At 43.7% G+C, this 121,896-nt stretch overlaps 1 protein-coding gene across 8 annotated transcripts; it reads left to right on the forward strand.

Moving 5' to 3' along the window:
• The first annotated feature begins 12,478 nt into the window (after positions 1-12,478).
• GABPB1 (GA binding protein transcription factor subunit beta 1) lies at positions 12,479-120,804 on the forward strand. 8 transcript variants are annotated; one of them, XM_073618586.1, is made up of 12 exons: positions 12,479-13,234; positions 13,397-13,483; positions 69,412-69,519; positions 73,544-73,711; positions 75,212-75,406; positions 75,499-75,610; positions 91,604-91,720; positions 109,095-109,145; positions 109,858-110,046; positions 110,440-110,555; positions 117,472-117,528; positions 119,180-120,804. In XM_073618586.1, exons 2-12 carry the CDS (start codon positions 13,469-13,471, stop codon positions 119,330-119,332), a joined length of 1,281 nt encoding a protein of 426 aa, XP_073474687.1. In that variant the 5' UTR covers positions 12,479-13,234; positions 13,397-13,468; the 3' UTR covers positions 119,333-120,804. The 8 variants fall into 8 exon arrangements, with proteins under 8 accessions (XP_073474687.1, XP_073474694.1, XP_073474691.1 ...); XM_073618593.1 differs by lacking the exons at positions 117,472-117,528; positions 119,180-120,804 and adding an exon at positions 112,671-112,935 and having other exon boundaries at positions 12,483-13,234; XM_073618590.1 differs by lacking the exon at positions 109,095-109,145 and having other exon boundaries at positions 12,486-13,234.
• Positions 120,805-121,896: the final 1,092 nt, after the last annotated feature.

Consider the following 121,896-nt stretch of genomic DNA (forward strand, 5'->3'; position numbering starts at 1 on the left):
TTTAAAAAACAAAAATGTTTGCAATCATATATCATACCTAAATTCATTAATACATACATTAATTTGTTTAAATTACAATAGAGGATCTTAATAATAACCCTCTACTTTCCCGATTTTATTCCTTCATATCTTAATGGTTATGCATGTATTCCTAATCCCTTATATACTACTATTGCATTCACTCACCTTACGCCTCACCATGCTCTCTAAGAAAAAAAAAGAAAATATGTAAATTCCCGCAACACCCCCCCCCCCCCCCCTGTTTCCTTCTATTTATAGATATTCTATTAATTTTATGGAATGACCGAAATTCATCCCATGTTTGCCATATTACTGACAGTTGGCTTTTTATTTACCTTTCTTCTTTTATCTGTTTTTTCATATGTTGAATTTCGTTCATTTCACATATGCATTCCGTCATTGTTGGACTGTTTGTTTCTTGCCACCTACCTGCTATTAGTGTTCTAGCTGCAGTTATCATGTGGTGAAGAATGCCCGTTTTTAATTGTTTTTATTGAGTCTGATGTAAGAGAGAATATTGAGCTATTTATATTTGGATTTGTTTCTATTCCCGACACGATCTGATGAATCTCAAATATCTTATTCCAGAAGCTCCTCACCACATGACACATACCATATATAGTCCATAGTACCTCTTCCTACCTTGCATCTCTAACAGTTCTCGGTATTACTTTTATTAATTACATTCAAGGCTACTGGACTCCAATACCATCTCATTACAATCTTATAATTTCGCTCTTGGTATTTAATCACTGTAGATGTTTTATGTATTATTTCGAAAAATTTTTGCCATTCTTCATCTGATATAGGGTTTCCTATTTCTTCTTCCCATTTCTGTTAATTCTCTAAAAGAACCGGAAGGGAGTAATAGATCATATATTTTTGATAACTTTTTAATCGGTTCCTGTTCTTCCACTAATATTTTCTCAAATTTAGTTATTGGTCTATTTATCAAAGGTATTTTTGCCTCCATGAATGTCTTTAACCACTTGCCGTCCGCCATATAGCAGAATGACGGCGGCAAAGTGGTTTCAGTATCCTGACTGGGCGTCATATGACGTCCTCAGGATACTAAGCGGCGATCGTTGTTGCGGTGTGTCAGTCTGGCACACCGCAACTCCGATCTAGGTAAAGAGTCTCTGACGGAGACTCTTTACCACATGATCAGCCATGTCCAATCACGGCTGATCACGATGTAAATAGGAAGAGCCGGTGATCGGCTTTTCCTCACTCGCGTCTGACAGATGCGAGTAGAGGAGAGCCGATCGGCTGCTCCCCTGACGGGGGTCCGTGCTGATTGTTTATCAGCACAGCCCCCCTCGGATCCCACCCAGAACCACCATCATGCCACCCAGGACCACCAGGTATGCCCCCCCAGACCCCCAGGGAAATACTAATTTGTGCCCAGGCAGCTGCCAATCAATGCTCAGGCAGCTGCCAATCAGTGCCCACTCCAATGCCTGCCAATGCCATCAGGGATGCCTATCAGTGCCTCATATCAGTACAGCGTATCAGTACCCATCAGTGCCAGGTATCAATGCCCAGCAGTGCCACCCATAAGAACCCATCTTTGCAGCCTTTCAGTGCCCATCAGTGTCACCTACCAGTGCCACCCATGAGTGCCCATCAGTGCTGCCTACCATCGTCAGTGCCTGCTCATTGGTGCCATCTCATCGATGCCGCCTTATCAGTGCCCATCAGTGAAAGAGAAAACTTACTTATTTACAAAATTTTATAACAGAAACAAAAGCAAAACTTTTATTTTTTTCAACATTTTCGGTCTTTTTTTATTTGTTTAGCAAAAAATAAAAACCGCAGAGGTGATCAAATACCACCAAAAGAAAGCTCTATTTGTGGGAACAAAATGATAAAAATTTAGTTTGGGTACAGTAATGGATGACCGCGCAATTGTCATTCAAACTGCGACAGCACTGAAAGCTGAAAATTGGTCTGGGCAGGAAGGTGTATAAGTGGTTAATTGATGGTATTGTAACCATTTGTTTTTATAATCAGGTCCTATTTCCTGCAGTTTTGGTAACTTACCATCCACCAGGATTTGCACTACCCTTGCATTCTCCAATATATTCCATTTCAGAAAATTTGTAGTAGAGCTGATGGGAAATCAGGATTGGAGAACAAAGGTGTCATAGGTCCGATCATGGTAGAGAGCTTCCCCTTTTTTATTATAGTGTCCCATATTTTTAGTGTGGCATGTACAAAAATTGTTAGTTTTTCTTTTTTTGGTCTTAAATGAGGTTTTATCCAGGGCAAAAATCTAAGCTGTGGTCCTATTATTTCTTCTTCTAGCTTAACCCACTGTTTAGTTTCCTTGTTGTGGTACCAATCAGTAATTCTAGTTAATGATGCTGCTTGTAAGTATTTTAAAAAATCTGGTAGTGCTAAACCTCCATTTTTTTTTTGTTCTAATTAAAATTTCTCTTTTTATTCAAGGAGTTTTTTGCGCCCAAATAAAACTTATTACTGCTTTTCTTAGTTCCAGCATCTGTTTTCTAGGAGGGACAAGGGGTACTGTTTGAAAAACATATAATCATTTTGGCAATATATCCATTTTTATTATAATAATCCTTCCCATCCATGAATATGATATTTTTTCATATTTTTGTAATGATTTAATCGCTTTTCAGATCGTCGTACCGTAATTCAACTCTTGCAATGGATTCAGGTCTTTCAGGATAAATATTCCCAAATACTTGATTGCTTCTTGCCTCCATTTAAACGGAAAATCTTTTTGCAAAAGTGTGTGTTTTTTTCTTTTAACGATATGTTCAACATTTCTGAATTCTCATAATTGACTTTAAAGTTACTTAATTACCCAAAGCTTTTAAATTCTTTGATTAAGTTTGGAATTGTTATAATAGGGTTAGTTACATATATTAACAGGTCATCTGCATATACGGCTGTTTTATAATCTTTTTTAACTTTTATCCTTTTAATATCTTTATTTTTTTCTTATTGCCATGATAAGATGTTCCATTATCCGTATATATAGCAAAGGAGAAAGGGGCATCCCTGCCGGGTACCATTTGATATTTTTATATATTCTGATAATATTCCATTTATTCTTACCTTAGCTCTAGAATTGGAGTACAATGCGACAATCCTACCAATCATTTTAAGACCAATTCCAATCTGGATTAGTGTTTCCTCTAAGAACCGCCATCCCACTCTGTCAAATGCTTTTTCTGCATCGACGTCCAAAAGACACGTCGGGATGGCGGCTCTCTAAACGTATGCCACCAATGTGCATTTTTTTATAATATTATCCCTAGTTCTCATCCTTTCATGAAACCCGTCTCATCTAATCCTATACTGTATGTTCAAATAGAATAGGAGCTAATCTATTAGAGATCATTTTTGAATACAATCTTATATCTATATTAGTCAAGGAAATTGGTCGGTAATTGTTACATAGTGTGTGATCTTTCTCTGGTTTTGGGATTAGTACTATATGAGCTTCTGTACTTTGTGGTGCAAACGTTTGTCAACTAGATATAGAGTTATATGTTTTTTTAAGAATAGGTACGATTAAATCCTGAAATGTCTTGTAGAATCTGGAAGTGTATCTATCCGGTCCTGGGCTTTTCCCCGGGACCAGTTCAGAAATAACTTGTTGAATCTCCTCTACTGAGATTTCTTTTTCCAGATCCTCAACTATTGCCCTAGGAAACATGGGTAAAGCAGTTTCCTTTATATATTTACTAATCTCTTCCCTTTTCTTTTCCTTTTCTTTGTTCACATGTTGCATATTTATATTGTACAAATTAGAATAATATGCAGGGCTGTCTTTAATATTGATTGGACCCTGGGCAAAAATTTTCTTGGGCCCCCCCATGCAATTTCACTCTCCACCTGCTCTGAGACATACAATAAATAGCAGATAGACTTAAAATCAGTTTACTGTATCAGATCAGGCAGCAGTTGTGATTGGTTGCCAGCGGTTACAGCATATCATTACTGCTTACTGACTGGTTGCTAGAGGTTACAGCACACATTAAGGCTCACTGATTAGTTGCTAGAGGTTACAGCAAATGATTTCTGCTTGTTAATTGGTTGTTAGAGATTACTGTACAGTATTACAGCTCACTAATTGGTTGCTAGAGATTACAGCACATCATCTCCTCACTGTAGGGGGGCATGATCTACATATGAATGCCGACTTTATTTACATATCAATACCGCCGGCCGCAGCTATTTCTTTATGAATGCCACCGCTTTTTACATATGAATGCCGGTTATTTACATGTAAACACAGAGTCTGCAGGTGAGTCATATGTACACAGCAATAAGGCAGAGCTGGACAGCATTAGTACCAGCACTTCACACAGATGTTGGGACACAGCACAGGACTAAAACTCCAAAGAACATTGGGCCTAAATTTATTTCATGGATCAAACAGATGTATGCTAACCCTACTGCCAGAGTCAGAACCAATGGGTCCCTCTCGTCCCCCTTCAGATTACACAGGGGCACTAGACAGGGATGTCCACTATCCCCGGGTTTGTTCGCCCTGGCTATCGAACCTCTCGCTATCCTTATTAGGTCTTCCGCGACTGCAAGGGGGGATGGAGGTGGGCCCTCTAAGGGAACAGATCTCCCTTTATGCAGATGACACTCTTCTTTATCTCCCGGATGCTTCATATTCCCTCGAAGAGACCTTGAGGATCATAGATCTATTTGGCTCTTTCTCTGGAATACGCATTAATTGGAACAAATCTATACTTTTCCCAATCTCCCAGCCACCCCTACTCCCTCCCCCCCATATACCCCTACAAACGGTCACTAAATTTCGGTATCTGGGCATTGAAATACAAAAAGATCTCTCTTGTTATTTGACAGATAATGTATACCCCATTTTACAACAACTAATACGACGATGTTTAACATCGAAGTCCCTTCCCCTGACACCGGTGGGTAGGACGAACCTCCTCGAAATGATATTCCTCCCCTAATTTTTATATGTGTTCAGAAACACTCCAGTACCTATGAAAAAAAGAAGAAAAAACCGCGCTATAAACCAAAGTAAACAATAAATCGTTGAAAAGCTGCAATCCTAACAATAAACATCAATTGTGGAGTAAATATGAAAAATAAAAAGAATTGCGCTAATACATGTGCAAATTACCATAAAAGTCCTCAGTGAAAAAAATTTTTTTGTTTATGATATTGAGTGTAAATAAGAAATAAAAATGTATGTGGATAACAATTGATAATAATCCACCTTAATATCCAATAAGTGAAAAATCAATATGATTAAAAAGTTCAATTCGCCCAGAAAGGTACAAAAAATCCAAATGGTGATTCAATCAGTGACAGCAAAGGAGAGTCCACCACCAGGGATAGAGGGGGTTGCTCCTTACCAGATGGCCACGACCCCCCACTACAGAGGGTCACAGCAAGCAGGCAATCTTAAAACACAGAGATTGGGAGCTTCTATCGATATCCACCAGGGGTCATCTCACCGTCAGCCACACCAGCGAAACCAATGGCAGGGATGCACCATAAAATACAAAAAGGGGCTCACATAGTGTAAAACCACCAAGATTTATTAAGAATTTAAAATAACAAAGTGAACACTTACAAAACGTAGTGAATGTAAAAGCCTAAAGTCCGGTTCTTTGGCCACAGGAACCCGGACAAACCCGTCCTGCTGGAATACAACACTATTTGGGGGTGACGTCAGCGCGTCGTCTGGCTCCGCCCTACGCGTTTCGTGACATCATCACGTCTTCCAGGGGCAGGGGCAGGTGAGGTGGCAAGCACAAGTAGTGTCCTGCTGCCACCAAGAAGAAGACAAACACAGGCCCATCGTGCCCATAGTGCCCTTCCTGCTGCATTCGCCAATCCTAATTGGGAACCCACCACTTCTGCAGCGCCCGTACTTCCCCCATTCACATCCCCAAACAAATGCAGTCGGCTGCATGAGAGGCATTTTCTTTATGTCCTCCCGAGTACCCCTACCCAACAAACCCCCTCAAAAAAGATGTTGTGTCTGCAGCAAGCGCGGATATAGGCGTGACACCCGCTATTATTGTCCCTCCTGTCCTGACAATCCTGGTCTTTGCATTGGTGAATGTTTTGAACGCTACCATTCACTAGTTGAGTATTAGCGTAGGGTACAGCATTGCACAGACTAGGCACACTTTCACAGGGTCTCCCAAGATGCCATCGCATTTTGAGAGACCCGAACCTGGAACCGGTTACAGTTATAAAAGTTACAGTTACAAAAAAAAAGTGTAAAAAAAAAAAAAACAACACAAACAAAAATATAAAATAAAAAAAAATAGTTGTCGTTTTATTGTTCTCTCTCTCTCTATTCTCTCTATTGTTCTGCTTTTTACTGTATTCTATTCTGCAATGTTTTATTGTTATTATGTTTTATCATGTTTGCTTTTCAGGTATGCAATTTTTTATACTTTACCGTTTACTGTGCTTTATTGTTAACCATTTTTTGTCTTCAGGTACGCCATTCACGACTTTGAGTGGTTATACCAGAATGATGCCTGCAGGTTTAGGTATCATCTTGGTATCATTCTTTTCAGCCAGCAGTCGGCTTTCATGTAAAAGCAATCCTAGCAGCTAATTAGCCTCTAGACTGCTTTTACAAGCAGTGGGAGGGAATGCCCCCCCCCACCATCTTCCGTGTTTTTCTCTGGCTCTCCTGTCTCAACAGGGAACCTGAGAATGCAGCCGGTGATTCAGCCAGCTGACCATAGAGTTGGTCAGAGACCAGAGTGGCTCCAAACATCTCTATGGCCTAAGAAACCGGAAGCTTAGATTTCGCCGGATGTAAACAGCGCCATTGGGAAATTGGGAAAGCATTTTATCACACCGATCTTGGTGTGGTCAGATGCTTTGAGGGCAGAGGAGAAATCTAGGGTCTAATAGACCCCAATTTTTTCAAAAAAGAGTACCTGTCACTACCTATTGCTATCATAGGGGATATTTACATTCCTTGAGATAACAATAAAAATGATTTTTTTTTTTAAAATGAAAGGAACAGTTTAAAAATAAGATAAAAGCAAAAAAATAATAAAGAGAAAAAAAAAAAAAAAAAAAAAGCACCCCTGTCCCCCCTGCTCTCGCGCTAAGGCGAACGCAAGCGTCGGCCTCGCGTCAAATGTAAACAGCAATTGCACCATGCATGTGAGGTATCACTGCGAAGGTTAGATTGAGGGCAGTAATTTTAGCAGTAGACCTCCTCTGTAAATCTAAAGTGGTAACCTGTAAAGGCTTTTAAAGGCTTTTAAAAATGTATTTAGTTTGTCGCCACTGCACGTTTGTGCGCAATTTTAAAGCATGTCATGTTTGGTATCCATGTACTCGGCCTAAGATCATCTTTTTTATTTCATCAAACATTTGGGCAACATAGTGTGTTTTAGTGCATTAAAATTTAAAAAGTGTTTTTTCCCCAAAAAATGCGTTTGAAAAATCGCTGCACAAATACTGTGTGAAAAAAAAAATGAAACACCCACCATTTTAATCTGTAGGGCATTTGCTTTAAAAAAATATATAATGTTTGGGGGTTCAAAGTAATTTTCTTGCAAAAAAAAAAATTTTTTTCATGTAATCAAAAAGTCTCAGAAAGGGCTTTGTCTTCAAGTGGTTAGAAGAGTGGGTGATGTGTGACATAAGCTTCTAAATGTTGTGCATAAAATGCCAGGACAGTTCAAACCCCCCCCAAATGACCCCATTTTGGAAAGTAGACACCCCAAGCTATTTGCTGAGAGGCATGTCGAGTCCATGGAATATTTTATATTGTGACACAAGTTGCGGGAAAGAGACAATTTTTTTTTTTTTTTTGCACAAAGTTGTCACTAAATGATATATTGCTCAAACATGCCATGGGAATATGTGAAATTACACCCCAAAATACATTCTGTTGCTTCTCCTGAGTATGGGGATACCATATGTGTGGGACTTTTTGGGAGCCTAGCCGCGCACGGGACCCCGAAAACCAAGCACTGCCTTCAGGCTTTCTAAGGGCGTAAATTTTTGATTTCACTCTTCACTGCCTATCACAGTTTTGGAGGCCATGGAATGCCCAGGTGGCAAAAAACCCCCCCAAATGACCCCATTTTGGAAAGTAGACACCCCAAGCTATTTGCTGAGCGGTATAGTGAGTATTTTGCAGACCTCACTTTTTGTCACAAAGTTTTGAAAATTGAAAAAAGAAAAAAAAAAATTTTTTCTTGTCTTTCTTCATTTTCAAAAACAAATGAGAGCTGCAAAATACTCACCATGCCTCTCAGCAAATAGCTTGGGGTGTCTACTTTCCAAAATGGGGTCATTTGGGGGGGGGGGGGGTTGTGCCACCTGGGCATTCCATGGCCTCCGAAACTGTGATAGGCAGTGAAGAGTGAAATCAAAAATTTACACCCTTAGAAATCCTGAAGGCGGTGATTGGTTTTCGGGGGCCCCGTACGCGGCTAGGCTCCTAAAAAGTTCCACACATGTGGTATCCCCATACTCAGGAGAAGCAGCTAAATGTATTTTGGGGTGCAATTCCACATATGCCCATGGCCTGTGTGAGCAATATATTATTTAGTGACAACTTTGTGCAAAAAAAAAAAAAAAAAAATTTGTCACTTTCCTGCAACTTGTGTCAAAATATAAAATATTCCATGGACTCAACATGCCTCAAAGCAAATAGCTTGGGGTGTCTACCTTCCAAAATGGGGTCATTTGGGGGGGGTTTATGCCATCTGGGCATTTTATGGCCTTCAAAACTGTGATAGGTAGTGAGGAGTAAAATCAAAAATTTACGCCCTTAGAAATCCTGAAGGTAGTGATTGGTTTTCGGGGCCCCGTACGCAGCTAGGCTCCCAAAAAGTCCCACACATGTGGTATCCCCATACTCAGGAGAAGCAGCTAAATGTATTTTGGGGTGCAATTCCACATATGCCCATGGCCTGTGTGAGCAATATATCATTTAGTGACAACTTTTTAAATTTTTTTTTTGTCATTATTCAATCACTTCAATCACTTATTCAATCATTATTCAATGGGCTCAACATGCCTCCCAGCAATTTCCTTGGGGTGTCTACTTTCCAAAATGGGGTCATTTGTGGGGGTTTTGTACTGCCCTGCCATTTTAGCACCTCAAGAAACGACATAGGCAGTCATAAATTAAAGGCTGTGTAAATTCCAGAAAATGTACCCTAGTTTGTAGGCGCTATAACTTTTGCGCAAACCAATAAATATACACTTATTGACTTTTTTTTTACCAAAGACATATGGCCGAATACATTTTGGCCTAAATGTATGACTAAAATTGAGTTTATTGGATTTTTTTTAGAACAAAAAGTAGAAAATATCATTTTTTTTCAAAATTTTCGGTCTTTTTCCGTGTATAGCGCAAAAAATAAAAATGGCAGAGGTGATCAAATACCATCAAAAGAAAGCTCTATTTGTGGGAAGAAAAGGACGCAAATTTCGTTTGGGTACAGCATTGCATGACTGCGCAATTAGCAGTTAAAGCGACGCAGTGCCAAATTGTAAAAAGTGCTCTGGTCAGGAAGGGGGTAAATCCTTCCAGGGCTGAAGTGGTTAAACAGTATTACTGGGCGGCAGTGCTGGTGGTTCGTTCAGTCACGACATAATCCGACGGTTAATTTACAAGCAGCCATATTGGGGTCATACTCAGCACTGAGTAATCTGGTATTCAGGGCTCCAAAAGCACAAGATACGATGACTATCCCCATGCGCACAACCGCCAAGATATGGGCACAGGTGACAGCTAAGCTTAATCCACCACAAACTTATTCATCCTATACACCACTCTGGGGCAACCCTAAATTACCACATCTGTTAATGCTTCCAGACCCAGTAGTCTGGGCTAATTATGAAATTAAGATCTTACAGCATATCATGCCAGAGGGCAATCTCCTTTCATTTGATGAAATGCGAAATACCTTTCAACTCCCCACCAAAATGTTTTTCCGTTATCTGCAGTTGAGGCATGCAATTCAGGCTCAATTCCCTTCAGAAATTCAACTATAATCGCATATGGTGGAGCGCTTCCTTATTTCTAAAAATTTAGACCGTATCCTTCCCTCTTTTTACCTCCGGGTGTCCCTGGGAGCTGATAGTCAGGGGCCCAGGCTATTCAATAAATGGAAGTCGATGTGCCCTCCCTGACGGATGACGACTGGGAGGAAGGTATTCAACAATATATCCCTCTGATGATATCTGCCAGGGATAGGTACATCCAGCTAAAATTCCTACATCAGGCATACTACACACCTCAAAGGCTTGCTAAAATATATCCCTCTTACTCTGATAGGTGCCCTAAATGCAACGCTGATGTGGGTACTTTTTTACATGTGGTGTGGTCGTGTCCCCTTCTCCAACAGTTCTGGAGGGAGGTGGTACAATACATCAACTTGGTTGGGAACCTGACAGTTACACTGGATCCCCGTGTCCTTCTCCTGGGGATTTGTGATACCCTTACCACAAACACTCATAAGAGGCTATTCATTTTTTACGCCCTATTCTATGCGAGTAAAGCCATTCTAATCAAATGGAAACAGGCAGACCCCCCAACGGTGGGACAGTGGAAAACACTTATTGATAAGACCCTTCCACTCTACAAGCTCACATATATGAGCCAGAAATGTCCCAAAAAATTTGGTGTGCATGGGCTTCTAGATGAATGAATACTGCTGCGAAAGCTCCCCCGGAGAAACACGCTAAGCTCTTATATAGCTGACATGGTCAAGAAATATTAGGAGTACCTACAAAAATTATCACTAAAATGTGCCTTTTTCTATGAGAAGAAGATATTGTTACCAATATACAATTGTGCTGAAAAATCAAGTTGTGAACTGAACTGTCTTGCTTTTCAATGTAATATTTGCTATTGTCTTTTCTAGATTGCCACTTTCCTTCCCCTTTTTTTTTTTTTTTGTGTAATCCTCTCTTTGTTATTTTATATATATATATATATATATATATATATATATATATATATATATATATATATATTTGTAAATGTACTTTCTTTTTACGTTTGTACTGAAACTTGAGATAAATAAAAACAATACTGTTAAAAAAAAAAAAACTTCAAAGAACAAGGGAATTTAAACTAGGATAGTTGGCAAGTATGAGGCAGCTGATTTGGGCCCCACAACAATGACAGGGCCCAGGGCAGCTGCCCCGTTTGCTCTGCCTTTAAGACGGCCCTGATAATATGTATGAAAAGTTTTAGATATTTCTATTGGATCATAGGTCATCTCCCCGTGGATGTTATTTCAAGGGTTCCTCTGTGTTAAGCTGCCCACGGATGGATCGACGTTCAGCAGAGACTGGCCACATTTCAATCCATGTATGTGCACCGTGATTGTACATAAGTCAATCTACTGATCGACTTTTGTACAACCACCTTGCTGGAAAATTTCCTTTCGATCAGCGCCACAGGCTATAGTCTGCAGCCTGATCAGCGTATTCTATGGTGTGAAAGTTTTCTCACTGTCAAAATACAATACCACAGCAGGAGGATTCCCGCATCCACCTCAAATGTGTGGAGGGAAGAATCAGGTCCTTTTTTCTGTTTTTTGTTTTTATTTCTTTCAAACAGCAAACTGACTGATCTGTGGCCAGCTTTAAAGTTGATGTTAACCCACTCACTTAACTTAATATAATCCTGTTTGTTTGCTAATACTGTGTGCTCCTGTCTCTGTGATTTAAAAAAAAAAAATGCAGTATAAACCGTATTTCCCAAAACGTCTTTCAGGACAGCACAAGGTGTGGAAGGTCTACATTTCTTGGTGCCGTTCAGCAAATAGAGCTGTGGAAGACATTGTCTCAATATTAGAATTCTTACAAAAGGGTGCAGACAAGGGTCTTGCAGTCAGCACTCTTAAAGTGCAAGTGGCCGCATTGGGGGTTTTTCTTGAGAGATCAATTTCTTCATTAACTTTGGTCGCAAGATTTTTCAAGGCACTTACCAGATCCAGACCAGCTCCAGCTAAGCTTTTTCCCAAATGGGATCTCTCAGTGGTTCTGCAAGCCCTCACAAAGGAACCGTTTGAACCACAACAAGCAGTCTCTCTAAAGAATTTGACTTTCAAAACTGTATTTCTAGTTGCAATCACATCTGCAAGAAGAATCAGTGAACTGCACGGGCTATCAATTACCTTGATAGGTACAAAGGTTCAAAAAGAACCTTTTTGTCCATTTATCCAAATAAGATTGTACTTAAATGGGTTGTAAACCTTCATGTTTTTCACCTTAATGCATCCTATGCATTAAGGTGAAAAAACACCTGGCAGTGACCGGCCCCCCAGCCCCCCCCCCCCCCGTTTTACTTACCTGAGCCCTGGAAGTTGACCCGGTGGGACGCTCTGTCTCTCTGCCAGGGGTTCTCGGCTCTTGATTGGATAGATTGATAGCAGCACAGCCATTGGCTCTCACTGCTGTCAATCAAATCCAAATGACGCAGGGGGTGGGGCCAAGTCATACATTCGGCGGCTATGGATGCCGAATGCTGGACTCCGGAGCGCGCCCGCAAGGTAACCCCCTCGGTTGAGCGCTTCTCCTAGGGGGTTATCTGATGTGGGGGAGAGCTGCTGGGGGACCCCAGAAGACGAGGTTCGGGGCCACACTGTGCAAAATGAGCTGCACAGTGGAGGTAAGTATGATATATTTGTTATTTAAAAAAAAAAAAAAAAACAAACCCTTACAATCACTTTAAGACAGATCCAGGCTTTTTGCCAAAAGTAGCAACGTTTCAGAACCGGTCGCAGGAGATCATCCTGCCAACCTTTTGCTCAAACCCTTCAGGAGAAAAGGAAGGTCAATTTCACAACCTGGATGTGAGACAAACCCTATTACATTACTTGTAAGTGATTAAAGATTTCAGGTCCTCTGACTCTTTATTTGTTCTTTTTTCTGGAAACAAAAAAGGCCACCAAGCATCGAAGAGGTCAATTGCTTAAATGGCTTAAATCAGCTATTTTGGTAGCCTACTCTCAGATGGGTCTATCTCCCCCACTGGGAATTAGAGCTCACTCTACAAGGACTCAAGCCACTACATGGGCAGAAATAGCTGGTGCCACCCCAGATCAAATTTGTAAGATGGCTACGTGGTCAAGTTACTTTACATTTTGTCCGTCATTACAGATTGGATCTTCTGTCAGCAGGTAATCAGGCTTTTGGCAGAAAGGTCCTGCAGGCTGTGGTCCCTCCCTAGGGGGTAAGTCTCTTTTATCCTCTCAGGTGCTGTCCTGAAACACGTTTAGGTAAAATTCAAGTTAGGCTTACCGGTAACTTGTTTTCTAGGAGTCTTTCAGGACAGCAACCCGCCCTATTGTTTTTTGTATGCTGTGGCTAACCATATTATGATTATGTGTTCCAGCTTGGGGCCGGAGGTTCTCTACTACTACTGGCAACATGTGGGAAGGAGCTTCCTTTTAAAGTTCAGTGGAAGATGTGTTTCCTGCTGGTAAGTGGGAGGAGCCACTCTGTGGTGTCCTGAAAGACTCCTGGAAAATAAGTTACCAGTAAGTCTAATGCCGCGCACACACGATCGGACTTTACGACAGACTTGAGGACTTGTCGACTGACTTTATGACGGACTTTCCGAATGAACGGACTTGCCTATACACGATCAACCAAAGTCCCACGGATTCGTACGTGATGACGTACGACCGAACTAAAACAAGGAAGTTCATAGCCAGTAGCCAATAGCTGCCCTAGCGTCGTTTTTTGTCCTTCGGACTAGCATACAGAGGAGCGGACTTTTTGACCGGACTCGAGTCTGACGTAAAGATTTGAAACATGTTTAATTTCTAGGTCCGTTGAACTTTTGGGGAAAAAAAGTCCGCTGGAGCCCACACACGATCGAATTGTCCGACGGACTCCGGTCAGCCGAACCAAGTATGCCGTAAAGTCCGGTCGTGTGTACGCGGCATTACTTGAATTTTCAGAGCGGCGCTCACATGACAGCTGCAGTGATCGGGGCCACGATTCCACCACTGACGTCAGTCAAGAGGAGAGAGCCGGCCGGTGATGTGAGTGGCGCTCTGAAATACAGTATATACTGCATTTTCTTTTATAAATCAGAGACAGGAGCACACAGCATTAGCAAACACACATGATTATATAAGATTTTAAATGTTATTTCAGCAGCAGGAGGGGAGGGGGCAGGCACTGGCACAGGCAGGGAGAGGAAGGGGGAGAGCAGACAGGATAGCTGCGAATGATGGAGGCACGTAAACTGACCACGGTGTCGGGGCTCAGCAGCCATGATAAACTGTGGTCAGTTTACAGGGGGGAGGGCAGGATCAGCCAGGTACTTTATATGATACAAGGGGGCCAAATTATACAGCACAAGCACTGTGCTGTATAATGTGCTTTAAAGGAACAGGATCCTTTTTTTTTTTTTTTTTTTTTTTAGTATTTAAGCTAATACTGATGTTACAGTCTGATTGTACAATCTCCTTTAGGTCTACCAACAACTATGCAGTACAAAGGCTTGCCTGATTGCATATAAATTGATTGGATAGATTGGATAGATTAGGTAGGTATTGATATTGCATAGTTTTGGTAATTCCCAATTTGATTGTACATTTGTATGTTCAGATTGTAACGTGTATGGTGACCCTTAATGTTGTTGAGATAGAATGTCCTAGGGCAGTGATAGCGAACCTTTTTGAGCCAGAGTGCCCAAACAGCGACACAAAACCAATGTATTTATTTCAAAGTGCCTCATGGAATTAAACCTGCCAGCGGCTCTGCACAGAGGATGGGACTGATCATCCCTCTTAAAGAGACCTAAGGAACCAAAAACTTACGATTCTGCCCAGAAAAAAAATGTTTTTGCTTTCTCAAAGGAGTGCGTTACGCTCAGAATACAAGGTTCAGGAATGGGTTACACTCAGAATGCAGGGATCATGAATGATTTACACTCAGAATGCAGGGATCAGGAATGCATTGTGCTCAGAATACAGGGTTCAGGAATGTGTTGTGCTCAGAATGCAGGGTTCAGGAATGCGTTGTGCTCAGAATGCAGGGTTTAGGAATGCGTTGTGCTCAGAATGCAGGGTTCAGGAATGCATTGTGCTCAGAATACAGGGTTCAGGTGTGCATTGTGCTCAGAATACAGGGTTCAGGAATGCGTTATGCTCAGAATGCAGGGATCAGGAATGCATTGTGCTCAGAATGTAGGGTTCAGTAATGCATTGTGTTTAGAATGCAGGGTTCAGGAATGCGTTGTGCTCAGAATACTGAGTTCAGGAATGCGTTGTGCTCAGAATGCAGGGTTCAGAAATGCGTTGTGCTCAGAATGCAGGGTTCAGGAATGCGTTGTGCTCAGAATGCAGGGTTCAGGAATGCATTGTGCTCAGAATACAGGGTTCAGGTGTGCGTTATGCTCAGAATGCAGGGTTCAGGAATGTGTTGTGCTCAGAATGCAGGTATCAGCAATGCGTTGTGCTCAGAACACAGGGTTCAGGAATGTGTTGTGCCCAGAATGCAGGGTTCAGGGGGGGTGATGTGAAGGCCAGTAGAGGGCACTACTATGGGTTTAGCCCTTCCCAAAGCAGTGTCCTCTGCCCCTTCACATACCCTCCTCCCCTTCCCCTATAGCAGTGACTTCTGGCTTCCGGCAACGCGGCACTGCTTACAGTAGCAGACACTCCGTGTAAGTCCTTCCCACTGGGCTACCCTGGGTGCATGCAGGGAGGGATTTACACACAATCGGCCCTCCGTGCCTGCACCACCAGTGCAAGTGACTGCCTGGCTGGGGGATTCCCTCACCCTGGCTCCGTAAGCTTGCATGCTCACAGAGAGGGCTCTGCATGCCAGCTGTGGCACGCGTGCTATAGGTTCGCCATTACTATCCTAGGGTCTCTGGCTGACATCCACCTTTCAATACATTGCCGACACCACAGTCTTGCCTAGTAGAGAATCCAGCGTGTGAATGGTGCAAGGAGCTGGGAGATTTATGAAGAATTAACAGCAAACATCAGCAGTGATTATAGAAACTTCTCATCACTACAGTGTGAAACATATCAAGGTGTTACATGACTACTGCTGATATCTGCAGTGCTTATTCTTTAGCAGCATGTACAGTAACTCACAAAAGTGAGTACACCCCTCACATTTTTGTTGTCACATGAAAAGCTATAATATAATATATATATTATAATAAAATGCAATAACATAAGAAAGTCCAGTCCAATCACTGTATAAATCCCATGTTATAACAGCACTTGTCAGTCCATCGAATTTCTGGCCAACAAATATATACTTCTCAATATACGTAAAGGTGTGATGACATTCAGTGAATGAAACTCTGAAGATAGCAGGTGATCCTAATGGTTGTCAAAGCGTGCACCAAACACCCAGATCTTCACCATGTGAGGCACACTCCCCTAAGGGGTTACACTCACCAGGGCTTAGTATATTACAGGCCTTAAAAATAATGCTTATATCACTTTAAAGGAGAGTCATCAGCAATGCGGGCCAGGTCAGAAAACATGAATCACTCCAGTCATATAAAATCATGGAAAGGAAAATACCAACATAGTGTAATCCTGTTTCACACATTTATTGTAACAAAACCCGACCCTCATACAGAACACGTACAAGCTGTTAAAATCAATAGAGCATATAACTGTAAGCGAAGTCACCAGTCTGCCGCACAGGAGAGCATTAGTGTGGATTACACAGCCGCGCTGTTTCTTCCTGATAGTCTCCAGCTGGCCATGACACTCAAACGTGACCTCCGGTCGCCGTGGAGGTCACGTTCTGACGCGTTTCGTCATATCCGAATTCAACTCCGTATCTCAGGATACATCCGCAAAGTTTGCAGCTGTTTGGGAAGTGTCCACTCATAAAGCTGTCTTCCTAATATAATATTTACAAAAATGTGAGGGGTGTACTCACTTTTGTGAGATACTGTACATGCCAAATAATGTGTAATGTTGTACAGCCAGGTTCTTCATTCGACCTATTTCCCAGTTTAGTAATCCTCTTCCTGTATCACCTCTTCCACCTCCAGGCTGGTCTCTATGCAAACAAATCTACACCTTCACCTCTGTGCCATGAACAGGGAAGTGATGTAGGTAGTAGTAGAGTGGTTTACCCAGCTATGCTGTGTGCAATGATGTGCGAATCACCGTTTATTGTGTTGTGTGTATGTGCCTCTTTGTCTTTTTTCTCACATGAGGCAGTCTGTTTGTTTCAATGGGCTGCTCTAAACACAGCAAAGAAGCTCAAGTATAATTTTAAGCTGTGTGCATTTTTAGCAGTGCGTTTTTTCATACGCAAATTCGTGTCTTGATTTGACACATTTAGGGTTCCATTAACAATAAGTGGCAAAGCAAGTGCAAAATGTGTTTTTTGCATGAATGCCTTGGGCTACAGTCCAACTACAGTAAACTGTTTAATGTGTGATTTTGCATGTTAATGGCACCCCAAAGGCAGCAAGAAAGATGCTGCTAAATACATGGGTAAAATACTCCGAGCTTAAGAAAATATTTGAGTTACCTGGCCTCATTTGTTTTGCGTGCAGGGCAGTCCTTGCACTTGCACTTTTTTTTGCACTGAAATCTTGAAAGGCATGCAAATGCTAGTTGACTGGCTGTCATGCTGACCCTCTTGCTTCAATTGACTCAGAACAAGTATATAGAGATGGACTTGTGACTTTTTGAATATTACAGGTCAGTGATTCAGAAAATACTGAAGCTAATGGGTCAGTACAACAGCCAGGCAACCTTTTTCCAAGATGAGGTTTACTTTAGCTAGCACTTTCATATATCAAATTAATTGTTTTGATATTTGATGCGGAATGTAATTGTGAACCCTTCAGCTTCACCCATCCATTGAAGAGATATTGCCCTTAGGGCCTTTTCACACGGGCTGTCCGATCAGGTCCATCTGTCAGTTTTTCAGGCGGACCTGATTGGACTCTCCAGTCTCCTCTATGGGGTGGCGGATGTCAGCAGTGACATGTCCACTGACATCTGCTGCTATCTGATCCGATCCTGTCTGCCAAATCCATACAGATGGTGGTCCTATTTTCCATCCGTCTGGCAGATCGAAAATGATCCAATCAAAATGAACAGGCGGTCCGTTTTCACCCAGCTCCCCCATAGAGGACAGCGGGACTGTGTCCGTGTCTGCTCTGCACAGTGAGCGTAGACAGACCTGTCATCCACCTGCTCAGCGGGGAAAATTTACTAAAACTGAAGCACACAGAATGTGGTGCAGCTGTGCATTGTAACCAATCGTCTTCTAGGTTTTAGCCCTTGTTCACACTGAACGTGGGTTTGAAATCAAATTCAAACCCTCATTTCAGTGCGAGTTCGGGGGGCGATTTGAAAGACATCTGTGTGGGTTCATGCACAGATGTCTATTGAAATCGCCCCCGAAGTTGCCAAAAGTATTGCAGGGACTACTTTTGGAAATCTGTGCGGCGCCGCAAAGTCGCGTTGCACCATTTGGGACTGTGCTGTTGCTGGAAATAGGCTGCGATTTGACATGCCAAATTGCGCTGATGTGAACGGGGGCTTATTGTCAAAGCTTAATTGAACAAGCTGAAGTTAGAAGCTGATTCGTTACTATGCACAGCTGCACCAAATTCTGTGCACAAGTTTTAGTAAATCTACCCAAGTTGTGTATTTGAAGGCGATCCCTTGGCAGTGTGGCAGCAGAGTCCCCTATAAGAGGAAGCCCTGTGTTTGATGTCTGTAATTCTAAAGGTGTCTTGAGCTTAAAAAATGTTTCAAGTGATATTAAACAATATCCTTATTCTCTAAAAATAATCAATATACATCCACTACCTAATGGCCTTGAAAGAAATTGTTCCTTGCTGTGTTTTTCTGCCTCCTTGTAACTTCTTCTGTAAGCAGCCGAACCTTTCCTCTTCCCCCTCACTTCTGTTTGTTTGCAATGAGCAGTGCACATACTTGAATACATTTATTTTTTTTAACCAGAGTTTAGTGTCACCCTGAAAATTGATCTACAGTGGGTTGCTTTTCAGAGGACAGTGAGGGGGGGTATGCAGGTGTTCAGGAGGTGATGTTGACACCTCTTAATGTCTGTTTTTTGTTTTTGTTTTTTTATGGGCAAATGGCAATTATGCACTGTGGGCACATGCTGCAACTGCAAGCCTCACGCCTCACTTATACAGTAAAGTTTGACAGGTGGTGCAACCCGTCAAACTTGGCAGGAATCATTGAAATTTCTGTATGACAATGCTCACCCATCTGAGTGGCACCATGTCTGCTTGTAGGTGGGCAGTCAGAGGTCTGTGTCAACCGCCTGTTTTTATGACCCCCTGGCCGCAAGTGTAAAAGGACACATGGTGGTGGGGGGGGGTTAAAGCTAAATAAGTGATGGAGACAATCATTTGGGTGACTATATGACAGAGGTGGGGGACTCGAGTCACATGACTTGACTTGAGTCACCTGTTTGAGGACTTGCGACTTGCTTGACAAAATTAAATAAATGACTCGACTTGACTTTGACTTGTCACTAATGACTTGCAACTTGACTTTGACTTGGGCTATTTGACTTGCAATGACTTGGCACCACCAGTGCTGTGTCTTGGCCTAGGCAAAAGCCGCCCCCCCCCCACAAAAGAAAGCTCCCCCCAAGTCCCGGCTTCGGGGTAGATCAGTATTTTGACTTAATTTGTGACTTGACCAAAATAAATGACTTGACTTGACTTGCTTGACTTTTAGCAGGGACTTGACTTGCTTGCTTTTCGCCACAGTAACTTGGGACTTGCTTGTGACTTGAAGGTTAAGACTTGAGACTTGCTTGTGACTTGCACATGTGTGACTTACTCCCATCACAGCTATATGAAAAGTAGAGAACTGGTGAGGATCATTCATTTTTAATACCAGTAAATGACTTAGATTTGGCACAGAACTGTTAGCTTCTGGCTCCATTGCATTTTAGATATAGTATGTATATTGCTAAGGAAGCTGCCGGGAATGGATAATGTTCACACCAAGTCTTATGTGATCTGTTCACACTATACACTTGCAGTGATGTGCAGAAAAAACGTGGCTCAGAGGCCATGGTGTGAACAAGTTTGTTTTGTTATACTGTAAGCTTGAGCTCTCCTGTGCTGTGCAAACTCGAACAAGTCTCTGAAAGAGCACTGAAAGAAGCCTAAAAATGTACATCCCCCTCTTTCAGTCCTGGTATATACCGGTACATTATAGTACACTATAATCAGTTGAGCTGCATGTGATTGTTTTGGTCTTTTCTGTTTTTCAGCCTGGGTTCACGCTGTAGCGATACGGGAACCGGCGCGATTCCAGCGCCGGTTCCCGCATTGCATCTCTCCCGCAGGCAGTTCACACTGCCTTCTGCAAACCGCTGCGGGTGTCAATACAATGCTAATGACACCCCTAGATCGGTTCACAGATCGCAGTGTGAACTGTGGATTCGGACAAGAATCAGATCGCATGGGTGAGAACACCCATGCGATCCGATTCCAGTGCGGGGGGAAAAAAGTCCTTGCACCTTTTTTGTGCAAATCCAATGCAAGTTCAGCCATACAAACTGTATGGCTGAACTCGCATTGCACAGACATCGCATGTGATCGGCACGGCAGTGTGGGTGCGAATCACATGCAATGTCTGTGTTCGCTACAGTGTGAACCCGGGCTCACTGGCTGCAGGGTTGGCTGCTTCCCCCTGTCTGTCTGGAAAGGTTCTGGACGATAGGGGGCTGGAAGAGTCAAATCAGCAGCTGACTATTTATGCAGCCTTGGCCAATCCCTGAGGAGAGATGCCTAGATGGTTGCTAGGAGGGAGCATAAATACCCTTAGACTGGGAGCAGAGGGGTTCTTGTCCTAGAGGAGGAGATCCCAGCTTGGAGGGCTAATGCCCTCCCTGGCAGGTTTGCAATGTGGCTGCAGTGCATTGAGGTCCCAGCTAGACTAGCAGGGGAGCCTATTCTGCTGGGAGTTGCTGGAGCTGATTGAGGGATGTTTGTTTGGGGCTCTGGTCTGGTATCACTGGAGAGGCATCTGGAAGATAATGGAAGGAGGCATCCAAATATCCAAGGACATTAGTGAGTACAAGCTGGAGTGAGAGATCCTTGAGGCCGGGTTTACATATGTGTGGCCGCGGTTCCCAGCATAGAGTATGGTGCATTCCTGTTCACCGATTTAGCGAATCAGGACCAAATTTTTGCCTGAATTCGCACCTGAACTGGACCCAAACACACACAGGACCCTTTTGGAATGCGGACCATGGCTGCCCCGAACCTGTGTGAACCAGCTACATTGAACTGGTCACACTCGCATGTCATGCGAATTGGATGGGGGGAACACAGATGTGAACCCGGCCTGACACCGTGTGCAGCTGCCAAGTGCTAAAATCAGTATTGCTCAAAGGGGACATTGTGCCTGGTGTTATGGTATAGCTCAGTCCACTTATTGCTTGTGTAAAGACTCTGCTTAGAATATTAGGAGGAAAATTAGTGTCCTCAAGTTGCTGCTAAAGTTACTTGAGTATCCCACAGTTTCCATACTCCTTTCCAAGTTCAAGTTCTACAATAAAGCATCAGAAAAGCATACCCCTAGACCAGTGGTTCTCAACCTCAATCCTTAAGTACCCCCAACGGTCCATGTTTTCAGGTTTTCCTTTGCTTTGGACAGCTGCTTTAAATCAATATCAATGACATTGTATTGATAAGAGCTATTTTATCTAAGGGAAGTTCCCAAAACATGGCCCGTTGGGGTTACTTGAGGACTGAGGTTGAGGACCACTGCCCTAGACTGTTCATTGAGCCAAAGGAGGGGCTGTGACTGTGTGCCTGGCTGCGGCTGCAACTATGGGAAAAGACCTTAGGGGCCTTGAACTGTGGGCTCCTGTAGGACTGAGTGCTACATAAATAAAATTTCTACGATGTACATAACCAACAAAAGCTTCAGTGGTGTCCTTGGTTTCATTGAAGGAGCAGTAGTGTTTCCCATATACCAGGGCTGGTTAAAGTCTTCTATGACAGCTTCCAGTCTTCTAGGAAAGTCTTTCTGCAAGATTTCAAGTGTGCCTTTAGGAATTTGTGCCCATTTGGCCAAAAAGGCATTTTTGATTTTGCGTAAACGTGGCACACAGTCAGCATTCTAATTCATCCGAAAAGATGTGTAATAGGTTGACATTCCTGTCCATAGATATTGTGTTCCAGGTTTAGGCACCTGGGTCCTGGACCAGAGATACTGCTACAATTGGTAGTATAGTCATTTTACACTAAAGTTGACTTTAGAGCACAAAAACTACCACATTTTTTTTATTTTTTGGTGGAATGCAAAAATAGGGCTGTGCAGAGTAAACAGACACCCAACACGTCAAGCCTTAAAATTGCATGGCCCTGGGAAATGGTCATCAGTTTAGAGTTAACTGTGAATAGGGGGGCCTAGAGTTATTGCTATAACTCCAGTGTGTGTGTAGTGATATGTAACGTGTGTAGTGCAGTCAACATTTTTGTACATAGGTGCCCCTGATGCCTGTGTTTACATTCAGATGTGCTTGTAAATGGGGGTGGGTGTAAATTTATTTTTTAAATTTTTTTCACAAACTTTACTTTTTTTATAACATAGGTGACTAAAACCCCCCTATGTGATACTATTTTTGTTACAGGTTCTCTTTGATGAGACATCAACGGTCTGGGATCGCTGATGTCTCACCTATCCTCCATTAAAGCTAATGGAATACAAATTGGCCACAACAGCCGGGGAAAGTGATAGCAGAACCCAGAAGTAACAAAATACACAGAGTTCTTACTATGTAGGGGAGATCAGCAAATAGATGGGATAAAATGGCAGAAGGGTTGCCGACCGTACCAGGGGTGCATAGATGCATTTGCTTCCATCTTCCAGCCAACAGTCGTCTTGTCCCATTGCAACCCCCCACCACCACCACCACCACCTACTTTGGACATATTCTATACTGTATGTCAGTGGCAGGTTCACTTTAAAAAAAAAAAAACATTAAGACGTAAGCTAACTCTGAATTTCCTAACCACCCCTTCTCATTGGTCAATGCAGCCACATGCTGACCAAAGAGAAGCTAATCTGAGGCTTCTTCTTCCGGTAAGGTCTCCCAGAAGCAAGAAGCGCTTCTCATTGGTCAGCACAGTCATGCGGTCGCACTGAAAAGGGCTTGTCATAGTGAGCTCTATGATGGATAATCACTCCAGGGCTGTTTGTTTTGGTGTATAGACCACCACACTGGCAGCATGGGGTATCACAGCCTCTACATGCAGTAGGTTCTGAACGTGTGACTGTCCAGGATATTTGGCTTTAGTAGACCTTTTCATTTTTCATGAAAAGGTGAACTTACCCTTTATTATTGCTATGATTTACAAAAGGTGAGGCATAGCATTTTTAATAAAATATAAGCTCCGCTTCATAGTCCCACTTCTCATGTGACCTCAACAATAGACACAGCCTTCACTATGTTTTGTGTGATTTATAGCCAACACAATGCAGAATGCAAGAGAAAGCAGGTGCCATTTCCTGGCAAGTTTGCCAATTACCCATCAGAGAGAAGGGAAAGCTTTGTAAGGAATGATAAATTTATACCAACAACACCCACTAGTAGTATGGATTATAGCTTCTTGGAAGGTGAGATGAGAATGGTATTGGTGGGCACTGCGTAGTGTGTTAGGAAGTAAACCCAGGACTACACAGTTTATGTAGCTCATTTGAACTACTAAAGTCTCATGAGATCAATCTCTTTGTTTAAGCATTTTATATTAAAAGTAATGCGATAAAACAGATTTTAAGTATCATTGAGCAATTTAATTCCCACAATTGCACAAGGCTGCAATTTAATCATATTACACCAACAGCTATTATAGATTCTTCTCCTCTATTCTCTTTTGGAATCGGAGCAGAAGATTAATCGCTCAACAGTTGCTGAGGTACACTGTGTCCCACTGAAGTACACTGTGAGAATAATCTCCTAATAATCACCCAGCGATTTCCCACAGTAGCATTTCCATGAGATGAAAAATCACCGAGTAGTCCTAGGCTTGTAGCTGCGTATATCAGGTTCAAGCTGCCAAGTCGTTGGGTCCTAGATTTTGGGAAGATTTGTCCAGGCCTGCCAAAAACAGTGCTCACAGGAATGATTTCATTGTGTAACTTCAGAATTTAATAGCTCTTGGCAGGCTGGCAGCCCAACTTTTTTTTTTACTTTCAAAGCTAATTTGCAGTTATGGACTTGATAGCATAGTTACATTGGTAGAGCTTATTCCATAGGCAGAGGCAGGGAGATGACTATGGGCATGGGATGGCCTGGGGTGGGTTTCAAGAACAGCAAAAACAGGTATTTGAGTTGCAGTTTTACTGCCTCCCTTAAAGAGGAGCTCCAGTATCCCCCCCCAAAAAAATAAAAGTCAGCAGCTACAAATACTGTAGCTGCTGACTTTTAATATAAGGACACTTACCTGTCAAGGGATCCAGCACTGTCCTCATCCGAAGCACTTCCCCACAGTCTGTGCCGTGCTGCGCTTTGTGAATGGTCCCGCAGTCTTCTGGGACCTGTGATGTGTCCCAGAAAACTGCAGGGATAGGAGGAGGGGGCAGAACTTCCGCTCAGATCGCCACGGCAATCTGCCTGGAAGTGGGAGCGGGTACCTCTCAAAACCAGGTACCCACTCCCCTATAAAGTTCCAATTATTAAAGGGGGGGGCGGGCAATTTTTAAAAGTAAATCAGCAATTGTAGCCCCTATGTTTTTCTCGTTACAAATGTATCTTAATCATTCAAAAAAATGGAAAAACATAGAAATATACTTACCTTCTCTCCAGTGATGCAGTGTCAAGCAGTTCCCCAATGGCCACTACCATCTTTGGTCAGTTGGTTTCCAGGAACCGATCATTGGCCATTCTCATTGGCCTGACTGAGATGACATCACATGGGAGTTCATTCATCTTGCCATTGCCAAAATTGTACACTGAGCTGCACATGCGCAACATGCGTTTTTTTTTACCTTAAAGGATCACTAAAGATAAAATGTTTTTTTTTTTTTTAAATAACAAACATGTTATACTTACCTCTACTGTGAAGCTCGTCTTCTGGGGTCCCTCGGCGGCTGTTTCAGCTCCTCCCCGCAAGAACTAATCACCTTCATGCAAGCTCCCTCGCATGGTGGTGAGTTCTTGCGGGCGCGCTCCCGTGATACAGCCGGCGGCCATAGCCGCTCACTGTATCACTCCGCCCCGCCCCCGGTGCGCCGCATCACTGGATGTGATTGAAAGCAGCACGAGCCAATGGCTGCGCTGCTTTCAAACTATCCACTCTAGCCAATCAGCGGACAGGCTGATCAACGTAGAGGATGTCAGGGGCGAGCACGGGACTTTCGAGGGCTCGGGTAAGTAAAACGGGGGGGCTGGGGGGGCGGTATTGTCAGATGTTTTTTCACCTTAATGCATAAAATGCATTAAGGTGAAAAAATGTTTACCTTTACAACCCCTTTAATGTGTCTATGGACACACACAGCACAGCTCAGGATCGAGCCTGCGTGAGTACTCCCATAGCAAGCAGCTATGGGAGGCAGAGGTGTGAAGGTGCAGGAATTGGGGCTGATCTGAGGCCTGAGAGTGCAGGATTTTAATTTCTCACTACTAAAGTAGTTTACAGCATTTACTTTATAAAAAATCCTTTTCGTGATTGAGAGTGTGAAGTTGACATTTTTTTGTTATAAAATCGGCATGCTCAATTTCTTTGAAAACATTTTTCGGCACACTGTTCTCAAAAGGTTACCTACCCCTGTAAACTGATGAGTTGTAAAGGTTCCTAATGTGTTGACAATGTACAAATTTGGGTGTCGTACTTTTTCATGTACACATGCAATTAGGCTTGATATATATTGTATTTATTTAAGTGACACTCTCATCTTTTATATTTTACAAATGTTTTGGAGATTATAGTGTGTTTGTGCAGTACAGTTAATGTCAGTGTACTTTTTACTGACAATTATGTAGGTTTATGTAAAAGTAAAATGTAGCGCATAGATTGTGCAAAAAGTCTTCAATCAAGAAAACAACTGAAAAAAACAAATGTCCATAGATGGTAAACATAACAGTGGTAAAACTTATAAGTCTCTCAATAGAGGTGAGTAAAATCCTGTGTGTGAATAGAGAACAAATAACATGGAATGTCCCACTGAAAACAATACGTGGATGTGAGACGGCAGATGTTATAACACGGGTAGTTCATCAGATCATCACCAGGCTGTATCTCACAACTGTATGCGACTTAATAAAGATGGTGTGTAAGAAACTCTTACCAGATACAATGGACTCCCTTGTCAGCGACAGGGATTCACTCGAGCGGGTTGCCTCTCAGGGCCTGTAAACGGACATCACAGCTCTGCGAACCTTCTGGGTCAAACTCTGCGTGGATCTCCCGGGGCCACCAGGTGGGTCCTCCCAAAGGATGGCCAAGGTGCGGATCAGAGGGAAGGGTGCGTCACGTAAAAAAACTGAAGTGAAGGCTGGTTGAATCTCTCAGTGGATATGTGGAGAAAAAATAAACAGGCTCCACATAGTGTAGATGAGCAAAGTGGGGTTTTTATTGCTAAAAAAGCCAGGTAACAATAAAATGTGATCACAGGGTATAAAAACAAAGATGGGCAACAAGGAAGTTGCCTTGTATTTATGAAAAACATTCCAAAAAGCAAATTGTATTTTTGGAATGTTTTTCATAAATACAAGGCAACTTGGAGGGGATGCTGCATGCCCCAGTAGACGATCCATTGATCGAAACGCGTCGGACGCTTCCAGCATCCTCCTTGTTGCCCATCTTTGTTTTTATACCCTGTGATCACATTTTATTGTTACCTGGCTTTTTTAGCAATAAAAACCCCACTTTGCTCATCTACACTATGTGGAGCCTGTTTATTTTTTCTCCACATATCCACTGAGAGATTCAACCAGCCTTCACTTCAGTTTTTTTACGTGACGCACCGTTCCCTCTGATCCGCACCTTGGCCATCCTTTGGGAGGACCCACCTGGCGGCCCCGGGAGATCCACGCAGAGTTTGACCCAGAAGGTTCGCAGAGCTGTGATGTCCGTTTACAGGCCCTGAGAGGCAACCCGTTCGAGTGACTCCCTGTCGCTGACAAGGGAGTCCATTGTATCTGGTAAGAGTTTCTTACACACCATCTTTATTAAGTCGCATACAGTTGTGAGATACAGCCTGGTGATGATCTGATGAACTACCCGTGTTATAACATCTGCCATCTCACATCCACGTATTGTTTTCAGTGGGACATTCCATGTTATTTGTTCTCTATTCACGCACAGGATTTTACTCACCTCTATTGAGAGACTTATAAGTTTTACCACTGTTATGTTTACCATCTATGGACATTTGTTTTTTCAGTTGTTTTCTTGATTGAAGACTTTTTGCACAATCTATGCGCTACATTTTACTTTTACATGATTCTTTGGTTATTGTCACCTTGTATGTAGCTGCTCCGCACCATATAATTTTTTTTTAATTTAGCGCAGTGTATACTTCTATTAATTATGTAGGTTTGATAAACATCTGTGCATAAAACTACCATATTTCTATTCCAAAGGTTCTATGCTTTGAGAAAAAAAATTGATTCAGGTTCTTCAGTAGAAATGGAAACCAAAAATGTGTATTTTTACATGAGTACGAAAAATTAGTCTGTCAGTGAAAGTTGATATATCGTTTGTTTTTCATACATTTTCTTTTTATATCATGTTTAGATCTGAAAAATGAAATAAAAAAAATGTACTTGTATTTTTTCAGGTAAATATTGAATATTTCATATGTGCTGTACATATCTAGACTGCATGTTGATCCAGCAAATGTTCACATTTTCTGCGCTATTCTTAAAGTGCACCTGTGTATTAAAGTATTTACATATTCTTGAAAAGTTGTAAAAGAGCTTTAAAACAGTCCTGTGTTTACTTATGCAGCTGTAGGTACTGTGGAGAAATTCATCAAAGTGAACGCGCGGCCCATAAAGTTTTTGTCTGGGGTTTAGATGGACAACCAATTTGCGACATGCAGAAAAAAGGGACAGGACATTTTAAAATTAACATGTTCCCAGACTATGCACTCTATAAGTTCCACATATTCTGTACAAGCAGTAAAGGTACAAGGTACAAGTACTCATTCACCTCTGTAGCTATAGGCATTCTGAAAAAATGTATCTTCAAAGTTCAGAATACATGCACTAAAATTGCAACTTCTCTCCTTTTCCTTTGCATTTTATTGAAGCAGAATCATGGGAGCCTACTAACTTTCTAAAGCCAATATCACACTAGTGATTTCGTAGAGAATATAGGATAGCGTTTTTGTTACTAGGAACATTTTTAATTGCAATAAATTAAAGAGGTACTAAACCCTAAACCCAGACATCTTCCCATTCATAGCTAGGGCAAAGCCACAGCAACACGTGTATATAAAAATTGTTTAAAAATGATGGCATTTCTACAATTTTTTAATACTTCACCTTGGGTCACATAATAGTTATCACCATTATCATTACAGTACAGCCCTTGTGGGGGCGGAGCTAAGCCAGTGTGTCACAAGTCTTGTGACCTCGCTTTAGCCATCACATGCCCTCCCTTCCAGGCCATTCAAAATGTTATGTGCATCAGGCATCTGATCTGCACTGCACTCTGAATGGCCTACATAATACGTGCCGCAATGTGGTTTAGCTCCACCCCTGCCTGAGCCATGCTATCACGTGATCTAGCAAGTAAGCCGTGTATAGCAATACACAACTTACTCACTAGGCTAAATGTGGAGAATGCACACAGTGGTGGCAACACTGTAGAGCAGGGGTCTCTAACAGTGGTGGCTGGTGTTTTTTTTGGGGGGGGCAAACAACCCCCCCCCGCTGTTTGCCTGTCAGTCAGGCACTTACCCCATCATGGTGGGTGGCAGGCAGCGCGGTGCAGCGGCTCCATGTCCTCTTCTACATTGGGGCTTTCAGATTCGGAGCGCACTATCTGTGACCCGAGCCCACCCTATATTGAAGCCTATTAGAGCCTCTGGCTCTAATCGGTGTTTGAAAAAAATGGACAGAGGGGGGTGGCGCCCATGCGCCCTTAATGGACGGGCTGCCCCTGTTCTCTAAACTGTGGCCTGGGGGCCAGATGCGGCCCTTTGTTTGCTCTTATCCGGCCCTTGGGGCACCATTCATCTCATGTTCATACACTATTCTGCCCTCTGACACCAAAAATGGGGCATGATTCTTGCCACTTACGCCAATAATGGGGCATTATTCCTCCCCCTGATACCAAAGATAGGGCACTGTTTACTCCCACTGAAGCCAGAAAAATGTTCTATTCCCTCTAAAATCAGGACAGGAAACTGGCCCTTTGTTTAGCAGGTTTGGAGACCCCTGCTGTAGAGGTTCTATGATCCTGTAAATAATTGCCACCAGGAAGGGGGAACCCAGGGAATGGCAGGATCACCAGGTACTTTCTATTAGAGGAGGCATTTTTAATAAAAAACAAAGGGCACAGATAGATGTTAAATGTACTTATGAAGGTTTAAATATTTTCTTTTTTTGGGAAGGGGGGTCTTTTAGGTTAATACTCACCTTTCAACTGGTTTCTCACTGACATCTTCTTCTATGTCCCTGTTTTCTGCTGTCTTCATTTGCTGGCGCGGGATGACAGCACTCCTCTGCATGTGCAGGTGACCATCATTCCGGACCAGCACTGTAATCTGAAATGCGCATATGTTGGCAACTCATTTTACAGCACCAAAAAGTGAGCAGGCAGGTAGGAGCATTTTATTGCAGAAGAGACACTGCCTCTTCTGCAATAAAAGTTTGCCTGTTTTACTGTTCGCTACAGCAGAACTTCAGTTCAGCTTTAAAGTTTTAGCTTTGGAAAGGGTGGAGAGGGATTAGAACACCTGTCAGGTTTTTATTGTTGTCTGTGTGTCAGGGCTGGGCTCAGCCCTTCCTTCTCAAAGCTGTCCGCTCAGCTGTCGACTAATTGCCAGCTCCTATCTCTCGTCTCCAAAGTGACTCACCTGTTGATATCCTGCTCATCAGTCCTGCCTACTTAAGCCGTCCAGTCCAGATGATCTCTGCTTTCGCCTTGGTCACATGTCTAGAGATGCTCTACTGTGTTCCTGTTAAAGACTTGCTTGGCTGACATTTCTTCTGACTCCAGATCCTGCTTGCTGTTTTACTACACTCATCTCTGGCTCCCTGACGTTTTGGCTTGTCTGACTATCTGTTCCGGTTCCTGAACTCTAGCTATGTTTTGACTGCGTTTACTCTGTTTACCTTTTTTAATTATTATTAAACAAGTGTGATTTAACTGTACTTCTGTCTCAGTTTGATTCATGGTTTCTGATACTGTGTCCATGTAAAGGTGGGCGTACATTATACAATTTTCCTATTGAATTTCCTTTAGATTTACCTTCAACAATGTAGTGCAAGGGCCTGCCTGATTGCATACAATTGAAAGTGTTTAGGTTTGACCTCATATTATGTTGTTTTGGTAAAGCTAAAGGCAAGTTGTAAAAGAAGGATTTTAAACCAAAAACCACAGAGCAAACATTACCAAATTAAAGTGCAAATTCCTAAAGTGCAAATAATGTGCATACACCATAAACTTTGAATCTCAAAGGCATATAAATAATTCAATAAAAAAAAATATCAAATATATAAAAACATTTAAATGTGAACTGGCGAGCATGTTTTAAACCAGTCCCAAACACAGTTTTCTTCCAAAAGTGCTCCTGTGCAAAAAAGTATTCTAAAGTGCTGTAGTGCTCCAAAGATATCACACGGTGATCAGTGCTCCACACACCCCTTTGTGCTTTAACTCACCAGATGGTATGGACCCCTTAGCAGTACTGCATGTGGGACTATCAGGCTTAGGTTGGTGAGCAGGGAGATGACACTTCCTTTATACCTTCCTATAAGCTTGTGATTCGTGCATGAAGGAGAAAGAATCCATATAGTGTAGTATGTCTTGTTTATTACAATAAAAGATTAAAAACACACTTACAATGTGAAGATAAAAACGGCTGCACACCAAAGGAACGTTCCAACTTATTTATTCCAAAATTGAGCTCAGTGTGAAACACGCCACCTCCTGGATTCGGGCACTCTGTCTTGTTGGCTGTCATTTGCTACTTTGGAATAAATACGTTGGAACATTCCTTTGGTGTGCAGCCATTTTTTTTCTTTTCATTGATCACCGGTGGCGAGCTGTGGCTTGCACCCAGCACATCCGGACTGTAGTAATTGCTCACCTGGAGTGGCGTTTTTCTTCCTGGAACACTTACAATGTTCCAGAGTAAAGATCGCATTTTTCAAAGAACCTAAATAGGGCAGCCCGCTCACTCCAGGAACTAGCTTGGTTCTCTCACAACCTCACGTGGTGCATTCCACCGCTCGCAGGACGTCACTAAGGAACCGGAATCTACGTTGGCACGTTTTGCCCCTCCCACAGGGCCTTATCAAAGACCCAAATACTTATATAAAGTTGTAAAAGAAAATTGTATAATGTATGGCCAGCCTAAGGCTGGATTTACACCTATGCAGTTTTAGTGCTTTTTGCATTTTGCAGATTTGTACTACAGAACGTGCTCCATAGGAAACCATGTTAAATGGACTGCAGTGCAAATCTGCAAAATGCAAAAAGCACTAAAACTGCATAGGTGTGAATCCAGCCTTAGGGAGATCCACCCTCCCCAGTGTTCCTGTTGAGTGAAAGTAAAAGTGATTTCCTCAATCCACTTACTTCCTGTTTTGGCTATCAGACAATGAGATCCAAATGGCAAAAAAAAAAAAAATTGACAGGTTTATAACCCTCCCTGAAACCGGGCATAGATGGTACAAATTTTGTTTCCTGCAATTCGAAAATTGCTAGATTCCCCCCATCAATACAGTCAGTGTTAATGGGGGAATTACCCCCTCTGAGCTATTGTGTGCTCCCGGCAAGGGGGAGGAGGTTGTGGTTGTGGGGAACTGTCCCCATAGCTGCTGGCAATAATCGCATGAAAAATCCAACACGCAGGTCGATCGCTGGATCAATTTGGGTACAAGCAGCCTGCTCATATATAGTTCGAATCTCGGCCAGTCCCTGCTGAGCCAGGTGAGATTCAAACCATCTATGGCTGACTTTATCCAAATTGAAAAAAGTTTTGCCTTTAGTTCTACTTCAAGGCTCTATGTCTCTGAAATTCTCAGTGATTTGTAGCTGCCAGATGAGCATTGTACCCAGTAGTAACTGTAGCTATCTGCAATTTCCCAGAGTAAGTAAACAGAGATTTGTAACTGCTAATGATTTTTGCTACAAAGTTGCTAGTGTGACATGACCCACATGATACACAAATACCAGGTGTTTTAAATCCATGGAGTTATGTACTAAGGTTGGGAGCTGGGAGAAATGGTTCTCAATCACACAATCATTGGGATAGCATTTATAACAATCACTCAGTAAAACCCACCTCTGTACTCTCTTTCTCCTTCTGAATATCATTATTACTATACAGGATTTATATAGCGCCAACAGTTTGCGCAGCACTTTACAACATGAGGGCAGACAGTACACTTACAATACAATTCAATACAGGAGGGATCAGAGGGCCCTGCACATTAGAGCTTACAATCTAGGAGAATAGAGAAAAAATTTAAATGCGGGGCACCCCTATTCAGTTTTCTTTAAAGTGGTAGTAAACCCTCCAAAAAAAACCAAAAAAAACCTGTAAGACAAAGGCATAATGAGCTAATATGCATTGCATATTAGCTCATTATGAAATACTCACCTTAGATCGAAGCTGTTGCAGTGGCCCCGCACAACACTGTGACTGGTGACGTCTCCCAGAGTTATTTCCAGGTTCGCAGGTTTCGGCGCTGTGATTGGTTGGAGCCGCGATGACATCATCGCCATTCATGGCACGCTGCTGGAGAAACGACACGAGCGAGCCGTTCCTTCAGTGCGCATGCGCCAATGATGTTGGCGCAAGCATATATGGTGCGTATACCATGCAGGTTTAGGAGATATTTACAGTACCTACAGGTAAGCCTTATTATAGACTTACCTGTAGGTACACGTGGTGTAACAGGGTTTACAACCACTTTAAAGATTGCAGAGACTGCAATTATATTTCTAACAGCTTACAGAACCTGTTCTTTTTTTTACATTAAAAAGCTTGAATACTGCCAAGTCCTTGCTGCCACTTCCTACTCTGCTCTGGGGGACAAATGCAGCTTTTTCATCTTCTCTTGCCAAAACCCTCTTCACTACCAAATGGTTGTAAGCACATTACAGACAAGTACATTAGGCTGATAAAATTGTGCATGCCACAAGTATTCTACAGCAGTGTTTCTCAACTGGGGTGTCTCAAGCAGGAAACTCAGTTTTCCCTGGATGAGTATCACAAGTTGTCATGGTGTAGTGATCTAGAGCAGGATGCATGGCATCATTCTTTGCTATGGTGTTGGCAGCCAGCCTGCCGCATCATGGCAAAACATGATGGTGATTCAGGGGAGGCGGCATGCCCTTAGCATTCAAAAGAGGATGGGAGTCCATCCCCCCCCCCCCCTCTGCTGTACTATGTGTACTACTGGAGCCAGGTAGGGCTCTGATGTGAAGAGGGGACTGTGTAATTGGGGGGCTCTAAAGTGAAGAGAGGACTGTGTAATTGAGGGGCTCTGATGTGAAGAGGGAACTATGTAATTGGGAGGCTCTAAAGTGAATATGGGACTGTGTAATTGGGGGGGATCTGACGTGCAGATGGGACATGTAATTGGGGGGGGGCTCTAAAGTGAAGATGGGACTGTGTAATTGGGGGGATCTGATGTGAAGATGGGACTATGTAATTGGGGGGGGCTCTAAAGTGAAGATGGGACTGTGTAATTGGGGGGATCTGATGTGAAGAGGGGACTGTGTAATTTGGAGGCTGTGATGTAAAGAGGGGACTATGTAATCGGGGGGCTCTAAAGTGAAGAGGGGACTGTGTAATTGGGGGGCTCTGATGTGAAGAGGGAAGTATGTAATTGGGAGGCTCTAAAGTGAATATGGGACTGTGTAATTGGGGGGGATCTGATGTGAAGATGAGACATGTAATTGGGGGGGCTCTAAAGTGAAGATGGGACTGTGTAATTGGGGGGATCTGATGTGAAGAGGGGACTGTGTAATTTGGAGGCTCTGATGTAAAGAGGGGACTATGTAATCGGGGGGCTCTAAAGCGAAGAGGGGACTGTGTAATTGGGGGGCTCTGATGTGAAGAGGGGGCTCTGTAATTGGGGGGCTCTAAAGTGAACAGTTGACTGTTTAATTTGGGGGCTCTGATGTGAAGAGGGGACTATGTAATTGGGGGGCTCTGTAATTGGGGCATTCTATGAATGGAGACTCTATGATGCAAAGACTCTAATGTGATGGGGGGCTCTCAGGTATAGAGGGGCCTCAGATGTAAAGGGGGGTTTCCGATGTGATGCCTCTAAAATAAAGGGTAGACTCTGATGTGAAGGAGGGATCTGATATGACGAGGGGACTGTGTAATTGGGAGGCTCTAAAGTGAAGAGGGGACTGTGTAATTGAGATGCTCTGGTGTAAAGAGGGGGCTGTGTAATTGAGGGGATCTAAAGTGAAGTGGGGACTGTGTATTTGAGAGGCTCTGGTGTGAAGAGAGAACTGTGTAATTGGGAGGCTCTGATGTGAAGAGTGGACTGTGTAATTAGGGGGCTCTGTAATAGGGGCATTCTATGAATGGAGACTCTATGATGCGAAGACTCTAATGTGATGGGGGGCTCTCAGGTATAGAGGGGCCTCAGATGTAAAGGGGGGATTCTGATGTGATGCCTCTGAAATTAAGGGTAGACTCTGATGTGAAGGAGGGGTCTGATATGACAAGGGACCTCTGATGTGAAGGGGGACACTGATGTAAAGGAGGGCCCTGATATGATGGGGAACCTCTGATGTGAAAGGGGGGGGGACTCTGATGTAAAGGAGGGCCCTGATATGATGGGGGACTCTGATGTAAAGGAGGGCTCTGATATGATGGGGGACCTCTGATGTGAAGGGGGGGCTTCTGATGTAAAGTTAACTTCATTAAGGCATGTGCGTGCATTGTACCATCCTCCAGTTTCTCATTGGACAGTACAATTTGTTTTTAGCATTTTAAACCAGGGTGCCTCTTTTTGCGACAGGGAAAAGGTTTAGAAATGCTGTTCTACAGAACTGTGATAACTGGATCTTCCAATTGGCATCTTCCATGACTAGTTGGAGAAAAGAACACTGCGCTCCCTTCTAGCTAATATAAAAGTGCTAGTGCATATATGAAACTTAAATGAACCAATACTATAAACATACATAAAGTGCTGTGCGATTGAAAAGAATGGTAACTGCCGTGGATTCCACAGATTATCAAAAAGTCCAATATGTGAATCCAAGTATGCTCCCAGTGAAAGATGTGCAAAACACTTCCTTATCAGGAAATCCCATAAACAGGTGTTCCACAAATGTGCAGGTATTCACTGTGACCCCCTGTGCCAGCCCCTACCAGGGTGCGCACTCACCTGCAAATATGGACTCCCTAGGCGTATACCTAGTCAGGTCTAAGAGACTTCTGGGTGGCGTGTCAAAGCCCAAGGTAATGGATCCAGCTTATAAGAGGAATGAAATCACAAGTAATATCATAGTGCAATAACGTTTATTAAAAATACATTAAAATAAGAGGTAATGCACTCACAAGCAAGGTGACTTTCCCAGGCACTGAGAATGATCAGCCAATATGCGATACAAGAGATGCCGCTGCTCCACAATACCTAGAGCCAACATGCCTTCCACTGGTCAGAAGCAACGTGCTGCGTGACCGTAGACCCCACACCTACGAGTTTCGTCATCAAGACGTCAGAAGGCGTGGTCACGTCCTCCATTTCCATCCTTATATACCAGTGATGGAGAACCTTGGCATTCCAGATGTTTTGGAACTACATTTCCCATGATGCTCAACTACACTGCTGAGAGCATGAGCATCATGGGAAATGTAGTTTGAAAACATCTGGGGTGCCAAGGTTCGCCATCACTGTTATATACTATGTCTCAACACTATAGTGGATCACGCCACCCGCGTGATAGGGATATTGTATCGTTAAGTTAAAACTATCGGCGGATGATTCTAACAATTTAATGTCTACAAGTTACTTGGGGATGCTTGTCTAATTGCATGCTATTGGACAAGACACAATCTAATATACAATATGTGAGTGGGGTATTATACTTTTAAATAAAAAATGAAATGAACAGGGGAAAGTATTGAATATAATAACAGCACTGTGCATATATGGACCTGTGTGTTGCCATATAACAAACCTAGTTTGGAGTAACATGTTGGCATATTACAGAAATAAAGAAGGATTTCTGTTATATTACAGAATGTGCAAAAAAAAATACCCCAAAATTACCAAAAAAATTCAGAAAAATTCCAATCTTTGCAAAATATATTTTTGTACACTTCTGGTTGGGTCCCTATACCCTGGTGTAACCCAAGGGTCTAGTGCCTGTGATGCATTATGTCTAATAATCTACCAAAAAACAGTTAAGGTCAATATCAATATTTAACTCTTGGAGGATGAGGGTGTCCAATTTAAAAATCCATTGCGTCTCATTTTGTGAGCTCTCTCCTTTGATATTAGAACCCCCCCCCCCCCCCGTTTTGGGTGTCCTTTTCCGATATTGTTCATATGTTCCTGCACTCTGGTGGATAGTGCTTGGGTGGTCCTGCCCGCATACCGGAGTCCGCAAGGGCACTCCAGTACGTAGGTGACCCTTACGCTAGGACATGTAATAGATGTCTCGATGTTATATTTTTGTTCTGTAGATCCTGACAGGAAATCCAATCTTTTTCTGATGGGATCCTTGCTAGTCCTGCATACCAGACATCTTCTGCATTTGTAGAATCCTGTTTTGTCCAAAAACATAATGGTTATACGAGGGGGATCCAGTATATTTTTAACAAACTTTTTTCTATATATGAATTTTGGTGCAGTGGGTAATAGTTCTCTCAAGGTGGGGTCCTTCATCAGTATGGGCCAATGCTTTTAAATTATAGCTTCTATTTTTTTATATTGCCTACTAAATCCTGTGATAAATTTCAGACTGAAATCGGATCCACTATCAGTAGAATTTTTCCTTTGATTTTCCAATAGTCTGTTCTTACTTACAGTCCCTATGTCATTTTTGACTTTCTCTAGCTGTCTTTTATTATATCCTTTGCCCAAAAATCTGTTGGTAATTACTTCTGCTTGAGTATCATAATCTTCTGTGCAGTTGCGTCTAATTCTGGTCAGTTGCCTCTTCGGTATGTTGGTCACCAATGATGGATGGTGGCAACCGTTTGTCGGAATGTAACAAAAAAGATTATGACACCGAGAAAAAGAAAATTCTGATATCTGTCCATGAGTCGGTTGTCTGGCAATCATCAATGGAAACTGCTGACCATTTACGAGTAATGATACACAACTCATGTTGTTATGCAGCCTCCCTTGTGTTATCTAAATCTTTAGCAGGATAAGAGCACAGAGGAAGCATTTCCTAGTTGGGCTTAGTGATTACAAGATGTAGATACCCTGAAGCAATCTGGGAGACACCATCAGTTGCATTGTATTGCTTGTAAATGGCCAGCAGTTGGTAATGCCGATTGGTGGACAGATGTCAGACATCGTGCTATACATTTACCAAGGTACATGTGTTATGTGGCTGTTTAAGGCGGGCCTTAACCTTAGAAATGTTTCCTATCCAACCCCCCCTGTAACACAATCAGATATAGCACTTCTGTCTTGTAGCACTGGGGTGCTACAAGGCTGAGCGGGAGGAGACTGAGGAACATACGTTTTTCAATCTCCTCTGCAGTAAATGAATCCGGGAGCGACAATGATTTAGTCGTCTTCAGAGTTGTCATTCCCTGGCTGATATGATACTGCTTTAGAAGGCAGGAGAGACTCTAGGGTCTATTAGACCCCCAATGAATCCATAAAGAGTACCTGTCCCCTGCCCAATGCTATTACATGGGGGTTTGTTAACCCTTTTTGGTAGCAATAAAAGTAAATTAAAAGTGGTTGTAAAAGGCTGAAGGTTTTTTGCCTTTATGCATTCTGGACCCGAGAAGAGGAGGATCCACTGCACACAGCAGATAAGTATAATACGTTTGTTATTTTTTTCTTTTAAATTCCTTTTTTTTATTTACAATCACTTTAATAAATAAATATCAAATGTCTTTAAAAAAAAATGTTTTTTTTTTTAAATAAAAAAATAACCCTCCCCTGCCCTGCACACACCCACAAAAGCATGCACAGGGTGTGCCCTTGTATGTAAACCACAATTGCACCACCCATGTGAGGTATTGCTGCAAATGTCGCATTGAGAGCAATAAACCTCTAAACTGATGAATAGTAAAGTCTTTAACCACTTCCCGCCCAGCCTATAGCAGAATGACGGCCGGGCGGTGGTTCAGTTATCCTGACTGGGCATTATATGACATCCTTCAGGATAACAGCCGCTGCGCGCCCGTGGGGGCGCTCATCGTGGTGATCGGTGGAGCGGTGTGTCAGTCTCTGGCGGAGGCTCTTTACCACATGATCAGCCGTGTCCAATCACGGCTGATCACAATGTCAATAGGAAAAGCCTATGATCGTCTTTTCCTCACTCGCGTCTGACAGACGCGAGTAGAGGAGAGCTGATCTGCGGCTCTCCTGACAGGGGGGGTCTGCGCTGATTGTTCATCAGCGCAGCCTCGCCTCGGATGCCCACACTAGATCACAAGGGAAACTGCCAGGACCACCAGGGAAGCAGGCAACATTTGGATGGCCAGGTATGTACCCCATGGATATCCACATGTGCAAATTATGCCCAATCTGTGCCAATCAGTGCCCACAAATGGGCACTGACCGGCACCATTATATATCAGTGATGCCCAGCAATGCTACCCATCAATGTCATCAGTGCCAATCAGTGTCAACAGTGCCACCCACCAGTGTCCATCTGTGCCACCTATCAGTGCCCATCCGTGCCACCAATAAGTACCCATCAGTGCCACCCATAAGTACCCATCAGTGCCGCCTATGAGTGCCCATCAATGCTGCATACCAGTGCCACCTATCAGTGTCCATCAGTGCCGCCTATTAGTGCCCATCATCAGTGCCTGTCAGTGCCACCTCATCGGTGCCCATCATTGAAGAAGAAAACGTTCTTATTTACAGGGATTTCACACAAGGGAAGCAATAGAAAGAGAACAGGAGACTTTCTCATACAAGTACATGGTACAGCAGCCACATATCAGGAGTATGAAATGCTGGGGTAACATAATCTTTAGGACTTGATATCTTTGTTGTCTATTTGGTCTACATAGCCTCATCTTTACCACTTGCGCCCGCAATACGTATATATATATGTTGCGGTTTGTAAGTGGTTTACCGGGATTATGGCTGAAGCTATCAGCCATAATCCCAGTATTGTTTTTTACAGCCAGCGGCTGGCTTTCTCATGAAAGCAGTCCGAGCGGCTCAGGATCTGCTGGAACGCTGTCTGAAGAGGCGGGAGGAGACGCCTCCCCCTCTCCCACCGGTGTTTCTTGGGCTTACCGTTTCCACAGGTTCACCTGAGAAATGATCCAAAGGTGCCGCCACACAGGCGATCAAAGAGTAGATCTGCTTTGATCGCCTCTATGGCCTTGGAGGACCGGAGCAACATCATGATGCCACTTCTGGTTCAGGGTGGAAGTAAACAAGTTGTTTTTTTTGTTTTTTTTTTAAAAGCAAAAAAAACAAATTTTGTTTTGATCTTTTGCTTTTAAGGTAAAGAGATTGGGGATCTTTTTTGACCCCAGATCTCTCCATAAAAAGGGCCGGTCATCCTTATTTCTATTACATGGGATGTTTACAGATAGGAATAAAAAAGTGATTACAAAAAATTAATAAGGGACAGTGTAAAAATAAAAAGTAAAATAAATAAGAATAACAAAAATTTAAAGCATCCCCATCGGTCTGTGTTAACGCACAGAAGCGAACGCATACGCAAGTCACGCACGCATATGTAAACGTTTTTTTCGCACCACACATGTGAGGTATTGCCCGTTTACAGTAAAGCGAGAGTGATAATTCTGGCGCTAGACCTCCTCTGCAACTCTAAACAGGTAACCTGTAAAGGCATCTAAAGCGTCGCCTATGGAGATTTTAAGTTTGTTGCCATTCCACGAGTGTGCGCAATTTTAAAGCGTGACATGTTAGGTATCTATTTACTTGGCGTAACAACACCTTTCATATTTTACGAAAAAATTGGAATATTGTTTTATTTTTAATTCATTAACCACTTCCCGCCCAAGGTCGTCATATGGCGTCCTGAACTTTGAGTGAGGATATCTGAATGATGCCTGCAATAAGCTATAATCTTTTTCAGCCAGCTATTCCCTGCACCATAAGAACAATCATAGCAGCAGTTCAGCTGCATTATAAATCTTACAGGCAGCGGGAGGGGCGTCCCACCCCCCCCCATTCTTCTACTGGCTCGCCTCTGCGATCAGTGAGCCGGAGAAGGAATCCACCGGCGGCGGAAGTTCACCATAGAGAATACCGGTGACCACATGGTCCCCAGCAGTCTCTATGATCTTCAGGGGCCCGGGCGTGACGTTATGATGTCACGTCCGGCCTGGCAGTTGTAAATGCTGTGTACTTTTTTTTTTATCTCAGCCTTTCCTGCCTAGAGGAATGATGTGGGGTCTTATAGACCCCTCATCTGTCCATAAAGAAGACCTGTCATGCCCTATTTCTATTACAAGGGGTGTTTACATTCTTTGTAATAGGAATAAAAGTGATAAAAAAAAAAAAATTAAAGAGAAAATGTAAAAAAAAAATAAACAATAAAATAAAAGTTTAAAGTGCCCCCGTCCCCGCATGCAGAAGCGAACGCATAGGCACGTTGTGCCCACATATGTAAACGGCGTTCAAACCACACATGTGAGGTATCGCCGCGAACGTTCGAGTGAGAGCAATAATTCTAGTACAAGACCTCCTCTGTAATTCTAAACAAACACGTAACCTGTAAAAATGTTTAAAGGGTCACCTATGGACATTTTTAAGTACCAAAGTTTGTCGCCATTACACGAGTGTGCGCAATTTTAAAGTGTGACATGTTTGGTATCTATTTACTCAGCGTAACATCATCTTTCACATTATACAAAAAAACTGGGATAACTTTAGTGTTTTTTTTTTTTTTATTCATGAAAATTTTTTTCAAAAAAAAAAAAAAAAAAAAAAAAAAAAAAAAAAAAAAAAAGGTGCTTGAAAAATCTCTGTGCAAATACCGTGTGACATAAAAAGTTGCAATGACCACCATTTTTTTTGCCTAGGGTCTCTGCTAAAAAAAAAAAAAAAAAAAAAAAAAAATGTATTATATATATATATATATATATATAAATGTTTGGGGTTCTGAGTAATTTTCCAGCAAACAAATTATGATTTTTACATGTATTTTCTAAAAAAAATTGTATTTGCAAAACTACTGTGCAAATACCGTGTGACACAAAAAATTGCAAAGATTGCTATTTTATTCTCTAGGGTCTCTGCTAAAAATTATATAATACGTCATTTTCTAGCAAAAAATACTGATTTTTACTGCTAAACAAAAAGTGCCAGAAAAAAAAAGCCTGGTCTTCAAGTGGTTAACATATTACCAACAAATGGGTATTATAACGTATTTGTGTTCACTCAAACTCATTTTGTTGTATTTTTTTCCCCTGAAAATATAAGTTTGATAAACAGTTACACAAATATCATGCAACATAAAAAATTGCAAGCACTATCTTTTTATTCCACAGGACCTCTGCTTTCCTAAACTATACATTCTGGGAGTTTGACCACATGCCGACCAGCGCACGACGATATACATTGGCACAATGGCACGGCTGGGCAAATGGGCATACAGGTACGTCCCCTTTAAGATGCGGCATTGTGGGCGCGCGTGCTCCGTGACCACGGGTCCCGCGGACTCAATATCTGCCGGGTGCCCGCGATCGTGTCATGGAGCGAAAGAACGGGGAGATGCCTATGTAAACAAAGCATTTTCCCGTTCTGCCTTGTGACATGACAGAGATCACTGCTCCCTGTCATCGGGAGCGGTGATCGCTGTCGTGTGAGTGGAAGCCCATCCCCCCACAGTTAGAATCACTCCCTAGGACACACTTAACCCCTTCACTGCCAGTGTCATTTACACTGTAATCAGTGCATTTTTATAGCACTGATTGCTGTATAAATGACAATGGTCCCAAAATAGTGTCAAAAAAAGTGTCCGCCATAATGTCGCAGTCATGATAAAAATCGCAGATCGCCACAATTACTGATTAAAAAAAATTAATAATAAAAATGCCATAAATCTATCCCCTATTTTGTAGACGCTATAACTTTTGCGCAAAGCTTAATTGCTTATTGCAATTTTTTACCAAAAATATGTAGAAGAATACATATCGGCCTAAACTGAGGAAAAACGCAGATTTTTTACATGTGTGGGGAAAAACTGAAAACCAGTAGACAAATGGTTAATGTTCCCAGTAAGGTGAGCTTTAATATCTGTATGGAGTTTTGTGTGTTTTTTTTCTGTGGTAGACCACAAACTGACTCCCAGACATGACAATCCTCTCACACACACAGACCTCCCCTCCCCCTATCTCAGCTCTTCCGCCTGTGTGTGTGTGAAGGGGTCTTTGTGCGCATGCGCCACAGCCATCTCCTCACAATCACCAACAACAGGTATCCCTCCGCCGCCCTCTTGCATTGCCAAAACTTAAAAATAAACCCCTGTGGCAGTGATAAAAGTTGATATAAAGCTCCCCTTTTGTGTATAGAATATCATATCAGTGAATAAAGCGCCGGCAGTCCCCCCTCGTGCGGAGGGTGATGCGGTATATGGGTCCGCGCGCCGGGCGGTGATGCGTCTCCTCCACACACAGCGCTGTACACATCCGCGCACACGGCGGGGGGACTTTTCTTCGGGGATTTTCGGCGCCGATGAGACGGCATTGAGGTAAAACCGGAGTCGGCGGAGCGCGGAGTCCGTCAGCTGGAGAGCCGAGCGAGTCAGGAGCGGGGACGGGCGGCACAGCACTCCGGGGGCACGGTAAGCGGAGGGGAGGTGCGGTGATTTCTGCCAGGTTACCGAATCTTTTCCAGGTCAGTGTTGGGTGTCGGGCCCTCACCGGATGTGGAAGTTGATCTCTTCTGTGGTAAAAAATAATTCAACTTCCCCCGGAACCCGGATCATCCGAGCGATTTCCTGTTTATTGCGTTAAAGTCTGCGGGTTTCCGGGGACCCGGGGCCCGGCCGAGGCGAGGGGGGAATCGGGGGAAGAGGCCCGGCTATGGAGGGCGGAGGGCGGGAGAGGAGGCCGTCCAGGCGGGAAATCCACCGGGCAGAGGGTACAGGGGGGAGGGGCACCACATGGGGGTATTCCCGGGCATTGTACCCCGGTGTATGGATGGGGGAGGGGCCCATTGTACCCCACAATGTAGAAATGGGGGGGTCTTCACTGTCCTCCATAGGACTCCATTATAACTGATCAGACCCCCCCCATCATACATGGAGGACACACACCGATCACCACCATACAATCTGATTGTATGATCGCCATTCACTCTACAATCTCCTTCACCTCCAAACTGCGGCCCGGGGGCCAGATGTGGCCCTTTGCTTCCTTTTACCTGGTCCTTGGGGGGCTCTGTTTTATCTACTGATACCAACAATGAGACCTAATCCCCCCCCCCCCCCCACAATTCCTCCCACTGACACCAAAGACGAAGAATTGTCCCCTCCCCCGATGTTGGGATCTTTTCTCCCCCCTCTGACCACAATCCGGCCCTCCGAGAGTCTGAAGGACAGTAAACTGGCCCTTTGTATATATAGTTTGGAGAATCCCCCCCCCCCCCCCCCCGATGTCACCATAAAGGGGATCATACAATCCGACTTTATAAACAAAGGGCCAGTTTACTGTCCTTCAGACTCTCGGAGGGCCGGATTGTGGTCAGAGGGGGGAGAAAAGATCCCAACATCGGGGGAGGGGACAATTCTTCATCTCTGGTGTCAGTGGGAGGAATTGTCCCATCATTGGGGTTAGTGGAGGTGGGGGGGGGGGGGGGAATTATTCCTCATTGTTGCTATTAGTGCAGGGATATGCAATTAGAGGACCTCCAGCTGTTGCAGAACTACAAGTCACATGAGGCATAGCAAGACTGTGACAGCCACAAGCATGGCACCCAGAGGAAGAGGCATGATGGGACTTGTAGTTTTGCAACAGCTGGAAGTCCACTAATTGCATATCCCTGTAGTGGATAAAACAGAGCCCCCCCCCCCCCAAGGGCCAGGTAAAAGGTAGCAAAGGGCTGCAGTTTGGGGACCACTGCTATACATTATACAGTCTGATTGTACAATCTCCTTTATGGTGACCATACATTATACAATCTGATTGTACAATCTCCTTTTGGCACATTACATGTATGTGCTGGTTGGAGACCTGTGCATAACCACATGTGCAGCCACCTTGCATAGAAATGTATCTCTTTGTAGCAGTGACATGAAGGCATGACCCCCCCCAGTACATCAGCATCTACATGTGTGGACCGCATGGCGGGGTGTGGGGGATTTTTAATAGAAGCTTGTGCTGTACCCATTGCATGCGCACGCACACGTTAACCCAGGCTAACACCTTGTTTACTCTTGCAGGGGCAGTAAAAGTATGTGGTTGGGCTGTGATTTTTATTTTTGTCCCCTGTTAGCTGTGAATGCATTGGACGGGGTGTTTACATGTCACGGCCAAAATGTTTTCTGGTGGCTGCAAAAATGATTCCCCCGCCCCCCCGTGTGGCAACAGACAGTGGCACTGCCGAGTGCAGGCCGTTCTGAACACAATTGCTCTTCAGAACTGCAGCAAGCTTTCCTGAATATATATAAACCTAGCCAGCCGTACAGTGGTCATACACTATACAGTCTCCTTTATGCTGGCCATTCAATCTGATTGTACAGTCTTCTTAGAGCTAACTTGCAGGAGTAATAAAACACACATTTGAGCTGCAATTTTATTGCCCTGGTAAGCTGCAAAAGCAGCGAATGGAGGTTTTCTCATGTATTGGCTGTGATTAGCGTTGCGCAGATACCGAGTATTTGCACAAGTATCGGTACTCATTCAAATGAGACCTGAGACCGATACTTTCAGGCTCGGTTTTTTGGAGCTGTCATTGGGGATGAAGAAATGTTCCTCTGTTTAACCCCTTATTAACCCTTCATTTACTCTATTCAGCCTTAATAACTCCCCATTATCCTCCATTTAATTATTTTCCTGCTTTTTTTTTTTTTTTTTTTTTTTTTTTTTTTTTTTTTTATTCATATCAGTTTTATAAACAAATAAAACTTTTTTTTGGTTTTTTTTTTTTTGTTTGCTTTGTTACTGAATATTTTCACACATATATATTAATCACTTAGTGTCGGTTCACACTGCTGCGCTGTGAATTTGTTCCATTTTTTTTGTCCTGTGTGAGGTGCGATTTTACCGCGATTTTACCGCAAATTTACCCCAATTTTAACGCGAATTTCAGGAGTTGGTCATAGCTGCGATTGATGTTCTAGCTAATGGAATCATAATGAAAAAAAAAAAAGTGTTAACTTCCTGTGTATTTCCTGTTTTTTGTGCAGAGTAGTGTGGTGGAATTCGCACATATGTGAACCAACAATGCGATTCCAGAACGATTTACATTGATGTCATTGAAGGCTAAATTCGCAACGCTGTAAACTCGCACAAGACCCTTTTTTTTATCGTATCGCATTCGTAGGGGAATCTCAATGCATGTATGTGAACGACGGTCATTGAAAACAATGACTTTATGGATGACATGCGAATTTAGAATGTTTTTGACGCATCACATTCGTTGTGAACTCGCGTCAGTGTGAACCGGCACTTCAGCCCCGGACCATTTGGCTGGCAAAAGACCAGAGCACTTTTTGCAATTCAGAACTGCGTCACTTTAACTGACAATTGCGCAGTCGTGCGACGTGACTCCCAAACAAAATTTTTTTTTTTTTTGCCACAAACAAAGCTGGCATTTGATCACCTCTGCAGTTTTTATTTTTTGCGCTATAAACAAAAGAAAAAAGCAATATTTTTTACTTTTTGCTATAATAAATATCTCCAAAAAATATATAACCTTTTATTCCTCAGTTTAGGCCAATATATATTCTTCTACATATTTTTGGTCAAAAAATTGCAATAAGCGTTTATTGATTGGTTTACGCAAAAGTTATAGCGTCTACAAAATAGGGGATAGTTTTATGGCATTTTTATTATTATTATTTTTTTTTTTTTTTTTACTAGTAATGGCGGCGATCTGCGATTTTTTTTTTTTTTTTTTTTTTTTTTTTTTTTTTTTTTTTATCGTGACTGCGACATTATGGCGGACAGATCGGACAATTTTGACACATTTTTGGGACCATTGTCATTTTTACAGCGATCAGTGCGATTAAATTGCACTGATTACTGTAAAAATGACAATGGCAGTGAAGGGGTTAACCATTAGGGGGCGAGGAAAGGGTTAATTGTGTCCTGGGGAGTGATTCTAATTGTTAGGGGCTGTGTGTGACACATAACTGATCACTGCTCCTGATTAAGGATTCGCAAGCTGCACGCGCCGAGCCCGCCAGGAACCTGGCACTGCACAGCACTAATCACAGGCAGTGAGACATTTTCCCGATGTGCGGCTGCAGAGATCGGGAAATGTCTCACTGCCTGTGATTAGCGCTGTGCAGTGCAGACTTCCTGGCGGGCTCAGCACAGGCAGCATGCGAACACGCCGGAGCTCCTCCTTACTCCGGATTACCAGGAGCTATTATCAGTGTTAGTGTCTCTAGGCAGAACGGGGAGATGCTTGTTTACATCAGCATCTCCCCGTTCTTCCTCTCTGTGAGACGATCGCGGGTCAGATCGTCGCGGTCAGACTCTCGGAGCTCGCGATGGGCCAATCAGCAGTTGGTGCAGCTGCAAATTGTGACCCAATCTGGACACAGATTACTTTTCAGTGGCGCAGCAAACTTTCTGCATTAATAAATGTAGCCTTATGGTGATTATACAATCTCTTTTATGTTAGTCATTGTCAATACAATGTGATTGTACAATCTCCTCATTGCAAGGATAGTAAATCACATGGTTCATCTGCGTTTATTCCCCCAATCAGCAGGAAGTGTCACGTATGCTGAGCGCAACCCATTCCAAACACAGGTCACTTTTCAGAGGCACAGTGAACTTGCTGCACATATAAACATAGCCTTACGGTGGCCATGCACTATACAGTCTGGTTGTACAATCTCCTTTAAGGTTGGTTCACACCACGCCCGCACATAAATTAGTGCGCTGTCTGATTCAGACCGCATGCAAAATGCACTCCATTTGCGATGGGTGTCAACAGAAACACCCCAAATGCATAGCGTAAACAGTGCATTGCCTGCACCAGGTTGCATGGTACTTTTGTGATCTGGTTACAGTGCTGCATGCGGTGAGATTGCAGCCTAATAAAAATGAATGTGCTGAAATTGCACCACAGAGAACTGCATGTGAATCACACAGGAACGCACAGTGTGTTTGTGCGATTTATGTGCGGGCATGGTGTGAACCGGCCCTTGTATGCTTGTGGGGGGGTGGTAAAAAGATGTGGTTGAGCTTCACTTTTTTTTATTGCCCCTGTAATCTGCAAAGACAGTGGGGGGGGGGGGGGGTGCACATGTTGCATCTGTCATGCTTTCTGTCAGCTGCAAAAACGATCCCCCATGTGCCAATCAGGAAGCAGCGCAGCGCCGAGCTCAGTCCAAATGCAGGTCACTTTTTAGAGGCACAGCAAACTTGCTGTTCATATAAACGTTGCCTTATGGTGGCAATACACTATACAACCTGCTTTATGGTGACAATAAACTATACAGCCTGATTGTACAATATCCTTTGTTGATCTTTTACACTTGTGGGGAACAATGAAAACACGTGGTTGAGCCACATTTTTACCATTTCCTCCTTAAAAAGGAACTGCAGTCTGCTCACATAATTTGTAATAAAAACATCTTTGCCATTCTGAAGCTTCCGTCCAACAACTTTGCATATTTTATAATATATATACTGCAGAAATCTCCCTCCACTGAGTCTGGCTGCAGCCACTTTAACTGTGGGCAGCTGAAGCTGCTGCCTGTTCACTTCCTGGATTTACCCAGAGGCACACCTCCAGCTCTGCAGCTCTCATTGGCCCTCCCTTCCTGGCAAACTCTCAGGAGAGAGAGAGCGAGTTGTGCATAATGTCATAAGCCTAGGCTTTTTACCAAACAAGAAACAGAAAGTGGGCTGTATAAGGTATTTGCTGGCAGAATTTTTTATTTTATTTTTTTTGCTATCCTAACTACTAAGTTAAAACAACAAGGGCAGAAAATTTAATAGATGGAAAGGTGAAAAAATTACTGAAGGTCCGCTTTAGGCTGCAAAGGATGGGGGGGTGTTTTTGCATGATGCAGTGCATTGCTTTGTGGCGGTGGCAAAAATGATCTTCCTTGTCGCAATCAGCAGGCAGAACCACGAAAGAGCACAACCCATTCAGAACATGGATTCAGGAACGTGGCAAATTTGCTGCTCTAATAAAAAGCCTTATGGCTCATGTACACACAGACTAGGTTGACAGTGGTCAAACGTTCCTATCCAGAATGCAATTCTTCCGCATTGAGGCGAGGGAGGTTGAACCTCCCCTAACCGCAGAAGCTTCTAAGCCTATATGTGCATGGACACATAGGCCTTTATGAAGTGGAGTTCAGGAACTGTAGCGTACATGAGCCCTTATGGTGGCCATACACTATGCAGTCAGATTGTACAGTCTTCTTAGGGCTGGCCATACATTTATACAGTCTGTACAAATCAATCTTAGATTTATCAATAATATGTAATAGGAGAGGACAGCCTGCACAATCTGTTCAATATGTTTAAAATCAAGCAGGACTATATATTTGATGGTATATCTAAAGGAGGTTGTAGAGTCATCTTATGGATAGCTTATAGGCTTGCTCTCCAAGACAGCAGACTGGTCCATGCGATTTCCCTGCGGCCGCGTTTTTAAAAAGGTACATTTCACGTAGCGCAGCAGCTGCCGTGCCCGAGCAAACGCGGGCCGCACATCCTGCACTAGTGTGAACCGAGCCTTAATCCTAAAAAAAAAAAGCACAAATGAACTCTTGCAGCACAGCCCCATACACTTACATGGCTCACATTCAGCAGTGGTACTGCCTGCCAAATGTGACGTAGTGGTTTAATTTTTACCACAAAGTGGCGTGTGTACAGCCCTAAGTGGCTGCATGCCCTTTAGGTGGGCTGCAAAACCACGGCTCAACTACTTCCCACAACCACTGCTCATGTGAACAAGCTCATATGGTGACCACACACATTTCGATTTCTTTCTTCCCATCCATGTGGGACTGGATCAAAACAATAGAGTAGCTGTGATTTCCCCGCTGATTGGTTTAGATCAGATTTTATCAGTCGATCTGCCAGGGTGGAAAATGATCAGTTGTGGTGCATTGATCAGCTGCACTGTGATACTTTGTTTTACAAAGAGTTTTATTGTTTTTACAATAAAGAGCAAGTAAGGGCACAATGTTGCTAGAAAGGTACATCCCATCGGGACTGCAGTGTCTCAGTTGAATATATCGACAAGAATAGATGAAAATTGTTACCAAAGAATGCACAAGGGTGATAAGAACCAAAGAGAACACTGCAGTGCAACAGTCAATGAAGGATGTTCTTTGCCATTGGCCAACACCTTAACCACTTTAATACAGGGCATTTTCACCCCCTTGCTGCCCAGGACAATTTTCAACTTTCAGCTCTGTCGCATTTTGAATGACAGTTGCGCGGTCATACTACACTGTACCCAAACTAAATTTTTATCTTTTTGTTCACACAAATAGAGCTTTCTTTTGGTGGTATTTAATCAATTTTTTTTTTTTTGCTAAATAAACAAAAAAAGACCAAAAAAATTCATCATCGCTTCTTTTATAACATTTTGCAAATAAATCATTGTCCTTCATGATTATAGGCTAGAATGTATTCTGCCACATTTCTTTGGTGGAAATAACCCAAATCAGTGTAAATTGATTTAGTCTGTAGGAAAGTTATAGAGTCCACAAACTATGGTGTGTATCTTAGTTCGTTTACTTTAGAGAACCATAGGGCTTTGGATGGCGGGGCCTCCGATCTCCAACAGAGGGGGATGCATGCCTTTGCCGCATTCAGTAACTGAATTGTAGGGGAGGCCTTGTATTTCTTGATCGGTCACGAGAGGAGGAGCAGACAAGCCGCGGGATTTCCCTCTAGATCAACATTTGACAGATGTTTGACCATGCCGGTCACCTCCCGCCGGAATGATCCGAGCCTGGGACAGTCCCAGAAAGTGTGTAACATCGTTCCCTCTGCGTTGCCACATCGCCAACACAGATTAGGAACTTGAGGGTAGAAATGATGCAGGGTGGTGGGCACTCTATACCATCGAGTCAGAATTTTGTAACGGGTCTCTTGGACTCTGGTAGCTATGGAGGACTTCTGGGCAAAATTCAGGATCTTCTGGGAGTCGGAGAAATTGGTATCCAGGTCCGATTCCCACCTGGAAAGGAATAACGGGACAAAACCTTCCGCCGATAAAAATCAGTAAGGTGTACATTGTCGAAAGACTATGGCGGACCGGCTCCCCCCTGTGACAAATGTTTTCCAATTCCACGAGCTGATGAGAGATGCCCGGGACCCGTGAACACCTGCGAAGAAAAGTATGCAGCTGACGACCACTCCAAAAATCCAACGGGTGATCTGCGGCAGACACCCTGGCAGAGGAAGAGAGTTGGCCGTTCGAACCCAAGAAGTCACAGAAATGAACATGGCCGCTCGCCGCCAGTCGCTGGAAGTGAGGGTTCTGAAGGCTGGGTTCAAATTCCGGATTGCCCAGAATTGCTACCATAGGGGAGGGCAATGGTGACACTGAGGAATGTCTAAAGGCGTCCCTAGCCACCAACAATGTGCTGCCTAAGGATCTGTAAGAGTTCTGGGCAGAGATAGAGTAATCCATGGCCAACTCTTGGCTGTGCCGTTGGAGTTTTCTATTTTCGTGGCCACCCAGTGTTTCACCTCCTCGTGGCAGTGCCAATCCACCAGTCTAGTGAGATGTGTCCCCCTGTAGTAGGCTTTCAGATCAGGGAGGCCCACTCCACCCCTATGTTTTGGGAGGGCGAGAAGTTGAAATTTGATACGGGGCCTGTGATGAGACCAGGAACATAGAACTATTGTTACAATGTTTATACTTAAGTTCCACTGCTAAAGAATGTATGTATGTGTGTGTATATGTATATATATATATATATATATATATATATATATATATATATATATATATATATATATATATATATATATATATATATATATATATATATATATATATATATATATATGTGTATATGTGTATATGTATGTATATATATATATATATGTGTATGTATACATATTATAAAAAAATTGATCAATCCTCAAGTAATGACTGACTATCTGATTTCTTGAGGCCCAGAAATGTCAGGACAGTACAAATATCCCCAAAATTACCCCTTTTTGGAAAGTAGACATACCAAGGTATTTAGGAAGAGGCATGGTGAGTTTTTTGAAGTTGTTGTTGTGTTTTTTTTTTTTTTTGTTTGTTTTTTTTGGCATAGGTTTTTAGAAAAACATTTTTTAACATACTGTTACCATATAACTGGTCTGGCAGTGATCAGGGACACTGACTGGTGACAGTACGAGAAAAAATAAATACTTTTTTCTTTTTTTTTTTCACTTTTTATTCTATTCTATTTTATTTATTTTTTTTAACACGCTTTGACCAGAGCAATATAATGTTTCCATTGTAACATTTTACTACTCTTGGGAAGTGATCAGTATATATATATATTTTTTTTTACGCATTATGTTTGCGTATAGCAGTGCATTACATTACTATATGCAAGAATTTTACTGAATGAAATTGATTCATTCAGTCTTTTGTTGTGATTGGTCAGAGCTAATCACATCGGTACAGGTGGGTTGTGATTGGCCCAGTCTGTACCATGTGATTTCACTTATCAATCAGAGTTAGCAACACAATTGTATACAATGGATGGCTTGAAAGGAAGTCACCCATTGTATAAAACTGTCATGTGACCTGCTGTGATTGGTTACAGTGTTCACATGGTACTGGCAGCGGGCAGGTACAGTGATCAGTCATCAGCTGTGTCCAGTGGACGCAACTGGTGACAGATCACGTTTCTGTGCATGGGGCGCCATCCAGGAGGACGTCATATGCTATACGCCGGGCAGAAATCTGTTAATATGTGGTAAAGAGACAGGCTGGCCATACATTATACAATTTTCTTATACATTTTCTTTAGATTTACCTTCAACTGTGTAGTGCAGGAGCCCGCCTGATTGCATACGAGTTGAAAGTTTTTCGATTTACTATAAACATATATTAGGAGGTAAAACCTAAAAGATTTTAAAAGAAAATTGTATAATGTATGGCCAGCCAAATGGGGGATGGGGGGGGGGGGGGGGGGGGGTGAAGGAAGTCTGCAAATATTCGTAAGGGAATCAAATTCGAGGGAAAAAATGGAGAGAAGTTGATGGAGAGAAAAGTGTGCAGGAGGAGCAGCAGGAAAGAATTGCCTGGGAGCAAAAGAAGGGGTGGGGGGGAGCGCCTCTCCCACACCCACATGGTTCAGCCAGGTCACAATATCATTGAGTCTTCAGGTACAGTCAGACTGAAAGCAAAGTCCTGTTTATGTTCACTTGAGAGCAATCCAGGGATCCCAATCCTTAAAGAGTAACTCCACTTTTGTTGAAAATAAAACATTCCGCTCTAGGTGATGTATGTACATTGCCACGATTTATTGGTTTGCGCAAAATTAATAGCGTCTACAAAATAGGGGGTAGATTTATGGCATTTTAATTTTTTTTTACTAGTAATGGCGGTGATCAGCGTTTTGTTTTTTATCGGGACTGCGATATTGCGGCAGACACATCGGACACTTTTTGACACATATTTGGGACCAGTGACAATTCTGCAGCGATCAGTGCTATAAAAATGCACTGATTATGATGTAAATGTCACTGGCAGGGAAGGGGTTAACACTAGGGGGTAGGGGTGCAACGGATCAAAAAACTCACTGTTCGGATCGTTCCTCGGATCAGAGTCACGGATCGGATCATTTTCGGATCAACAAAAAAAAAATATCTCCACATCACCCCCACTGTAATATATCCACATCTCCCCCACTGTAATACATCCACATGTCGTCCCCCCCCCCCACTGTAATACATCCACATGTCCCCCCCCCCCCACTGTAATACATCCACATGTCCCCCCCCCCCACTGTAATACATCCACATGTCCCCCCCCCCCACTGTAATACATCCACATGTCCCCCCCCCCACTGTAATACATCCACATGTCCCCCCCCCACTGTAATACATCCACATGTCCCCCCCCCCCACTGTAATACATCCACATGTCCCCCCCCCACTGTAATACATCCACACGTTCCCCCCCCCCCCCCACTGTAATACATCCACATGTCCCCCCCCACTGTAATACATCCACATGTCCCCCCCACTGTAATACATCCACATGTCCCCCCCACTGTAATACATCCACATGTCCCCCCCCCCCACTGTAATACATCCACATGTCCCCCCCCCCCCACTGTAATACATCCACATGTCCCCCCCCCCACTGTAATACATCCACATGTCCCCCCCCCCCACTGTAATACATCCACATGTCCCCCCCCCCACTGTAATACATCCACACGTCCTCCCCCCACTGTAATACATCCACACGTCCTCCCCCCACTGTAATACATCCACACGTCCCCCCCACTGTAATACATCCACACGTCCCCCCCCCCCCCACTGTAATACATCCACATGTCCCCCCCCCCCCCCCCACTGTAATACATCCACATGTCCCCCCCCCCCCCACTGTAATACATCCACATGTCCCCCCCCCCCCACTGTAATACATCCACATGTCCCCCCCCCCCACTGTAATACATCCACATGTCCCCCCCCCCCACTGTAATACATCCACATGTCCCCCCCCCCCCACTGTAATACATCCACATGTCCCCCCCCCCCCCCACTGTAATACATCCACATGTCCCCCCCATTGTAATACAGCCACGCGCCCCCCCCCCTCCACTGTAATACAGCCACGCGACACCCCCCCCCCCCCCCCCTCCACTGTAATACAGCCACATGTCCCCCCGCACTGTATACATTACAGTGCTGTTAGTCTGACAGTGTTAAGAGAAGCCGGCGCCGCCAAGCCAGCCGCCGGACCCACGAGTTGAGGGCGGGGTGATGACGTCAGCACGCAGCTGAGCACCGCCGGGTGTACCAAGATGGCCGCGGCTCCGGAGCTAGGCCGAAGCCGCGGCCTTTCCTAAAACCCCAGGCCGCGGAGCGCTCCGCGGATCGCGGGTGTGCCGATCCGAACAGCCTGGCCCGTTCGGATCACGGATCGGTGACGATCCGTTGTACCCCTACTAGGGGGCAATCAAGGGGTTAATTGTGTTCCCTAGTGTGTGTGTTCTAACTGGAGGGGGGATGGGACTGACTAGGAGACATAGATCGGTGTTCATACATAGTATGAACACATGCTCTGTCTCCTCTCCCCTGAGAGAACCGGGATTTGTGTGTTTACACACACAGATCCTGGTTCTCGCTCTGTCACGAGCGAACGCGGGTGCCCGCCAGGCACTCGCATCGGCGGTGAGCCGTGGGCGCGCGCCCCCTCTAGTGGCCAAAGGCGAAGCGATGTAAGTTATTGTTGTTGCTAGGGGGGGGGGGGCAACCTGCCGCCGTACAACGGCGGCTGGTTGGGAAGGGGTTAAACTGACTTCATCTGCTGATCGAAATTCATCCCTTTGCTCTGTACATAGATGAATAAACAAAAAGAAAACAATGTTTCTTTTTATCTTTCTGTTTCAGCCACTGAGCAATGTTGTTGATAAACATTGCCAGGCTGCTTTTTTTTTTTTTTTGACCACTCCCAATTACTGGGACTTCCTTTTACACTTGACAGCCATCAACAGTGGAACCCAACTGACAGCTGAATAAACTATCGGTTGTTAAGGACATGGCAGCCCCGCTCCTTAGTAAACGGTAATTGCTGGATTATTATTTATTTATTTTTCTTACATTTCAGTTGTCAGACAGGGAATCCCGCTGACAGCTGAAAGAACCAAGCCTGAAAGTATCGGGTATCGGAGCATTTGTGCGAGGATCTATACTTGTGCAAATGCTTAGTATCGGCATTGGTGCAACTTTAGTATATGTGAATGAGATGCTTATCAATGTCTGCTAATATTAAAGTCGAATTCCAGTCAAACCCCAACTACTCTTCAAAATACCCCTCCTCCCCTATTTTGACTGACCTGTGTAAGAAAAGATCTGTATACCTATCTATTTTGAGGCCCCTGCAGTCTGCTCACATGACCCTTCCCCTTGGCAGCTGCAGGGGAATAGAGAGAGCACTTTACAATGGCTGGTAAAGCCTGGAGCAATGACGGCACCCATAGGGTTACTATGGCCCATTTGTAGTTGGGGTAATTAGGGATTATATATATATATATATATATATATATATATATATATATATATATTATATATAAAATATGGGTGTGCAGTAGGGTGGATTGCACATGACTGCATTGAGGTAATGCATGTTATGTGCGGTTTGTGCACTGCCATTCATTCTGAATGGCATCCTAACGCATGTACATTGTGCTCTGCATTGCTTGCTAAAAATGTTGCATACACCTTTTTGTGCAGTATGGTGTTTTAAAGGCAGCCCATTCAACTGAATGGGTTACCTCAACACAACACATGTTAATTCATGACAGATGCAATGCACCAGGCTGTAATGGTGTGATTGGGTCTTAAGTGAAAATGAATGGGTGGGGTTGACCCTAATAAAGGGCTATAATATAAGTGTACTTGTATTAATTTGTTTTTTAAAATAAGCCAGAAATACTCTGGTAAGAGTTTGACATGTAGCATTGCTGGTTGAACTCGCCCATATTAAGGTCAATGAGACTGAGCTTTAACCATGAGCCAAAGCCTGCAGTTGTGATGCAGTCAATACAAATTCCCCATTGGGATTGGGGGGGGGCATGCAAGTGGTAGTAAAGTGATTTATTTATTTTTTAACATGTACCTACAGATAAGGCTTACCTGTAGGTACAGTGAATATCTCCTAAACTTGGTGTGTTTATGATATATTCACACTGGATACAGCCAGTGACGTCACCAGCGCATGCGCTCTGAGGGTCCGGCATACCATGCTGGACCTTCAGGGCCCCGTGCCTGCTGCCGAGGGCCCCCGCGCGCATGCTGTGTGGTTAATTGGTGTTTTTTTTCATGTAGGAAATGCATGTTTAAAGACAATGTAGTAGTGTCCCCTGGATGGATGGCCTGTCATATTCCCCATTAAATCTGTTTCTTTCCCCCAAAGAGTCTGTTAAACAAAAGTGTGCCTGTGATTTGAATGCCATGAATAGAGCAATATACATAAGAGGACATTGATTTTCTGACCAGGATATGTTGGAAGTGATTGCGGCATGATGATTCTACAGCTCCTTGTAAAATTGGAGCAGTATGTATTGGGCTCTTGTACAACAGGATTTCCTAGAGGAAATTCTCGCGGTGATATGCAGTACTTTGCATACATTCTCAGTTGCACTTATCTACACTTTGTAGTGTTTTCAGAAATTAAATTAAAGTACTTTTATGTACCCAAAATGGTCTACGCAAACAAATTTGACCTTTTTTTCTAAATGTATTTACAAATAAGCAGAAAAGTCTTGATTGCTTAAGTATTCACTCCCTAATATCCTCAAAACTGATGAGAGGTATGAAATGCAGGCGCTCTGAGGCTTCCCAGCTCTCTGTATACCCTTTACCTGAAAACAACACATTTCTTTTGACCCATCGCACTATGATGATCTGCCTCACTGGCCAATAAAAATGTATTCATGTCAGGACGGGCAGGCAAACTTAGGCACTACGAGAAACGACTATATCATTCTGGTGAAACAGAAGATACTGAAAGTTACAGGTATGTGCAGGCACCTTGTGCCCCACAAAGCTGGGCTTGATTGGAAAAGTAATAATTGTTTAAATCACACACAAGGTCATGTCTGGATTGAGTAAAAGTGGGGCATGGTTTTTACAGCCATGTGACCAAGGAAACTCCATAGAAATTGTTGGCTTTTAGCATTTTTAACAGACAAATGTTAGTTCTTCATTCAAGCAGTTCATACAGATAATGGCAATACATGAAATACAATTTTCGTTTGTAGCAGAAATGACACTTTAGGCATTTTGTATAACTTCACATCAGTCTTTTGAAGTTTTTGGTCGCTCTATGCAAAATTTCTTCATTTGCAAGATATTTGTGATTTTCCTCACGGGAACTGCCCATTTCAAATCCATGCAACACATCTTGGTGTGATTTTAAAAGAGAAGTATGGGAATCTCAAAAAACAAAACAAAAAACATACTCACCTTGATGGCTGCGGAACCTATCCCAGCTGCAGGTGTCCCTCGCTGCCTCTAAGACTAAGAACTGAGCGATTAAACACCGCTGATTGCTCAGCTTTCAGTCCTAAGTTTGCAGAAAGCTGGTGACTGTCCATCATGGCTCTGCCCCTCTAGTGCTCACTGCAGTGTTTGGCATGTGAATGTGGCGGGAGCGGCTGTCTCAGGCTCTCAGTGGCTCGCTGAGAGCCTGATCCAGCTGCCGGTCCAGGTTTCTGGGCGGATCCTGACCAAATGATCAGAATCTTTTTAGAGCCTGGACCGTGTCTGAGACCTCAGCTGACAGCAGGCTTAAGTCGACTGTCTGTTGAAAATGGGTCACAGGCTTGCAGAACTAACTTTAACTAACTTCAATTTTCAGACAGATGACAGAAGTGCCATTTGATATTCTGCTGTCCTGCTGCAGAATAAATTTCGGGCCAATCGCACACCTCCTCCCTGATGGTATGGCATGATGGATAAGTTTGTGCCTGTATTTCTCAGCAGTGAGGACACCATTGATCCTGACTAAATCTCCATCTCCATTTGCAGAAATGCAGCCCCAAACTTGCAAGGAACCCTCACCATGCTTCACTATTGCACTGCTCTCCAGCTCTTTGCTAACAAACTGCCTTTTGCTTCAGCCGAACATTTTACCTTTTCATTTCTCAGTCCAAAGCACCTGCTGCCATTTCTCTGCAGCCCGGTTCCTATGTTTGTGTATAGTTGAGTCCCTTTAGTCTTGTTTCCATGTCCTATTCATGAAAAAATAGAAACTGTTGATGAGGACAAGGGGCTTCTCCCCACAACCCTGGCTCGGTGGCTGTGGGGGCGCCGGGGTATACCTTATCTGAACCCTGCCCCCCCCCCTTCATTTAAATGAGTATGGGGTAATGTCAAAGGTAAATAAAAACACACAAAAAAGGTTTTGATAAGTTGTTTTTATTAAAAAAAAAATAAAGAAAATAAACCTGTCCTCCAAAATAAATCCATAGTCAATCACGATGAACATTGACCCACACGAAAGCCCTCTCCCCAACAGAACACCAATGGTCTTGTCACTTCCTGCATGACCACTCCACTTCCCCCGTCACTGGGTACCCCCGACCATGATGTCAGTCAGACCGCCCCCCCTTGACCTCATAGGGGCCAGTGTCACCTGCTATTTGCTGCTCATTTAGAGAAGCCTTTGTATTTTGTGAATGTGTTCACATAATACAATTGCTTCTGTGAATTGGCAGAGAAGGTGAGGAGCAGACATAGCAGCTGCAGTGACTCTCCTGTTCAAGATGCATAGTTCAGAAAGATCAGTGTCGCTCTCCCAAAACTACAGCGATAGCTGTCTTCCAGGACTGGCTAAGCTATTTTGGGCTATACTTCTATGGATTACAGGAGTGCAGTTCGTTCTGACCTGTGACCCATTTTCAGATGTCAGCAGGCTAAAGGTAACTGTCAGCTAACTTCACTCAGCCGGTCCAGGTTCAGGAAAGATGCTGACTTTACAGTCGGCATCCACCCAGATGCTTGGACTGGCAGGGGTGCTGGGAGACTGAGCGAGCCACTCCCTCCCCTCCACAGTTCTGTGCTCCAGTGAGCACTGGAGGGGCAGAGCCAGTGACTGACGTTCACAGATCTCTGCTCAGAGCAGAGGGGAGAACTGAGTGATCAGCGGTGATTGATCTCTCAGTTCTCAGTGCAGAGCCGGCGGGGTACAGATGCAGCATCAGATTGATGCTGCATCCATCTAGGTGAGTATAAGAGTATTTTTTTTGTTAATCTCACACTTCTGTTTTAACTCATTAGCTTTTTTTTTTTTTTTTTTTTTTACAAAGGAGCTGAATTCCTGGAATTGATCTGATTTTGTTTTTTCACAATTTCTTTTTTTGTACTTTTAGTAGTTATTTGGGGAGTAATAGCTATGGCTGTAGGGATCACAATCAGTCTCCTGCAGTTTGTTCCAATTCTTCAACCATGCCTATAGCATGTCTGCAGTTTTTTCCCATCTCTTGTAAATTTGCAGTTTCCGAAAGTCCTCTGTCACATATACTGACTAAAATGTGCAGCCCTCAGGTAATATCAGGGACAAAATATGACACCCAATTACATCTAGTAAATTCACCACTATCCATCTACAGAGACTGGGAAGTTGCCAGTTGTGTAGATTCATGTTTCTTTATAGGAAGGAGATGCCAATAGCTGTTCAAAGGGAAGAGATGTTGCGGGAACGTTTAGTTCCTCAGATACAGAATGGAGACCATTTTGGGGGGGGAGGGGGGGGGGGGAGTCCTGTAGGGTTACTTTGTGACGATTGTCCAGTGGGGAATAGGACTTGGTAGCACAGGCACAGAATATACATAAGCCAATCAGTTCAAGGATGCTTCTGTACAAAGAGGTACATGGCAGTACCTTGTCTACAATTACACGCCCCCTCCTCCTTGGTATGTTACTAAAAACGTTTAAAAAAATCTGTTTACAAATTGTTAAATTAGTGGAGGTGTGTGCCGTCTCCTGAGTAGCTGTTATTTACAATTTACACTTCCGTTGAACACAGTTTCACTTTTGCTATGCTTCGGTGCTCTGACAGCAGACTTGCAGCTCACCTATACATGAGCCAACCTGGTCACCCCTCCTATCCCCTCTATTTTGTGAATGAGTTCACATTGAATGGGGTATTGGCCAAGAAGAGAAGAGGGTCAGGCAAATTACAGGACAGCTTGTGTTTAAGAGCTATACTATTGGGGTTTAACCCTTTCGCTGTCGGAGCCGTTGGTTTTTTTTTTTTTTTTTTTTGCACACATGCTTTAAATCATTTTTTCAACTTTCCATCTATTATAGCCTCTGCCCATGTTTTTCACTTTGGATAGTAAAACATTTTTTTTTTCGCCAGTAAATGCCTTATACAGCCCAAACAACTTGTCTGGTCATTAGCCTAGGCCAGTGTTTCTCAACTCCAGTCCTCAAGGCGCCCCAACAGGTCATGTTTTCAGGATTTCCCTCAGATGAAACAGCTGTAGTAATTACTAAGGCAGTGAAGCTGATCAAATCACCTGTGCAAAATAATGGAAATCCTGAAAACATGTCCTGTTTAGGCGCCCTGAGGACTGGAGTTGAGAAACACTGGCCTAGGCTAATGACATCATGCACAGCTCTCTCATGCACAGCTCTCTCACAGAGAGAGAGTTTGCCAGGGAGGGGGGATGAGTCATAAGAGGGCCAATGAGAGCTGCAGAGCTGGAGGTGTGTGTGTATCCAGGAAGGGAACAGACAGCAGCTTCAGCTGCCCACAGTTAAAATGGCTGCAGCCAAACTTGGTAGAGGGAGATTTCTGCAGCATATTTGGCAAGTACAGAATCACAGTATGTATGCAAAGTGGTTGGAGGGAAGCTTCAGAATGGCAAAGATGTTTTTATTACAAATTATGTGAGCAGACTGCAGTTCCTCCTTTAAATCATTATAGGTCTGAAGATTACATAAAACCCCCCAAACATTATCTATTTTCTGAACTCTGAAACCCTAGAACAAGGGTTATTGAATTAAAATTCATGAAGGTCTGATCAGAAAAATATTCTGCAAGCAGAGGTCCAAATTGCAAGTTTGTGCAACACCTCAGGTCCTTCACATCCCAGCCCCCCTTTTCTTATATCACAATTCCCTCCTTTTGTCGGTATCCTCTGCCCTCCTTTACAGCATCCCCTTCCCACAGCAGTGTGCTCTGTCTCCTTATTCATATTGCAATTCTGCCCCCCCCCCCTCCCCATTCACATTACTGTCCCCTCACTGCATACCTCCCAACCGTCCCGGATGGCCTGTGAAAGTCCCACCGTGGGAGGTCTGTCGCGTCCCGGGCACCTACATTCCGGGACAATGCAATGTCTCGGAATTTCCCCTTTGGCCGATCTGATGCCCCCTAAAAAATGCCACTGCATCACTGCTGTCCCTCACTGCCCACTGTACTTCTGGCTGAGACCCGCTTTATATTCCACCCCCAGACGCTGCCTGGATCACTGCCCAAACAACTGGTTGCTAGACACGGCCTGCCTGGCGTCTAGCAACCAGTGACATCACGACGAGGAGGAGAGCGGAGCCCCAGTATTTTGAGCGAGCCGGAGGAGGATTCCTCCTCCTCCTCCTGCTCATGCCTAAGCTCCACCCCCAACTCCAGGGCTTCCCTGAAGGCTGTTCCTGCCTCTGGAAGAAAGGTAGGAGAAATGCTCCCTCCAGTGCCCTGAGGACGCTCATGATCACTCTGCTCCCTCCCATACACTTCCCCCCCCCCCCATCAATCATGCTGTACAGTCCCCCCCATACTGCCCTCCACTACCCCCCCTCCCATTATACTGCCCTCCACTGCCACCTCTCCCATTTACATTATACTGCACCCCCTCCCATTATACTGCCCTCCACTGCCCCCCACATCATACTGCCCTCCACTGCCACCCCTTCCATTATACTGACCACGTTGTCTGTCCTACTGACCACGTCTGCTGCACCCTGTATATGGCTCACCCCAGAACGCTAACCCTGCCCCCCATTACCGCGCCCCAATAGCTCTGTCCCCCCAATTTACATTGCTGCCCCCTGTCCCCCCTATTCACATTACTGCCCCCTAGCTCTTTCCCGCCAATTTACATTGTAGCCCCTGCAGCTCTGCCCCCCCCCCCAATTTACATTGCAGCCCCTACTCCTCTGCCCCACCCTATCCACATTACCACTCCCCTAGCTCTGGCCCCCCAATTTACATTGCAGCTTCCCCCCCCCATTCACATTACTGTCCCCCCAGCTCTGTAGCCCCAATTTACATTGCAGCTTTGCCCCCCCTATTGACATTACCACCCTCCCAGCTCTGTTCCCTCAATTTACATTACCGCTCCTGCCCCATCACTCTCCTACTTCAGGTGTGGAGCAGAGAGCCAGAGTAAAGACAGCTCTGGATGGAGGGCGGAATCAGCAGATGTTGGAGTTAACTTTTCAAGTTAACCACCAGGTGACTGGTTGCTGGGACCGCCCTGCATCCTAACAACCAATCACCGACTGGTTAACTTTGACACCTCCTGCACCCTCCCTCCATCCTAAGCAGCAGTGCCTCCTGGTGATCTAGCCTGCCTCTCCTCTCTGCTGTGATACTCACAGCTATGACGGTGGCTGAGGTGAAAAACCGGCTCCTAAATGGCGGGACTGCGGCGTGCTGGATGGGACAGTGATGCGTGCTGGACTTGGGCCATGGTCCGCCATTTAAGAATGCCTGCCCTAGAGAATAAAATAGTGGTAGTTACAATTTTTTATGTCTCACAATCTTACCACAAAGGTTGAAAAACAGCACATTTTAGGGCACACAATCATATTTTTGGTAAAATGTAAAAGATGAGGTTGCACCGAGTAAATAGATACCCAACATGTCAAACCTTAAATTGATTGCATAGGATCCTTTGTTATATAAAAAAAAAAAACATGTCATACTTGCCTCCACGGTGCAGCTCGTTATGCACAGAGTGGCCCGAACATCCTCTTCTGGGGCCCCCCGGTGGCTCTTGTGGCTCTTCCCCGCATCAGATAACACCTTCGGAGAAGCGCTCTCCCAAGGGGGTTACCTTGTGTGCGCGCTCCCGATTCCAGCATTTGCGTCCACAGACATGAATGATGGACTCAGCCCCGCCCCCCAGCGGCCGCGTCATTGGATTTGATTGACAGCAGCGGGAGCCAATGGCTGCGCTGCTATCAATCCAATCAAGAGCCAGGACCCTGTGGAGAGAGGGACAGCGCGTCCCCCCCGAACAGATGAAGGGGCTCAGGTAAGTAAAACTGGGGGGCCGGTGACTGCCAGGTGTTTTTTCACCTTATTGCATAGGATGCATTAAGGTGAAATAACACAAGGGTTTACAACCCCTTTAAATTTGCATGCTGCCATGAAATGGCGACAAACTTCAGTACCCTATATTTTCCATAGGTGAAACTTGAAAAGCCCCTCTATAGGTCATCAGTATAGTGTTACGGCAGAGGTCTGGTGCTAGAACTATTGCTCTCAGTCCGGCATGCGCAGCGATATGTAACGTGTATCGCAAGTGTCGTTTTCATGTGTAGGCGCCTGACGTGTGCGTTTTATGTTCGTACGTTAGTATTTGTGGAGGTGGGGGTCCTCATTAAAAAAATTTATAAATTGGGTGGGGGATATTGTGCTTGGGTGTAACTTTAATTTGTTTACTATTAAAAAAAAATGTTTTTTCTTTTTTTCTCACCACATGGGAGCAAGGTTCCCTATGTGATGATCTATTGGTGACCAGTCCTCTTTAATGAGACATGCAAGCTCTAAATGTAAAGTAATGCAATGCACATCACATTGCAATACATTCTTTTCTGGCCACGCTGGCTTGGGGATACTGAGAGTATAATAAACAAAGGAATAAAAATCACCACTGCAATAGCCATTTATTGAAATGGAGGATAGGCAAATACATGGAACTATCCCCACTCCTTAATTTCTACACCTGATTACATCAGGTGTGGTCTCTTTGAAGGAAAGGCATATAGAAAAAAAGTTGAGGATAGCAGATCCTCACAGTAGCCTTCTATAGAGACACACCGGGGGTAAAGAAGAATATTATACTTTATTGAAAACAATACCGAGAAGCTGACCCGGACATGACGTCAAACACGTTGCTTCCAGGGTCAGCAACAAGGCGGGGAGGAGAGCGGAGGTGTGTCAGCTCTTCTCTCTCCCCTCTACCTTGAGGCACTTTGAATGTGAGGAATCGTTCCTGCTGAGGTATTATATTCTGACAATAGGGAGATTTCCCCGCTGTCAGAATACACTGATCATTGCTGCCAGCTATAGCTGGTGGTACTGGTTGGGTAGATCGACTTCTGTACAACCAGCCTGCCCATATATGGATAGAAATTCACCCAGTCCTTGCTCCACCATGTATGGCCAACTTTTCACCAGGAATACTATTAAAATAGTTTTGTTTGGGCCATGCAGTCGTTGTCAGTGCTGTATAAAAACTGTATGTACCATCAGCTCATAAGCAGGGGTGGACTGACAACTCATGGGGCCCCCGGGCAGTAGGAGATTATGGGGACACACACACGTACACACACACACACGTACACACACACACACGTACACGTACACGTACACACACAGTATACACAGACATGTTTCTATTGGCTGGGAAGGTACTGGAGAGGTGGGGCATCTATAATCTTGGGATTTTTAGACCAAAAGGATGATGGTAAGGGACATTTCAGAGGCAGATGTAAAAAAAACACAGATTTTTACATACTGTCCCTGGTTTTACTGAGGCTGGCAACCCTGATGGGGCCCCCTAGTGGTCAGTCCGCCCCTGCTCATAAGGACTCCTATTGTCTGTATGTCCATAAGCTTTTATATGCAGTATGAAAAAGATTGTGTAGAAGCTTGCTGGCAGCAAGATCCTATGTAAAAGTGTTGTCTGTACTGCATCTAAAAGCATACATCCCTGAACATGAACCCTTAAGCCTGGTACACACATTAATGTTTTCTTTTTCGTTCAACCCAGTGGGCTGGGCCAAAAAAACTGAGATCGCTGTACTAACTAAGCAATACTAGTGCAGTGATCTCTCGCACTGTGTTTGTGTGTCCTGACAGGGGGACTGTGAGCGCTGATCAGGTGCTGGTTTTCCAGAATGTCCCTTCTACAAAAGCTGGTCCTTAGACTGGCATCTTTTGGAGGGTACAGCTGTACATGTGGTCCGAATGTCGGCTGGTTCCTCCTTTAGAGAAAACATTTGTAAAGTTACTGCAATTCATGCATGTGTATATGCTTGTAAGATCTGAACATGCATGTTTATGTAGGACGTATGTATGTTCAATTATCACCTGTACTCTTAAAGAAGTTCAAGTACTATGTGAAGAATACTCTGTTTGGATAAAGGTAGCTTTTTTTTTTTTTTTTTTCCATTGTTTCATTTAATATACCACCTGGCATTCATAGTACCAGATTCAAATAGTACTATAGTAAAATGTTATATTGAAACATGGTTTACATTAAAAAAAATGGGGCCTTTTACAGCCTAATTGACAGGACCCCTTTGGTCAAACCATATACAATGAAAACTTGGCCCATAATGCACCAGTGATTGTACTGTGAAACATTTGATAGGATAATTTTCAGCATGTACCTCCATCCCTCTCTCTTCCACTGCCAATCAATTGTAGAGGGAGGAGAGGGGGAATAAATTGGAGAACAGATTTAGATTTAATGCTGCACTGGGTCCACAGGCAGCGGCGTACTTAGCATATCTGGTAACCATATCAGATCACTATGTGCGTTACCTGCTGAACAGTCTTGCCAAACAAAGCAGCTTGGCTCTACCCCCTGGCTGTTATCATACAGCAGGTGTTGGTCTCCCAGCTGGGCACCTGTCAGCCCCATAGACTTGGTACTTTAAAAAGAGAAGAAAAAACCCCCAAAAAAACAGTGCTGGATTCTAAACATAATCTGCAGTTTGTTTATTAAAAATTAAATTATGTCGTATACAGCAGAAAACCTACAGTATATACAGATTTCTGCTTTACACTAGACCACTTGATTTTTGAATAAACACTGTGGATTACATATGGACTCCAGCTCTTATTTTTTTCAGTTACCCATTAAACACCTGGAGGTGTGGCACAGCCAGTAAAATGGCACTTATTTTACTCCCACACTAAAACAACCAATATTGATGTCACTTGCAGTAATAGTAAGCCTAAAGTCACACCAGTGGTATAGGCCGGTGCGAATTGTAGTGGCAGGAATCCGATTCCTGCTGCAGCTCTGTATGTCTAGGTGTGGCCACCGACCCTGTTCACTATAATGACAGGTCCGCGGCAGCCGCAGCTATTCGCTGATCTGTGTCCAGCAGCGATCACCGCAGATAATTGACATCTGCCTAAATTGCTGGTGAGAATGTAGCCTAACCCTCAGCATTGGTGGCAGCAATATTACACCTTTTTTTATTAATGGTCCATGGTAGTAGTTTTAACCTACCAGAATTGGTGGTGGTAACTGTAAAAAGTACATTCCCTCTCTCCATCAGCATTGGTGGTCAGCTGGATGGTACAATAGTAGCCCCCCCCCCCCCCAATCCAAGCATTGGTGGTCAGTACCTGGACAACAATATCAGTTATTTTAATTTACCTCCCCAGCATTGATGTACAGTGTTTGTTTACTCTCCTAAATAAACATACCAAGCTCTATTCATTTTGAACGAGGACTTTAGTTCATCTGTTGGGCTGAGATTGCATATGTCTGACATTAGGACTTCTTTCAGTACAGGAATGTAGAGGGCGCTCAGACAACTGGCACCTTGCTGCCACTTTGCATATCGCTTGTGGTTGTACAGGGGTACTGGTGCTACCCCAACCCTCCCTTCCTCTTGGTTTGGTGTCTAGGGTAGAGCTGATGCAGTGCTTTCCCTTTATATCTGACAGGTTCTGGTCTCTGCATCCTCAACAGTAGAGTCACATGCAGCTGCTATGCCCACCCCTCACCACCTCCTGCCCAGTCACAGAAGCCTTTGTTTTATGTGAACTCATTCACAAAATACAAAGGCTTCTCTGAATGGGCAGCACAGGAGAGGGACGGGCATATCTGCTCTCCTCTCACACAGCTTCAAGTGTCTGGTGTCTCCAGCAGAGCCACAAACCTGTCAGGTGTAAATAATACAGAGACGTTCAGGAGGTGACATGCACTTAATTGGACTTCACTCATAGCGTGCCTGCATTTTTTTAAAATATAAATAAAAGTGGCTGAATTCAGTTTAATTAATCCTTTTAGAAAAGTAATACCCTCTTGCCAGTATTTTCTAGGTCATGACAAATAAACCACATTTTCTAGATCATATTTGCCTTTATATGCATTGAATGCATTGAACCCTTGCTTGCAAGTGCAATGTCATTCAGGATTTCTATGATTGCAAACCTGTAAAATATTGCCATTGTGCTAATATTTGTGTAAACATGACTTGATTTTAAAGCTGTAGCAAAGTAAAAAAAGCTGACTTTACCTTACAAGTAAGACACAAAAAAGTAGGGATGCACCGAAATTTCAGCCGCCGAAACATATCGGCCGAAAATGGCCCTTTCGGCGAAAAGCCAAAAGAGAATTTTTGCCGATACCGAATGGGGCGGGGCCTGGGGGGGCTTCCTATATCGTAGAAGAGAGGAGAGTTGCCGCCTGTTTGATTACAGCGCCGGGAATATCACAGCTTTCATTTCAATAGCTGTGTGTTCCCCGCTGCCCGCCGTCACCTACAGCCCCTCCCCCTTGTCCGGGCACCTTGATAGACAGATCACCCATCCAATGGGACGGGTGATCTGTCTATCAAAGTGCCCGGACAAGGGGGAGGGGCTGTATGTGACGACGTGCAGAGGGGAACACACAGCTATTGAAATGAAAGCTGTGATGTTCTTGGCACTGTAATCAAACAGGCGGCGGCAGCTCTCCTCTCCCTTCACTGGCTGCAATGGGGGGGGGGGGGGTCACAGGCTGCACTACTGGGGACACACTATTGGAATCTCTGACCATCTTCTGTACCATCTCTGCAGTCTCTGACCATCTCCTGTACCATGTCCCCAGTCGCTGACCATCTCCTGTATAAAAATATTTTTAAAAACAGTCACTTTCGGTATCGGTGTTGTTTCGGGATCAAGGAAGATTTATTTTCGGTATCAGTTTCCGCACCAAAAACCCATTCGGTACATCCCTACAAAAGTCTTATGCCGTGTACACACGATCGGACTTTAGGGCATACTTGGTCCGGCGTACCGGATTTCGTCAGACAATTCGATCGTGTGTGGGCTCCAGCTGACTTCTTTTTCTCAAAAGTTTGACGGACTTAGATTTGAAACCTGTTTCAAATCTATCCGTCGGACCCGAGTCCGGTCAAAAAGTCCGCTCGTCTGTATGCTAGTCCGACGGACAAAAAACGACGCTAGGGCAGCTATTGGCTACTGGCTATGAACTTCCTCGTTTTAGTCCGGTCGTACGTCATCGCGTACGAATCCGTCTGACTTTGGTTGATCGTGTGTAGGCAAGTCCGTTCATTCAGAAAGTCCGTCAAAGTCCGCCGGGCAAAGTATGCCGTAAAGTCCGGTTGTGTGTACGCGGCATTACTTGTAGCACATTTGACACAGCTGTAACATGTGCTGTTTAGTAAATCTCTGCATGCGCAGACACTGAGTGTGCCATGAATCCAGCACGGCCTGGACATGCGAACCTGGAAGGAAGACTGGCTAAAGATGGATGCCCCTCCAGCGGTGACAGCATGCCGATGGAGGGTTCCATTTTGTAAGTCAGTCATAATGTGCAACTATGTGGTGCATACTAGAACATTCTGGCATTAACCTCCAGGCAGGAATTCTTTTATTTACTACTGCCTAACGTTACAGTGATTTACACAAACGGGTTCTTCTTCTTTTTTTTTTTTTGGGATGTGTTGCAATGGTATTTTAATAAGTTTAAAAAAAAAAACTAAGCTATTGTGTGGAACTCTGGATATCATGCCCAGGGTCTCCTGGTTATCTAAGTGATCACCATTGATTTGAATTTTAAAGCCTTCAATTCTAAAAGAGCAAGAGGGTAATAAATTCTGTTTTACACATTTTATATTGCCGTACTTCCTCACTATATCGTTTGACAAAATATAAAACCCTTTACTTGATGGTTACGTGATGTACTTGAGAAACATGCATTTTTTTTTTTTTTTCTTTTTTGTTAAGATGTCCTTGGTAGACTTAGGAAAGAAGCTTCTAGAAGCTGCTCGGGCTGGTCAAGATGATGAAGTTCGTATTCTAATGGCAAACGGGGCACCTTTTACCACAGACTGGGTAACTATTTTTTTATTCTTTATTTTCATTTTTCAAAAGTACACATATGTCGTACAACCAATAGGCAAGCACAAGCCAATCTACACAGAAAATCCATTCTTCTGCTTCTTCAAAGCCATCATAAAGCAGTACATAATAACATGCATCCAATAACTAGTACCACGGGCTGTGCGGAGCATAAAGCTGGCCATAGACTGTTCGAATTTTGGCCGGTTCAGCAGGAACCAGCCGAGATTTGAACCATGTATGGGCAGGCTGAATGTACCTAAGATGGTCAATTGCTCAACTTTGGTACAGCCAGCCTGTCGGATTTTACATGCCATTACCGCTAGTGGCTGTTATAGCCATTACCAAAATTCACTGTGTTTAACATATTGGCTCCGCAGGAGGGATTCCCACATTATCACTGTCTGTGTTTGATGGAGGAATTGAGCGATTTTTCAGGTTGCAGGAAAAAAAATTGCTCCGTCTATGGCCAGCCTAAGACATTGGTAGCAAGTTCCTCGCAAGCTCTCGATTGTAAAGCCTCCATGCCTGATTGAGACCACGCTTACATGCTGTGTAACTATTTTTAAGACAAAAATGTGGTATCATTTGATTTGCTCCTCTTAGGGTCGGTTCACACATGGGCAACACGACTTTAACACGACTTTGTACCGCGACTTCAACGCGGCTTCAGCGCGACTTTGGCACGACTTCGGCAAATTACGAGGCGACTTCAAGTCGCCTCCATGACGGGCGACTTCGCTGGCGGCCCCCTCCACCGTACCAGGCCGCATGCCCTCAACATGGGGGGTGCTTTGGGGCATGGGGGGCGCAGTGTGCGCCCCCCCCCCCAAAGCACCTTGTCCCCATGTTGATGAGGACAAGGGCCTCTTCCCGACAACCCTGGCCGTTGGTTGTCGGGGTCTGCGGGCGGGGGGCTTATCGGAATCTGGGAGCCCCCTTTAATAAGGGGGCCCCCAGATCCCGGCCCCCCACCCTATGTGAATGAGTATGGGGTACATGGTACCCCTACCCATTCACCTAGGGAAAAAAAGCGTCAATAAAACAAACAGTACACAGGTTTTTAAAATAATTTATTAGGCAGCTCCGGGATCTTCTTCCGACTTCGGGGGTCCTCTTCCGACTTCGGGGGTCTCTCCGCCGTCTCCTCCCGGTGTCCGCATCTTCTGCCGGCTCCTCCGCTATCTTCTGCAGCTCAATTGCTAGCGGTGGTCCGGACTTCTGCCTTCTTCTTTTCTTCCAGAGATGTTGACACGACGCTCTCTCCAGCTGGAATGGTCTCTGAACGCTCCGCAACGGACTTATATAGGCGGTGACCCCGCCCCCTTATGAGGTCACTGTCCCAGGGCATGCTGGGGCTGTGCCGTCATAAGGGGGCGTGGTCATCACCCGGTGACCACGCCTCCTAAAACGTCACAGACCCAGCATGCCCAGGGACTGTGACTGCATAAGGGGGCGGGGTCACCGCCTATATAAGTCCCTTGCAGAGCGCACAGAAACCATTCTGGCTGGGGAGAGCGTCGTGTCAACATCTCTGGAAGAGAAGAGGGAAGAAGATGATCCAGAGGTCCGGACCACCGCTGGCAAAAGAGCGCCAGAAGATAGCGGTGGAGCCGGCAGAAGATGCGGACACCGGGAGAAGACGCCGGAGGGACCCCCCGGAGTCGGAAGAAGATCCCGGAGCTGCCTAATAAATTATTTTAAATACCTGTGTACTGTGTTTTTTTTATTGACGCTTTTTTCCCTAGGTGAATGGGTAGGGGTACCATGTACCCCATACCTATTCACATAGGGTGGGGGGCCGGGATCTGGGGGCCCCCTTATTAAAGGGGGCTCCCAGATTCCGATAAGCCCCCCGCCCGCAGACCCCGACAACCAACGGCCAGGGTTGTCGGGAAGAGGCCCTTGTCCTCATCAACATGGGGACAAGGTGCTTTGGGGTGGGGGGGGCCGCAGCGCGCCCCCCTCCCCCAAGGCACCAAACCCCCCATGTTGAGGGCATGCGGCCTGGTACGGTTCAGGAGGGTGGGGGCGCTCGCTCGTCCCCACCCCCATTCCTGTCCGGCCGGGCTGCGTGCTCGGATAAGGGTCTGGTATGGATTGGGGGGGGACCCCCCACGCCGTTTTTTCGGCGTAGGGGGTTCTCCTCGAGGTCCATACCAGACCCAAGGGCCTGGTATGCCCCTGGAGGGGGAACCCATGCCGGATTTTTATTTAAAATTTGGCGCGGAGTTCCCCTCAAGATCATTTGAGCACAAGTCGCATGCCGAAGTCGGATCATGCGAGACGGCGATCCGACTTTGATCCGACTTCAATGATAATCAATAGGCTGAAGTCGGATCAAAGTCGGATCAAAGTAGTACAGGGAGTACGCTCTGAAGTCGGAGCGACTTCAGTAGTGTCTATTAAGACGTTAGCGTTAACTCCCATTGAAACTATTTCTGGAGCGACTTGAGGACGTACAAGTCGGATCCCAAGTCGCCCCAGTGTGAACCGAGCCTAAGAGCAGCAACTTAATTTGTTCAGATATCCGTTAAAGTTTGCAGTAGTCCAATTGATCAGCGAATAATTTTGACTAAGCCCTTCATTATCCCACCATTCCTTTTGGCTGGATTCACACTGAACTGTTGCATTTCAACGTGTATTGTATTCTGGTGCATTTTATTTTATGTTACTACATGCGGTAAAATCCAGCAGAAAGTGTGAAGGGTGTTTTTAATAGAAAATGTTTACTTGTAAACTAAAAGACAGCATTTCACTATCTCTGCAGTTTAAATCCAGCCTTTACAGTCACATGTGATCTAGCCACCTTCCTTAAAATGGCCTTTTGCACACTGGGCATTTGCTCAAGCTCATTGCGCAAGCATTTAGGTGTGTCAAGTGTTTGAGTGTTATTGGCTTATATTGGGCAGAATATTCATTTATTCTCACCCTAGAAATACATTGACGCTCTTAAACACTTAAACATATCTAGCTTTTTAGGAGTGTCAAGTGTTTTTTTGGGGGGTTTTTTCTGCTTAAAAGTTCCTCTCCTGAATGTGCTTTGTGTGTGTGTGTGTGTGTGTGTGTGTGTGTGTGTGTGTGTTTGTTTGTTTTTTCCCTCTGTGCTTGTTAACGCCTAAGGCTCGGTTCACACAGGGGCGACTTGTCAGGCGACCTAGTCGCCTGACAAGTCTCCTCCCGTTCTGTGCTACGGAACCGTTCTAATAGGAGCGACGCAAGTCGCTCCGACTTAGAAAAAGGTTCCTGTACTACTTTGGGGGCGACTTGAGGCGACTTGCATAGACTTCTATACAGAAGTCGTTTTGCAAGTCGCCTCGGAAGTCGTTTGCAGGTCGCCTCGCTGAGGCGACCTGCAAGTCGTGCCGCCCCTGTGTGAACCGGCACTAACACAGAGATGCTTTTAAAGGCTGAAAAAAAAAAAACACAGAAGAAAAAGAGGCATTTATTAGTGTGCATGAAACCTAAGACTACTGTGTGGAATTTGGATTTTTGAACATCCATATTAGGCCCCTTTCACACGGGGTGAATTCTGTAGTGATCAGCATCTGCTCTGCTCCTGCTCAGACTCCACTGTCTCTTTACACCTGGCTACCTTTTGATCACCAAAACAGAAGAGGGTGGAGTCTCCTGTGTTTTTTTTGGGGTGGGGGGTTGTGGGTTTGATCGGACCTAGAGGTAGGTAGGTGTAAGTGGACAGCTTCCTATAGGTGTGAATGGTCCTTCTGATTAGGTCTGCCTGAAAAACTGACTGGCGGACCTGATCGGAACACCCGTCTGAAAGGGACCTTAAACATTCATCTGTTCCCTAAGTAATGTCCTTTTCAGTCTATTGTTCATGCCAAGACACCTGGCAGTTTGTGGTACAAAATGTCCTAGATTACCAACCGCTCACTGTAAAAGGACATAACTTTCTGGACTTTTCCTACTTTCGAACAGAAATAAGAAATATATATTGGCTCCTACATGCTATTTTGATTTGTTTTTTGTTTCTTCATGGTTTGTTTTTGGTTTACAGCTGGGAACATCTCCACTCCACCTTGCAGCTCAGTATGGACATTATTCCACCACAGAAGTATTACTTAGGGCAGGAGTCAGCAGAGATGCACGCACTAAGGTTGACAGAACTCCCTTGCATATGGCGGCTTCAGAAGGACATGCAAACATAGTAGAGGTATTAATCAAGGTGAGTCTCAAGGGTTATTTTGTTTTTAATAAATTTTAAAATGAAAATGTAATTGATTAAAATATCATTATGAGCTAAGTGCTGGTAGGTGGCAATGAATGGTGATTTGTGGATGTGTTGTAAGAAACTCCTGAACCAGTTATTCCAAAGGCTTCATGAATACCCAACATTCTTCTAGGAGAAGAGATACTATCACATGATCCAGCGCTATATTCCAGGCCTGAAGTCTTTCAGGTGGGTTGTGTGCCTGAGCTTATGCAACAATTGCCTTTAGGGACTCCTGTAGGGTATGGGGGTAGTGACAAAGGACTTTATAAGTAATTGTACTTTAATGGTATTATTAATTCATTTATCCATAAACCTACAGTATACACCGATGTCCAGAAAATAAATGTTTGATTACAGTATTAAAAATGCTCATTAACCCTCTCGCTGCCACCAAGGTAGGTTTACACACTGTCTCGGCTACTAGACAGTGGCTTCAGTGGAAAGCAGGTGATTGAAATTTAAAGTGAAAAATTTAAAGTGTTACTTGCCTGCCACTCCCCCCCCCCCCCCCCCCCCCATTTCTATGAATGTAAACACACATTGAGAACGCCTTCAAACAGAAGCAGATTTTGCTACACATGTTACATGTCACTGCATGCTGGAGTAAGAGATATAATTCCAGGGCCATTATTCACAGTTCACTCTAAACTGATGCCGTCTAGGAGCTTTCAAAACCTCTATGGAAAATTTTGGGCATTAAAGTACTGTACGCTGTTTCACATGTGCGCACAGTTTTAAGGCTTTACATGTTTAATATCTATTTACTTGGCGCAACCACATCTATTGTACTTTATGCAATAATTGTGTAATATATTTTGTTTGCGGGCCCTAAAATGTTATTTTAGTATACATATTTTTTTTTTCTTCAAGTCTAAAATTTTTTTTTTCGTAATGTCTGCAAAAATGGCGCTGGCAGCGAGAGAGTTAATGGTTTAAAATCACTGAAGAAGACTAAGGCCCCTTTCACACAGGGCAAGCTTCGCTTGAGTCTGTCTGCTGATCCCCGCTGATCAGGCGGGTGGCTGGACCGTGTCTACTCCACTTACACAAAGCAGCCACAGCCTGCTTTCCTCTATAGGCGGTCGGATGTAAACGGACCACCTGTCTGTTTACACCCAACTACTATTTGATCGGGGAACAGATGGCAGACAGGATTGGATCGTATGTCAGTGGTGACACCCGCCACTCCATAGCGGGCAATGGATCCTGCGATTGGATCCACCTGAAAAACTGACAGGTGGACCCGATCGGTTTGCCTGTGTGAAAGGGCCCTAAAGGGTTGTGCTGAAGTGCACACTGCAGTGTATGCTTTTGAATTTAAAGTTTTACTTTTGTTTTAATAGATAATCTGGTAGGGCCGACTAAATTTAATTTGCTCGTAGTTCTCTGTAATGTGCATCTCTGCATGCAGCCAAAGTGTGTCCTCTGTAGTAACAGATTTTGTATTTGTAGCACGGTGCTGACATCAATGCCAAAGACATGCTGAAGATGACAGCTCTTCACTGGGCAACGGAACACAATCATCAGGAAGTTGTAGAGCTTTTGGTAAAATATGGAGCAGATGTTCATAGTCAGAGCAAGTTCTGTAAAACAGCATTTGATATCTCTGCGGACAATGGCAATGAGGATATCGCAGAAATACTACAGGTATTTTTCAGTAGTTTTTAGTATGTTTCTGTTCTTTTACCTTAAATATTTTCTTTTTTTAACAGAAGTCTGTATTTTCTTTTTTGACTTAGATTGCAATGCAAAACCAAATTAACACAAATCCTGAAAGCCCAGAAACTGTAACGATACACACGGCTACACCACAGTTTTTCATTGGACCCGGAGGTGTGGTAAATTTAACCGGTGAGAAAATTGCTTGATTTTAGAATGCATATTACAAATTGCAGATTTTTGAATACAGTGTCAGCAAGCTTCATAATCCTGAATTTACAGGTGCATTCTTCTTTCTGTTTTTTTTTTTTGGAATATATAAAATTTATAGGGTGTTTTTTTTTTTTTTTTTTTTTTTTTTTTTTTTTTCCCATCCATATACAGTGGGGACGGAAAGTATTCAGACCCCCTTAAATTTTTCACTTTGTTATATTGCAGCCATTTGCTCAAATAATTTCAGTTCATTTTTTTTCCTCATTAATGTACACATAGCACCCCATATTGACATAAAAACACAGAATTGTTGACATTTTTGCAGATTTATTAAAAAAGAAAACTGAAATATCACATAGTCCTAAGTATTCAGACCCTTTGCTCAGTATTTAGTAGAAGCACCCTTTTGATCTAATACAGTCATGAGTCTTTTTGGGAAAGATGCAACAAGTTTTTCACACCTGGATTTGGGGATCCTCTGCCATTCCTCCTTGCAGATCCTCTCCAGTTCTGTCAGGTTGGATGGTAAACGTTGGTGGACAGCCATTTTTAGGTCTCTCCCAGAGATGCTCAATTGGGTTTAAGTCAGGGCTCTGGTTGGGCCATTCAAGAACAGTCACGGAGTTGTTGTGAAGCCACTCCTTCGTTATTTTAGCTGTGTGCTTAGGGTCATTGTCTTGTTGGAAGGTAAACCTTCTGCCCAGTCTGAGGTTCTGAGCACTCTGGAGAAGGTTTTCGTCCAGGATATCCCTGTACTTGGCCGCATTCATCTCTCCCTCGATTTCACCCAGTCGTCTTGTCCCTGCAGCTGAAAAACACCCCCCACAGCATGATGCTGCCACCACCATGCTTCACTGTTGGGACTGTATTGGACAGGTGATGAGCAGTGCCTGGTTTTCTCCACACATACCGCTTAGAATTAAGGCCAAAAAGTTCTATCTTGGTCTCATCAGACCAAAGAATCTTATTTTCCCTTATCGTCTTTCAGGACAGCACTTGAGAGAGTGACTCCTCCCCTTGCAAACAGGAAACACCTCTTCCACCAAACTTTAAAAGGAGGCTCCTTTCCACACATTGTCAGTTTGTGTTTCATCCGGAGGGAACACTTCGTGGGGAAGTCAGGGCTCTCAGGTGCTGTCCTGGGAGCTCAGGTTTCCTGTGTTTTTCACCAAATGCTTTTTACCTCATGAGAGCTGTTCTTCCCATTCCACAGCTGAGGTTAGGTGCTGCTGGCTGGGCTCCCTCTCCATCTGGGCTCAGGGTGAGTCTGACTGTCGTGGGCATCGCTCCTAGGCGGCGGCAAGACAGGCGGTGGCCGTTTACTATGCTTTTTTCTCAGGTCCACCGCCCGTTGCTTATTACACCGCCGCCATCTTGGGGATGGCAGCGGGGCTCCATCCGCCGGAAGTGAGGCATCCGGAAAGGGGGCGGCGCCCACGGAACAGGCGTGCGGCGTCATTTCCGCCGGAAATCGCAGAGGGAAAGGGGAGGAATGGGGCTGGTGCTTATTTAGCGGTTCCGGTCCGGCGCACTGGCGCTATTGGAGTCCGGAACCAGCGTTTTAGCCACAAACACAGCAAGCGCTGCTCGATGGAATCGATGGCGGCAGCGAGTGGGACAGGCACCAGCAAAGCCCAGGTAAGGGGCAGTTGTATACTGTCCTCCTTGTACTGTGGGGGGTCTCTCTCTCTATCTCTCTTATCCCCCCCCCCCCCCCCCCCCCCCCCCCCGGTGGCAGGGGCCTGCCTGGGCACATAAGGCAGTTTAGTTCTTACTGTGCACCTGTGGTGAGCATCCTTGGGAATAGGACAGGTTGTCTCACTGGGATGGTTTCTTCTTTTGTCTCATGGCAGGCCAAGAGCTCTGATCCAGTGGCAAAAAGGAAATGCCCTTTATGTAAATCCAAGCTACCTGAAGGATGGAAGAAGACGTTATGTCAAGCTTGTATTGATTTGCTAGTTAAAGAAGAAGCTTCTTCCGCTTGCAGCGACTTGATTGCATCTGTTAAAAAAGAACTTGATGCGACTATCCAATCATTTCGCTCTTCGCTAGCAAACCCATCCCTGAGTCAGCCTACTACCTCACAGTTCTTTCAAGGCTCACTTATAGTCCCGGCGGTGGAGACTGAGGCATCTCCTACCCCAGAGGGACATTCCCCCTCTCAATCTGAGGATTCTGATGAGGGTGAGGAAGGAAAAAATTTACCTTTAAAATTTAAATTGTCTTTAGAACAGGTAGATGGCCTGTTAAAAGCAATCTATACCACACTGGGTCTGGAGGAGGAAAGAAAGGAGTTATCTCTGCATGATAAAATGTATGCAGGGCTTAGCGAACACAAAAATCGCAAGTTCCCAGTACACTCTGTTATTTCTGAAGCTATTAAGAAAGAGTGGACAGAGCCAGAGAGAAAGCTTTTCTTTCCCAAAGCCTTAAAAAGGCGTTTTCCTTTTGATGAAGATCCAGCGGCGGTTTGGAACAAAAACCCCAAACTAGATGCCGCGTTTTCCCAAGTCTCGAGGTCTACAGATTTGGCATTCGAGGACATGGGGATGTTGAGAGATCCCATGGATAAAAGGATGGACCAGCTACTAAAAAGGGCTTGGCAATCCATCATGGGAAATCTTAAACCTACTATGGCAACTACGGTGGTATCCAGAAATATGGAGTTCTGGTTAGAGCAACTTAAGGCCCATATCTCAGCAGACTCACCAAAACAAGAAATTTTGGATTCATTCTCAACTCTGTCTGCCGCTGTCGCATTTATATCTGATGCATCAGCGGAATCAATTAAAATGACAGCTAGATCTGCTGCTCTAGCCAACTCAGCCAGAAGGTCTCTGTGGTTGAAAAATTGGCCGGGGGACGCGGCATCCAAAAACAAGCTGTGTGGGATACCGTTCCTGGGTGACTTGCTTTTTGGACCTGACTTAGATGCGGTTCTAGATAGAACAGCTGATAAAAAGAAGTCTTTTTCCATCAAAAAGAAAAAGCAGCCAGTTAAACGTTTTTTTCGTTCCCAAGGGGCTCAAGAACAAACCAAACCCCAGGAGAAAAGAAAAAATTGGGCATCGCAGAAGGGTAAAGGCAAAGGAGATGTCCTTTTCCATCCTCATGCAGCCTCCGGTAAAGAACAATGACTTGTGCGTACCAGTGGGGGGGAAGGCTTCAAAGTTTCCTTCCCCTTTGGACCAGCGTGACAAAAAGTCTATATATTTTGGACATGCTGTCCCAAGGTTACAGGATAGAGTTTTGGATCGCCCGCCAGAAAGATTCTTTGTAACAAACCTACCAAGGGATCTAACAAAGGCTCTGGCCATGAAGAACCTTTTAAAGGATCTGAGGCACCAGAGGGTAGTGATACTAGTATCCCCAGAAGAACAGGGTCAGGGTTTCTATTCACACATCTTTCTGATAAGAAAACCATCCAGAAACTTCCGTCTTATCCTCAACCTAAAACCCCTGAACAAGTCAGTCCTATACAAAAAGTTTTGTATGGACTCAATTTTCACTGTCAGGAACATTCTGACAAAAGATTGTTTTATGGCATCAATCGATCTGAGGGATGCTTATCTTCATATTCCTGTAGCACCTCAGTCCCAGAAGTTCCTGAGGTTTGTAGTGAATATGGGCAAGGAGATTATACATCTTCAGTTCAGGGCCCTTCCCTTCGGCCTGTCGTCAGCTCCTCGTATTTTTACGAAGATAATGGCGGAAGCTCTCGCCCCTCTTTGACTCCAGGGGATTGCGGTAATTCCATATCTGGACGACCTCCTCTTTTTTGCCCCATCCAGGGAAAAGTTGCAGGAGGATTTGAACAGATCCCGGAGTCATTTGGAGTCACTAGGGTGGATAGTGAATGTTCAAAAATCAAATTTCATCCCAGCTCAGCAAGCACTGTTTCTGGGTTACTTGATAGATTCAGTGGAGCAAAAGATTTTTTTCCCGGAAGAGAAAAAGATCAAGGTTCAAAGGGTAATAACGGCACTACAAACAAATCAACTGATTTCAGTCCGAAAGGTTATGTCGGCTCTGGGGACATTAACCTCTTCCATGCCAGCCATCCAATGGGCAAGGCTGCATTTCAGGACTCTCCAGAGGTTCCTTCTAAGGACATGGAACCACAGGACAGAGAGTTTGGATACAAAAATAAAGATCCCCACCAGAGTCAAACGTTCACTTTGGTGGTGGAAAAGTCAGGTGGTACTGCAAAAAGGTCTTCTTTGGTCTTTTCCGACCGGAAAAGTGGTCACAACAGACGCCAGTTTGCAGGGATGGGGGGCCCACATGGGTCAGACCTTAGCGCAGGGAACATGGTCCCAGTTCGAGGCCCAAAAATCCTCAAATTGGAGAGAGCTGAAGGCGGTTGCTCTAGCATTAGCTTTCTTCTCTCAAAACCTCATAGGTTGCCATGTCCAGATTTTGTCGGACAATGCCACTACCATAGCCTACCTGAACAAACAGGGAGGCACAAGAAGCAGGGCTCTTCACTTACTCTCAGTAGAGATTCTGGAGTGGGCGGAGAACCACTTACTATCTCTATCCGCAGTCCATCTAAAAAGCACATTAAACGAAGTAGCGGATTATCTCAGCAGACAGAAAGTGCAGGAATCAGAGTGGAGTCTGAACAGGAAGGTGTTTCCATTAATCACCAGTGTTTGGGGCCTTCCGCAGGTAGACCTGTTTGCTTCAAAACAAAACTCGCAGCTCCCAAAATTTTTCTCCCTTCAGAGAGACAATTGCTCTCAGGGGATAGATGCTCTGGCACATCCGTGGGATTTTCACCTAGGGTATGCTTTTCCTCCATTCAGGTTAATCCCTCTAGTGTTGAGAAAAATTCTGAGAGAGAGTATCAATAATTTTGATTACTCCATATTGGCCAAAGAGAGCTTGGTTTTCCACAATTCTTCAGTTGGCAATCAAACCATGTTGGCATCTTCCGCTCAGTCAGGATCTCACTGCCTGGTATCTGAGGAGCAGTTAATGAGAAGCAAAGGCTTTTCAGAACGTTTAACTTCTACGTTGCTTTCCAGTAGGAAAAAGGTAACCAGGGATATTTACGCCAAAGTATGGAAAGTCTATGTTTCTTTCTGTCATTCTGAACATAGGAAGGTTAAAGATCTAGTTTCAGTGCTGGAGTTTTTGCAAAAAGGTGCAGACAAGAATCTGGCGGTCAGCACTTTTAAGGTGCAGGTGGCCGCCTTGGGAGTTTATCTGGAGAGATCCTTATCTTCAGAAACTCTGATCATGAGATTTTTCAAAGCACTTTCCAGGTCTAGACCGGTCCTGGTGAGGCATTTCCCAAATTGGGATCTCTCGGTGGTTCTGCAAGCTCTGGCAAAAGAACCATTTGAGCCTTTACAGGCCATATCCCTAAAAAATTTAACTTTGAAGACTCTTTTTCTGGTCGCAATTACTTCAAGAAGGATTAGTGAACTGCACGCTCTATCAGTAAAAGAGCCTTTTTTGTCAGTTTTTCCTGATAGAGTTGTCCTTAAAGTAGATCTGGGGTTTTTGCCAAAAGTGGAAAGCTTTAGTAACAGGTCTCAGGAGATTACTCTACCAACCTTTTGTGCTAACCCTTCGGGTGCAAAGGAAGAGCAGTTTCACAATTTAGACGTAAGACGTATCCTGTTACATTATTTGGAAGTAACAGGAGGGTTTAGAGTTTCAGATTCATTATTTGTTCTTTTTTCTGGAAACAAAAAAGGCCAACAAGCGTCAAAAGCATCATTGGCTAGATGGCTTAAGACAGCTATTTCTGTAGCCTATTCTCAAATAGGTTTTTCTTCCCCGCTGGGAATTAGGGCTCATTCAACGAGAGCCCAGGCCACTACATGGGCAGAAAGAGCTGGTGCCACCCCAGATCAGATTTGTAAGGCGGCTATTACAGACTGGATCTCCTATCAGCAGGGGATCAGGCTTTTGGCAGAAAGGTTCTGCAGGCTATGGTCCCTCCCTAGGGGGGTAAGTCTCTATTATCCTCTCAAGTGCTGTCCTGAAAGACGATAAGGGAAAATTCAAGTTAGACTTACCGTTTTCTACTACTACTACTACTACTACTACTGACAATGTGTGGAAAGGAGCCTCCTTTTAAAGTTTGGTGGAAGAGGTGTTTCCTGTTTGCAAGGGGAGGAGTCACTCTCTCAAGTGCTGTCCTGAAAGACTCAAGGAAAACAAGTTACCGGTAAGTCTAACTTGAATTTTTCACCATCTTGGAGTGGTTCAGGTGTTTTTTTTAGCAAACTCCATGCGGGCTTTCATGTGTCTTGCACTGAGGAGAGGCTTCCGTTGGGCCACTCTGCCATAAAACCCCGACTGGTGGAGGGCTGCAGTGATGGTTGACTTTCTACAACTTTCTCCCATCTCCCGACTGCATCTCTGGTGCTCAGCCACAGTGATCTTTGGGTTCTTCTTTACTTCTCTCACCAAGGCTCTTCTCTCCCGATAGCTCAGTTTGGCCGGACGGCCAGCTCTAGGAAGGGTTCTGGTCGTCCCAAACTTCTTCCATTTAAGGATTATGGAGGCCACTGTGCTCTTAGGAACCTTAAGTGCAGCAGAAATTTTTTTGTTACCTTGGCCAGATCTGTGCCTTGCCACAATTCTGTCTCTGCGCTCTTCAGGCAGTTCCTTTTGACCTCTTGATTCTCATTTGCTCTGACATGCACTGTAAGCTGTAAGGTCTTATATAGACAGGTGTGTGTCTTTCCTAATCAAGTCCAATCAGTATAATCAAACACAGCTGGACTCAAATGAAGGTGTAGAACCATCTCAAGGATGATCAGAAGAAATGGACAGCACCTGAGTTAAATAAATGAGTGTCACAGCAAAGGGTCTGAATACTTTGGACCATGTGATATTTCAGTTTTTCTTTTTTTTAAAAATCTGCAAAAATGTCAACAATTCTGTGTTTTTCTGTCAATATGGGGTGCTGTGTGTACATTAATGAGGAAAAAAATGAACTTAAATGATTTTAGCAAATGGCTGCAATATAACAAAGAGTGAAAAATTTAAGGGGGTCTGAATACTTTCCGTCCCCACTGTATAACGGACTGTACTAGGTTATTTAGTAGTGTCTTACTAGCAGTTCTTTAGCCATATGTAAGCATTTTGCTAACGGGCTCTGGAGTATTTGTACCCAGTAATGTTCTACAGCATCTATCATACCGTAAAAACATAAAATCAACTGACTTGCTGCTTAAATGTTTACCTGAGCCGTCATTTGATCCAGCACTGTGCACGTCTGCAGCTCTTATCTCCCCTCATTTCCTGGTCTCACTGGCATTGCTGAGGCAGTGGGAGCCATTGGCTCCTGCTGCTGTCAATCAAAGCCAGTGGGGGTGGGGCAGAGTCCTGCTGTCTGGGTCAATAGGCTCTGGGGTACTTGCCGGAGGGGTGGAGCTAAGAGGGCTGGAGAGAGATCCGAGAAGAGGAGGTTCAGGGCCACTCTACAGAGCAAGCAAGTATAAACCTTTTATTTAAAACACACACACAAACACACTTTACAACCCCTTTAATAATTCTGAGTTCTTACTTCACTTTGACTTTACTCACTGCATGCTTGGCCTGGGTCACAAAAGCTGAATGCTTGTCATTGGATCACTGGATTAGTATGAGGTAGGTCAGCAGTGACAACCAGAATTCCTTTTGTATATGTGAGATAAGGGTCCCACAATGAATTCTCATGCCAGTGTTTCCTTTTTCCTTTTTTTTTTTTTTTTTTTTTTTTTTTTTTTTTCCTTTTTAATAAACCAAGAACTGACTGCTGCACAACCTCTTTGTGGAAGTCCATGGGGCTTTTTCTGGTCATATCACATGTGCAACATTGTTACCATTCCTGCACTAAGATAATGCAACTCAGCAGTTGAAGCACTTTTCTGTTAAAGGACCAGTCCTAATCAATATTGATGTTTCAGTTATGTCACGGCTCGACAAATCCCAGGCGGCAGTTTGCCATTGCAACTAGACATTGCGTCCTGACCCCTGGGCTTTTGTCAGTAGTCCGCATCCATCTCCCACTTGCCAACCACGCCATTGCCAAGAGACAGCTACATCGTGTTCATCCAGTTCTATTGACGTCCTCCCAGAACCCCACAACACCACACCACCTGCGCACCTCGGGGTCCTCCTTTGGATCAAAGCTTCTCACAGATTGAGGTAAAGGGTCAATCACAGCAGCCCTTTACCACATGATCAGCTGTGTCCAATCACAGCTGATCACAAGTAAACAAATGCCGGTTATCGTCATTAACATTCTTCAGCGTTGTCACAACGTAAGGAAAGCCAATAACCGGCTATTCGTCAGTGTAAAGGGGACATTTACACTGCTAATCAGTGCACACCTGATAGTTCACAAGCTAACGCCCTACACCCTGTGATACCTCCACTGCGCTTCTAAATAAGAGAAAAAAGTATAATTTAAATAAACTATAGCTGCCACTTAATATGTAACAAATACGTGACTAAATTTAAACCTCTAGATATAATTGGAATAAATAGTAGCGCTCAAATAAAAAAAATGAAAAAATAAAAATGTGCTAATGAAAGCAATGATCAATGTAAATGAACAGTAAAAGTATATATGTGTGAATATTGACAATAATACCCTCATTGAAAATCGGTCACAATATGAATGTGATCTGACAAAAAGAGTTATTGGTGAACACTGTGAGTAAACACATCCTAAAAATTGGCCTGGGCAGGAAGGGGGTGAAAAATGCCCAGTAGGCAAGTGGTTAAAACTGGCTCCTAACTTCTTTAGCTGGCTCCTAGATTCAAAACAAATTTGTCAAGCCTTGAGTTATATAGTTTAGTCTTCCTAATATCTTCACACAGCCTAATGTTTTTCACTTCTAGTGCATTGTCAGTGTGTAAAATAAATGAATAGCCTTTTGAGAGTAAAATGTATGGCAAGTGTGTATGCTCAGGTATTCCATTAAATGGTTTAAAAATAACTTATTCTAAGCTGTTAAAATTGAACAATCCAATCTACCTTAGATTTATCAAAAATACTGCAGTTTGAGGACCTACTTGTTTTAATAGATTAAAGCGGGATTCCGTCCCTGAAAAAAAAAAAATTAAGTCAGCAGCTACTAACACTGTAGCTGCTGACTTTAAATAAGTACTTACCTGTCCTGGGTGCCCGCGATGTCGGCCGCCCGAGGCCGACCCATCTCTCGGGTCCCGGCACCGCCATCCTAAGTAGGGGAAACAGGCAGTGGAGCCTTGCGGCTTCACTGCCAGTTTCCTACTGCGCACGCGTGGGAACACGCACAGTTTACAGAAGAAAACGGGGCCGCTCACCGCTCACCGAGGAGCAGAAAGAACACGCTGCGGAATAGGAAGAGGCAGATTAGGAAGACTGCCTAGCAACAAGGGTTTAGGTAAGTTTAAACTTTTTTTTTTTTTTTTTCAGGGTGGCCCTCCACTTTAAGCCTCTCTTTCTATATTTTTGTCTTGTTGATGCTCCTAATGTTTTGACAGTTACTGCATTGGCATTTCTGCAGGGGTTTACTGTGGAAATCATTTTGAAGTTAACCACTTGAGCCCCGGACCATTATGCTGCCTAAGGACCAGAGGTCTTTTTCCAATTTGGCACTGCGTCGCTTTAACTGCTAATTGCGCGGTCATGCAATGCTGTACCCAAACGAAATTTGCGTCCTTTTCTTCCCACAAATAGAGCTTTCTTTTGATGGTATTTGATCACCTCTGCGGTTTTTATTTTTTGCGCTATAAACGGAAAAAGACCGAAAATTTTGAAAAAAAATGATATTTTCTACTTTTTGTTATAAAAAAAATCCAATAAACTAAATTTTAGTCATACATTTAGGCCAAAATGTATTCGGCCACATGTCTTTGGTAAAAAAAATGTCAATAAGCGTATATTTTTTTTGGTTTACGCAAAAGTTATAGCGTCTACAAACTAGGGTACATTTTCTGTAATTTACACAGCTTTTAGTTTATGACTGCCTATGTCATTTCTTGAGGTGCTAAAATGGCAGGGCAGTACAAAACCCCCCCAAGTGACCCCATTTTGGAAAGTAGACACCCCAAGGAAATTGCTGAGAGGCATGTTGAACCCATTGAATATTTATTTTTTTTGTCCCAAGTGATTGAATAATGACAAAAAAAAAAAAAAAATATTTACAAAAAGTTGTCACTAAATGATATATTGCTCACACAGGCCATGGGCCTATGTGGAATTGCACCCCAAAATACATTCAGCTGCTTCTCCTGAGTATGGGGATACCACATGTGTGGGACTTTTTGGGAGCCTAGCCGCGTACGGGGCCCCGAAAACCAATCACCACCTTCAGGATTTCTAAGGGTGTAAATTTTTGATTTTACTCCTCACTACCTATCACAGTTTCGGAGGCCATGGAATGCCCAGGTGGCACAAAACCCCCCAAAATGACCCCATTTTGGAAAGTAGACACCCCAAGCTATTTGCTGAGAGGCATATTGAGTCCATGGAATATTTTATATTTTGACACAAGTTGTGGGAAAGTGACACTTTTTTTTTTTTTTTTTTTTTTTTTTGCATAAAGTTGTCACTAAATGATATATTGCTCACACAGGCCATGGGCATATGTGGAATTGCACCCCAAAATACATTTAGCTGCTTCTCCTGAGTATGGGGATACCACATGTGTGGGACTTTTTGGGAGCCTAGCCGCGTACGGGGCCCCAAAATCCAATCACCGCCTTCAGGATTTCTAAGGGTGAAAATTTTTGATTTCACTCTTCACTGCCTATCACAGTTTCGGAGGCCATGGAATGCCCAGGTGGCACAAAACCCCCCCAAATGACCCCATTTTGGAAAGTAGACACCCCAAGCTATTTGCTGAGAGGCATGGTGAGTATTTTGCAGCTCTCATTTGTTTTTGAAAATGAAGAAAGACAAGAAAAAACATTTTTTTTTTTTTTTTCTTTTTTCAATTTTCAAAACTTTGTGACAAAAAGTGAGGTCTGCAAAATACTCACTATACCTCTCAGCAAATAGCTTGGGGTGTCTACTTTCCAAAATGGGGTCATTTGGGGGGGGGTTTGTGCCACCTGGGCTTTCCATGGCCTCCGAAACTGTGATAGGCAGTGAAGAGTGAAATCAAAAATTCAAGCCCTTAGAAAGCCTGAAGGCGGTGCTTGGTTTTCGGGGTCCCGTACGTGGCTAGGCTCCCAAAAAGTCTCACACATGTGGTATCCCTGTACTCAGGAGAAGCAGCAGAATGTATTTTGGGGTGTAATTTCACATATTCCCATGGCATGTTTGAGCAATATATCATTTAGTGACAACTTTGTGCAAAAAAAAAAAAAAAAAATGTCTCTTTCCCGCAACTTGTGTCGCAATATAAAATATTCCATGGACTCGACATGCCTCTCAGCAAATAGCTTGGGGTGTCTACTTTCCAAAATGGGGTCATTTGGGGGGGGTTTGAACTGTCCTGGCATTTTATGCACAACATTTAGAAGCTTATGTCACACATCACCCACTCTTCTAACCACTTGAAGACAAAGCCCTTTCTGACACTTATTGTTTACATGAAAAAGTTATTTTTTTTTTTTGCAAAAAAATTACTTTGAACCCCCAAACATTATATATTTTTAAAGCAAATGCCCTACAGATTAAAATGGTGGGTGTTTCATTTTTTTTTTTTCACACAGTATTTGCGCAGCGATTTTTCAAACGCATTTTTTGGGGAAAAAACACACTTTTTTAAATTTTAATGCACTAAAACACACTATATTGCCCAAATGTTTGATGAAATAAAAAAGATGATCTTAGGCCGAGTACATGGATACCAAACATGACATGCTTTAAAATTGCGCACAAACGTGCAGTGGCAACAAAATTAAATACATTTTTAAAAGCATTTAAAAGCCTTTACAGGTTACCACTTTAGATCTACCTATGAGGTCTACTGCAAAAATTACTGCCCTCGATCTGACCTTCGCGGTGATACCTCACATGCATGGTGCAATTGCTGTTTACGTTTGACGACAGACCGCCGATTGCGTTCGCCTTAGCGCGAGAGCAGGGGGCGACAGGGGTGCTTTTTTTTTTTTTTTTTTTCTTTATTATTTTTCTGCTTTTTTTATCTTATTTTTAAACTGTTCCTTTCATATTTTTTTTTTTTAATCATTTTTATTGTTATCTCGGGGAATGTAAATATCCCCTATGATAGCAATAGGTAGTGACAGGTACTCTTTTTTGAAAAAATTGGGGTCTATTAGACCCTAGATCTCTCCTCTGCCCTCAAAGCATCTGACCACACCAAGATCGGTGTGATAAAATGCTTCCCCAATTTCCCAATGGCGCTATTTACATCCGGCGAAATCTAAGTCATAAAATGCTCGTAGCTTCCGGTTTCTTAGGCCATAGAGATGTTTGGAGCCACTCTGGTCTCTGATCAGCTCTATGGTCAGCTGGCTGAATCACCGGCTGCATTCTCAGGTTCCCTGTTGAGACAGGAGAGCCAGAGAAAAACACGGAAGACGGTGGGGGGGGGGGGGGGGCATTCCCTCCCACGGCTTGTAAAAGCAGTCTAGAGGCTAATTAGCCGCTAGGATTGCTTTTACATGAAAGCCGACCGCTGGCTGAAAAGAATGATACCAAGATGATACCTAAATCTGCAGGCATCATTCTGGTATAACCACTCAAAGTCGTGAATGGCGTACCTGAAGACAAAAAAATGGTTAACAATAAAGCACAGTAAACGGTAAAGTATAAAAAATTGCATACCTGAAAAAGCAAACATGATAAAACATAATAACAATAAAACATTGCAGAATAGAATACAGTAAAAAAGAGCAGAACAATAGAGAGAGAATAGAGAGAGAGAGAACAATAAAACGACAACTATTTTTTTTTATTTTATATATATATTTTTTTTTTGACACTTTTTTTGTAACTAACTTTTGTAACTGTAACCGGTTCCAGGTTCGGGTCTCACAAAATGCGATGGCATCTTGGGAGACCCTGTGAAAGTGTGCCTAGTCTGTGCAATGCTGTACCCTACGCTAATACTCAACTAGTGCATGGTAGCGTTCAAAACATTCACCAATGCAAAGACCAGGATTGTCAGGACAGGAGGGACAATAATAGCGGGTGTCACGCCTATATCCGCGCTTCCTGCAGACACAACATCTTTTTTGGGGGTTCGTTGGGTAGGGGTACTCGGGAGGACATAAAGAAAATGCCTCTCATGCAGCCGACTGCATTTGATTGGGGATGTGAATGGGGGAAGTACGGGCGCTGCAGAAGCGGTGGGTTCCCAATTAGGATTGGCGAATGCAGCAGGAAGGGCACTATGGGCACGACGGGCCTGTGTTTGTCTTTTTGGTGGCAGCGGGACACTACTTGTGCTTGTCACCTCACCAGCTTGAACTGCACTTATGGGACTCGCCACGTCACCAAGTGTTGCTGCAGTGCTGGTTTGACTACGACCGGGGTGTACTAGGCCGCTGGTGCTTGCCAGTTCACCAAAACGCTACCAAAAAAACTGTTAGCGATCGCAGGGATCAAGGCCTGACTCTGCAAACGCTGCAGTTATGCGTTTAGTGTTTTGTAAGTGTCAGTGATCGATCGATACTGCACTTGGGTGGGCTGGGCTGGGCCGGGCGGAGGGGCAAAACGCAGGTGCTAGCAGGTATCTGGGCTGATCCCGCTAACACTGCGTTTTTGGGAACCCTAAACTGCTGGGGACGCTAGTATAGATCTGATCGGATCAGATATTGATCCGTTCAGATACTATACCACTAAGGGAGGTGTATGCTGCATGCGTGGGTGTTAGCGGTACTGGCGCTAACCTGACGCTGCCTGGGGCTGGTGCTTGCCAGTTCACCAAAACGCTACCAAAAAAACTGTTAGCGATCGCAGGGATCAAGGCCTGACTCTGCAAACGCTACAGTTATGCGTTTAGTGTTTTGTAAGTGTCAGTGATCGATCGATACTGCACTTGGGTGGGCTGGGCTGGGCCGGGCGGAGGGGCAAAACGCAGGTGCTAGCAGGTATCTGGGCTGATCCCGCTAACACTGCGTTTTTGGGAACCCTAAACTGCTGGGGACGCTAGTATAGATCTGATCGGATCAGATATTGATCCGTTCAGATACTATACCACTAAGGGAGGTGTATGCTGCATGCGTGGGTGTTAGCGGTACTGGCGCTAACCTGACGCTGCCTGGGGCTGGTGCTTGCCAGTTCACCAAAACGCTACCAAAAAAACTGTTAGCGATCGCAGGGATCAGGCCTGACTCTGCGAACGCTGCAGTTATGCGTTTAGTGTTTTGTAAGGGACAGTGATCGATCGATACTGCACTTGGGTGGGCCGGGCCGGGCGGAGGGGCAAAACGCAGGTGCTAGCAGGTATCTGGGCTGATCCCGCTAACACTGCGTTTTTGGGAACCCTAAACTGCTGGGGACGCTAGTATAGATCTGATCGGATCAGATATTGATCCGATCAGATACTATACCACTAAGGGAGGTGTACGGTGCGTGCGTGGGTGTTAGCGCTACTGGCGCTAACCTGACGCTGCCTGGGGCTGGTGCTTGCCAGTTCACCAAAATGCTACCAAAAAAACTGTTAGCGATCGCAGGGATCAGGCCTGACTCTGCGAACGCTGCAGTTATGCGTTTAGTGTTTTGTAAGTGACAGCGATCGATCGATACTGCACTTGGGTGGGCCGGGCGGAGGGGCAAAACGCAGGTGCTAGCGGGTATCTGGGCTGATCCCGCTAACACTGCGTTTTTGGGAACCCTAAACTGCTGGGGACGCTAGTATAGATCTGATCGGATCAGATATTGATCCGTACAGATACTATACCACTAAGGGAGGCGTATGCTGCGTGCGTGGGTGTTAGCGGTACTGGCGCTAATCTGACGCTGCCTGGGGCGACGCATATCACCGCCGGGCGATCAGGGGGCTAAACCTTTATTCGGTAATAAGCGGCGGGTGCCCTGACACTATAAAAAATAAACGAACTAACCAGCGTCAACCGTAACGTTTATACGGTGATCAGTGGTGAAAGGGTTAACTAGGGGGCAATCAAGGGGTTAAAACATTTATTAGATAGTATATGGGGGTCCCTGACACTATAAAACGCTGACGGCGAACCTAAATATTTACCTCACTAACTAGCGTCACCAGTGACACTAATACAGCGATCAGAAAAATGATCGCTTAGCAACACTGGTGACAGGGGGTGATCAAGGGGTTAAAACTTTATTAGGGGGGGTTAGGGGGGTACCCTAGACCTAAAGGGGGGTAATACTAACTGTCCCAACACTGTAACTGTCACAAACTGACACTATGCAGTAATCAGAAAAAAAAAAAAAAAAAAAACCTGCTGGTGTCAGTTTGTGACAGGGGGGGGGGGGGGTGATTGGGGGGGGATCGGGGGGCGATCGGGGGGGGGATCGGGGTGTTTTGTGTGCCTGGCATGTTCTACTGTGTGTGTAGTGTGTTGTGCACTTACATTGATGTCTTCTCCCCTCGGCGCTGGAACGGAATACCGAGCCGAGGGGAGATGACATAATTTCCTTTGCTGCTGTTTAGCATACAGCAGCAAAGGAATGTTCCCATTGGCCGGCGGCGATCGCGAGGGGGGGGCCACGAACGGATGGCCTCCCCCTCATCTCGGATCGCCGGGGAACAGAACGGGACCGCCTCGGGCACCGGGGGGGGGTCCGATCGGACCCCCCACCCGCGGAAGGCAAATCACGTACATGTACGTGATTTTGCCTGCCCGTGCCGCTTTGCCGACGTAAATCGGCGTTAGGCGGTCCTTAAGTGGTTAAAGAGGAGGTCCAGCCCACACCCCCACCCCTAGAAAAGTGCCAAATGTGGCAGCGGAGGGGGAGGAAGCGAACAAGTGGAGCTTCCCCTTTTGGGTGGAGCTCCACTTTAAAAACTGTTAACTTGCTTTATGCCTGTAACTTGTTCTTCTTACAGAATGCTTTTTTTTGTTTGTTTTTTCCAGATGAGAATGGAATAGCCTCTACAGTACAGTTTGGCAATTCATCAACATCTGTGCTGGCTACATTGGCAGCTTTAGCAGAAGCATCTGCTCCATTATCTAATTCTTCAGAAACACCAGGTGTGTATCCCAGTTGCCTTTTTATTGCCTGAAAAACCGCTTACACACACAAAGCTGTAGTCTGTAGCCATTGAATATTTACCATGTGAAACATACGGCCTCATGCACACTGCTGCTGTTAAACTCACATTTCCTGACAGACTCCATGGCAGCAATGTGTGGGTTAGACCCGCCTCCATAACTACCCTATAGGGCACCTCTCCCATAACCATGTTGTTGGTTCTCTACCTGAAGATGGCTCCCCTGCGAACAGGATCGGCCGAGCGCCAGGTTATGTTCCTCTGATAGGCCCTGACTGTTAAGCAGGGTATGGAGTGGATATGCAGAGTAACGCTGAAGATTTTAATACCTGATCATCAGAGTGCGCACGGCCTGTTTGCCTATCGTTATCAGGCGGCCATTATCTGCTATAAAGTCTGGTGTGTGTATTTGTTCCATCAGCCCAGGTGATCATAGGTGGAGTGGTAAGATTGTATCCATATGCATGGCAGCAGTGTTTGTATGTTGTATGTACCTTGCATTCCTTATCTTTTCCTCTGCTGGTGTTTCCTGTGCATGGCGCTGGCTCTTCCTGCGTTCCAGCTGCCGCCCTCTCTCTTCTGGGTATCGGCGCGCGCTTTGCACATGCACGGACCCGAAACGAAGCCGAGGCTTGGTTCGCGCGTCTCATGTCTGACGTGGTGACGTCACTCGGCGCCACCTTTAAATCCTGGTGAGAGCCTACAGAGCCCTGGGAATGATCATGGGCTCTGCGGCGACTTCCTTGGGCTTCTGGTGTGGCATTGGGTGAGGGTAGGTTCCCTGCCTGGCAGCTGACCCCTATTTATCCCTGCAGTTTCCTGCTGATACCATGGATCCCTCACTGCCTCCTGGTTGCCAGCCCTCTTGTAACAGGTATGTTTGTAGTTTAAACATTTCTGCCTGTTCAAGGGGGGGAGAGAGAGTAGGGTATTAGGGCACCAGCTGATTCCGGTCTTCTCTTTTCTGCTTTCTTTCTCACAGCCCTTCTAGGTCTGAAGGGAGTGGGTCTTCAAAGTCGCACCACCGGCAATCTTCCTCCAGGTCCAGCCATCATAGGTCTCCTTTCAGATCCAAACCGCATAGTAGAGATCTTCCGCACCCCCCTCATCTCGCTCTAGCCAGAGGCCAGAAAAATCATGTTGGGGATGTAGGGCTCCTGTTCCGGCCGACAAATCTCTCTGTGATCACTGCTTTTCTAAAGCTGCAGATGAGAAGGATGGCGCAGACCCAGCACCTTGAATCTACAGTAGAGGTAGGCTCATCAGCCTTGCGATTCCCCACCAGAGCCATTACGCCCTACATTAGGAGAAGATCTGGCCCAAGAGACATGGGATTACTCCCAGCCAAATCGTCCTTCCGCTCCTCTCCCAGACAGCGAATCGGATCTAGAAGATCCAGGAATGGGCTTTGAATATGCTTTGGTTCCTCCTTTGGTGAAAGCTGTGAGAGAAGCACTGAGTTGGGAAGACCCTGTTACTTCTCCAAAGCAGAGAAAATTTTTCAAATAGCTCAATAAGGAGTGTCAATATTTTCCCTTTCTCTCTGAACTGGGTGGCATCCTCTCTGATGAGAGGAGCAAGATGAAGAGTTCCATGCAATCAAAAGTTCTGAAGTTGTATCCTTTTAAGGAAGAAGATGTTAAACACCTTGAATCAGCTCCATTGGTGGATGCAGCACTTAGTGAGATATGTAACTCTTCCCTTGGAAGATACGACTTCTTTTAAAGATCCCTTGGAAATACGGATCGACTCTGATCTGAAACGGATTTACCTGACACCAGGAATGGCTTGCAAACCAGTACTCGCTGTAGCCGCAGTATCCAAAGCCATGGAAACCTGGTCTGACAGCGTTGATGAGATCCTAATGCCCTGTACACACGGTCGGATTTTCCGACGGAAAATGTGTGATAGGACCTTGTTGTCGGAAATTCTGACCATGTGTAGGCTCCATCACACATTTTCCATCGGATTTTCCGACACACAAAGTTTGAGAGCAGGATATAAAATTTTCCGACAACAAAATCCATTGTCGGAAATTCCGATGGTGTGTACACAAATCCGACAGACAAAGTGCCGCGCATGCTCAGAATAAATAAAGAGATGAAAGCTATTGGCCACTGTCCCATTTATAGTCCCGACGTACGTGTTTTACGTCACCACGTTCAGAACGATCGGATTTTCCGACAACTTTGTGTGACTGTGTGTATGCAAGACAAGTTTGAGCCAACATCCGTCGGAAAAAATCCATGGATTTTGTTGTCGGAATGTCCGAACAAAGTCCGACCGTGTGTACGGGGCATAAGAGGTATCTCCAGTGAAGTGGCGAAAAGTTCACCTATCCAGATCATCAGGCTGCCGTCCGCCTTTCTCGGGGAGGCTTCTATTGATGTTGTTTTCCTGATGTCCCGGGTTATGTTGGCGGCTGTTTCAGCACGTCGTGCTTTATGGCTCATGGTTGGCGGATCCGGCTTCCAAACAAGCTTGGTGCTGAATTCCCTTTTGAGGGTAATTCTCTTTTCGGCAATAAGCTTGATATTGCCATAACCCGGGCCACAGGTGGTAAATCAGATTTCCTCCCTCAGGATCGGCGCTTACACAACCAGAAACGCTCCTTTCCAAGGAGACAGAATTCTGATCTCACCAGGGAAGCACGCAGTTAAAGGCTTGGTCGGGAGTTTTCAAGGTCTTGGAAATCCAGGCAGTCCGCCTTAAAAAAAAACCACAAAAGGTGGTTCCTCTGGCAACCAGGATTCCACTAAGTCCTTTTGAGATTGAGCCCGCTCAGGCATGCAAGGCGGGGGCTCGTCTTCTTCACTTCCGGCATGTCTGGGCGACCTCAGTCCAGGATTTCTGGACCGTCAAAACGGTCTCTTCTGGTCACACCTGGGTCTTCAACAGTACCCCAAGACTCAGATTCATTCCTACGACTCTTCCAGATTCAGAGGAGAAAAAGCAGGTCCTGTTAACTTATGTAAGCTATTTATTGGATCAAGGTGCAGCCATCCCTGTTCCAGAAGGCGAGCAAGGCAGCGGCATGTATTTTCCTCTGTTCATGATTTAGAAAAAAAATGGCACATGGAGACCATTCATAGATTTGACTCATCTCAATTTCTTTATCCGAAAAGAAAAGTTCAAAATGGAATCTTTACTTGCAACCCAACAGTCAGTGCATCCGGGAGATTGGTTGGTATCAGTTGATCTAAAAGACACCTACTGTACTTTCATGTTCCAGTGGCAGTGGACTTCCAGCAATTCCTCCGCTTTGCGGTAGGCAAACAGCACCTTAAATTCACATGTCTCCCTTTCGATCTAACAACGTCACCTCGTGTCTTTTTCCAAAGTTCTACTATTTGTTGTTGCTCTTCTTCGTGTCAAAGGGGTTCTTCTCCACCACTATCTGATGACCTTCTTCTCCTAGCTCAAGACAAAGATCAAATTTTAGAGCACAGAAGCCTAGTCATCTCCACCCTTCAAGAATTCGGATGGCTCCTAAATCTGGAGAAGAGCCATCTAGAGCCAACACAATCACTTGTGTTTCTAGGGGCTCACTTCAATACGTTGGCAGGCACGATCTCCCTTCCAGAAGAGAAGATTGGAGTAATTCGAGACAGAATCGTCTCACCTTTCCACTCTCCAATGTTTGAAAATGATCAACACAATGACAGCCACTATTCCCATGGTGAAGTGGGCACAATGGCACACGGCCCTTCCAAAAAGGGTTCCTACATCAATGGAATTATTCCAGCAAAAACCAGCGCATATACCTTACTCCAACCATTAAAGTATCTCTCCTTTGGTGGCTTCAAGGGAAAAATTGCCATTCAATCACCCCCATCACATGGGTCACGATAACCTCAGATGCCAGCAATCGGGGCTGGGGCGCACATTGCCTGACGGAAGTGGCTCAGGGCAGATGGAATTCCCCTTCTCTGGGGATTGTCTCCAACATACTCGAACTGAGGGCCACCTTTCAGGCATGCCTGTCATTTCGCTATCTAATAATGAACTCATCAGTAATGCTAAGGTTGGACAATACAACTGCGGTGGCCTATGTAAGGAAGCAGGGCGGAACTCGCAGCTGGTCCCTGCTTCAGGAGGTGGAGCCAATAATGAGCTGGGCTCAGAAAACTTTTCCAACATCTCTGCGGTCTACATTGTGGGTATTCAGAATGTACAGGCGGGCTTTCTTTCTCATGTTCAAATGAACGAGTGGTCTCTCAACATAGAGGTGTTCGAATGGCTCCTGGCCCTGGGATTGTCTCCAGAGGTAGACCTGTTTGCTTCCCCATGCAATTACAAGATGACCAAATACTATTCAAGGTTTCGAGACCCTCAGGTGTATGGGATAGATGCTCTCACGGACCAGTGGAGGTTTCAAAAAAGCCTATGCCTTCCCTCCGGTACCGGTAATACTTAAATTTCTCTTGAGGCTCGGAACAGAGAAGGTGGAGATCATAGCGGTAATTCCTTTCTGGCCCAACATGCCTTGGTTCCCTCTTTTAACACTCCTCAGTTATTGAGACCCAATTCCCCTACCTCTCAGACCGGATCTACTATCTCAAGGCACAACTCTACACCCTTGTCCATCCTACCTACACCTCAGGGTTTGGTTTTTGAGAGGGGAAAGCTCCAAGCCCTAGGCTGCCCGGAAGAAGCCATTCTTCTGAATGCCAGAAGAAAAAGCACTAATAGAGTATATGAACGGATATGGTCCAGGTTTACTGATCACATGTCTTCCAGATCAAATCCTTGTGACCCGCCAGCAGTCCAAGACATCCTGAGTTTTCTGCAAACAGGGCTTGACCTGTCTCTGGCAGTAAGCTTCTTACGGGTGCAAGTATCAGCCATCTTGGCCTTCACAGGAGTTTCATGGGCAAATCATTCCCTTGTCCGGCAGTTCTTCAAGGATGCTATCAGGATTAGGCCTCAGAGGAAGCCAAGGTTTCCCAAATGGGATCTCCCTCTTGTTCTGGATTTTCTCTCCAATCTCGGATCAGATCCTGACAAACCTCTTTCAGCAAAAGATCTCACACTCAAGACTACTTTCCTGGTAGCTGTGACTTCAGCCAAAAGGGTTTCTGAAATTAGTAATTTAGGTTCGGAGGAGCCTTTTCTAACTTTTTTTTCCTAATAGAGCAGAGTTAATTCCCATGTTGGGGTCAAACCCTAAAGTGACCTCAGTCTTCCATGAAAATCAAGAGATTGTGCTTCCCACTTTCAGGTCAACGGAAAATCAGGTTGTTCATCCTCTTGATGTGGGCCACACTCTGAAGCAGTACCTAGAGTTCATGGCTCCCTTCAGACAATCAGAGTTTCTTTTTATCTTCCTTCATGGTAAAAACAAAGGGATGCGGGCTTCGGTTAGGACCATCTCTGCTTGGATTGTACAGACCATTCAAAGGGCTTACAGAGCAAAGGGCTTGGCTCCTCCCGAGGTGGTGACCGCTCATTAGACTTGGAGTATCTCGACCTTCTTGGCAGCTTCTCGGCATGTCGCTCCCAATATCATCTCTAGAGCGGCCTCCTGGTCTTCTATTAACACATTTGTTGCTCACTACTGTGTTGAACCAGCTGCCTTGTCATCTATTAGTTTTGGTTTACAAGTGTTGTCGGTTGACAATGTTATATAAATTTTTGGTTTCTTTGCTCAACATTTTGCCCACCTAGGTGTGTATGGCGAGTTATTTCCCACACGTTGCTGCCATGGAGCCTGTCAGGAAAACAGAAAATTTCCTATCAAATACTTACTGTAATTTTCCTTTCCTGATGGACTCCATGGCAGCAGGAGTTCCCTCCCAAATGTCTGGAGTAGGCTAGTTACGGAACATGGATAGCAGCCTAGAGCAAAGAATTATGGGAGAGGTGTCCTATAGGGTAGTTATTGAGGCGGGGCTAAGCCACGTGTTGCTGCCATGGAGTCTATCAGGAAATAAAAATTACGGTAAGTATTTGATAGGAAATTTTCAGGTTTTTTTTGTGAGTTTGGGCGGTTTTTTAACTGCCTTTAAACTCTCCTCTGTTATCCTATGTGTCCATGCACACATGGACATTTTTAGCAGTTTACCAGCAGGGGAGTTTTCAGGGCTGTTGTCTGAGCACCCTAAAATCGCGTTCAAGAGCTGTTCTTCTGACCACAAAAAAACACGCATAAACTCTAGGCACATTTAGCACTTTAGTGTTTTTTGTTTATTTCAGTAGCCAGAATAAATCAAATTCTGCCTAATGAATTACATAAATATCTAAACTCCAAACTCTGTTAAACTCACCTAAACTGTTTAGAAAAAATCCAGCTTAGGTGAGTTTATAATGCTGATTATCTCCTGTCAGAATAAACCGCATTTAATGAAAACCAGTGTGCATGAGGCCTAAGTGTGTGCGTTACCATTTGTATTGGTCTCCCATACTGTGTATATCCCTTTAGCGACAGAATAATAATCACAAAGGATACAAATGTAATGCAATGGGTTTAAATTCAAGAAGGCTGTGCAGAATTCTTTTTTCATGCAAGAGTAAATATTCAGGTAGCTGGTAGTGATTTTTATCTTCTTTCTTTTTTAGAAATCTAGTTTTGTTCTTTTTACAGTCAGTATTATTCTATATGGATTTGTGCCCACCTATAGATCACTATACCCCTTCAGTGTCCATATGTTTACTTTCTTCTTTTATACAGTGTTGGTGTATCTGTGCATTTTTTTTTATTTGAAATTCGTGTATTTTTGCTATGTACTTTTTTTTTTTTTTTCATTTTATTGACTCATCCTGCAGTTAATCTAATAAGAGTTAATATGTTTATTGCCTGACCAAAAGCAGTACACTTTTCATATTGTTTCAGTCCAATACATTTTGAACTTGTGCAGTACATACAGTTGGCATATAATGCAGTTATGCTTCATGCTTGCAGATTGAAAGACCCTTCATGGCAAGGATTACGGTCTTTGAAACATAATGGCACAATTAATTGTAGAGATGAAAGCTTGAATCATAGTAGGAATATATCTGATCTCAGAGTCCAGCTGTGACGTCAAAGTAAAGGCTTCAGATTTACTCTGTAACAGAAAAGCTTCTTGCTGTGCTAGGAATATAAACCAAATCAAAGAGAACATCGGTGGATGTTTGAGTAGCTAGTCTTTGTTGCAGATAATTGCAGCATAATTTGACTGTTGGCTTTCAGTTAGTCAGGAGAAACTGCTTGTCTGTATTTCATTCTGAAATTTAGATGTAACAGACACAGCTAAGTATTTGTCTAAAGTTTTTTTTTTTTTTTTGTTTTTTGTTTTTTTTATATTTTCTCGTGGGCCAAATAGTTCTGGTACTTTCATATTTATTTAACCACTGCAGCCGTAGAAGGTTTTACCCCCTTAATGACCAGGCCTTTTTTTGCGATACGGCAGTGGGTTACTTTAACTGACAGTTGCACAGATGTGCGCCGCTGTATCCAAATAATATGTATGTCTCTTTTTTTTTTTTTTTTTTTTTTCCCACAAATAGAGCTTTCTTTTGGTCGTATTTGATCGCCTCTGCAGTTTTTATTTTTTGCGCTATAAACAACAATAACAAAAAAGAGCAACAATTTTGAAAAATATATAAATATATTTAATATATATATAATTTTATATAATAAAAATGTTAGTTATCTGGTTCTTGTGGGGTTTTTTTTTTTTTGGCTTTTGTACTTTCAGTTGCTAACCTAGAACAAGTATGTACAAACCTTCTACATGCTTGTTCTGGCTCATTGAAAATATTAAAGCCAAAAACAACCAGATCATTGGCATTTGATCATGGCAGACTTGGAAATTAATCTTGAATGCCTTGGGTTAAAATGACAAGTCTTGAAGGACTCTCTATTATTGAAAATAATTAAAATGCAAATGGTTTTTCATCTACACGTGTGTGTCTGTGTGTGTCTGTGTGTGTCTGTGTGTGTCTGTGTACCTTTTTTTTTTTTTCTTGAAAGATTCCACTCTAAGAATAACACCCCTACATGTGCTGTATAAACAAAGGGACCTCATCTGTGCGTAGCTGTACACTGGGTTGCCCAAAAAGCTTTGCAGGTCCTTTTTTCTACTTGTGCACGGAGGCTTGTTACTATACTCGCCTTCAGTATAACATTGGGGACATAGTGTGCTCAAAATAGCACCTTATCCAATTAGAACATTTAAAGCAAAAGAAAAATAACTCCAAAACAAGAGTCGCCACACAACCTCCATAAAATGTCAAAAGTTCATTTACATCATTGCGAGTTAAAAAAAAAAAAAAAATATATATATATATATATATATATATATATATATATATATATATATATATATATATATATATATATATATATATATATATATATATATATATATATATATATATATATATATATATATATATATTAAAATCAAGAGACCTATTGATAATCCCTAAACTGGAGCACCAGCCCTGCTTGGCCTTAACACTAAAGACTAGAAAATACAAATATAGACCAGATTATAACCTCGTATAGCAAGTGGCCAAATTGTAGGACCATGATCATAGGTCTCAATGCATTACGTTGCTTCATCCAGGAAACCCTGATAAAAAGGATAAATTACAGTTAGTACGTTGATTATGCACATGATGTATGTGCACGTAAGCAGGCTATTTACGTATAGTCAAAAAACATTGAAATACAGAGGTTGCTTACTCACAAATATGACCATAGTATTGTGTGTAGGGATCATTTCAAATCACCCCAGATCAGGACAAAGTGGGCTGTGGGCAGCAATATAAAGCCTATCTGAAGCGACCAAAACCTATTAGATTTTAAATAAGCCCCTTGAAATCATATACATAAAATATGGGGTTGATCTAAAGAAAAATCAAAAATAATTAAAAATACAAAAAAATGGGGGAAGATGAAAGGGTGCAGTCACTGAATGGACTCAGGAGGGGAGGTATGTGCATAACTTAGAGTTGTATAGTAAATAGGGAAACCCTGTGTTCCAAGATATTGGTCTTAGTTGATGCATGCAGTTTTTTACAGTAGTTACTACAGGGGGTGGAAGGAGGGTATCCAAAAAACAGCCTTAAGAAGGAGTAATAAAGGTATAAAACAGGTCCCCAACCAAACGCCGGAACGAGTGAGCTAACACTGTCTCCCTTGCTGGTGCCTATAAGTATGTTTAAAGATGAATGCCATCATAAGGCTTGTCCCCGCACCCGCCACACCGAAAATACGGTTCTATACTCTCCATAAAGCGGACCTTCAGTCATTTTTTTTTCAATTTTCCATCTATTAAATGTTCTGCCCTTGTTTTAACTTTTGGATAGTAAAACATTTTTTTTTTCTGCCAGTAATACATTATACAGCCCACTTGCTCTTTCTTGTTTGGTATAAAGCCATGCACAGCTCTCGCTCTTGTGAAAATTTTCCAGGAAGGGAGGGGGGATGAGTCCTAAGAGGGCCAATGAGAGCTGCAGGGCTGGAGGTGTGCCCCTGTGTCTCTGTGTATATCCAGGAAGTAAGCAGGCAGCGGCTTCAGCTGTCTACAGTTAAAATGGTTGCAGTCAGACTCAGTGGAGGGATATTTCTGCAGCATATTTGGCAAGTACAGAATCACAGTATATATAAAATAATATGCAAAGTGGTTGGAGGGAAGCTTCAGAATGGCAAAGATTTTTTTATGACAAATTATGTGAGCAGGCTGCAGTTCCTCTAACTTCAGTGATGTGCTATTCACCATCATCCTCGTCGGGTGCTGACAGCTTTAGCTAGTCCTTTTTCTGGGTTCCAATCTTTGACCGTTTTGATTGGCTGGGCTGGGCCGCTTCATTTTTAGGAGTTTTTCAACTCCTAAAAATTAGTGCAAATGGGCTTAAAGAGAAGAAAGTGAAAGTCCACCCTAATACTTAACTTCTCCCCTGCAAACATTAATGTGAGCCAAGTTCAGCCTTATGCCTCAAAATAAAAAGAAATCCCAGTTTTTCTACCTTCATTTTGCAGTATACAGTGCTGTACATTACTTCAGTTCTACTTCCTTTTGAGTCTAAAAGTAGCCAGTGGATGTGGTTACTGAAAGCTAGTGACATCACTTCCAGGGAGGGACCCTGTTCCTGTGTAGCCAGTGGGCATATACAGGATGGAAGGAGCTGATCATAGGTTCCTGCCCAGTGTTCTCTCAGTAAGGATGCATTGTATAATTCCAATTCATACGAAAATTTAAGAAATAAAAAAAGACCCATCCACACAGGACACGGGGGGCTGGGAGGTGCAGTGTACAAATACAGTATTGCTGGGCTTTGAATAAAGACTACCACAGGAGAAGGGAGCTGGACAGGGGGGGGGACTGTCAGTGTAGCTGGAAGTGCTCTGGGTCTCGGCTCACAGTCTACAATGATCACTATACACTAAAAGAACAGTACAGACAACCACACTAGGCTGTTTCCACTAGTATGACTTGTCATGCGCCTTTGGACACAGTCGCCTCACAAGTCACAGCTCATTGATTTCAATGGCACCCGTTCCAATCTATGCGACTTTGAAAATCAGCGACTTTGAAAAGGTACCTGCAATGCTTTAATGCGACTTTGATCCAGAGAGTTTAATGTTGGATCAAAGTCACACTCTAAATTGCGCAACTTTGGGGTTGCAATAATGGAAACGTACACTAGACTTTGGACACACAAAGTCGCGTGACAAGTCACAGCCCATTGATTTTAGTGGTACCCGTTCCCATCTATGCGACTTTGAAAATCAGCAAATTTGAAAAGGTACCTGCACTACTTTGCTGCAACTTTTGATGTGACTTTGATCCAGAGAGTGTAAAGTTGGATCAAAGCTGCACTCAGTCACATTAAAGTCACACTCCAAAGTCGCACTCTAGCCTTAGGCTTCGTTTCCACTAATGCGACTCCAAAGCTGTGCAATTTAGAGTGCAGCTTTGATCCAACTTTACACTGGATCAGTTGCACCAAAGTAGTGCAGGCACCTTTTTCAAAGTCGCTTAGATGGGAACGTTTGCCATTGAAGTCAACGGGCTGTAACTTGTGAGGCGACTGTGTCCAAAGTCGCATGACAAGTTGCACTAATGGAAACTGAGCCTTAAACTCCTTACTCACATGTAATGAGCAATAGAAATCAATCTGTATCCTTCCAAACTTTCAAAAATGTACCTTTTGTACTTTTATTTCTGTCATATTTCTTCTCCAGCTCCCTCCGCCATTCACAGCAGCTGGGTGTGTGCCACACTGTGCCCCATCACAGTGCCATGCGGAAACAACCATTTGGTTCTACACTGTAGAAAACTCTCTCTCGCCTCTCTCGTCTCTGATCCACATTCTAAAAGCGCAACCATAGGCAGTAGCCCCTCCAGTATATGTTTCTTCCGGCCAGACAGGAACTTCAAACAAATTTTGTTATTTTTGTCTGGCCCATCGTTCTAGGTGGCAGGGGCCTCCCGGCGGCCATATCCCTTCAACAGGGGCAGTACTCCTGGAGTTTGGGCCATACGTAGACCAGGCAAGACCGCTGTCTGGATGAATGTAAAGGACTCCCTCTCCCTGGTGTTGTGTAGCCTCAGTGTAGGTACCTGTGGGATGTGGAGGTGGCCCAGTGGAGCCCGTCCAGGAAGGTAGTGTGGCATCAGCTGGCTTGTTCACCCCGCATCTCCTCAAACGGCTGCAGGGGGGAGAAACCTCTCCCTCATTCAGTGAAGCTCGTGGGCCGCGCAGGTGTTGCGGACTAATGCGCTTGCGGCAGGAAATGATGCAGCCGCCGCTGGAAATGCATTTCCGACAGCCATCTTGGTACACCCAAATGTGGGGGAGAAAGAGAGCTGTTTGAAGATCAGGACTGCAGTCAGGAGGGGAATGCATACACTCTATCCTGGATGGCGGCGCCAGATCCACAGCGCTGCCCCGGATCCTCCACACCACCTTAAATAAAATAAGAAGATGGTGCCGGTAGGACTTCCAGAATGTGGCAGCATGGAGGAACCAGGGGCCATGGAAAGCAGGTCTGGAGGCGCCATCACTAGAATCCGGCCCTAGGGTAAGAAAATAGGGGGCACGGGGAAGCTCCTGTTTCTTTTCTTAACCTCCTGTGGTGGGGCACAGGGGGTTTTGCAGGGGCCTGTGGTGTTTTTTTTTTTTTTTTTCTTTTCTTTTTGCTTCGTGGACAAGTGTCTCACTTTACAGGATAGGCTCCGGTGGTGGATACTTAAAATTCTTAGACTAGAAATAGAATGTTATCCACCGGGTGTTGCATATATGGTACATGCTTCAGTGGAAGTAATGTGGGGGGGTCTGTCCTCTGATTTATTTCAGGACAAAGTCCGTGAGCCGAAAGACAGCAAGGCAGAGGCACCCAGAAAAAGGTGCCCAGTGTGCACCAAGAAAATGCCTTCCAGTTGGAAGAAGAATGCATGCCAAGATTGTATCGATAATCTCATCAACAGGGAAACGGGGCCTGTTCTCAAAGCTTTCGGGATTCAATGAAAAGAGGAATGAAACAGACTTTACAGTCTAAGCCAACAGCCCCTGTTCACGCACTGGTAACACAGGATCAGGGGCTACTGGAGGAATTGGAAGAGAGCTCAGAGTCAGCCTCAGATTCCGAGGGAAGGGGAGCTCAAGGCTCATAAGCCAAGCAAAACCCAGAGATTTCTGTTTCCTTCAGAGGAGACAGAGGAATTATTGAAAGCTATATAAGATACCCTAGAGCTAGAAGAGCCAGAAAACAAAGAATTGTCGGTACATGACCTTTTTATACACAGGCCTTCAATCCAAACAGACCAGAACCTTTCCGGTTCATGCGTTTTTTAAAGAAACCGTGCTCAAAGATTGGAAAGATCCAGAAAAAAAGTCTTCTTTACTAAAAAAAAAAAAAATCAAGACGATTCCCCTTCAAGGAAGAAGATGCGAATCTGTGGGAAAAGTGTCCCAGGTTAGACACTTCCCTTTCAAAAGTCTCAAAAAGATCAGAGCTTTCATTTGAAGATGCATGTTCCCTAAAAGAGCTGATGGATAGGAAGGCTGAGGGATACGTAAAGAAAGCGTGGCAAGCCTGCTCCGTTTAAACCAGCCCTAGCCACTAGCGTGGCTAGTACCCTTGATTTGTGGCTAAAGCAGCTCCGCACTCTTCTGGAGTCAGACACTCCCAAAGAAGAGATTCTAGAGGCACTACCATCTCAAAGGTGGTGGCTTATATAGCTGATGCTTCCAAAGAATCAGTAAGGTTCTCGGCCAGGTCTACAGCCTTAATTAATGAGGCCAGGAGGGCTATCTGGCTGAAGTCCTGGGGAGGAGACAGTGTCAAAAACCAAGTTCTGTTCCCTCCTCTTCTCAGGAAATTTGCTCTTCGGTAAAGATTTAGAGTCTGTACTAGAAAGATCGGTCGATGGGAAAAAGATTTCCAGCCGGGACTCCCGTCCACTCTGTCCGACAGTGCTAGAGTGGACGGGAGTCCCAGCTGGAAATCTATAATTGGTCATGGTGACCATACAAGCCCGTTTTGACTCCTGTCGTAAGACAGAGGGCCAACGACGTCTGGTGAGTAGGGACCTATATCCCGTCTGTCTGTCTTTTACCTGTGGGAAGAAATGTGCCACACAACTTTTGAATATTGAGAAGTGTATGCAGTCAAGTTTACAGCTGTACCTGTTAGATCAGCTACACAGGAGTACGGATTGCATTGTTTGATACATGGACTATATTACAATCATTTTGTTTCAACTTTAATGTTTGTATCAGGCATAAGGGATTGTTTTGAATTTATATATTTTTATTTTATTTATTTTTAACAGTTTTTTCCACTATAATGACACAACCTGGTTATAGCAGTGGCAAACCTCCATCCCTGATATATGTTGAACGACAGAAAAGAAAAAGGAATGGGTCTTTGTGTGAGGCATGTCACTGTATGGATACCTTATTCATATTATTTATTGAATTGTTTATTACAGATCACGTATTGGAAAGTGTCAATCTGTGATAAAGGACACAATATAGTATGATATACTTGTATGAATATACAGTTATTATACAAAATAAAATACAACATGTTTGGCAGTACAGTTACATAGAAACACTCATCCATTCATAATGGTTCAACAAACATAAGCAATTGCTCATGGTGAGCCAAACTTGTCTGGGCATCAGTTTGATGTATACTCGATGCACGTTTCATGGCTCATGCGAATTATTAGGAGTAAAATGCTCCGAAAGTAAATCGGTGATCTCTATAAATATAGGATACCCTTTAAACTGAGAGCAAACTCTCAAAAAAAGGTCTATAACTTACAATGCGGCCCAGTAGTGACGCCCAGCCTCTACTCAAGGGAAGACAGGGGACAGGGATGACTATCTCCCCCGGGGGTGAGGTGAGGAATCCCGTCCAGACCAGAGACAGCAGCCAGGTGAAGACCAGTCCACACGGCTCTGCAAGGATATGGAGATGAAACCATGTGAAATGAATATACTATTAATGGAATGAACCTTTGCCTGTGAATGAGTGGAAGTGATGTATGGTGTGTAATTACTGCAGTGATATGGTGTGAACTGGCCAAGGGGACTAAAGCCAGGGAAAAAGTGTATACATATGCCCGCAAACAGATGAATCCAAAACCAAACCCACCATATGGTGGTGAATTGTGAAACTCGTGAACCCAAAAAGTGTTATGTGTAGTTATGAGTGAAACTCAATTACCTTGTGTATGATTCTATGGCCGTATGCATGCCTGGAATCCCGCTTGTGTGAATGGCCCATGTGAAATGCTCAGCTGGCCAGCCCGAGCAGCTTTTATCCCTAGTAAGGGGCGGGTCCTCACCGTCATGAGATTCCACCAATGAGGCGGGAAATGGCGACAAGCTTTGGCTCTGTCAACGGCATGCAAATCCGCCGTGGAACCCAGCAAGTCCCAGCTCCAACTAGATGGAAAGCGGGAATCTGCTCCATGCTCAGGCGTGTTATTGCACTGAGCAGGGCATCCAATCATGACGCTAGTGCATAGGAGGCAAGGCTAGTTGTATTGTATTCCATTATGTATTGTATTCCATACTGTCTGCACGTTGTCGTTTTATTTAGCAAGCGCTGTTAATCACAGAATTTATCCAGTGCTGTCTGTCACCTTACTATTCACTATGTGTAACAGCAGCTGCTCTCATTGCACTAATTTACTTCAGTCACTGAGGTGTGGTGCGGGTGTTTTTTATGTGCTAGCAGCATATATATATTTTTAGCCTAGGGAGTTTGGAAATATCAGGTAGCCTGCCTTTCCTTCAATGCGAGAGAGCTGAAAGCAGTTCAAAAGGCCCTAATAGCCTTTGTCCCGGCTCTGAGGGGAAGACGCGTACAAGTCTTTTCGGACAATGTTACCACTGTAAGCTATATCAACAAACTGGGAGGTACGAAAGTGGCAGGACTTCTGAGTATAGCAGAAAAAATCCTACAGTGGGCAGAAGCAAATTTGCTATCCCTATCTTGGATTCATTTGAAAGGGGGATTAAACTCTCTGGCGGATGCCCTAAGCAAGGAGACCTTGTCTCAAACAGAATGGTGTTTAAATCGAACAGTGTTAGAGCAGATCGTGAAGTGGGGGGGGGGGGGGCCCCCAGATAGACCTCTTCGCTACAAGAGAGAACAGACAAGTGGACCAATTTTTCGCCCTCCACAGAGACCACCTCAGTTTGGGCCTAGATGCCCTATCCCAACCCTGGGAAGCAAACCTGGTGTATGCATTTCCACAGTTTGCCCTCAGACCGAAAATCCTTCGGAAGATAAAATCCTCGAGGGCGAAGGTTCTAATTCTAATATCCTAATCGCTTCTTTCTAGCCAAGGAGGTCTTGGTTCTCAGGGCTACTAAAACTCAGCATCTCGGATCCTTGGCGACTGCCCTACGGGACAGACCTCATACATCAAGGGGCGGTGAATCATCCGGAGGTGAACTTTCTCTGGCAGCCTGGCTACTGAGAGGGAACTGTTAGAACAAAAAGGGTTATCGGCAAGTGTAATCAACACTATTCTTAGTAGCTGGAAACCATCCACTAACGCTATATACAATCAAATCTGGAAGAAGTTCAGGGCCTGGCGCATGCTCAACAGAGTTTCAGGAGCTATCATCCTGGCAGTCCTAGATTTCCTCCAAGCTGGAGCAGACTTGGATCTACCAGTCAGTACCCTCAAGGTACAGGTATTGGCACTATCTAGCTTTCTAAATCGGATGCTAATAGAAGAGCCCTTTAATCAAGAGAATCCTTACATAAGTCGTAAAAGGGCCCCCAAGTCAAGGTGGTTCCCTTCCTGGGACTTATCCACGGTGTTGCAAAGTCTTTGTAAAGTACCGTTCGAACCACTAGAGGATCTACCCATAAAGCTATTAACCTGTTGGTGGCACTGGTCTCTGCTAGAAGGGTTGGAGAAATCCAGGCCCTCTCAATGGCTGAACCCTTCTGCGTCATTTCACAAGACAAAATTACCCTCTGACCCTGCCTTTCTCCCCAAAGTACCTTCTAACTTCCATAGATCGGAAGAAATGGTAATCCTTTCCTTCATTTTGCAGAGACCCTAAAAATGATAGAGGCTGGACTCAATAAAATAGATGTCAGGAGATTATTATTATTATTCAGGATTTATATAGCGCCAACAGTTTACGCAGCGCTTTACAATATAAAAGGGAGACAATACAGTTATAATACAATAAAATACAAGGGGATTAAGAGGGCCCTGCTCAGAAGAGCTTACAATCTAATAGGGTGGAGATGCTTGATCGTTTACATTGAGCACACAAAGAAATGGCGATCCTCCACGAGCCTGTTTGCAGGTCCAAACAAAGGTAAAAAGGCATCTAAAAATACCATCGCAAGGTGGATGAAGTCGGCCATCACGGAAGCATACAAAACCGAATCCTTGACACCACCTTCAAAAATAAATGCTCATTCCACATGAGCGGTATCCACATCTTGGGCTGAAAAGGCCGGAGCGTCTCCCCTCCAGATATGCAAGGCTGCAACCTGGTCCAGGTTCCAGACTGTTGTAAAACATTACAGGCTGGATCTGCTTGCCAGTCAAGACCAGTCCTTTAGCAGAAAAGTGCTGCAGGCTGTTGTCCCACCCTGACTAGGTAGTCCTATTTTGTCCTCTCTGTAAGCCGTCTTGGAAGATGACTCGGAAAAACAGTGTTATTACCTGTTAACTCACTTTTTCCAGGAATCTTCCAGGAGGGCGTGAGTTCCCTCCCTATTTTATGTGGACTATGTAGACATAAATGAGGCTACGCTAATGAAAGTGTTTAATATTGATTGTTCTGAGCCTTCGGTTATTTGTTAATACTGAGGGACTACTGCCTATGGTTGCACTTTTATAATGTGGATCATGTGTTTCCTGTGCTAGGTGGAAGGAGCCTATCTTTCTGTAAGCCGTACTGGCAGATTCCTGAAAAAAGTGAGTTAAAGGGTTTGTAAACCCTCATTTTTTATGTTTTTTTTTTTTTTTTAAATACCAAACATCATACTTACCCCCACTGTGCAGTTCGTTTTGCACAGTGTGGCCCCGATCGTCGTCTTCTGGGGTCCCCTGGCTCTCACTGCTCCTCCTCGCATCCGTAAACTTTGCAAGCGCGCTCCCGAGTCCAGCATTTGCGTCTATAGACACAGAATGCCGGACTCTGCCTGCGTCATTGGATTTGGAGCCAATGGCTGCGCTGCTATCAATCTATCCAATCAAGAGCCGAAAACCCCGGGCAGAGAGCTAGAGTGCGTCTCCGCTGAGGGAACGAAGGGCTCAGGTGAGTAAAACGGGTAAGATGGCATGCATTAAGGTAAAAAAAACATGAGGGTTTACAACCCCTTTAACAGGTAATAACTCTGTTTTCAGGAAGTGAAAGACAGCTTAAGACAGATGAAGGGAGCTAGTGTTGGTGAAAATCAGGAAGAACCTGATTGTCTGGCTTTGAGAAGACTTTCTAAGCTAAACAATCAGCTAGCCAGAAAATGAATAATATCAAAGATAATGATATTTAACATACTATTAATAGGAAGCAAATCATTTTTGATTGGACTTCCACCTTAAGTAAAGGGGGAAAAAAATAGGAATACTTAAATTGTTGGCACTTACTAAAGTGGTTATTGTAAACTACATGTGTTTTTCTTTATAGTGGTGGCTACAGAAGAAGTGGTAACTGCTGAGTCTGTGGATGGTGCTATTCAGCAGGTTGTTAGCTCTGGCGGACAGCAAGTCATTACGATAGTGACGGATGGCATCCACCTTGGTAATCTTCAGTCTGGCCTTTCTTCCGCTGGCATAAATCAGCCAATTATTGTCACAATGCCAGATGGCCAACAGGGTAGGTTATCTATATAGAGTGCTTTTGCTATAGTATTTATGAAAGCTATGTTTACTCTATCATCCTATAGCATCCCAAAGAGAAAATAAGTATGGTAAGTGTGGTTTTCGCACCACATCACATTCCCATCATATCATTTTGTAAGTTAACATAAATGTAGTGAGTGCAGGTTCCAACTCCACAAATTATTGGCTAGCAATTTACTATTACACACACACACACACACACACACACTCTCCATTAGATTTTTGAAACTAGCCATATATTAGATTTTAGTTGTCTACATGTATGATATGAATATTGGATACCTTCTGCAACGGTAAGAGCACATTTGTAAAACTGTGAAGGCGGGTGTACAAATAGTGTAAACCTTTTATTATTATTCTTTTGTAGTGTTGACAGTACCAGCAACTGATATTGCAGAAGAAACTGTGATTAGTGAAGAGCCACCTTCTAAAAGACAGTGCATCGAAATCATTGAAAATCGTGTGGACTCTGCAGAGATAGAGGTATTATTAGCAGTCTGATACATGTGCAAAGTACCATAAAACTTTTTGCTGTGCTGAGATGTTAATTTATGAACTTGTAATAGGGTCTATGAAAATATAATACAGAGGACCTGATGTAGAGAAGTACACTATATTGGTTTGACAACATACCCTCTTCAATTGATCCTTTTCTAGTGATCATTTTTCACCTTTTTGCTTACTGCAAAATAATGTGGAGCAGTTTGTCATGGCATTGGAAATCCTTGATTGGCATAGTACATTCAAAATATACAGTTATCCTATTGTCATTGTCCCCTCCTCCCCAGATGCAGAGGAATTGTTTCTCTGCCCAAATTAAACTTGTCTGGCATACACTAAATATGGTAATTGTACTATGTGAACTCTGGAGCATTTTTTTCCCCCGAAAATGAATGTGTGTGTATGTAGAGCAAACTAGTCTGGCCATTCAATGGATTTTGTGGGCTTTCATGTAAGTGAATGCTCATGTTTAGTGCATTATATGTTCTTGATACCCGTTTTAATGCTTGATAATTTGTTCCTCTCTGTTGTGCAGTCTATGGAAGGAAGATACGTTATGAATATACAGTATCTCTGATTTTACCATATACATGATGTGAAAGTGTCTTCAGCTGTCAAAGGTGTGCGGTTCCTTCAAATTAAGAGCACTTATGGGTGTCACTTTCCAGTACTTCCACCGACTTTTATTGGATCGTTCTGTTTACCTGTCTTAGTCTTCCCATTTTTTTTACTGCAGTGCCTGCTAATTTATTGCAGTTTTAAATAAATCTAGAACACTCGCTTCCTAGTGTTTTGTTTTGAGGACTTCTCTATGCCACTCTGAAAGTAAATGGTGCAATTCTGTAAACTTTTTTTTTTTTTGTATGTAGTTCATTCAGCAAGGTCATCTAAATGTACTTTTATTCTTAATCAAGTGTACTGTACTCCTAAAATATATATATATATATATATATATATATATATATATATATATATATATATATATATATATATATTATAATATAAAATATAGGGTGGGAGTAACCCTCAGTACAAAACCTAGTTATGAAGATAGAGAAATATTGCTACCATTACCAAGATTGCATGAAAATACCTTGAGTGGTTGTGCAGGCTCAAGGTTTTTTTACCTTCATGCAGCAGACCCCCCCCCCAAATGCTTACCTGAGCCCCATCAGGATCCAGCAATGTGCACGAGAGCAGCGGCTTACCGAGGACTCTCCCTCGTTGGCTGAGACGGCAACGGAAGCCATTAGTTCCCGTTACGGTCAATCACAGACAGTGAGGTGAGGCAGAGCCACGCTCTGTGTCTGAATAGGCAGATAGGGCAACTGTTTGGGAGCAAGCCTGCTTGGGTGCCCCCCATAGCAAACTGCTTGCTATGGGGGGCAGGAGCACCAACAGGGGACATGAAAAGAGGAGGATCTGGGTGCAAAACCACTGCACAGGGCAGGGTAAGTATGACATGTTTGTTAAAAAAAAAAAACCCATAGTCATGTGCAGAAACTGAAAACACTATTAGGGCCCACACATAAATGAACAGCTGCCGCACAGAAAACTGCAGGGATTTACTGGGTGTCAGTTGTCTGTTTTGGCTGCGGCGAGCCAGCAGTAGGCAGCGGTGTGATGTTGGTCAGTGCATTAGACTTTCCCCCAATTTTCCCAAAACACCCCCCCACCCCCCCACCCCCCCAAATTTTGTTTTCTACTCCACATTATTTGCTGTGCATAAACGTGACACTTAATTTGTATCACTGTACAGCATAGCGGTGCACTTTATCACAGACCACTGCACCACAGCTCAGCTCTGGGCCTCATTGCAGTGTGAATAGGACACATAGAAAACAATTGTTTTCTGTGTGTCCTAGCAGTCGCTAGCCTTCTAACAGTGTGGAAAAATGCTGGTCACCACCCTATGGATGAAATTGCCCTTGCCACTATAAAACATGCATTCATAAATAAATCAAATGACTGTAGTGTAGTGATATCTCCCTCCCCTTCATTTCATCATCCTTTGTCAGAAGCTGCTGACTACCTTGAGATGACGAAGAGCTTTGGGCAGAGGTGGTGAAACTAGTATTTTCATTTTGTTTTTCATAGAGTGATGTGGATGTGAGTTCTGTTCCATTGGAGAAGCATATATACTGGATATATACTGGATGATTTTACCTTCATAACTTGCGGTTCTGCACTGAGGGTGCTGATATTTCAACCTTATTGAGTGAAAGTGGTGATATACTTAAAGATATTTATGTCTATAAAAATGTTGAAATATGTTTATTTTTCTATGATGTGAATAGACTCTTCATTTTATGTTTATTAGTCACACAATAAGTCAGTGTTTACAGAATGCTGTAAATAAAGTTGCACAGATGTTCTATTTTTTTATTTTTTAAGACACGAAATCTGATTACAAATAAACGTTTTTTACAGTAGAAATCGTCAGGTATTCCTTCCTTGAAGTTACTATATTACACTACTTTTTTGATTTATTTTTGTGTAATTCTGAATTATATCTTAAGAGGCATTCATTAGTGTTAGTATATTGGTAAAAACATGTTTGAGGATCAATCTGGGTTTAATGTTTTTTTTTCCATAATTTTTTTTTTCATGTTGATGAAAATTATTGTGCCTAACCTTTTGAGGAGCGAGGGCCACTTTTAGCGACTTGGTAACCGGTTGCAGGCCACAATGAGCATAGCGGGCAGATGACAGTTCTGTGTCCACTCTGCATATGTAGAACAGACACGGACACAGCCCGCTCTACCCTAAGGGCCCTCCCATCCACCCAGACGGAAGGAGAGGCCCTTCTGTTTTTTTTGATCGGTTTGGAGATAGGCAGGTGTAAATGGACACAAGTCCATTTACATCTGCCGCTCTATGGAGGTAAATGGAGAGTCCGTTTGGGTCCATCTGAAAAACAGACAGGCTGAGCCCGATCGGACCATAAGGGTTAAAGGGGCCTAAGGCTGCTTTCACACTAATGCACTGAGGTTTACCTGCACCTCAACTGACCTCAACCTTTACTTCCTCAGGATTCCTGCAAGTATCGCTGGCTGCTGCTGTTCCCCAGGCAGTATGGCAGGCTGGCTGTCCTCCAGGGCGGGTACTGCCGATGGGTAGTGTTGGCTGGTACTGCCGGCGGGTTCTGCTGGCTGGTACTGGTACTGCTGGTGGGTACTGCTGCCCTAGATCGTGGGTTCCCGAACCCACTATCCCTATGCATCAGTGTGACAGGAGCATGCCGATGCTTCCTGTCACAGGCAGAGTACATTTTACTCCTTCACACGCCTGTGAAGGAGCCGGCACTATACAGGAAGCATCGGCTCTGCTTCTTCTAGTGCCGGCTCTGTTCTTCACACTGATGCTCGGGGATGGTGTGTCGGGAACCCGTGATCTGGGCTTGCCGACCCGCCATCCCAGAACAGGACGTGGTGGGCCACATCAGAGGGTGCCACAAGCCACATGCGGTTGGGCACCCCTGGCCTAGATGTTCTCTGTCAGTGACACATCATTAATGCCTTTACAGTCTTTCTTCATATTAATGTGCTGAAGAGTTTTTTGGTTCCTGAGGTGCCATAACCATAAATATTGTATGACATCTTGAACATACCCGGACGTATACATTATCTGCCAATTTTTTATTTTTTTTTTTATTTTTCACGGAATACCAAAATGAACACTACTTCTTCCTTCTTAAAAACACCTTTGCAACCTCTTGCATGAAAACACTGGGTCTTTTGATACAATCGCATAATATATCTTCTAATACATTATTCATGGCAGCATCACTGTACAGCTTCTTTTTTGGCAGCTGGAAGCTGCTGTAGCAAAGCTAGACTCTACCCAGCAAGTAAAATGTGGATTACACAATGTTGGGTGATATTTATGTGTTGGCTTTCTTCTACCCCATTCAAACTAGACTACATACCACCCCACTTTGTTGCGACAGGTCTATCACAACATCCCTCTTTCACAACAATGTGGAGAAAATGTATTGGACATTTACTTCTGTCAACAGAATGAGGGACAATAGTTCATGAGTCAGTGCATGGTGTTCTAAAAAAATGTTTACTCAGAAATGAGTTCACTCTAAAAACACTTCAGTGTTTTACAAATGTTTGATATTTACGGCAGATTTCTGTTGTAGTAGAATAGGTAAAAAAAAACAAATTGTATGACAACACTGGGGTAAGCATTTTACCTAATTTTGTGTATGGCCGACCTTCCTACCTGTCTGGTATAGCGTTGTTTGTAGGACAGGAAGTTAGGGTAAATCTCTCTCTAATGGTGCCCAGTATAGAAGTAAAAATCTGACAAGGGTTCTAACCCTTCTCCATTTTATGCAAAACTAGAAAAAACATTTTGTTTGGCTTGACAAGCTTCAAAGGGGAACTTAACTCAAGAAGCTATGCCAAAAAGAACAGTCTTGCATTTACAGAAACCTTTGACACCATAAGGGCTCTTTCACATGGGGCAGATCAGTCATGATCCGCCCCATGAACACCCGCTTGCTCAGTGGGGATCACTACGCCGATCCCCGCTGAGCAGGAAGATGACAGGTCCATCGCTGCACGCTGTGCAGCGGTGGACCTGTCAGAGCGCCCCTCTCCCCTATGGGGGGATCGGATGATGACGGACCGTAGTGTCCGTCGTCACCCGATCCGATCTGAAAACGGATGGAAAAGTAGGTTTTTCCTCCGTTACACTTTTCGGATCGGAGCGGGTCGGATGTCAGCGGACATGTCACCGCTGACATCCGACGCTCCATAGGGATGAATGTATGTCCGTTTTTCATCCGAAAACGGAAGGATGAAAAACGGACATACGGATCGTCCGTGTGAAAGAGGCCTTAGTGTGGTTCAGGTATTTACTTACGGTTTCTTTTGTTGGTTGGTTTAGGAGGTGATGTGCATAATGCCTTATAGCCAAAGCTTTATAATAGAGCGGTACTAGTTGAATAAAATTCTGAACATAGTCGTTAAAATTAAAGTGTTACTAAAGGCAAATGTTTGTTTTTTTAAAAAAAAAATAAATGTTATACTCACCTGCTCTCTGCAGTGGGTATTGCACAGAGTGGCCCCGATCCTCCTCCAGTCCCTGGTGGCAATCTCGGCCCCTCCTTTTCTCTCCTTGGGACTGCCATAGGCAGCCGCTGGCTATGGGGAGAGGTAGTCCCAGCGCTCCTTACCTGTGTGTCCTTCGGAGCCACGCTCCATAGACTTACACAGCGGGACTTAGGCCCGCCCCCCACTTCCTCTTCAATGCATTTGATTGACAGCAGCAAGAGCCAATGGCTCCTGCTCGAATGCAGTGTAAAGAGGAAAAGAAGGTAGGGAAGGGGATGGCACAGGGACACTGAAAAACATTTTTTACCTTAATGCAAACAATGCATTAGGGTAAACATTTTTAGGTTTAGTAACACTTTAAATGTCCCTAAGGTAGCAGCAGTGCTGATGTACAGGGACCTTGTGTTGCCTTTTAAGTACCAGTTTTAGTGTCTAAATCCGTTTATCAGAAGCCCCATTGTACCTTTGCTGTATGCGAGTGTTACCCTAAATTTAGATTTAAGCTCCAGACCCAGACCCCCATTGCTAATTCTCGTCACTTATAAATTACCTGTCAGTGGGCAGTAGAGACTGTAGTACCGTATATACTCGAGTATAAGTCGTTCCGAGTATAAGTCGAGGCCCCTAATTTACCACAAAAAACTGGGAAAAATTTATTGACTCGAGTATAAGACGAGGGTGAGAAATGCAGAGGGTCAGCAATGCCCATCTGCAGCTGCCTGCCTCCCTGTGTCCTGTGCAGCCTACCTGTACCCTGTGCATGTGTCGTGTGTCCTGTACATGTGTGTCCTGTGTCCCTGTGTGCATGTGTCCTGTGTGAATGTGCAGCCTCCCTGTGGCGATCTCCATCCTCAAACGGCGGCTGGCGTGTGATGATAGTGTTCGGCAGCCATTCCACAGTTCAAAAGCCGCGCCTCCTCCTCGTCTGTGATAGGCTGACCGCTGACTGCCTATCACGGACATTCTCTCATTCTCATACCACGGACGAGGATGAGAGAATGTCCGTGATAGGCTGTACACTGACAGCTGTTCTGCCTATCACAGACGAGCAGGAGGCGCAGCTTTTGAATGTTGGAATAGCCGCCGAACACTATCATCACACGCTGGCCACCGTCTGCCTGTATGACACGCTGATCATGCAGACACTTTCAGCCCCAAAAAAAGGGCTGAAAAATTCGACTTATACTCGAGTATATACGGTATTTCATTTCTATCACTCTAGGCTGGGGCATGTAATCTCTCTTATGGCAGTTATGATCACATATGCAGCCCAGGACCCAAGGGAGCACCACAGTTGGGCGCTAAAACACACTTGATAACGGACATATTTAAGGCCAGCTCAAGTTATTTTATTCATTATGCGAAAAATACAAAATTCAAAACTGAAATCTGGTGAGATTATAAAGGCATTTGCACACAAAGGGGTTGTTTAAACTTTTTAATGGTTTTTAGGGACTAAGGTTATTCCTTTTTTCTTTTTTTTTTTTTTTTTTTCTTTTTTTTTTTTGCATATTTGCAAGGTGACCTCTGCATAGTCTTTAAATCTTTTGGATTATTTAGCACATTACAGATTAGTGTTGGCATATGCCTCAAATAACATGTCCTAATCTTCAATGCAGACTTTAGCCTCAGATGACATTTGCCTTGTATGCTAGTGCTTGTGTTTTGTCAAATATTCTATCAATAATACAGTTGTAATAATATGAAGGCATTTTCATCTAACTTTCATGCTGGCGACCTGCTTTTTCCTCTATAGGCTTTTCTTTTTTTTTTTTTTTTTTTTTTATTATAAACACTGCTTTTGTTTCTTTAACTTCTCTTTGATCTGATAGATTCCAGAAACTTCTGGTTCAGAAATCTATATTGTGAATACTCAAGAGTTCTCTCAGGTATTGCTATATATTAAGACTTTTTTATAGGTTTCTGAGAGACTCTCTAAATAATGGTTTTTATTCCATTGTGTGGGTTTTGTTTTTTTTATTTTCCTATTGGTAACAACCATGTTTTGCTACTGCCTGGCATTTTTTCATGCATGAAAATCGTGTGGTGTTTTTATTTATTTTAATCAGCCTGTTAACAGACCCCCCATGTTTTAATCACTGTATTCCTATTGTTGGTGGATGTATCTGCTGTTACATAATTTGGGCTGCAAACTTTTCTTTACTAATTCCTAAACTGGTAAACAATGATAGTGCTACTTATGATAAATATGTTCACTTTATTTTCTTACACGTGGCTAAATTTAGAAAAGATCTCGCTGACTTCTCAGGATATCAGAGGGATCTTGTGACTCTTTGAGGTTTGTTTTGTGTGGTAAGATGACTGAACGCACAGACCAGTACCTGTCATTAGCTGGTGTCTTTTGACCACATTTTACTATGCTGCAAAATATTTTTCAGTGAATTTTTAGCCAAATGTCATTTTGGGGCAAATTTATATGTCTGTTCAACAATGACATTCAAATCACATCTTTATTAGTCTGCAGCCTGGTCATAGCTTCCAATTTTTGTCTGTAGGCTAGGGAATGGTTGCCTGGTGTGCTGCATTTCATGCTTAGTTTTAGTTTTGTGCACAGCAGCTACAGATGGAAATCTCATCATGCAGAGTGGAGAGGGATTTGAATGCCTGTCAATTTTTATTGCTGCCCTTGGCCCCGCTAGGGAGATTCACCCTCTCTATTTGTCCTGTTTACCATTATCATTGAAAGTGAAAGTCCAAAATTTTGGGTTGTCCCCAGAAAAGTAATAGAGGGGAAATCTTCCAATGAAGACCTGGGGGTCCCCAATGAAATCCCTTAATTAGCAGGGATAGCCTCTTCCTTCCTGTTTGGATATGGGACAATGAGCGAAGGCAAATCTCCACAATGTGAGATGGCGAAAACATATCTGACGGGTTATGACCATCCATTGTTCTATCCAAAATGAATTTATTTTTTTTCCTATAGTTCTACTTTAAAAAGTTTTTAGTTTGGCTGTTCTTTTAGTATTGGGGAGCAGTGCTTTCTGTAAACTGAGACATGAGGACATGCAGATACTTCCAATAAACACTCTGATTGCATTTCCTAGAATTCTACATATTTATTCTTTACCTGTTTTGCATTTTTTTTTCTTTTTTTTTTTCTATTTGCCAGAGAACTCTCAGTGCTGTGTATTAGGTGCATACTATTCTTTATTGGAAAGTGGATCTGTTGTCTTTGTATCCAAAACACTAACCTAAGACTTTTCACACACAAGTTCTGTGCAACCGCTTTATTTTCTTGCAGTTGCTGGCATCGGAAATATATTGTAAAGGGCATTTATTTGTGGAGTACATTATAATGGTTCATTTTTGATAGTCATTCATATATATATATTTTTTTTCTTCTTTAACATAAAATATCCTATTCGGGCTTTGTGTGCTGTTGACCGGTCCACTTTACCAATACTTTAGCAGTTGTTGGGAAATTTCGGGCTGAGCATTTGATGTATTGCTTTAAAACCATACTTTTTTTTGTTTTTTTTTTAATTTAATTTTTTTTTTTTTTTTTTTATTACTTTGCAGGAAAGAGAATGTCTTCAGAAGCAACTTGATGACGCCAACCGAGAAGCCCAGAAATATCGCCAGCAGCTTCTTAGAAAAGAACAGGAGGCAGAGGCATACAGACAAAAGCTGGAAGCTATGACCAGGCTGCAGACTAATAAAGAAGTGGCTTAAACGTCATTGTTGAGCAGACTTCTTTTTTTTTTTTTTTTTTTGCCCCCAAAATGATAATGCAGACCTGTGTACTGTAACATGCCACAATTGGACCTTCAAATAAGTGTTCTGCAAGAGAACTGATCTTCATCGAGGACTTGTATCATACAAGTGCTGGTCTTAAAAGGTCAATCCTTGTGAAAAGTATTTAAATGAAATACTGTATATAGTTTTTTTTTTTTTTTTTTTTTCCCCTAACCGCAAAGAAGTTGATCTGATTTTTTTTTTTTTTTTTTTTTTTTTTTTTTTTTTTTTTTTTTTTCTGGAAGGATACAGAGATTCCTTTTGTGAGCAAATATGGCAAGATGTATGTAAGATAAGGGGTCCATGGAGTGCACCCCTTCTTCATCATACATTGCCTACAAATACTCAGATCTGCATTGCTTTCTACAAACAGATCAATGAGGCCTTTTTAAGGTTACCATTTCCTTGTGGAAATGTTTGTACAGCTTTTGTTTTTTTGCCTTTTATTTTAAACTTTTTTTTTTCTACTAAGCAAAATGTTTTATATGTTAAAATTTGAAACTGCAGGTAGACTTACATGTATATGAAGCTAAAATATTTTTTAAAAGACTTTTGTACATATTATACTGCATGTGGCTTTTCCCTTTTTTTTTTTTTTTTTTTTCATTCCCACCTTTGCACATATCAAATTTTTTGGTTTCTTTCAGAATGTATGATTCTCTTTACATAGATAACCTATATTTGGGAAAAATAGCACTATAGGTTTTGCTGTTGATGGCATACTCCTTTTTTCCCATACCTAACTCTGTGAATAACAGATGGAGTCCTTGGAAAAAATGGACCTTTGCTTTGCTATTTGCTTAGTCATACATTCTTTAGTATTTTTTTCCCCCCATTTACTAGCACATCTGTTCTATGCACAAACTACAAACCAAATTTTATCAAGCCTTCAAAATTTTCAAGACTTCATTCCAAGAAACTGGAGTGGTAAATCGAATAACTGATATATTGTTTAACAGAAAGTAAACTGTAACCGTACAATATAATTATCTTTCTGTTAAACCTAAAAATTGAATCATTGCTTTTATTTCCCAATATTCTGGATTGTTCTACTATTCTTATTTTGCTTTGGCGATTGCATAACATCAGAAAAACATAACCATACATTTTGCTGATGGGCAAACCTGGAACAGATCTTTCTTGCATGGTGCAGCAGGCTGTCTCTTGGGCAGGCGAACACTCATGTATGGAGTACGGGGTGTCTGTTGTATGCTTAAATAGACCAAATATGTAAAAAGAAAGGTAATCTCTCAGGAAATTCAGAGATCTGCCGCTATTTTGCATTAAATAATCAAGATGTTTTTATATATAATTGTTTACAGAAATACACCATTCAATTGTTTATAGCTCAGTTTTCATTATGTCTAAGAGAATTATTAAAGAACTCCAGTATAAGGGATTCTCATGTATTTGCTAGTTGTGTGCTTGTTATTGTTTTTACACCAATACCTTAAAAATGAAGCAGATGGTTATAACAAGAGCAGATTTGATGATCTTCTGTGCATTTTACAATAAAGGAAACCTGCTTATTTCAGCTGGCCTCTTTCTTAAAATGCTTGTTGGCTGGCGATTTGTGGTTTCAGTTCTTTCAGTCACAGATGATGAATAAGCGTGCAGAAAGTGAAACCAATAGAATAATGTATCTTTATGTCAGAATGAAGACTCATAGTACTGAAACCATTGATTGGCACGGCAGTCGGGCATTTTGTCTTTTTGGAAGCAAAGGTTAGCAGTGGCAGGCCACATATTCTCTTTTTACTGATTACCTTTAAAAAAACATTTCAAGATAAGTAAAAAAATAAATACAGTGCTTTTTACTGCTGTACAACTCCATGTTTTGGGGGTTTTTCACCCTTTTAGGCCTCATGCACACTGGACGTTTTTTCAGCAGCTGTTTTTGGTTTCAGACGGTTTTTTCTACAGTCAATAAACCCCCCATCATGTTATCCTATGTGTCCATGCACACACAGGCTGTTATCAGCAGTTTTTGGCTGGGGTGTTTTCCCATTTACGTCTTTCAGGACAGCACCATAGAGAGGACAGCACCATAGAGAGAGACCCTGGCTCCTCCCCTTCTGAGGAAACACCGCCTTCAACTTTTAGCTTTAAATCTCACCGCTCCCCCCCGGCCCCTCAGTTCAGGTGTTTCCTCCGGTGGGGAGACATCGCAAGGGACCAGGGCTAAACAGCCAGGGAGGCTGAAGCTAATTGCAGGCTGAGCAGAGGGGGGTGATCGGGCTCTCTCTCTCTCTGTCTCTCTCCTGCTCACTTTATTTTAAAGGCTGCAGTCTAAAGGGCGAGTGTGGCTGGGTACCTTAGAAGACTGCACATCACGTTCCTCCAGCTTCTCTTAGTGAAGCAGTAAGCCGGAGGGGGCCGTTTTCTTTGTGCCTAGCAGTGGCATAGGCGGAGGCACAGGAGACCGCCCTGCACTTGCAGCCAGCGTGGGAGCTCTGAGCGCTGGGTCGGAGGGCGGGTGACGTCATTTCCGACAGAGGTCA

The sequence above is a fragment of the Aquarana catesbeiana genome, linkage group LG03 (assembly GCF_042186555.1).
Source record: "Aquarana catesbeiana isolate 2022-GZ linkage group LG03, ASM4218655v1, whole genome shotgun sequence".
Taxonomy (NCBI): Eukaryota; Metazoa; Chordata; class Amphibia; order Anura; family Ranidae; genus Aquarana; species Aquarana catesbeiana.

Bases quoted from the DNA above. Each gene is read 5' to 3' on its own strand.
- GABPB1 (XM_073618586.1), top strand. The intron at 73,712-75,211 runs GTGAGTCTCAAG...TTGTATTTGTAG, and splicing joins TAGTAGAGGTATTAATCAAG to CACGGTGCTGACATCAATGC. The intron at 110,047-110,439 runs GTAGGTTATCTA...ATTCTTTTGTAG, and splicing joins AATGCCAGATGGCCAACAGG to TGTTGACAGTACCAGCAACT.